General features: G+C 37.5%; 5 protein-coding genes across 5 annotated transcripts in view; all 5 read right to left on the bottom strand.

Moving 5' to 3' along the window:
• Positions 1-43,088: 43,088 nt before the first annotated feature.
• On the bottom strand, positions 43,089-50,485 carry LOC134534527 (ribosomal protein S6 kinase alpha-4-like). The gene is made up of 3 exons (XM_063373010.1): positions 49,520-50,485; positions 49,182-49,416; positions 43,089-43,234 (listed from the first exon to the last, which is right to left on the bottom strand). The coding sequence occupies exons 1-3, from the start codon at positions 50,483-50,485 to the stop codon at positions 43,089-43,091; spliced, it is 1,347 nt and encodes a 448-aa protein (XP_063229080.1).
• Positions 50,486-61,138: 10,653 nt separating this feature from the next.
• LOC134534526 (ribosomal protein S6 kinase beta-2-like) lies at positions 61,139-65,808 on the bottom strand. Its single transcript, XM_063373008.1, has 2 exons — positions 64,496-65,808; positions 61,139-61,238 (listed from the first exon to the last, which is right to left on the bottom strand). Exons 1-2 carry the CDS (start codon positions 65,806-65,808, stop codon positions 61,139-61,141), a joined length of 1,413 nt encoding a protein of 470 aa, XP_063229078.1.
• Positions 65,809-88,387: 22,579 nt separating this feature from the next.
• On the bottom strand, positions 88,388-108,361 carry LOC134534525 (uncharacterized). The gene is made up of 4 exons (XM_063373007.1): positions 106,960-108,361; positions 103,741-103,855; positions 91,745-93,019; positions 88,388-88,487 (listed from the first exon to the last, which is right to left on the bottom strand). Exons 1-4 carry the CDS (start codon positions 108,359-108,361, stop codon positions 88,388-88,390), a joined length of 2,892 nt encoding a protein of 963 aa, XP_063229077.1.
• Positions 108,362-116,430: 8,069 nt separating this feature from the next.
• On the bottom strand, positions 116,431-132,908 carry LOC134534524 (ribosomal protein S6 kinase beta-2-like). The gene is made up of 5 exons (XM_063373006.1): positions 131,611-132,908; positions 128,384-128,460; positions 120,505-120,794; positions 119,794-119,943; positions 116,431-116,445 (listed from the first exon to the last, which is right to left on the bottom strand). Exons 1-5 carry the CDS (start codon positions 132,906-132,908, stop codon positions 116,431-116,433), a joined length of 1,830 nt encoding a protein of 609 aa, XP_063229076.1.
• Positions 132,909-140,817: 7,909 nt separating this feature from the next.
• Positions 140,818-144,179, bottom strand: part of LOC134534523 (ribosomal protein S6 kinase beta-2-like) — a 4,548-nt gene continuing 1,186 nt past the window's right edge. Inside the window, exons 1-2 of the mRNA XM_063373005.1 lie at positions 143,946-144,179; positions 140,818-140,963 (exon numbers count right to left, since the gene is read on the bottom strand). The exon at positions 143,946-144,179 is cut by the window's right edge and continues 1,186 nt beyond it. Coding sequence (XP_063229075.1) covers positions 140,818-140,963; positions 143,946-144,179 — 380 coding nt within the window. The remainder of the gene's footprint in view (positions 140,964-143,945) is intronic.

Genomic DNA, 144,179 nt, shown 5'->3' with positions numbered 1-144,179 from the left:
TGTAAAATATGTTAGTATCTAAGACAATATTTAACCGTTAGCTTCTTGCTGCCCGCCTCTTGTGTCAGGAAAGGTTGTCTGTAACGTTTTAACTTAGTTTCTTTACAAATAAAAGAACATTTAATGCTATAAACGAGATTATTAATTTTTGTTAAATAAATTCTATGTGTCTAACGGTTACAAAATTCTCCTTTGCGAACAAACACATAAGTAACACATGATGTAAGTATGTGATTGTGTTAGTTGTATGTTTACTTTTACGAAGTTTATAATGTGATCGTCAAATAACGTCATGGAACGTTATTAATTTAACTTAAGTGTACAAGGGGCACATTAAGTGGAGTGAACAGTATACAATTAAATTCAATTTTAATTGAATACGCACAGAAAATTCTTAATACTTTATCAAGTACCGATTTAAAAAGTGTGAGATTTTAGATTCAACTCACGTTCAATCCTTTGAACTAACGTTATCTGCTTTGGAAACATATAGGCTGTTTCCAACACCTCCTTAAAGGACACTTTTTAGGGGCCCGCCTACCTGGACACACGTACGGTGTGCAGAGCTTCCGAAAAATACCACGCGATTTGAAAACCACTAAACCCGAGTGGTTTCCGTTTACGAAAAGGGCTAATGTTTAGTTCTGTTTTCGTAATTCGTTTAAAAACTGTATTTTTAGGAGTGTGAAAAGTTCTAAAACGCGTGGTTTCAGAGCCCGGTAAAGATACTTGAAAGAACTCATGGGACTTGCATTACACGTTTATCTTCAATTCTCCGCAACCTAATGGTATGGTTACCGCTCCAAATTCATGGTGTTCTTATGCACGACGAGAAGACTGCGCGCCGGTTCAGAGATACGATACCGCGCTAGAAGCACCTGCAACCATCCGTGAAAGGATGAGTGGCTCACGTCCTTTTATGCATTCTGGTAGCCCTTAAGGGGTGTGCGGTGCACTGTTAAAAATTTTCACCTTCACTTTATGAACAATGCTGGTTACAAATCATCCAGTGATTTCCATAAATGTACGGACACTTAGTTCACGTACTTTACACATGAATCCAAAATATTCTAGGTGTATTGCAGAACATTCATAAACTGTTCATCTCTACAGTAAGAACACTCTTCTTTTGTCCAAGTGTGTGTTAACATTTGTTTGGAACTGAACATAACTACTCGGAAGTCGAAACACGGCGTAGTTTCCATAAAGATATCTTCGTTTATTTAAGTTCAATTCTTCGTTGACAAGCCCGTAAATTTACTGTAAATTTCTAACAGAGTGGTAGTGCTATCCTTTATTTAAACTGTAACTTAAGGTTTAGCTTATCTTGCTGACTGCACTCTACAGGCCTTTATATTTATTTCTTTCTATCAAATGAATTACTTAAATGTGTAAAAATTGAAAACTTTATCTCAAAATAGCGTGTGAAATATTTCTAAATGCAAAATGTAAAGTAAAATAATTTATTTATTGAAACACTAGGTTGTGGTAGCGTAAGAAGAATTAGGGATTTTTTTACGGCTTCTTTCTCACTGAATGCAACCTTGAAAGAAAATAATATTTTGGTTAAGCTGCGCTGATAAAGGAAACGTTCTCACTAGTCATAAACAGCAATATATTTACAAGAAGTTTATGTTTAGGAACATGAAATATTAGGGCTTCTTGGCTCATAAGTGGAATGTTGGGTGCACGCCAACCTAGAGTGAAGCGACAGCTAATCCTTCCTCATGTTGTGTTTCGCCGCTAGGACAAAGTTATTGCTCCTTTAAAGGGGAGACATTGGAGCAGAAAGACTCCATCTTGGTTTGAACCATTTTAATGCAACAGCAATTTGTTACGTTAAAAATTCTCAATTTTTCTTCGGTTAAGTATAGTATGTAATTTTACGGAATTCTAAAAGTTGATAATGATTGGCTTCTACAAATAAAATTCTGTACAAACCCATTGGTATTTATAAGGTATTTGATTCATTTTCGGGAACGACTACACTATTCTATTGTATTTGGAAATCTCTTTAGGGGCAAGCCTAATCAGGGGTGTATATTTGTGTTGGTGAGGTGGGATTTACGAGCGAAGCTCGCTGGTGCTTCTAGCGCGGTATCGCCTCTAAGCGCAAGCCTCTAAACTGTCGCCCAGTTTTCTGTCGTGTTCAGGACCACTATGAGATTTGAGTTGTAACCGTGACTTTGAGGTTTAGAATTAAAGATAAAAGGTGTAACGCATATCCCTGTAGTGCTTTCAAGAATCTGTACCTGTAGTCTCATGCGTAAATATTATTCAGGCTTCTAAAAATACTATTTAAAAATATATCCAGAAACAGAACTACTTAACCGCCCACATAATATTCTCAAATGCTTTTTCTTAAACAGAAACCAATCGTACATCTTGATCAGTTTTTAAATCACGTTATTTTTTCCTGAAGCTCTGCATACCATATGTGTGCCAGGGTAGGCGGGGCCCTCTTAGCATGTGATCTCTGACTTAGGGGAGACCGATTTCCAATACTTACTAAACGAAAAAGCATTGTAGCATAACAACTGTTGGAACAAATATGGCGTCTTTTGTTTGCATCTTTCTTGTTCAAGGGTGTCCAATGATGATGGCACATCCCCCTCCCCCACAAAAAAAAAAGATAATTACCTTCACTTTGAATTTAATAGCGTCCAACCAGGTGGACCGCGGGTCTTAACCAAAGAATTTTAAGTAATAAAGTTTATCAAAATCTTGTTTCAAATCAATATAACATTAAAATATTAAGTGAAAAATTGCACTTTAAGGGCAATTAATGTCAAATGAAGAACTATGTAGATTGTGTTTTTAATGTTTGAAATTATACTTCTATAAGCGCGTTATTAAAAAATGATGATAGAGAAATTTTAAGATGCGCGCGTAAAATGCAACGAAAATTTAAGAGCATGAAAAAAGGCTGCATAATGAAAATTATATCTACCTATGCTTTTACATCTTATATGTAGTTAATTTATATTAAAGACTGGTCGGTAAAATTAGATTTTTATTTATTGTGAACATTAGTTATAGAAACTGTGTATACAAACTTTTTCAAGTGCTTTTATTTAAGCAATGTTATGTTACTGTGTGTATATTATAGACTATATAAATTACTATTTAATATACAATAAAATTACTAAATAAGTATAAACAATAATTTACATTATTAAAACATTAATTTTGTACACGTGTCTATATTAATATTGAGTAATATGTATTTAGTGAAAATTTTTATTGATTGAATTTATACTTTAAAAACAATATTCAAAATATCACTCTAGTCGATTTATAATAATATTTTAATTAATTATTTGCATGCATATTCAAAGTTAGTTTTTTTGTCACGCACATACATAAATGCAAGCAACAATTTTTTTTTTAGCTTCTTTGTCACCCCATATACAGATGTTAAAATTATCCCCGAGAATTGATAGCAATCGCGAAGATCGCGCCATATATCCCCGCAGAGGGTGGTCCGGCCCTTGTTCAACAGGCGCTGAGCAGGCGCCGAGCCGGTGGAAGGAAATCGCGCAGCCATCCGTCTGCGAGTACCTATGCACCGCCTTGCAAGGGGAACGGGTCAGCGGAACCGCCTGCGAGTATTCATCACCACCGAAATGCAAATATGCCACGTCAGCAGTCCCGTCTGCGAGTAACTCACCAATTCGCTGCGAGGCGGCCATGTAATGCGGTCCCGCTGGCAAGAAGGGAGTTTGTTGGGGATTTCTTAGGAAAAGATAGATTCAATCAGTATATTAATTGTAGATATTTTTGATGAATTGTGAAATTTTACCTGAATTTTTATCTAAAAATTTTTTTAATTCCAAGATGGCTTCCAAATGTTAAGATGGTGTGCCCCACAGTAATAATACACGATTACTGCACTCTAAGGGGTAAAAATTAAACTAATATGACGGTAATTCACTCTAGCGGATTAAAACAAGATGGTGGCCTTTCGCAGACGAAATAATATGGCGGTAATGACATACTATTTGACGATATATATACCCTGGAATTAGTGGTGAAAGGTTAAGTCTGTCGGCGGCTTCAGTAAAGAAAGCATCATTTGCCGTTTTCATTTTTATTTTTGCCCTCACTGGGATTGAACCTATGTCGTAAGTGCGTTTTTAAATAATAATTTATTAAAATTTTATGAATTAAATTTCTTATAGATTTCTGATGTGTTCCCGAATTTATAGCTAAATAATTACGGATTTTTAAGATGGTGTTCGTGACGTTATACTCCAATATGGCGGATATTTCTTATAAATATTTATTTTTTTAATTTTAAAAATTTTCCAATAATAATTATAAATTTGGAAGATGGCTACTTTAACGGTAATTGCGACGGTATTTTTAAATAATTTTTGTTAAAATTTGATATATATAATTTTATTATAAATTTTAATATTTTTTCCTATTTTCTAGCATAAAAATTATGGATTTTCAAAATGGCGGCCGTAACGCAAATTTCAACATTAAGGAGTGTTGCATTCGATTCTAAGAGGGCGGAAAGTTCTAGAAAAATAAATGGTGGATCCAAGATTGCGGATCCAAGATGGCCGCCAGGGTCAAAGTCAAGGTCAATGTCAAATGTTAAGGTCAATGTCATCCAAGATGGGCTCCGTAACGTCACAATCCAAGATGGCGGTTGGCACCACTGTCACCACAGCTAGAAGCCAGGCGCCGGTAATACTTTCCTATATGTACTACTACTACAGTTTAAAAAACGAAAAACGGAAATAGCACCATCCAGAACTCAACGTATTCTTGAATAAACATTTTTCGTTGACAAGTACATATTTTTCAGATCGCGCTGGTTTTTTTTTTTTCTGAAGCTCTGCACACCGTGTGTGTGCGCAGGTGGGCGTGGCCCTCGATCGCTGCCGCCGGCGAAGCACTTGCGCCCAGGTGTCAACGCACAGTCGAACCCACGTGCTCCGAGCGCAGTCGAGGGTTTGCCATTTCTCGGCACGCGCTTCCAGTAACTCAGCTGTTGATCCTTTTGCCTCGCGCGTTGGGATGAACTAGGGGGAGAGGCGGGGGGTCGAGAGAGGCTGGGCGGGGCCAGCAAGAGACAGTGGTTAAGCTCCGCGGGCAGATAATGCCCTCGCCAGGAGGGGGTGGGATCATACAGGGGTAGCCACTACGTGACGCGTCCTTGCGTCGTGTGTGTAGGTGTGTGTATGTGTGTGTGTTTGCCGCGTCGGTCGGAACAACGCTATTATTATCACGGTTGATTACTCCGCTTTGCCCATGATATCGCCGCTAGCACAGGCCACCATTAACGAGGTGCTTGAACTAACGACGTGGTTTCTTTGCGCCTTCGGTTGATTCTGAAAACTTTGGGCTGAAATTTTTCTTTATACTAACACGCACACACATACACACACATACATATATATCGCACACCGAGAATAATAGGGCCACATCTCAAAAAAAAATTACATTTTTTGTATATTTGTAATGTCTATGGCTATATCTATTCCGTATAACAAGGCCATATATGTAGTACAATAAATATTCATCTGAGATGAGATATGTACTTATTAAATTTTAAATATGTAAAACAGAAATCAGAATAATACAGCCACATGTTGACATGCGGCCTTATTATTCGTAAAGCTGAGGGTGGGTTGGAATACACAATGGCCATATTTTGATTTGTGCATAGAAACTGTGCCGACATTATGCACTTCCTGATTGCTGAGGCTAAGAATAAACTTTCAATTATTCACTCTCCTGTAAAATTTAGCTTATATAAGCTTCGTTCTCACGGACAGAATGAATCACACAGCCTATTTACATATAAATCATGAGCTGTTGTAGTGCATGTATAGTTGAAAATCTTGTAGTAAGTGTAGTAATATTTCAGAGACCACCAAGTCAGGAGTTTGTGTTAGTGAGGCGGGGTGGTACCGCACGGTATCGCCTTCAAGCGCAAGGCTCCATATTACCGCGCTGTCTGCTCGTCGTACATACGGCAACTGTAAGATTTGAGTGGTAAACATGATATTTTATGATAGATAAATGTTTATTTTTAAGTCCCTTGATTGCTTTCAAGAATCTGTTAACAGGTTGGTAAATACCTAAAATTATTCGGAAACACGCATTTTAGCAATTTTTACTCATCTCAAAATACATTTTTAAAACGAAATCCGAAAACTGAGCGAATTATCCGCCCTCAGCGCATTATTTTCTTAAACCGATAACACTTGCATATTTTCAGCAGTTTTCAAATCACGTTGTTTTATCTAAAACTGTGCATATTGTGTTTGTGCTAAGATATGCGTGGCCCTTAAACCTTTTTTTTGAACTAACAGTTTGTTTTGTGTTCATATTTAAGCTTTACGGAAATCAATTTTTGGTAGATAATTATTATAGAATTGTCTTCTGAAATTTTTGACGTATCACAATAAAATAAAGAACAAATGAATCGCAGTGTGGCTCTCTAAAATGTGCATAAATTTCAAGTCAATAACATCAGTAGTAAAATCATTGTACACAAACAGATAATACAAACATTTGGCCTAGGTTCCTAATCTAATGTCAATAAATTTGAACTTAATCATTTTCGCAATCAACTGAAAATCATTTTAAAGCCAAAATCAATGACATGTTACTTTCACAAAATAAATTCCTGAGGGGTTTATAAGTGAATGATAAAACTGTCCCTTCAATGTATTTAGTTTCCAGGTAAAAGTAAGCATTTAAAGAACACAGACTGGCTTCTTATATCTAACCGCAATTTCCTGAGTAATACCATTTGAATGTAAACAATAAAAATTAAAAAATATATATTTTTAGAAATAAATTATGTGTTTAAAGATGGCCAAGTAGAGTGGGAACAGAGGCGTGAATGAAGAAAACTCACCCCAAGCTGGTGTTTATTTAATTACTTGTTTCAATTACCTCAATTCATACACCTGCAAAAAAACATGTAATGGCTACAAAAAATTCTAAAGCATTACATTATTTACATCAACGAGAAAAGGGGCGAATTTACCCTAAATCTACGAATGTTATTTTTACGGTTCTCAAATAAGATAATAAATATATATGACACTACTCCTCACACCAATGAGTGTATATCTGTATTAATAAAAGAAATAGCTGTCTGTAGTTCGGGTAGCATGGACATTGTGAGGCCTAGAACCGTAAAAATTGGTAAGTTTTTTCTTTAGGGGTGGGGGGGGGGGGAGGATATTCGTTCGTCACTCGAAGAGAAGTTTTGAAACTTGTTTCAGTTTTTAAATTTTTTTGTTGCCATTTTTGACTACGTTTTCCTGATAATCTCCATGGCAACGGCGGACGCATCGTTGTTATAGCTTTTTTCGTCTTCTAGCAACGGCTATAGCATTGTTGATGCGGTGTTTTCTGTAAACATCTTTGCAATCATATTGACACAGGATTTTTTTAAATAAATGTGAATTTAATGGCCATTTTTAATTTTTTTTGATCATAAGTTAATTTCCAAAATTCAATTTAGTTTTTTTTTTTTTTTTTTCGTTCGAAGCGTGCCCACGAGGATAAATGTATAAAATAAGGAGTGTAAGAGCTTTCTTCCTCAAATAGTTATTTTGTTTTTCATCTAGAGTTTGTATTTAACCATCATTAATTTAGCTACGTCATCGTGAGTGTAACAAATTCGTGATAATAAAATTTATACTATCTCAAAAACATTTATATCGTTTGATGAATGAAAAAAGACACAATTTTGTTTATTACATAATAATAGACATCTGGAAATTAAAAAAAAATACAGTAAACAATTAAAATCTGCAATAATATATTAAATAAAATGTTGACCAAGTTCAATGCACCCTATTCCACACCCAAACCACTTCTGCTTCAGGTGGCTATGTTTGCCCACACTGATCTTTACCTCGTCCGCCTTGAAACCTAGGAATGACCCAGAACCCCCAGGCTTCTACTACTAGATGGATGTCATATTTTTTCGTCAGTTAGGGAGTGAGACGCAGTTACATCATATATATGCATGAGCAATCACGATAGTGAATGTAACCACCAGGTATGTTTGTTTCCTGGGTCTGACTGCTAATTATTTAGGGGTTCTAAGTGTCACACAGTTACCAGGAAAGATGTTCAAGGTTGCGCAGTTACCGTCACTTAACCAGTTCTTCATATTACGTGTATGAATGTGGATTAATGCTAGGTGCCCAATTTTTGAAAGTCTTGTGCCATAAGTAAAAGACTTCATGGCCAGATTAAGTAACTGTTTTTTTTTTTGTCTTCTAAGTTGAGGTCGTGTCGGAGGAAACGATGAAATGCCTGACTCAACCTTGTACCTTTTTACAGCCGTTTTGAAGGCTGATTATTAACTGAATTTCACTGGCCACGAAAGCTTCACGATCTAAATCAGAAAAAAATGGGGTGTGGCTTTGTCATGGACACGGCCGTGTGTTGTACGTGAATACGTGTACTTAACAGGTAATATTTTCTACAAAAAATATATAATACTCTATTTTATGCAGGTTATAATCATATTTGAACACTAAGAAGTCGCGTATAGGCCGACATTATATCTTTTTGATTATAAATAGGTAAGTATTTTTATTTTAACACCATATATATTCACTGTTAATATTTTACACTAATGTTTTATGTATGCAATCGATAGATCTTGACAAGAGCTGACTAATGAAACTCAAACGAGCATCGTAGCTTCTCCCAGTCAAAGTTATACTAAATGGAAATCTCGAAACGCAGCGAAATGACCTCAAAATGGCGGCACTTCCCCCTCCACCGCGCGCGATGCGTCACAGTCCTCACTTAGCGTAACGAACTCTTTGATCCTTTAGATATCCAGTGGTATAATCACAATTTTGGATGGAGATGATAGATATGTAGCTAAAACACCAAACTGTATCCCCCGATAATTCGTTTTTTGAATTGCCTCCCACTATGGACGCAATTTTAAAGACGTATTCACATCAAAAGTCGGTGAGGTAACCACCCATCAGCTCGTTCCTCTACCGCCATCATGAGGCGCCCTCCCAAGGACGGAAGCGAGCAGCCACGTGGCAACACCGCGACGAACCCGCGCCGGCGTGAATGTTTGAAGCCGCGGCGCCGCCTAGCCGCACCCACCCCGTAAATTTTTTATCTGGCGGGACGGTATGAACATTCTTCGGGGGGGGGGAGGGGGGTGTTTGGTCCGTGTATGCATACGTGTGCAATATTTATTTCGAAATGTCTGACTGAACCCCCGCACCTCTTCTTTTTCCACCCCTCGCGCCGTTAGAGCAGCCGCGATGCACGCATCGCGATGACTCAACTATATGTAGCACACATTCCCCTCTGCGCTCGTCCGCCCCGCCGACTGGTTTCAGGAGCGGCGAACTGTAGGCGAGGAGTAACTTCGGGCAAGTTCGCCGGTTTATTCGGTGTTTGGGCTAAAACGCACAGTGTTGGGCACAACCCCGCCCCCGCGCGAGCTTTCTCATTGGCTGATGTCTTGCTGCAGCGGGTCGACGCTATCCGGCCGCTCTTCTGCTAGCTGGTGGACGTCTAGCCCTGCAGTCATAGAGGGGAGTGTCGAGAGAATTGTGATGCGGTCAAACCTCGTCCATGCGGACTGACTGGGACCAAAGGCAATCCCAGACGATCTAAAAAGGGGATTGTCTGTAAAGTGGGTTTACGGACGATAATTTTACGTGATGATGTCATAAGAAAACACTGATGAAAAATGGCATACTTTTTAATTTTCAAATTATATTTACAGTTTTTGCAAATTTAATTTAAATAATTCGTTCAAATATAATCACGAACAATTAGTTTAAAATCCCGCCTTAACCTGTTTGATATTATAGAAGATTTTCTCACACGGTGGTTGGCCGGTTCTTGCAGCTCGGCTCAGGCGGAACGTGACAATTTTTCGTGCCTGCAGCCGGCGTTCATCGATTTAAAAGACGTTATCACGTCAAAAACAGGAAAATCCAGGTAATATGGGTAACAAGCAAAATAAAATCCCTAAATTATCAGAATTATCGTTTATCTTACGATAAAAATATTTTTTTTTTTAAAAAGTACTTAGTATACATGCCCTTTATCATTTATAGGACTTTTAAAATATATAAATCTAACTTTCCACATAATTTCTTTAAAAAAAATTGGTTGTCTGTAAAGTCGGTTTACGGACGATAGTTTAACATGACGTCATAACAAAACATTGATGAAATTATTGCATACTTTTATTAATAAAATTGAATCATTTTTGACGTGTTAACGTATAATAAATCGATGAACGCCGGCTGCACGCATTAAAAAGTGTCCTGTTACGCACATTGTCCCGTTACGCTGTGTCCCATTACGCTCAATGTACGATTGCGCCGCATCTATCTCTCTTCCACTCGATTGGAACAACCATCGATTTGACTTTTTCGAGGCACATTAAACTTGAAACACTCCCATTCGTTTCCTACTTTTCCTATCATCGTCCTATATTTAACAGAATAACACAGATTGGAAGAAGTTAGATAGCAAACATGTATAAAAAATTTAGTTAAAATAATCTCTTCGTTAAAGTAATCAACGTATATGAATTAATGAGTTCAAATAAAAGTAAATTTATCAATTCAAATGTAGATTTCATTTCACTCCTTCTTTGTATCCATAAAAATAGTAATAATTCAATAAAAATGATTCAATTTTATTTATAAAATCATGCAATCATTTTCAATGTTTTGTTATGACGTTGTCACGTTAAACTATCGTCCGTAAACCGACTTTACAGACAACCAAATTTTTTTTTATTGAATTGTCACTATTTTGTATGGATACAAAGAAGGAGTGAAATGAAATCTACTATTTAATTGATGATTTTACTATTGTTTGCACTCATTAATTCAAATATGTTTATTACTTTAACGAAGAGATTGTTTTAACTATAACTTTTTTACATGTTTGCTATTTAACTTCTTCCAATCTGTGTTATTCTGTTAAGGATAGGACGATGATACGAAACGTAGGAAACGAATGGGAGTGTTTCAAGTTTAATGTGCCTCGAAAAAGTCAAATCGATGGATTTGTTCCAATCGAGTGGAAGATAGGTAGATGTTGCGCAAGCGTACAATGAGAGTAACGGGACACAGCGTAACGGGAAAATGTGCGTTACGGGACACTTTTTCGTGCGTGCAGCCGGCGTTCATCGATTTATTAGACGTTGTCACGTCAATAATAGAATTGGTCCACTGTGTTCTGTTTTAAAGTTTCAAAAACATATGGCGTTTGATTGAAGCACGGTGTGGCAAACGCTTTATCAATAGTTCAGCTGGAGCGATGTCAGGCTGACGCATCCTTAATCTCAACACTAAAGCATTTTATTACCATAATTCTCCCATCTGCGCAGGAACTGTAGATTGAATCAAACTAAAAAAAATATTCTGCGTAGGCTGTATTTGGGATTACAGCCGCCAGGTGTTTATTTCATGAATCTCCACCGCTCTGAACGGGAATATTTTAGATGAAATAAATATAATAGTTTAACAAAATTAATGTTGCTTGATTTTTTTTACGTTAATTCGATGAACGTCTTACTTGATGGTTGGGCGGCCACGCCAGAAAAGTTGCGAAACCAAATACTTACATGTACACTGCGCACGCTATAATTCAGAAACTAAGCTCTCACTGACTTCAACTATTGTTAACCGGGTGAGTCATACGTAACGTCCACGAGAAAAGTCTGCTCTTATAAAAAATATATATACTTAAAATCTGTAGCTTTTAAGTGGTGTCGAAATCCTCAGCCGATGCAATGAATGGCCGAATTCGACCCAACCCAGAATCAAAGTCATTCATATTCCTGTAGGAAATTCAATTCAAAAGTGAATATTGGGCGTACTAATGTAGTTAACAAATTTTATGTGAACATTAAATAAATTTACTACAAATCTTATCCAGATTATCTGGAGATCCGGATCATGGAGGGTCGGATAAACGAGATTTCAATGAACTATCGTCCAAGAAATTCAAATGTACATATTTTTGCAGTCTGCCTTGCGACTAAACAAATCCACGATATCTCCACGTCTCTAGTAACAGGTGAAAAGCTACAAGAGCGGGAGTTTACAACCGCGTGTCACATTCTGCAATTTAAATAGTTAACGGTGAACAATATGGCCTGAAAATGTTACCTGAGTTAAGTTAAAAGTATAAACGTAAATAAAAATGTTTACTTAATAGACAAAAAACTAGGCCTTGCATGATACCATTTATTTATTAAGTTAGGAAAATAAAGTCAATAAATAATTTTAAAAAGATATTTCCTGGAAACTGCCTAATGATTTGCCAGAGTTGAAACACAGAATTGAAGAGGCTTTTGCTTCCATTACTCCGGAGTTGTTAACAAAAGTGTGGAAAGATTGGACTTTATGTTGGATATGTTCCGTATAACTAAATGTGCACATGTTGAACATTTGTAAGTAAAACCAGGTTGGTGTACCTATAATTTCATGCATGATTTGTTGTAAATCGTCTAAAATTAAACTGTTATGATGCACTACTGAAACGGGGGCATTATTTTATGGACACTTTATCTAATATAAATTTCGTTGGTGCAATTTTATCTTCCACTTTAATTATATTTTTAACAATATATAATTTTTAATAAATGCTATTTAACGTGCTGTCTAACGCGATTTCAGTGCTAGTAGTACCCAATTCTAAATAATCTTAAAAATTAGACTGTCTGCGATGGTGACACACACAGTCAGCGCATTGTGGTGCTTGCAGTACGTTGGCGTCGATAATATTTGGGAGGGTGACCAAAGACAATGGTGAGCTCTCAAATCAAAGCATCACAAGGCGGAGAATACCGGAATTGGCCGAAGGTTCGCGAAGGGCAAGCCTCAAGACACCTGGGCTCAAGCATATTTGGAGCCATAACAAACACAATGCACCGAAAGGAACAGAACTCTTGTACTGAAGCCAATGCGTAATTTCAGTTATCAAACCAATGGTGGCTAATGCCCTGAAATGAAAAAAAAATCCTTATAACTTTACACGCATGCATGAGCATTGCCTAGCATTCATACTTCAAAACCCCTTGAACTGAAAATTAGCTCTATATTTAAATAATTTTACCTTTATTTGTATTAATAAGTAATTTTTTCAGACGAACCTTCACGTAATAACAGTAATAAACTTTTAGCAAAGAAAAATTTGAAATGTATTTTAATATAAATCATAAAAAATACTCTTAAAATATTCGCTGTCTACCTAGTAATTTTTTTTTGCGTTCAGAATTAGTGCTGCATGACAGGTGTGAAAATTAATCTGATTCACTTTTGTTTTTTTCACACGACTGCCTGCGTATTCGCCCTAAAAAAAAAAAGACCGCAGCACAGCTGTAGCTGCGACACGAACCGCGTGCATATTTCATTTTTTTTCTTTCCCCTTACACCCTCCATCCCTCTTGTTCCATCTCCTGCACCCTACAACATATCATCAAGCGCGCGTCAGTCATAGCGACCCCTCGCTGTAATATATAAACAGATAATACCGAGACGGACTGACAGCCAGCCCTTCTCGTCCCACCCTCTTCCGCCCTTATCCCACCAGCGAGCAATAGGGTAAAAAAAAACTACATACATTTATATATATACGCGTACAGGAGCGAGGAAGTAACATATTGCACGTCACACATAAAAACAACTACGACCTCGCGGTAGCTGCAGGCGTACGAGGGCGAGAAAAATTTTCACATGATTGATTCTACCGCCTTGCGCTAATGCGAATAGCTGCGCAATTGTTTAATAACTTTCCACTTCATGCTCTTTGACTTTCAGAACACGAAAGCGACTGTTCGCACATAGAGAGACAAGTATTCTTCCGAAAACTTCGCTTTTGTGTGGCGCTTCTCTGTGATAAAAGTATATAACGTCTTTCACAAATATCTATAGCGTACACTAGAACACTGTTTTCTTTTTTCTTTTAATTAATTCGTCAACGCTTCAAAAACCAAACGTTGGTACGAGAGATTCCGAGTTAGGATTCCTGGTTAAGTCACTGACGTGTGTGTGATTGCATTATATTAGGAAAGCGAAAAAAAACACGCAGTCAAATAAAATAGCAAAAAAAAAATTCAACGTGAATGGTGCATGCGCGGTTCGAACTCATTTACGTATTTAAAACTATCTGGTAACTTTTCGTTGCTGTTGAAATTCCAAAAGTGACGAAGAAGGTACCGCTTCAAATGAGCTCCAATGATTTAAAAACATTCAATCATATGTCGTGGGTTGCAGAGCTGTCGCAACCTCGCGGGATGTACCAAATTACTTTGTCACACAAGCCAAGCTTCTAAATGGTCCTGATGATACAGAATAATTCCAAGCCAGTAAAGATTTTTAACAGGTGTCACCGACTAGAAATTTTTAACACTTAAATAAGAAATAAAATCAATAAAGTTGTTTATTGGTAGAATTTGTCAAGTAAGCAATCTTAACTATTGAGGTTTAGCCGCGTTGGAGTGGTAGTATGTACCCACGTTTCGCTCTGCATTGCAGCAGACGTCGTCAGCATTGAAGCTCATCCAAAGAGCCGGGAGGTGTTAGGGCTGTATGAATATACTTGCCAGGGGTCTCCTTCAGGTACCTGTTTTTATATTTTTTTTCATTCAGGCAGCCATAGCTGATGCAACGTTCACCCGTTTCAGGCCAATGGCTGGAGTGGTGACGGTCAATATGTTTCTGCACTGCACCGCGATTAAAATTGAATTTAAATAAAGGATTAATTAAAAGAGTTTAAGAAATGTAATTAAGTAACTAAGGAAATAGTGTTTACTAATGTTTGCGTTCTCTCCCTCGGCGAACACCAACACGATAACCCGCTAACGAGTGCAAGGGACCGAGACTCACCTTGGTAGATCAGGGGAATTAATTCTGATGGACAAAGCCTGGCTGTCACGAGCGGCCTTGGAGCTTAACATTACACTCGCACAGACTTACAACGCATTTATTTGGGCCATCTTGACACAGACTACCCGACAAGCTTCTAAGTACAGTCATCACGACCACTTCATGCATTAGCTACTAACTGATGGGTAAAGACCTGTAAATTTCGCGATTTCAAATACCTAAAGGATGGACTCCATGATCCTCTATGCACTCGTGCAAATTACATCTGCCGATTGGTTACCGACTCGTAACACCTGTTGACTGGAATGATCGTGATACGCTAATTCTTCTGTTAAAGATTTTTCATTGGCTCAGAGTCCTTCAGATAAACTGTGGCCCAATCACTGAACCAAAATAATGTCAAAAGTGTTTGGACTCTATCCTATCGTGAAATGAATCCGCGAATTTTACAGGTCTCTGCTGATGGGAAAAGGTGTCCTCGCCCTACCCAACATTAAATTCATTCAAAATAGAGTTAAGCGACATCATACAGAAATCTTACATTTTACTGGGCCGTAAGCCACCCATCATCTTAAAATATAGTCAAGCAACATAATACAAAAAAATTACTTCTTCCTGTACTGTGAGACACTCTTCATCTTAAAATGGAGTCATGCAACATGAGACAGAATTCTTACTTCTTACTGGACCGTGAGCAAACCTTAATCTTAAAAAAAGAGTCAAGCAACATAAGACAAAAACTTTACTTATTCCTGTACTGTAAGACACTCTTCATCTTAAAATGGAGTCATGAAACATGAGACAGAATTCTTACTTACTTCTTACTGGAACGTGAGCCAAACTTAATCTTAAAAAAGAGTCAAGCAACAAAGACAAAACTTTACTTCTCACTGGACCGTGAGCCACCCCTCATCTTAAAATGGAGTCAAGTAAAATGACACAGAAATCTTACTTCTTACTGAAACGTGAGTCACCCTTCCTATATTGAAACTCCGCATAGAGATTCATGGAAGGTTCTAAGACGCCTAAGACGGCCGTGGAAAAATGCTGAATATAACAAACACTTTAATTTAATGTAACCAAAATTTTCATTAAAAATGCAATTTCTTTTTATTGTGCAAATGAAAATAATTATTGATCTCTATATATCTTTATATATATATATTTCTTGTGTGCGTGTGTATGTCACTGAACTCCTCCTAGACGGCTGGACCGATTTTGATGAAATTTTTTGTGTGAGTTCACGGGGATTCGAGGATGGTTTAGATTCACAATTGGATATTTTATCTCGATTCTGAGTTAAGAAAAAACTAAAAAAACACGCTTTAAAAGCAAAAAAACTAAGCATTGTTGATAATTAGCCTCCATGGCAACGGGCTTTTGCATTGTTGTTGCCTTCTGCGTAAACATGGGAAAGTTTTTTGGTAACGGCAGTGGCGTGCTCAAGAGGAGGGGTATGTATAATGAGAAGATACAAAATGTCCAGCGTAGAAATACTTACCGCCATATGTACATTTGGGCAGGACAATGTCTGTCGGGTCCGCTAGAAAGATATATAGAGATATATATGTAGAAAGATATATAGAGATATAGATATAAATAGAAAGATAGAGAGAGTTATAGAGATATACATAGAGAGATAGAGAAATAGAGAGATAAAGAGAGATGCTTAGTATACGTTAAAAAAATTAATTGAGGCATTGCAACGCATGCCGGGCATTATCTAGTGTGTGTGTATATATATATATATATATATATATATATATATATATATATATATATATATATATATATATATGAATTGATAAAAAATTTTAAAAAATATTCACACAAAATGTGCCTTTGAACTATCTAAATATAATTGTAGCAACAACCACAAAAGAAGAATATAATACAAAAAATTCAAAAGGGCACAACTATAAAAGAGAAGATATGCAAAAAATACTTTAGGGCATACAAACCTATATTATACACACAAAAAAATTACCAACAGTTTTTAATAAAAATATAAACTTAAAAATATAAGAATATTTAAAAAAAAAAAACAAATATTTTCGGAAGGGCATAAGTAAAAATTCAAAATATCATCTAAAGATTCCCAGTGATACACACTTACATTTTCGTTAAGATATAAACGTTCTGAGACAAGCCTTTTTTCAGTAATTATAAGCATAGATGGTTGCAAGACACTTAAAGCGCCGCATAAAAATGATGAATATAACAAACATTTAAATCCTTGCTATTAACCGATAATCTTAGCAGCAATAAATTCAGTGACCACAAAAATAATCAAATAATATATACATTCAAAAGCGTGTAACTACAAAAAAATAAAATCTCTCAAAAAAACTTTCAGGCATAAACACACACACACATATACACATAAAAAACCAAAATACAAAAGTTTTTTATAAATTATAAGGTTCTAATTTTAAGAATTTTTTTTCGAAAGAGCATAAGTTCAAAATATCAAAAGATTCCCAGTGACGCATACTTAGATTTCCAAAAATGGAATAATTTTCACCGTTGTTTGTTAAGAGCTAAACTTTCTGAAATATAATTATTTTTTTAGTAATTATAAGCATAGTTTATTTAAGGCGCCTAAGGCAGTGTTTGAAAAATGACAAAATAAACAATTTCATCTAACAAATAAGGCGTGTTCCACATATGTAGCTGTATTTCAAATATTACCTAATGTTATTCTTCAATTTTTTATTTTATACACATCTCTATAAAGTAGGCCTATACTTATGCTTCATGATTCGCTTATCTCCAAGGTAAACATATCTCTTTGGCTTTACGCAATCATTAAATCAGAGATAAGCGTAACTACATATAGGATGTTTTTCGAGATAATACTCAGTGTTTCTTGAGAAAATGGGCGCATGATTGTATATTTTATTGAAGTTACATTCAAGCATAGTTTTCTTGAACCATGGTAAATATAATTTCATTATTAATCATTAGACGTTATTTTGGTTTATTTTGTTTATTAATGTGCGCAGTTAACACTGGAAAACTATTTATGGAACGTTTAACAACACAAATCATAAGTTCACCGGTAAGAAACCGAGCCCAGTATTACTGCGAACCCTACTTTGAAGTGATACGGTTGTTTTTTTTCTGTAAATGTACAAATTTACGAATATCTTTAAATTTTATTTGAAAATTTTTGTTCCATTTACAAAAAAAATAAAAGTAAACATCACACCCCCAGTTAACTCTAGTGGTCGCTTGTGAAAGACCTCTGGAAAGTATATGTACAGTTCTACCTCCTCCCAGCTCTCAGTTTATCCTCAACCATGAAGATGACTGCTGAAATGCGGAGCGAAACGTCGATACAAACTGCCACTGCGAGGCGAATCAACCTCTAAGTCCAAGGTGGCTGATCAAATAAAAATCAATGTTTTCTGTGTGTCGTGGCAAAAAATAAAAATAAAAATTGGTTGTCTGTAAAGTCGGTTTACGGACGATAGTTTAACATGACAACGTCATAAAAAAAAACATTGATGAAATGATTGCATTCTTTTATGAATAAAATTGAATAATTTTATTTAAATAATAAAATAATAAATACTTGAAATTATACTAGTAATCCAATTTTTAAAATGCAAGAATAATTAACCTTTATTGCCCAAATTGTTGTTGTAATAAGAAATGAAAACCACATTAACTTTTCACTTCACTTAATAACCAGTAGACGAAACAGTTCACGTGTAGATGTAAGTTGTGTGCTGCCGCTGTCTTTCTTCTCCTCGGACGCATAGGCCAATCGAGTGGAAGAGAGATAGATGCGGCGCAAGCGTACAATGAGCGTAACGGGACACAGCGTAACGGAACAATGTGCGTAACGGGACACTTTTCCGTGCGTGCAGCCGGCATTCATAGATTTATTAGACGTTGTCACGTCAAAAATAAAGATTGGTCTTGGGAAACGGATTGTACTATAGAAACAGACGTGTCCTTTAACCCCTCTTCCTCCCTTCCTGTTTTCCTGCCAGCCAATTACTTCAGCTAAGGCGGGACAGAAAACACATTACCGCGGACGCATCCGGATGAGGGCGAGTTCCTTTCACGTCGCCTGTCTCTTGAGAGGACACGAGATGACGCGCAGATGAACAACGTCTTTTGAGACTGACAAACATTACGGAGTCGAGATAATTAATGGCTCAGTATCCTAAATCATTACGCCTCAATGATTAATATTCATAATTATTATCTTAAATAAATTCATAGTCTATCATCAATGACTTATTATTTAAACATTTCTCGCTAACTAATGGGTGTTTATTTAATGGTTTAAAAAATCTTAAACACCAACGTAATACTAAACTTTGTACTAACTAATGTTACGTAATCATGTATCATAATTTCTTAGTTATATCTTCGTTTTTAGACTATATTGGTGACTTTATGTTTTATTTTATCATTCATAAAACCAGAGTTCTTTTAGGGTTTTAGGAAACCATAAATTTTTATTGATTTTTAGTTAATGTATTGAAAATAGAGATTTCTATAACAAAGGTTATACACGTAAGATTAATTCAAAAGTTTATACAACGAGATTTCATGTTCTCAATTCATGCCAGGTCTGAAATATAAATTGGCTCTAAAGTTATTCTAAAATAGAAAATAACCACTAAAATAATTCATGTCTTTCTTTATAAAAATATAGATTGCTATGCTTATTATTAATTAAAATAATGAGCAATTATACAAAATTATGAAAGCAAAATAATTTAAGCTACACTTTTCCACCTTAAAGGCAACGTTAACGTGTCGAGCTCATACAGAAAAAAAAAGCGAAACAATAACTTTGCGACGTACACACTCGGACTTCACATGTTTCTCATGACTTAAAAAACTTTATTCGATACGGCTAGTAAAATGATGTTAACGAAACATGTCGACTTATTATTGTTTCCGTGGGAAGATAATAATTCTCAGTTCTGTAATTTATTTAATCATCCTTATTTCAACACACCAAATACTTCAAATATATAATCATGCCAAACGTTTGCAATATATTTGTACTTTTTTTTTTAATATTGCGTTAATCTGAAAAAAATTCTACAAAGTTAGTAGAGTCTAGTTAAGTATGAAACGATCTGAAACGATCCTTAAAGATCGAAAAATGTTGGTCCGTATCGGCCGCCTGGTTAAGATGTTAAGTACAACGAAGTCCACGTGAGTTCGAACATAGGTTACGTGCCATGTCCACGTACCGTGTGATACGGAAACGCATAAGTCCCGCGAAAGGCCGCATTTTCTGCCTTGAAACCCTCTCCAGAGACACGCCGTCTCTGTGAAGCTCCAAAACTGCCGGGAAGAAGGGGGGGGGGGGGGGGGGGTTGGGGGTAGGGGGTGAAACCGCAGGGAAAGTTTTTCAATCGATCATCGCGACCCTTCGTCCCTGCTCGCAGGTCGCCGCTCCGAGGTCTTTGATCTTCTTCAAGCCCGGCGCCGAAGAGGAGGAAGGAGGTCGGATACCTATGTTTGTACATAGGTGCGCTCAACCCTCGCCGCGCCGCGCTGGCACCTACCGGCGACTTCCAGGGGAAGAGCATCCAGCGGTTCTCACCCTCTTCCTCCCGGCCAACCCCCTTCCCTATTCTCCCGACCGCACGCAACTTTTTTTCAGCTTTCGCCTGCGCTTCTGTTCTCCATCTGCTCTCCTCCTCCTCCTCCTGCGCGTCCCGGCTCGGGATGATAGTCCCACAGGAACTCATCACCGCCGGAGCTCCGCCGATGAACAGGGGGGGGGGGGGGGGAAGTCGTGTGGATGCAGGGTTGGTCCACGTCCACACGTCGAGAAGAAGGAAGACGTGGGACGCGAACCTAGCGAAATGAAAGCACGTGCTGTGACGGTGCTGTTCGTGGTCATCGCGACGTGAACAGAGACCTCTCGGGCAGTTAACAGAGGCTTTTGGGTATTAAGTGAAAAATACTAAATACACATATACACTTATAAGGCTTGGAAATAAATTTTTGTCTTAAAAATATTAGAAAATAGCCAAAGTACCCGGCGTTGACCGGACTAAAACATCAAGTTTCAAGTCTGTAGGACATACATACATTTGAAAAACGGGAAATTTTTTTTTAAAGTTGCATTGTTTGCACAATTTAGGTGCATCAAGGTTTACGTATCAGCAAAACCCAGGATGCCAATCATCAGCTTCATTTTGTGGAACGGCAGGTAACCCCTAGGCAGGACGTGACGGACGCACCAAACGGTAGCGCGTTAGCAATTCAAGGCAATGCCATCTATTGACGTTCTAAACTAAACTGTGTTTAGTTCCTTTAAGTCGTTAGCAGCCGTGAGCTTCACTAAGCGGTTCGGCTTCGCCAGGGGGAAGGATGGGAAGTTGTCAGACCTTACTATATGACCGTGTGGCGGACTTAGAGAAATTACACACTCTTTGTGTGTCTATGGCCTAACTCCTATGATCTATTATAAAACTGAATTTACCTCTTACGCTCTTAAAAATAGAATTTCATAATTATTTGTAGTCTATGTCCCTCTCCGGCCCATAAAATATCTATATGCAAAAAATCAGGTCGATCCGTTGCTCCGTTGCTGCGTAAAAGTAGAACAAACAGACAAACACACATTCTTATTTATAATATTAGTATAACTAAAATAAACTTAGAAATTATCATTAATTAGAAAACATGGAAACTAAAGAGTCAAAAATACATAAATTAAATAGACCAGTACCTACCGTCTATATAATTCATACAGTTAATTATTCTTCAATTAATGCCACTACAACATGTTATTTCCAGTCCTTTCTGAGGTTGGTGCATAGCAAGAAGTTCGCCGCTGCCTTTATGGTTCGTTAAGGTTAATATGCTAATTATTGAAGCTTCGTTTGCAACAGAGGTCTTCAGAGGCGGACACACCCAACAACGAGACAATGAAGCATTTGACCGATTCCAGGGAAACGTAAAAAACCAAAATCAGGAAGTCTAGGGCGGGAAAATAAACCCGGTTCCGACTATTGTCGGGTAGGATTACGTCGAGTTATTGTATAAATTAAAATTAGAGAAAAAATTAGATATGAATCGCGTTACTTATTCATACAATTTTATTCGTAAATTCCCTCTGCATTCAGTCAGTATTCGTTTGTTCTCTTCGTGTTTATGTGTAGGTAGTTTTTTTTTCCACCTTGAAGAATTTTTTTTTAATTTGTAAAAAACTTAGCTCTCTGTATACGGTTTTTGGTAGGAGCAATTTCGTGCATCCGATGGAAGTGAAGGAGCGGAAATGTGTAACAACCACGGTGCTGCCATCCCTGGCGCATAACGCGAACCGAAGTTCACAAGTACAAAAGGGATACTTGAGAGTATTAACTGTTTACTTAAATTTTAACAAGCTGGGCAGTTTTTTAATAAAATTCCTGGTCGAAAATCAGGTCTAAAGCTGGGATTTAGTTATTTTTGTTCAAGTCTTTATAACTTTCATCGGAGCCGTTTCACAACATTGTTTAAAATTTCTGTCTGTAAATCGAATGTTTCTATAGTTGACATTGCTGGTCCGGCAGCGAATTCTAGCGGCGGGTGCGGAAACTGCGTGTGATCCGCGTCCGGAAATTTTGTTGAAATAAAAATGAGCTTATATAGATTTATCACGTTTGGCATTATTTAAAAAAAAAAAAAAAAAATTCTAGGTTTAATTTCGTATTCCGAGTTTCGTATTACAAGTTTATTTGCAACATGCTCAGTATCACCTACAAGCAAACGAGTTTAGGGAAAGTTCGCGCACAGGACTGATAGAAACTTTATCTCTTTATAGTATTCAGATTATATATATATATATTTATACCTTTTGGTAGGATAACTATGTATTTAATATATACGTGGGGAGTTGTAATCCTTGGTAATGAGTGATAGCCATGAAAGTAAATAATGACTGCACTTAATTGTTTTTTTTTTTTTTATGGAACTCACACATTGCCCGGGGAATAAGCGGAGAGGTGGCCATTTACCTTTGGTTGGCCTTGGAGCATGGATGAGTGTGGGGAAAAGTTGCTACTAATCGCACTGTTGCGGCATTTAAGCAGCAAGGCGGTTGCAATAAAAACACGTGAATTTGCTCGTTGAGGAGGTTTAAATGTTACAAATCACTGGCGTTTAATGAAACCCAGCATTGGCTCATGTTCATGGAATAACTTTCCGAAAAAAAAAATTGCAGGTTAATTAATAAAATGCAGGAGTAGCCTGCTTTGCTTTGCCCTGAAGCGAAGACTGTCAGTGTCGAGACACGACTCAGCGGCTCCAGTGCCGGCAGGGTCGGAGAGACGACAAACAGTTTCCCGCCACCAGGCAGCAGCACAGTCGGCGATGCATGGGGTGGGTCGGGCCGGTTGGTTGCCAAAAGGGGAGGGGGGGGGTGTTTGGGGGTGGCACTAGGCGGCTTACCGGCAATCAAATTAGCGGGGTCGACCCAGGGCGGAGGGCCGCAGGGATTGGCCGTGACCGGAACATCCGGCCGGACGGCTGCGATGTCCCCCTCCACCCTGCTGTTTCAGGACGTTAAAGCGGGGTAGAGGGAGGGGTGTCGGAGGGTTTGTCGAGGACCTGGATTTACGCGCTAGGGGTCGCGGGTTGCGATCGGAAACATACTCCCCCCGCGCCATCCCCCCTCCCCCTCGAACGTTATTGCTGTTTGCTCCGACGACATCTCTTGCCCCCGCCTGTTTGGTCAGAATCGCCGCTGACGTACCCTCGGCTCTGCTTCCACCGAGGCTGCGGCGGTGGTTGGCTCGTGACTGCGTGCGCGCGCACCTGCAAGTCATGCTCGCTTCTCCAGCCTGCCCGGGAGATCACGTATCCTTCCGCCGAGTTTCAGAAATCGTGAATCCACGCATCACATTTTACCAGGGGCGAAGGAACCGGGGGGGGGGGGGACAGGGGGGACGTGTCCCCCTGAACTTTTTGGGTGGAGGGGACTGTCCCTCCCAACTTTCTAGACCGTGATAATTCTGCCCAACTTTATTTGTAATTTCTTCACTCATCAAATTTTATCTTAAGGAAACAATAATAATTTTAACATCGATGTATCCAATGGTTGGATACAAAAACTGATTAAAAAGCGCTATTTTGCACTTTTAAAATCAAAATTTTCCGGTGGAGGACCCCCGGACCCCCCGTCATTGTAAGAGGGGAATGGGTTTACATGACATCAAAATCATTATTTGTCCCCCCCAACTTTATGAACACAGCTACGCCAATGCATTTTACCAGATTTTAAATATTTGTAAAAACATGCCTCATAAAGTTAATGTTCACCGAAACTATTCAATCATAGATTTTTTTATAAAAATATATATATAAACCTAAGTTTATGTAGAACAGAGCATTCCATTAAGTACAGATTGTTCCACTGCTATTACTGTTCTAGCGTTACGCCAAAATATTGTTAGACCAAAAAAAATATATATATTGTTTTGAAAACATAAATAATGGGAAGAGGTGGACTTCTTTACGTCGTGATTAACTAAGTTACGTATTTGTTTTTTTTACTCTAATATGAACCTTGAGATTTGTTTTGCATGTGATGTTGAAAAAAATTTAATACCTAGTCAATCGATGTTTTAAGATTCACACAAAAATTTAGGCTATAAATATGATTTTATCTAGGAGCCAATTTCATGGGATTTTTAAAAATTTATTATATTGAATTAAAACAGCATAACAGAGTGCTGAAACAGAGTTAATTTAAATTTTTGCCGTCGCTGTGATACCATCTGGGAACTATAATTTGCTTTGTTTCCATTTTTATAAACACTTCTACTTAACCATATTTTGTTTGGAACATACAGTATTTAATTATAATTATTTTATTTTAAGACGTTTGAATATGTTAATTTAATACAGATATAAGCCCGTGTTATGTATTTCGAGACCGTTTAGGCCTGTAACAGTGTTTCTGAATGGCATGATGTGACCGGCCGCTGCTTCGACGGCGTGGCAGTTCGAAATTTCAAACAATCTAACTGTTTAAATCTTTGGAGCGTCCTGGCCAGTTGCGTCATGTGATTGGGAACACTGAAGAGTCTGTTGGTCCAGCCCTGGAGGGGATGGCGTCTCGTGCCGCATGTGAGGCTGGACAGGACCAATTTAGTGACACAAGTGCGTGTTGACACCCAGTGTTTATTTATATTAACACATAACCGTGCTACGCACAAAATATGTGTGACTGTGCGACGTGTGCTACAGATTCAAACTAATTAAGGATATAATTAATGGATCCATGGTTCCAACTTCAAAGGTAGGCCATGCTGGAAAAAAAACCGTTGCTACATAATTTAGCGATGCCAATACGTGTTTTTGTTACTAATCACGTGAATAATATAAAGTAAAAGCAAAGTTCATTTTTTCATTTAATACCCAAAATTTTTTGCTAGTTTCCTAAATAAAGTGACACAAAATACGACGATGTACAAGTATCCAGGTCCAGTAGTCCTAATTGGAGGATTCGAGTGTTGTTTTGCTTGAGTTTAACCAAGAAAATAGCAAAACAAGCCCCTAAAAATTACTTTTGTAAAATTTGAAACATTTTTATTTAATTTTGTGGACATTTGTTTAATGTGTGTCCAAAATACTGGCATCGCTACTTAGATACTTACCTACTTAATTTCTCTGGAACATCTTGGAGTAGCTTCGTACTGTTATAAGTATTTAAATATTGTGTTCAACCAATGTTAATAATTTTTATTTCGCCTGATTGTCAATGATTATGCACAACCCGAATTTTTTAAAGTTTTCACTTTCCTATTGAAAGTAATAATTTGGTTCATAAGGCTAACAAATCTGAAGAATATTTCCTGATTTTTTTTTTCTTTTTTTTTTTTTTTTTTTTTTTTTACTAATATTGAGCAGACAAACCAGTCAGAGCATACTTGAATCAAATGCAAAATGTTTGCACAGTTCACTCATATTTTTTAGAAGCCGCTTACGTATCCCAGCTTATTATTATTTATTAACTATATATTTGTTTTTAACCATGGATTTAATAGTGTTTTTCACCACAAAGTCAGTACACTGAGTCGTCAACCAGGTGGTGCTAATAGTACTCTTATAATCAACTAACTTAACATACATGTTAACAGTGGAGAATAACTCAGGTGTGTCACCCCACGTTATCAGTACAGGCATTGTCGTCAACTGTGGGACTGTTTACTAACTAAACCGAATTTTCATTAATTTACTTGGGTAACTACTTAAGATACATAACTATTTTTGATATTTTAATTTTAATATACAACTAACGTAAGTATGCCAGCATATTCAACCATAGTCAAATACCGCCGCATACCAAGCGGGCTGGAATTATTATGTGTTTTCACGAAACATTTCCAAGATGAGGTTACTTCAGTTAATGCATAAATGACTTGCTCGTGCACGTTGTTTGTTAACGATGTGCACTTCTAACGGACACTGTTTTCATTGGTGTTGTATCACAATATGGCATTTTGAAAGTCAGCAGATTTATTATTCGGCCCTTCTTTTTATTAGATAATTCACACTTCACGTAGCGTTCGAATATTGATTTAAAATTTTCAAGCTTGATAATTCCGACAAAGCTTCGCTCGCTACTGATGTCAGAGGGTTTTCAGATTAGACAGCTTTGAGATTTCTTTGAACTATTTTCGGAACAGACTTATTTTTTCCCCTCCCCAGATCCCACTCTCTTCGTCCCTCTTCCTCCTGAAGAGCGGGTGACTCTCGGTCTGGCTGGAGGAGATGGTTTAGGGTTCCAGGGGGCAAGGCGGGTGGAATCGTTAGTGGAACGGAAAAAAAGAGGGTTTTGGAAGAGGAGTGGTGGGGGGTAAAGTGGGAGGATCGCGCCAACCGAATAACGCAGGAGGAATGTGAAATTTCGCGGTTTCCGCGGTGGCTGACACTGACAGCACATATTTTACATGTCAAACTTTTTAATCGTCTTTTTTTTCCCCCCACTACGTGCCGGATGAAAAAAAAAGAGGGCCATTCGAGCGATTGGCCCCTGTGCTCTGAAAGATTGTGAGCAGAGATCGTTTTAGTTGTCAGCGATTAATGTATCTGCGAAATAGAGTTACTGATTGTAACGAGTGAAACCATAAACTAATATCATCCGAAATCTGTAAGTATTTCCGTGAAAAATTATTATCTGATAATGACTTGCAGAAAAGGACTCTTGACTTCGTCATATTTTCTAAGGAACACGAAACCAAATGACAACTTAGTAGTTAAAAAAAAAAGGTCTCGTTTTGTCTGCGGGAGTTTTTTTTTTTTTAATATTTTTACTATATTTTAAAGAAATCCTTAACACGGTACTGCAGAAATACCGCTCTGAGCTTAAACGTGTTCTGGAAAAAAAAATCTGAAAAAACCCAAAGGAATTTATAATTTTTGCCTTATGCGTATTTTCTTAATTTAAAAAAGGCTTGTTTAACTTACGCTAAAGATTTTTTGTTTAAGAACTATGTTGTAGAAATCACATTGCACGCAATAACTATACAATTAGAGTTGATTTTTAGAAACTACTTCTGGATTAAATATTTTTTTTGTTTATCATTTATACAAACTTCAAACATTTTTTTCCTTCGTATTTAGGTATAAGAAAATTCTTTATTCTTACGATATTATATAAATAATTCTGATGAATTTAGACATAATTTTTGTGTAAAATGTGTTAGATATCTTTATTTAACAAATAATAATTTCACAAACTATTTCACCTCAAATATAAAATGTGGTAGCCCATAAAATCAATGAAAATATGAAAAATATAAAGGGAAAAAGCAGCAAAAAATAAAAACGTTTAGATTTCCTTAAGGTATGTGACTTCTGATGGTTTGAAGCACTAGCTACATTTTTTTTATTTTAATATTTTCTAAAACTTGTGTCTACCGGATAATATTCAATTTTACAATAAAGATTTTAAAAATAACTTCTTATACATTCTATTATTAATTTTTCATTTAATTTTGTATTAGAAATATTTTAAAAAGTATAATTCCCATGAGAAGTATTAACAATGACATTCTTTGTTAATTCAAGCCTAATATTAATAATATTAAATCCTATCATATAACTTTATTTAGCCAAAAAAAAAAAAAATATTTTTGATATCATGTTAAGTTTTAAAGGTTAACACGATATGATTCATGAAAATTTATTTTTGATCAAAATTGGGTGGCAAATATTGTTGGTAAATTTCTCAGGCTATTAATGAGACAACTTAAGATTATTAACAACCCCTTTCGTCTCGACCTACAAGTTTAGGTAGATTTCGAAGTTCATATTTCTAAAAAAAAAATTCAGAAACTTTTGGAACAGTCTGAAAACTTAATGTGCAAATATTCAAAAGTACGATATAACGTTTTCGCATATTCCGTGTAACACTGAAATATAATTTCTGGAATATTCTTGACCAGAATGACAATGGGCATCTGCTCGACACTGACCAGGTGAAAGTATGCAGGTTTTAATCTGTGCTGCAAGTAAAAATTCCTATTTAGTCTCATTAGTAACGTTTAACACAATTTTTTCCCTATTGCGCTCGGGGATGTGGTAATCATAAAAGTTTCAAGGAACGATTTTACTTACGTTAAAAAGATCAATAATTTTTTTTTTAACGGGCCTCATTTTGGGGCTATAAAGGGGCCCACCTAATCAAGGGAGTATTTATGTCAGTGTGGCGGAATCATAAGTGAGAATTTCGCTGGTGGTTCTTGCGCGTTATCGCCTTTAAGCGCAAGGCTGTGGAGTGGCACGCAGGCTTATCGTCTTGCATAGGCCAGCTATGAGATTTGAGCGGTATCCATAACACTATAAGGCAGTAAATTGAAGATAAAGGTACATATAATGTATGTCCTTTGATTTCTTGCAATAATTTGTACCATGTGCTTCATGCGTAAAAATTATTTCTGAAAATACGCGTTTTAGCCATTTTCACTCTTCTAAAAATACAGTTAAAAAATAAAATACAGGAACAGAACCCTTCATCCGCCCTCAAAGTATTCTTAAATGCTTTACATAAACAGAAACCACTCCGATGTCTTGAGCATATTTTAAATCACGTGGATTCATCTGAAATTCTACACATCGTATGTGTGCCCGGGTAGGCGGGGCGCTTAAAAGAGTATGTACATATATTTGGTTCTGCGGCCTATTTTAGTTACCACTTACAGTAAGAGCTCATCATATCAAAAATAATTAGGCTAATATTTTGGACAGTATTTAAAAGTTTTGCAATTTTTTTAAAGGATTTTATATCGTGTCTACGTTTCATTAAACTCTATAATTTCCAGCCCTTCACCTAATAGTTGGTGTTGAAAAAAAACCTTTCAAAAAAACTTTTTTTGCTACTATTTTTATGAGATATTATAAATTCGAACTGTTGCAATATTTTCCATAATTATAATGTTGTAGTTTTTTTTTTTTTTTTTCAAAAATACCTTTCACATTTCTACTCCCTTGGCTGAGGTTTTCCATATCTACACTTTGTGTATCAGTCTAGAAGTAATTTAGATAACATTTTGGCAGTTATCGTGACTATAAAATATTATTTTTATAAATTAATATACAAAATTTTTTGCGTTGTCAGTGGTTTTTGTTAATAATAAAACAAATATCTAGGTAGAGATTCAAGGACGTCATAACATGGCAACGTCTTCAAAAGGTAATGTTTCTAATAAGTTACCTAAAATATACGTAAAAACATTCATTAAATCCCCTTAGAGCTTCATTACATTCTGAATAATTTCAAATGCCAATTTTAGCAATTTATCTGTGAATAAATATATTATAACCCGACAAAATTTTCTTTGAAATATGCCAATAAGCCTGCAATTTATTGGTGATTTTTACGAATATGTAATTTAAATACTATTACTTCAAACATTAGCCTATTTGTATCAGATCTAAAGTAAAGTTGTTTTTTTCTTGAAGTATGGTTTTTGAAGACTAATATTTAAGCAGTCCTCAAGAATGTTTTCTTTTTCGGTAACTCATTGAGCAATCAAGATTTATCATGTATCTGAAGTTAGCAGTACTTTTATTTCTCAGTAAATTTTAATATTTTTGAAGGCTCTAAGTTTACGAATCATAGAAGTATAATAAAAATAATCATATTACTTATAACTTTGATGCATTGCAAACAGTTTTCCTTTGAGCGATATTTGTGTGATAGTTTGATTTATGGTTGGCAGCTTTAATAAAGAAGAAAATTTTTAAACTCTATATTGCAGCTCTGAACTCATTTATGTCCCTATTAAGCACATTTATACAATTATTGTTATATATACACAGATTTAGTACAAATTTGGTACCAATTATTTTAACTTAAAAAAAGTAATTTTTGGTTATATTTTACTCGAAGTTTTCATTGAAGACATTATATAAGGCCAGCTGAATTTTCGCCCCAATTAAAAAACACATCTTCGTTAAAAAAAATTTAACTGCCATCTTTTTTATAGTAGTTTGTTCCTTCATGTGTTCCCACAACATGAATATTCCTGTTTTGTAATTACAGCGAAACGATCTCATAGAGTCTGTATTTCGATTTTGCCAGCAGTCGACCAATTCAATTTAAACGCTTTTGGATATAGAGGTAGCGGAGTATGTATGTATATATGTATGTATAAAGCCGCGATAAACCACCGTCTCTTCGCAGAGTTTAGGTGCGACGAGGCCTTATCAGCTTTACAGTCAATAAAACTTGGCTTACACGTGTGGACTCGGAACATTAACAGCTACACGCGTCCCACGAGTCCTTGGAAAAACTTTCCTGCTCGCGGTCGATGCGCGCGTTAACGCATTCAGAGCGTCTGAAACTTCAAACACCCTTGCCAACTCCTGAAACAGTAAAAAAAAAAAAAGCCACGCCAATGAACCGTCACACACGAATGTGGAACCACTTATCATCAGGGTCAACATTATGTGGTGAACGGCGATAAAACTGAAATAACACCTCAAAGCACGCCAATGCAAAGTATAAAACCCGAAATTCAAGAAAATACACTATTTGGCATCGAAATGTCGCTAAAATATGAAATCATACATTATTTTGGCTAAAGTGAAAAATAATTAGAATTTCTTTTCTATTACTATGGTAAATTCATTCAAATTAGTTTATTTAGCATGAATTTTGGTAAAAATGTAGGATGAGCTAAATGGATTGGAAAAATACTATACTGTGTTGTTTGATCTTGCCTCAGTTATAAGAAACACTTTTTTTACATTAATGACAGTTGCCAATTATTTTAACCACATAAACATTTCCCATTTTTATTTTTATTTTATTCAGTAGTTCTGTTCTAGACATACTTGTTACTAACGATTTTACTGTGTCAGTTCTTCATGTGTCAGTCAAAATGACATTGTTTTTGGTCATATTTATTTGAATATCAAGTAATATTTAAGTTATATATTTCTTATAAAACACACTTTTTTTATCAATAAAGACAATGCATAAAATGAAATTAATTTGAAATATCCTGTTTAAATAAAAATTGACCTTAAATGAATACAATAAAATATTGTCCCTACCAATATAATTTTGGCCATTTAAAGTCTTACATGGATTTTTGATAGTTTAAACTTTATAAAAAATATCTTAGGAATTACTTATTGCTCCAATAGGAACTCTGCGAATACAGGTAGAGTTGTTGTGTGGGAATCTGAAGGATATTTTTCCACCAGTGAAGTATTGAACTTTTACTTTTGTTTCACCAGCTGGGAGTGTTTAAAAAAAACTAAAAAAAAAAAAAAACTTTTTAAAACTTACAAGCAGAAATTTTTTTAAAGGCAATAATTTTAATTAACTTTAGTCTTTTAAGAGTTAATATTCATTAAAATTATGATTGGAAGTAGAGGGTTAAATAAGCATGAGATCACATTTATTTATGAGTGTTGGTGTTCATATGAGTCACTCTGTTTATTTTTTACTTTACCTTATGTTCTAAAGCATTTTTAAATTTCAATTTAAAAGATATACGTGTTCAGTACACACATTTTTCTAGACTGCATTTTTTCAGTATAATTATTTTATCTATTATTGTTTCTATAAATTTTGTGTTAAATTTAATTAATTATAATTCTATGCAATAAATATATTATTATGAAATCGCCAAAAAAAAAAACTTAACTGAGCAGTTTTGACACTCAAAAACATTTTACGTCTGTGGCGTAGTAACTCACTCTTTTATTTTATGAAACAGGCTATACTGATCTACGTTAATAAATGGTGCACTGGCTCATAGGAGGGACTGTACCAAGTTCTCTTAGCGTCAATCATTTTGCAATTCTGTCATCTCACTAAATAATTCTTTCACGTCTCTCATGGTTGTTAAAAGTTTCTGCGTAAAAGTTATTGTCACTTGAAATAGGTTATGGATTTATGTACACGAGAAAAATAAATTAAGTAACTACAAACAAATAAAGCAACCGTAAATTTTTAATGCGTGAAATCACTTGAAAGCATTTTTTTAATACGATAAAAGTTTGTTGTAGACCTCAGATTCGATCAATTGTACCGTGAAATAAGGAACTTTGACACATGACAATTCTGTGGAACTCTTTCCGCTGTGTTTGTTATTTTTTGACAGTTCTATCGAACAATAAACACAAGGTCTTCATTGCTCGCTAGGACCCCTTCGACACCAGATTCGTCGTTGTTGCGCCTATGAAGCGGTTTCTCGACATTTGAAGAATTTGATATATCTCCGTTCTACGACAGAAACTAGTTATAGGTGAGTATGTTAAATGGACGTACACACGCATTATTATATTTATAAAACTACTCATATCTTACGGCTCGTTGTTGCTTATGTCATATTTCGAATTAAATACAGCTTTTTCTTTTAAATTATATTACAAAACTTTAAGTATTATTTGTAACAAATGTACTTTATCATATATTTGGCTAGAATTCAGGAATATCCATTTAATATATATTTCATTTCACAAATGTTTACATTATGTGAATAAATGTGTATACTTATTAACAATATAATTTATTGTTATATCTGATACTAGAAATAACATCGAGTTCTTATATTTCAAGTAATTAAGGGATTTCATTATTTTTAATATATTACTCGCAATATCTAAAAGAACGTTATAAGTACTTTAAATTTTTTGAATACTTGTGATTAAGTGTTAAAATTAAATCATGTTAAGAAAATATGATACAAAATTTCATGAAATACAAAAGAAAATGATTTTAACGTTTATCCAATAAATCTTTTTCATTGTTACTTTACACATCACTGATTTCTTTGAATAAATATTTTTAATTTATTTTAATTGTTTTTAAATGCCCAAATCTAATTTCACGTGTATGAATAACAATGTAAGATGAGACATACTTGAGAGTAGTAAAATATATTAATATAATAACCAAAACGTTTTACGCCGTAATTTGGTTAAACCACTGTTTTCAGCCACGGGAAATTTATGGCAACTTAAACTATATCAACATTTTTGTAGAGCAACAATGACTGTTAATGTTGTGTGCTTAACCAATATTGTCTCGGGAATTTTTCCGCGCCACCTGTTCCGTGCTGAGTTTTACATCTGACAGTCAAATTGCGCAGCTCAAGTAAGGAAATCTTATGTGTTTGCAAGGATTCTATCCAATTAAAATGCGTGTTTCTTGCCATTATTTGATATCTTGTAAAGGCATGGTAATCGAAAATTTAAGAACTCGAGATGATTATGAAGTGAATAAATTAGTGTTCGGAGAAACAATGATTCACTTTTTTTAGCATTTGTGGACTTCAGCACGTTTAGAAAATCCCCTTTTTTTTCTCTATGTACCTATACGTCTATTATCAAGCCTTAGTCGAGTTGAAGGGCTAGTGCAATGGTCGAATCGCTGCTTGCCCTTTCACGGTACCAATGTAAATGCTCGGGCGAGTATTGGATAGAGTCGAGTACACCGCTTGACCCAGTTGGAGGGAAAATGGAGTGGTTAAGTCGGAGACCGCTCGCCTTCCCCCACCCCCGTGATTTTCATGTCAACACACGCTTTCCCTCACTCATCACCGTGTTAAGACGGTCAGTCGAGTAGCAGCAGAAATTGCATGCGCGTGTTTCATAATGTTTCAAGTGAAATTTCTTTGGGTGCAATGAGAGAAACATTTAAAGGCCGAATTTTAATGCAACGTTTTCGTGAAACATTGTGAATTGTTTTTGACGCGAAAAGGACAGAAAATATGTACTAGAGAGAGCACTTTGCTATATACGTTGCTGGGCTCATTTTCGTTTTCCTCTTTGTGCGATGATTCGTACTCTAGACAAAAAAAAACAATAGAACCGAGAGAAACAGATAAAGAAAGAATAAGACAGAGTGTAAGGTATGCTCGTGTTTCAGAAAATATATATAAGTATCCTATACAGTCATCTTTGAATGCCTTGAATTTTATTTTTGCTACTAGCGCGCTCACGTTCCTCCTTGTTCAACCAGCTGCGTAGAGTGTGCTGTTGAGACAGTTCCTGCCTTTCCCGCACGTGTTATTATTTTCATATTTCGTTCAGAGATTTGGCGTGTTCCAAATAGCATAATTGTTTAAAAAAACAGTAGCACGCATAGTTTTTCTTTGTGGTGTAAGTATTTCCACAGTGAATAATAATAATTCTTAATTAATCATTATTAGACAAATGTCTTCTTTCACATACACACTCTCTCTGCGGCGTCAATCGCGGCCATGGCTGGCCAATCCACCTCCTAGCACCTCTCCAGCATGCTTAGAGCGTATAGGCTTCGGCCTGAGACGCACTTAAGAGTCTTCCCTACCTAGACCCCTCCTGCACACCCATAGCTTTAAGTTTGGGGGGGAAAAATGGTGTGTAGCAGTGTTATGGACAAGGCCGTGTGTTGTACGTGAATACGTGTACGTAGCAGGTAATATTTTCTATACAAAATTTAAATACGCTATTTTATGTATGTTATAATCATGTTTGAACAACTAAGAAGTCGCGTATAGGCCGACATTAAATATTCTTGATTATATTTTTATTTATTTTAACAACATATATATTCACTGTAACTATTTTACACTAATTTTTTATGTATGTACCTAATCGATAGCTTTTGATGAGAGCTGAAGATTGAAACTCAAACGAAAGTCGTAGCTTCTCCGAGTCAAACGTTATACTAAATGGAAATCTCGAAACGCTGCAAAATGATCTCAAAATGGCGGCGAGTCCCTTTCCACTGCGCGCCATGCGTCACAGTCCTCACTTAGCGTAACGAATTCTTTGATCATTTAGCTATGCAGTGGCGTAATTAAATTTTGGATGGAAATGATAGATATGTAGCTGCAAAACCGAACTGTATCCCCCGATTTTGTTATCATTCGTTTTTTGAAGCAATTTTTAAAGATGTATCCACGTCAAAAAAATTATAGGTACATGATAGGAAAAAAAATTTATTTATTCAAATTATTATTATTATTCCAACCCCTTGCAATAATGGTTTGTATCATCAAAAATTGTTTCAGACAAAAGTTTAGATAAAAATTATAAGATTTACAAAATCTTTTCAATCTTCTTTAAAAAAATTGGTTGTCTGTAAAGTCGGTTTACGGACGATAGTTTAACGTGACAACGTCATAAGAAAACATTGATGGAATGATTGCATACTTTTATGAATAAAATTGAATCATTTTTATTGAATTATCACTATTTTGTGTGGATACAAAGAATGAGTGAAATTAAATCTACAATTTAATTGATAAATTTACTTTTACTTGCACTCATTAATTCAAATATGTTTATTACTTTAACGAAGGGATTATTTTAACTATAACTTTTATATATGTTTGCTATTTAACTTCAAGATCGTCGAGAATGTTATACGGTTTTTTGCAATTACACATTTAACGACGAAGTTTGTTCGTCGTGAAATTAAACGTAAAATCTAATAAAAATGCCCTTGCAGTTAATAAAATAAGTATTATAAGTTTAAGAAATAATATCGGCTTTAATCTCAAACCCAGACGCTCGTGGTGCGCTGGGGCCGAGATTAAAATTCGTCGAGAATATTTTACCTTTTTAATGTCTTCCAGTGCACGAAATTTTATTTACAATTCATTAATAATAACTCCCTTCGCGATAAATAAGGAAAAAAATGTATTAAGGAGTGCCTGGTTGCCGCGGAAGCGGGTAGATAGCGCGATTCGTTCGGTTCGCATCCGTCACCGTAGATTGCAGCACCGTAGGGGAATAATATTTCGTTTTTATAATACGATTTTATAACAAATACGCATCCAAAATACACCAATTTTATTTATAATGTGTTACAATATTTTTTAAAACATTGTGCAAAAGATCCCGAGTGTAATTTGAATTATTATGTGTAACTGTAAAACACCATTGTTCGTACAAAACCGTATTTCCAAATTCAACATTACTTTTAAATAACTTCACCGATTGTGCTGAAAATCGGTGAACAATCGTTAAATTACATAATATTAATAATTCAAACGACAAAAACATGATTGAAAAGTCAAATCGATGGTTGTTCCAATCGAGTGGAAGAGAGACAGATGGGGCACAAGCGTACAATGAGCGTAACGTGACACATCGTAGTTTGACAAATTGCGTTACGGGACACTTTTTCGTGCGTGCAGCCTGCGTTCATCGAGTTATTAGACGTTGTCAAGTCAAAAAAAACTGTGACGTTGCAGGCGGCCATGGACGAGGAGGTGGCCGGCTTGCTCGCCTCGCTGCGGCCGCTGCGCGTCGTGTCCTCGGCGCTCGGCCTGGAGACGCACCGCGTCACCTGGAGGAGGACCCGGGGCGGGGGGGTCGCGCTGACCTGGGCGAGGTCTCGCGCGGCGACGGCCCACGCCGCGCTGGTGGGCGCGCTGGTGGCGGCCTCGACCGTTGCCCTGTGCCGCCAGACGCTGCGCCTGATGCCCTCGCGGCAAGTCCCCCGGGTCACCGCGCTCTGCTCGCTCGCCGCCGTGCTCCTGCGCTGCGTCTCCGGGCTGCTGGGCATGGCCGCCAACCAACACCTCAGGCGCCGCATCCTCCACATCTGCCTGGACGTGGACGAGTTCCTGGCCGACAGCCGACGTGAACTGTACGCCAACTTCTCGCGAGCGTCGACTCGCGTCCTGTCCGCCGTCCTCGTATTCAAAGCTTTCCAATTCATCGCCGAGATCTGCATCTACTCGTCCGCCATGGACCTCCTGGATCACACGTGGAACATCTGCAGGTACGTCTCTCATTTGGTGGCTCTCGCGATGAGTTTCATCTACGCAACTTGGGTTCACATCCTCAGACAGCGACTCCAACTGTTCTGTGGGAGGCTCCGCGGTCTAGCTGAAGAGTTAAAGCGCAACGATCATGCAAATAAATTACACGTAAGGGAAAATGGACGCGACGGACGGCGAAATGTTAATTTGGATTCATCGAGACAGCAAATTAGTTTCGCTGTATCACACGGCAATGATAATGGCTACATTTTGTACCTCAGGCAAGTTTGTGAAAAATTAATAAAAATGATTTCACTGATTAACAGTGCGTACGGATTTCAAATTCTTTGTTTAATTTTGACGAACTATGTAGCCCTCATTGATTCTTTGGTGTTTGGAATAACAATGTCCACTAATAAATTTTTTTTTAAAGGACACGATTTTGGTTACGTTGCAGTTTTCGTATCATTGTTGTGGCCACTCACCTACGCCACAGAACTGTTAACTGTGGTCTCGATGTGCGCCGCTGTTAAGGCGCAGTTGCGTGAAATTCGGTTCACCATTCATGACGTCTTGCTGCTGACATCACTTAAAGAGAGCGTGAGGGATGAGATAAACGATTTACTTAGCCAAATTTCATGTAGAGATCTAGATCTCAATGCTTCTGGGATTACAAAATTAAACATTTCACTTTTTGGCAACATGATCATCTCGGTGGCATCTTATTTGCTGGTGTTTATTCAGTTTCAATCGTCTCAACATCACACTTAAAAATTGAGTGTGTTCAGTGTTGAAAATATATACTTTGGGCTTTAATAATAAATACTGATTTGTTGTTCCTTATTTAGTATTTAAAATTTAAATCCAAGCAACATTACTGATTTTTAGTCAATTTTCGGTTTATTTTACTATAAAAGATTAATAAAATGTCAGATAAATATTATATTTAATTCTGCTTATATCATGAAAATATGTTTATAACAATGACAGAATTACTGAAGATAGCAGAACGTAGAATTATATGTTTAAAAATATTTTTGTGTACATAAGCTTGGATTTAGAAAGATAACTATGCCATACAACGCAGCACGACTCCTGTTATTTAATGAAATTCTTGCTGTTACAGATTTTCCTTCCACTTACCGTTGAGTTCTGATTAAGTAAACCTCGTCTAACCCAAAAGCTGAAATATTTCATACTTATAAATGTCCAACTTCTGTGTTAGGTTGATTAGTGACAGTTTCACGAAGAAAATATCTCACGGACCTCAATGAACACCAAAGGGACCTGGATTTGAGTGAAAACATTTAGTTTTAATCTGAAATACACGCACGTGAAGTTTTTTGATAGAAATTTATTAATGATATCTTTAAAATCGTCATTCCTTATTTTTCCTGCTGAGAGACGTCATATTTTGACTTTCCTGGGAAACTCGGAATACAATTATTCTAAAATCTGAAGCTAGAACTTTAGTCACCCGGCTAAACAAAGATAAGGAACAAATAAATTTTGAGCTTTTTGTAAGAGTAACAAACGTTTCTTTTCTTCAATAAGTGATAAATAGATCAAATTTAAGTCAGCTTCGTTCACACAATTTATAGCGTATAAAAAAATTGTATGTGTTACTGTTTAAGTCAATGAAAAAACAAATAATTTAGATTAAATTTTGGTGTTGGTTGTTCTATAAATATTGTGTGCAAATCCATAATGCGTAATATTAGAGTAAGAATAAAATTGGTTCAAGATGTGTAAGGTGGCTGATTGCAAAGTATAAATATCGAATATCATATGTTTGAGAAATTTCTCTGGGAATGGAGATGCAGATGCGAATATATATATTTTTCTGTGTTTGTGTTTGTGTGGTAAAGAAGTTATAAATGTAATAGAAAAGTATCTTAAAACATTTTAAAAATAATAATTCTTTAAATGTATACTACACGTAGTTGATGTGATATAATAATGTTAAAATTATTTGCAATAATTATGTTTATTTGTATGAGTGGTTTTAAATATACTAAATTCTGATTTTATTCTTGAGTAATTTAATTTTCTTACTGTTTGTTCATTAGGAAAAAAAATTACGTGAAATTTAGTGTACTTTAAAAATGTCATCCAATATATGAATCAAATAAATTAAATATTTATGTATGTTTGAAGTTAAATAACGGGTATTATATGGCAAAATCAGTGATAACACATAAAAACGGTACAGTAAAATATTTTGCGATTCACAGATAGTTGTGCTCCAATACGTTCCACAATTTTAATTTCCCCTGCCTAAAGTCTAGATCGTAATGACTCAAAGACTGTTTCTTTTACACAAACTTTGGTTCCCGAATCGTTACACAACTCTGTATGACTATAAGTATTTTTACTCCTAGAATGACAATTTCTCATAAAACGTTAGTTACAGGTCACAGATTTCTGTTGTCAAAAATTACTTACACTATACCCTCAACCGGTATTAATATCATCGTATCAAAAATTCATTAAAAACTGAGTTCATTTTATATATAAAACTAGCTGATGATATTAATTTTTTAACGTAGGCGCATCTTTACAGGTTGCTACTTAGTCGTCTAGAATAGGGTATATCACATAATACATGAAAATTGTTCATTGACAAGCGCATTTTAACTTTGTAAACTATTATTGAGAGTTTGCTTGTGGTGTTTCAAATTATATGCCTCAGGCAAGGTTAATTATAAGTTAATTTAAATATAACTACAATACTTATAACAGTAGCTTGTTATAATGATCGCTCCAAAACCACCCGTGGTTTTGCACGCTCAAATTTCAGAATAGTGCTTATTTTGTAGCATTGTGGAAATTCCACTCAGCGTTAAGTAAAGCAAAAAATGCATTAAATATTAAAATGAATATGACATTTTCATTATGAAAAATTTCAGTTTTGTAGGAGTTTCCAAAATGTTTATGTATGTAAATTTACTGTTAATTGATTGCGTGTGCCCATTTTGTTTCCTGTGTTAATGAATTCGGTTGTAAAACCGAATTTTACCGAATTACATCGGATGCAGACCAATAAGGCAATTAATTTTAAAACAAAATTTTGACTAGTATCGAACGTGCTTCTTAAGGCTGTATCACACGGCAATGAGAATAGATACATTTTTTTCCTAAGGCCGGTGTCACATGCGTTTCTGCCTCTGCGCTTAAAACATCCGCAGCGTTTTTGGCCCGGATATTCTTCCAACCACTGTTCTTGGAGTGCACAATGCAGGTTTCTCGAGAATGCAATGAATAAGTTTATCGAAATCGGAAAATAAAGCAGCTCTTTCAAAAGAAATCACCGAGTATGAACTGGCAAACGTTTCGGTTCAACTACAATGTGACACCGGCCCTAAGAAAGAAACTCGGTGCTTGTAAATTAGCGTCATGCGTAGAGATTTGGAATCGAACCCGTGACGCGTCGCGAGTAGCCGGAAAGTTAGAAATTTACTATAGCTGCAAAATATGAACGTGTACTCTAAATTTTAATAAATATAAATTTCTCCAAATCAGAGCATCTTGAAATAAATTATTGTATAAACTGCTCCGCTTGTACCAGAGGATACAAACAGTTAATTTTATTGAATAAATCTTTCTATTTACCCATTCTTTTTCACTACTTTTCTAGTAAATACGAAAAATGACAATTTAAACAAGTATTTGCCTATTGCTAACAACTGAACCATGTTTTAGGTTTGGTCATTAAAATATTGGTATGATTATAACACTACACTTCAGTTACTTAATTTCATAAATTACATATTGAACAACTATTCTCGTGGTTAACTTATTAACTTTCTACACACAAAAAAAACATGCGAACATTGTTTTAATATTCATTTATTTACAATGGAAGCCAAACTGATTTCCCACTCAGAAGAAAAAAAATACATTAACATAATTGTTAGTAACTTTATTCCACTGATTGAAATAGCCTTTCCAGACTTAAATGTTAAATGGCCCGTCTACGTGGGCACACGTAGGCTGTGTAGCGTTTCATACGAAACCACGCGACAAGAAAAAACCGCTGAAGATATCCCAGTGGAATCTGTTTACAAAAAGCATTTCCTAATGGTGGTATAGTACTTCTGGTTCCGTGTGCCGATTTTAAACTGTAGTTATTATTATATGAGTGAAAATGGCTATAACCTGTGTTTTAAAAGTTATATTATGTAGTTATGAAACGCCCTGTACAGATCCTTGAAAGCACCCAAGAGTCTTGCATTACATCTTGATCTTCATTTCTATGCCACTTGAAGTCACGTTCACCGCTCAGATGTTACAGTTGCTCGGCGAGAAGACTGCGACGCCGCGCTGAAAGCACCAGCGAGCCCGCCTCACCGCGCGGTCACCGCAAGAGCGTATAGTGAGACCACTCCGCGCGTGTCGGGTCGGGGCGCGGGAGAGCAAGAGGAGACAGAAGACCTGGCGGCCCGCGGTGGGTCCAGAAGGGAGCCGGGTTAGTCAGGGTGGCTCGGCTCCTCTTTGTGCCGGCCACCGCCACGGTCTAGCCGCCACCCAAGTGGCCGACTCATTACAAGAGATGGCCGAGGAAAGTAATTGGGCGGAGAGCCACCACCACCGCCCCTGCCCCAACCCTGGCCACGACAATAGTCCCGACACTTTCTCCCCGCCCTCGAGGTGCCAGCGCTGGCCTCAGTGCGAGGACGTTCCCGAAACTTCGTCATTACCCCCTCCCTTTCGGCAGCTCGTCCGAGAGTCGCCTGCAGAAGCATCTCTCAATCTGCTGGTTCAGTAGTTCCCATTGCTCTACTAGAGTAAGTTTACACGTTAGTGAAATTAACTGTGATGTCAGAAATGATTACGCTTATTTTTAATACCACATCGGCATTAGTAAACTCAAAAATCGCTATTAAAAACAAATAAGAGCGAGTCTATCAATACTCACCAGTGATGTGTAGACATCATCTAACCTCGTGAACGAGCAAAGTCGTTTTTTTTTTTTTCCTTATTCAAAATACTCTTATAACACGAAACTGAGACACAAAGTGTATCGTATAATTCTTTAAAATAACGCTGAGCGTTTTAATATTAGCAAATTTGGTTTTAATCTACATTTTTGAAGCCAATCACCTGTAGTTTCCTCACCCGCCCAAAAAATTCTCGGGGGGAACAGCTCTGCTACTAAATTCGATTTGCAGAGCGAAAAGATAAAAAATAAATATTTAAATGACTCTGATGAAAGCGAAATATCTGATATTGACACGCAATTGTATTAAAATAATGACCATCTTTTTAAAATTCATTAAGAAAAATGTTATACTATAAAATTCCCCTTTGTCTTTACGAGCTTTGTTTAGCGCCATGCACCATAGATGGCACCGCTCTGGTTATACATTTCCGTTCCATTCACAAAATTACTCCTACCAAATGCCGTTTACCAAGAGATAAGATGTTAACACATCAAAAACCTTTAAACGATTACTACCCACAAGCCTGATAATAAACAAGGATGCAATAAGGTTGGAGCACATTCAAAATCTAAATTGTTTATTTATTACAAACAAAATATTAATTGCAACATATTTGTATTATGAAGGTTTAACTTTGAAGAAGACTGCGCCTTCCTTTCACCGCTGCCTCGTTGCAATCCCACACATACTGAACAAATATTTAAGTACAAAAAACTAGAATAACTTTAATAACAATAATTTTTTTTATTTTAAAATGAACGTAACATCTAAAATACTGAATGAACTTTACAATGCCACACTATGCCCTGAGGCTACGTAGCTCGCATGGCATCAGTCACAAAAACATGTGCATCTACCGACACAAACTTTCAAAACCAGACTCAATAATTATTACTAATATTCTGATGCTCTCACAGATATCTTCGGAATCTTACATTGGCATTCATTACTGTCAGCTGTTTATTGACTTTAGGTGAATCTACGAGTTTTCCTATGATTTAAAACAGCCAGTTTTTAACCAGCAGTTCTCAGCTACCGCTGTTACTCGCTTCGTTTCTGGGTGGTTAGCAGCGAGTCTCCAGCTCGCTCAGCCACCGAAGTTTCTTCAGTACTCGCTCCGCGACCGACGTTTCCTCCGCCTCGAAGTCCCCGCTCGACCAGGAACTGCCGTGAAGAAGCGAGTCACCCACTCGCTGAGCGACTGACGTTCCTGCGGGAGCGAGTTCTCGCGCTCGACCAGTGACTCGCCCAGCGAGTAGTAAGACGAATCGGTACTCTCTCGGGCAGAGCTTCAGGTTGTATTGTAGAAACTAAGGAAAAATTAGTTAATATGTGTAACGTAGTGAATTCATTTCGTTTATGAAACTAATGTCTATAAGTGGTGAGCCTAATAATAAAAACTAATATGTCTGAATTTAACGATGCTGATGTTAATAAATTTAGTTTATGTAAAAAACATACAAATGTATGTCATTTTCTAAACATTTTTACTAAAGTATACTTAAGGATATGTCCCACCATCACCTATACATTCCCTTCTGAGCTGGAGTAAATACCCCACCACGACAGGATAATGGAACGTTCGAGAACGTTCCAGAATATTCTGAACTTCCGTTTCCTGTCTATAGAACGATCCAAACAGGAAGTCTCTTCGATGTTTCAGAAACGTCTGGAACATTCTCGAACCTTCTGGGAAGATTCTATAATGCAATCTCGCTCGCCGCTGGTAGTCTTGTCGCGGAATATCTGCCCATGCACTTCCAGCATGACGCCCAAACCTGAGGCTGCCAACTCCTGGGGTCTGCACACCCGTCAGCTGCGATGACGTCAGATGTTTGTCTGCTTCTCGTTGCAGAGCGCCGCCCTACTGCTGATACCTGGGACGACTTACACTGCGTGGCAATTATACTAGGCGAGCAATTTGCACTTTTCGCACAAACCATAACATATTTTGGAGCAAAAACAGCACAGGGGACAGGACAAAACCCTACGGCTGCATACAACGTAACGATTGATTGCCTACAGTTGTCTTGGTACGCCTTGAATGACTGAGCCAAAGATAAAAAAAATATTTAAAAATGGGTTTATCTAGCGTTGAATAGCCTGGGGCCCTTGTTATCCAACAATACGAACACAAAGATTTTTGTACAGAACAGTTATGAGTAGCCTGTAGATAAAATAAAAATAATAAATGAAGAATCGTGAGTTTAGTAATCGATATGTTGTATCTCATTACTAGGCTAGTTTTTGACGTAACAACGTCTAATAAATCGATGAACGCTGGCTACACGCACGAAATTTTGTCCCACTGCGGATGTCCCACTACGGATGTCCCACTACGGATGTCCCACTACGAATGTCCCACTACGGATGTCCCACTACGGATTTGTCCTGTTTTGCTTACTGTACGCATGCGTAGCATCTCTCTTCCACTCGATTGGAACAACAATCGATTTAAATTTTCAATCAAATTTTCGTTGTTTGAATTATTAATTTTATGTAATTTAACGATCGTCCACCGAATTGCAGCGGACAATTAATTTTTAATTTCCCGCCTACCACTATAAGAAATAAATATGGTGGACTACATACGTTTTTAAAATTCAACACAAAACAAAACTTTTATAAATTATGTATGTACCATCTGAAACAGTGATTTATAAAATGGCTTTGTGGCTGTGTGGTCAGCGTGATAAACTACCAATTTTTAAAGTGACGGTGCGATACTCGGCTGATTCGAATATTTTTTTTTTGTACTTGTAAAAATAAATACCGCGTGCGACACTTTAAAAGTAATAAATATATTTGAATCAATGAATGCAAATAAAAGTAAAGTTATTAATTAAATGTATATTTCATTTCACTCCTTTGTATCCATACAAAATAGTGATAATTCAATAAATATAATTCAATCTACTATATAAAAATAAGTCGGGTTTTCCTTCCTGACGCTATAACTCCAGAACGCACGAACCGATTGCCACGGTTTGGCAGTCGTTGGAAAGGTCTCGGGCTCCGTGAGGTTTATAGCAAAGAAAATTCAGGAAAAATTTAGGACAAACCAACATTTTAAGTAGATGGCGCCGGTGCGTGATACATTGTTTGACAGCTACTCATTGTTCTCTGCTCAGTTAATTTCATGTGACAAACCGGTATTGTGTTCACTGTGAAATTGTGAAAAAAAAGAAGAAAAAAAGTTATTCGTTTCCTAACATTTCAATTGGAAACCATCAAATCAACTACTCATTGTTCTCTGCTCAGTTAATTTCATGTGACAAACCGGTATTGTGTTTACTGTGAAATTGTGAAAAAAAAGAGAAAAAAATAAGTTATTCGTTTCCTAACATTTAAATTGGAAACCATCAAATCAACTACTCATTGTTCTCTGCTCAGTTAATTTAATGTGACAAACCGGTATTGTGTTTACTGTGAAATTGTGAAGAAAAAAAAGTAAAAAAAACATATAACGTATATTGTGCAAATTTTTATTCAATTTCAACAGCAGGCATTTGTCTTTAAGGTCGTAAGTTGAACTGTGTAAATTATGTGGATCGTGCATTTGAGGTTAAATTCACCACTCTGTTCATAGCCCAAAATGCCTAGAGGACGACGTGCCAACATCGGCCGCCGCACAAGACATGCAAGCCAGCAACAAGTGTATTCACAGAACTTAAGCGAAGAAAGACAAAATATAATAAGAGAAAATGCCCGATTGAGACAACGCGTGAGCACACGAAGATCATTGGCATCATACAATCGCTTGGCATTCCAATATGATCCCACTGCGAACTACAGTGATGATGAAAATTTAGATATTGGACCAATGACGACTATATGCCGATATTGCAATGCGTTAAAGTTCAAAAGAGAAACGGCTGGATTGTGCTGCGCAAGTGGAAAAGTCAAACTGGATCCATTACTTACACCACCACAGCCACTGAAACCATTGTTCGATGGAAGTGATCCCGATTCCAGCCATTTTCTTCAACACATCCTTGAATACAATAACTGCTTTCGCATGACTTCCTTTGGAGCTAATATCATTCGAGAAGGCGGCTTCATGCCGACTTGCAAGGTAAAGTATCACTCACACCAACACAATGAATTGCAATACATAACAACTACATATACACCACACACTACACCATCACACGATCAGAAGTTACACCTTATTCTTAAACAAATGTTTGTTTGCAATTACAGATACAAGGACAAATATATCATTTGCATGGTTCAATGGTGCCAACACCAGATGAACCGCATCAATTTCTGCAAATATATTTCATTTCGTCGATGGTGGATCAGTTGAATGTGCAATGCAAAATACAGGGAACACAACAGTTAAAGAGACGAATTATTGAACAGTTGCAAGCATTTTTTCACGCTAATAATGCTGTGGTTAATATGTTCAAAACAGCATTGGAACGAATGCCATCGGATACGCACAAATTTGTCATAAGAGCGGATTGTACCCCAACAGGTGAACATGTGCGAAGATTCAATGCACCCACCGTTAATGATGTTGCTGCAATTATTGTTGGCGATCCAACTAAATCGCGAGACATTGTCGTTCAGCGAAGAAGCAATATCATGCATCGTGTAAACGAGACACATCGTTTTTACGATGCGTTACAATATCCAATCATTTATTGGCAAGGGCAAGACGGATACGACATCACGTTGAAGATGGTCGATCCAATTACAGGTACAATATTCACACACTAATTATTGCTATTATTGCTATTATTGGTTTCCATTAATTATTGCTATTATTGCTATTATTGGTTTCCATTAACAATTCATTTAATTTTGCATTTTCAGGCGTATCAACGAATAAAAATCTAAGCGCAATGTATTACTATGCGTATCGTATTATGATTCGTACACATGAGGAGAATGTCATTCTGAAGTGCCGTCGGCTTTTCCAGCAATTCGCTGTCGACATGTATGTCAAAGTCGAGACAGAACGTTTAGCGTTCATCCGAATCAATCAGGCAAAGCTACGATCTGAGGACTATATACACTTGCGTGATGCTATTAATTCAGATGGTGATGTTCAGAATATTGGACGTCTGACGATTCTCCCATCATCTTATATCGGAAGCCCACGCCACATGCACGAATACGCTCAAGACGCTATGACGTACGTGCGAAATTATGGAACTCCGGATTTATTTATTACGTTCACATGCAATCCGAAGTGGACGGAAATTGAACGTGAGTTGGAACCGGGCCAAAAACCGCAAGATCGCGGATTAGTGTTTGCGGAATAAATAGAACCATCCGCTTTGTTTGTGTTAAAGTAAGACCAAAAAACAAAAAAATGTGGTTTACCAAAGAGCACTTCAATGAAACGGGTAATTTGCGGACACGTATAACGCTTCGATTCAGTATTTACTTTGGATTCACTTTCTATTACTTAGAGAAGTTCAACTAAATAACACTTCATTTTTGTAATCAAAATGAATTCATTACTGTTGTGAAATGAAATAAAATTTTTCCTTTTCAAATATAAAACAAATAAAAAATTTTCTTCATCTTTTAATCAACCAAACGAAATGTTACTTAAAAACGAAGCCATTTGGTGGCGAAACGGAGTTCACCGGGTTTGCTAGTTTTATTCATAAAAGTATGCAGAGGTAGATTTTATCATACAAAAGAGAGAAAAATTTAAAAAAATTCTTCCTCAAAGAATATAATATCTTTTATGCCTAAATAGTTTGGTTGCAAAAACCTATTACGTCTCAGTCTCAGGCCGAAAATGATAATTCATTTTCTTCTGGATACATCATTTTATCAGTGTTTTGTTATGACGTTGTCATGTTAAACTATCGTCCGTAAACCGACTTTACAGACAACCATCTTTTTGATGGAAATGTTTTTTTTTTTTAAATGGAAATTTTGGCAAATTTTTAAGGTCAACGGTAAAGGTCAAAGCCAAAGTTCAAGGTCATGTCATCCAAGATGGCCGCCGTGACGTCACAATCCAATATGGAGGGCGTGCACACAGCTCCACACCCTGAACCCTGTGCCAGAGGAACTATTATATACTACTAAAAAATAATCTCCTCTGCCCAAGAAGTAGAATGAAATCGTGAAATTTTCTTGTTTCAAACCAAAAAATAGAACCGATTTACTTCGTGGAAAACTTTTCTCAAAAGATAATGTTGTACGAAAATTTATCTTTTAAGTTAAGTCAATGATTAAATAAAACTTGATGAAATCCCCTTTTATAGCTAGGCCATTATTCCAACTTTGAAGATTTAACTTATTTATGTATGATAAAATAAACGATACACTATTTTATTACATAACTGTTATTACGTTTTGAAATAGGTTTTGTTTGGTTAGCTAAAGTTACAACCTGTTTTAAATAACTAACATACATGTATAGTTAAAACAATACATTTGTTTCATAAAAGATGTTCAGAAGGATATAAATGGCATTTTATAGTTTTAATAAGTGTTAATTCTTACAACCAAAAAAATACGTTTTTCTTATTCATTGTCTGTTTTTATCAGCCGGATATTCTTTGTTTATTGGAAGAAAAAATTTCCTTTCCGAGATGTGTAGCTAATAAACATTGACGAGAGTTTAAATAAATAAAATGTAATAAACACCCTTTTGTTCAAACGTTTAGTCCTTCTGGATATGCCATGAGTAAAATATCGTATATTCTTTTGAGTTATATCTATCCACTAAGAAAATAAGTTTCCTTAATGTTATCTCGTCAATTGATATGTAAAACAAAAATAAAAATATGTAAATATTTTTGTAGCTTACGCAAATAAAGAATGCCTGATTTATAAATGAAATATTTATTTTGGTTTGAAAAGACGACTTGGCTGCACCAATAGTGTGCAGTTCCTTCACACCTATTAAGTTCTCTTTTCCCACAATAACGTCCTCCGAATGGGCTGCCAAAACACCATACAGTCCCATCACTGAAATTTAGAAATACTTGCCCAAAAATACACTATCTCTATTGTCAGATCTCAATTTAAATACAACACAAAAGCTTCCTTAAATTCATGAAACAACCTCTAACCACTCTTTTAAAACGATTTCCTTTCGGTTTGTCTTCCTGAATGTTTGATTCATCATTTTCGTCTTCTTTGCAAGAACGGTCCCGGGTCACAGCAGCTGACTTGGTTACTCCTGACGGAGTCGCCGACGGGACAGGCTGTGGACTGGACAGGGACTTTAGACTGGTCGGGGGCTGTGGACTTGCCGGAGGCCGTGGACTGGACGGGGGTAGAAGCCAGGACGACGGCAGTGGACAGGACTTGGGCCGTAGACTGAGCGTGGGCTGTGGACTTGCCGGGGGCCGTGGACTGGACGTGGGCAGTGGACTGGACGTGAGCTGTGGACGACGTGCCGGGGTCCGAGGACTAGACGGGGGCTGGGGGCTGGACGGGGGCTGAGGTCTGGACGAGGGCTGCTGGTGGACTGGCGACGTGTAGTCAAGCCCGACAGGTGTCCTCGCATGAGTACTGGCACCTCTCCGACCTCTGAGGCACCCTCGTCCACGGAGCTCTCTGCAGCCCACTCCGGCCCCTCTCTCCTCCTGAAGGGGGGCGGCAGATCCTCCCAGTCCAGGTCCTGGAAGAATGGGTGCAGCTTCACCTCCGCCAGGTCAGCCGCCGGCCCTCCGAGGCGCTTGTGGGGCTTCTTGCACAGGAGCCTCCTGAGCAAGTCCGCCGCCTCGGGCGACAGGCGCGGCGGGTACTTCGGCTCCTTTTTTATGATCTTGCGAATTGTCTTCTTCCTGTCGCCCTTGAACTTGGGGTCGAAGGGCAGGATCCCCGTCAGCAGCTCGAAGCCCAGCACGCCCGCGCCCCAGAAGTCCACGGCCGCGGTGTACCCGGGCGGACGCCTGAGGAACACCTCGGGAGCCATATACTCCACCGTCCCGCATATGGTGCGGCCGACGAGGCAGCCTTCCTCCGCCGGCTCCGAGCACAGCCCGTAGTCGGCCAGCACCACGTTGCCCTCGCCGTCCACCAGCACGTTGTCGGCCTTCACGTCGCGGTGGATCACGCCGAGCGAGTGGAGGGTGTCCAGGGCCGTGAAGATCTGGGCCAGCACCAGGCGGGCCTGGTCCTCCGCCAGGAACCCCAGGTCCTCCAGCACGGCGGTGAGGTCGCCTCCCGCCGCGTGGTCGACCACGAAGAAGGCCGCCTCCTCCGTCTGGAAGGCGTAGTGCAGGTGCAGGAGGAAGGGCGCCTCGCCGACAGCCTCCAGCACTCGCCGCTCCTTCAGGAGGAACCTGGACAGCGCCTCTTGGGTCCTGTACTGCCCCTTCGGCAGCTCCTTCAGGGCGTAGCTGCGCCCGTCGTCTTCCCCGCCGACCTTGCGCACCAGGTGCACCGTGCTGAAGGCGCCGCGACCCAGCACCTTCAGCACCTCGAATCTCTCTGCGCTGCCGGCCGCCACGGGAACTCTTACACCACGATACATGGCTCAGAGCTCGACCGTGACTATCGCAGGAACTCTCAAAGCTCGTCGATAATCTCCTTATGATCACTTTAAACACTGCGAAACTCAACTCACAAACTTTCAGCGAAAAGTTCTGAAAAGTTAGTTGCCTCGTAACTCCAACAATAACCGACTTGAACGAGAGCCGTATTGTTGCGAGCAATGCTGATCTTGGAGCTTATAAATAAATTACCGACTTTAGTTTTTTGAAACATAATTTGTCAATTTAATTTGTATTTCTGTGCATTATAATCTCCTGTGATAGTCTAACCCGTTAAAATGTTTTACCACCTTTCGCACCTTATTTTTTAAGGCCATGCGTTGCATTTAATTAATAGATGGTTTCAACGTCGACGTTTCATGTAGGTATTTTGGATGATCGGAGCGTAGCTTTACAATTATATTAAATTTAAGAAATTCACGATACTTTGAATTCTAAAAATAAAGCAGGGATTTTCTTTTACTTGTTGGTCATTGTGGTTTTTTTCCCAGATAAAAACAAAAAATAAAAAAATAAATGAAGTGTGAAATTACTATAAATAGCTTGTAATACAATTTTTACATATATGTCTCCACTAATTATTACCACAAGCTTTAGGAAACTGTAAGTCTTAGTCCACGGCCTGTGTAACTACGCGTATTGCGACTTCTGCGTTCGCACACGTGGAACATTAGCGTTTCAAGTCAGGATTAAAAAACACATAAAATAAATAATAGTTTAAAAAACTAAAAAACACGCTTTATATAGAAAACCAAACTAAAAAATATAAAATAAATTTTAATAAATTTGAATTAACAATAGTGTTAATTTTTTTATAAATATAAATTAATAATAATGTAAACAAGAAAATAATGTATTTAATTTTAAAAAAGCGTGGGGTGCATGGTATCAATAGTTATAAATATTTTATTAACAGATATGGGTAGAAGGATTATCTTTTCCATAATATCTTAAAAACCACCCCACGCTTTTTTTAAATTAAATACATTATTTTCCTATTTACATTATTATTAATTTATATATAAAAAAATTTTACACTATTGTTAATTCAAATTTATTAAATATTTTTTTAGTTTGTTTTCTATATAAAGCGTGTTTTTTTAATTTTATAAACTATTATTTATTTCCTACTTTTTAGTTTGGTTTATTTATAAAAGTGTTTTTTTTTCTCTTAATTTGTTCCAAGTAAAAATCCTTAAACTGTAAGTTCTGCTCTCTATCCAAATATGATTTTTAATATATAATATGTAAAACTTTTCCATATTTTCCGTGTTTGATGGCTTTTATTTAATGATTTATTGACCTTGGCATAGTTTGGAGTATTTCTAACTGCTTGGTGTAGATTTGCAGGTTAGTGTTCGAGTGGAATTTCAAAAAATCTGCTTATCAGGTGTAGCTATTGGGATTATGCATATGGTGTTTTTACAAATATAGATAATATTCTCTTTAAGAAAGTATATTGTTCACAATAATCATAACCCACTCTTACTGTTCATTTAATTAAATGTCACAATATTAAGTAGGCCTTGTTTATATCGCGCCAAAGACATACTGAAAGAAAAAATTCACACATAAGCGAAATGGATTTCTTTACATATAAATCTTTGTTTCATTTTACCAATAAATTGACAAAAATCTTTTTTTGCAAATAGATTAATGGAATTATCTTATCAAATTAGTGTATTGTCATCGGTACTCAATAAATCTACAAAGTTAGAAACAAATCTGGCCGTTTAAAGTGGGTCAAAATCGCAACCAAAGGAGTCGGTTACAATCATACATACAAACATACAGGTGAAGCTAATATAAAGCGTGTAATGACGTGACATTATAAATATTTACGGAAAGAAGAAGGCTGCTGCAATTCAGTCCCCATAAAATAGTTTAACTCTTTACCCAATTTGTTCTTCTGTTTGGTAGGGAGCCAGAAATAAAATAAAAATAAAAAAACACGATGCGTCTAATGATTCAAAAATATGGAGAATTTGTATGAAACACCTTAATAGCAAACTCTTTAAAAAAACAACATGTTATGTAAATAATAAGTAACAAGCTGACATATAGCAAACTAAATTTCGAATTCGATACCAGTTGGATTTTGTTTTGTATTGCTGATTACAGACATTTATGAAGAAATATTTGTATAAAATATGGGCGGGAATAACAGTACTCACAGGGGATGAGTAAACGACTAACCTTAAAATAAAGTTAAGTCATGTGTTCTGATTTTGAAATTAAACCTATATTACGATACTTTGACAGCATATTTAACGTAGAATTCTTATAAATAATGCCAAGCGTGATACGTATACGAAAAGTATTCCTTTAAGGGAAAAACGGTAAAATTATGTAAGCTTTTAAAAAATTATCCTTAATTAAGTATTAGCAAGAAGGCACTGTTGATCTCTCAGCACTAGCCGAACAAAAGGTGTACCGAACGCGGTGCATGTAAATACCTCAACGCTGAACTTGTGACATTTCCCCCTAGACAGGAAATATAAGTGCCTGCGTTTTTGAGGATATTCTTATTTAGGGACTTTGAGGATTAAATTTTGTGGGCACCATAAAACCAAAGGGATTTCTTGAAAATCCGGTTATTTTTATGTTAGAAAATCGTGAAATTTTTTTGATATTATAAACAATTAAATAATCGAATTTAATTATAAAAAAATTAATAAAGAATTATTTTTAAAAAATGTACACTTACGCCTACACTTTAGTGAAATAAATTTGAAAATTTTTAAAAAATTCTAAATATTAAATTTAAATAAAAATATATATAACAAAATCACATATTGTAACGTCTACCATCTTAATTTAAAAAAATTAATTTTTTTTTTTCATGCTCGCCATCTTGGAAGACTATGACATCATTGTAACACATTGTTTTACATCCGCCGTATTGGATTCTAGAATGTTGCACTTTTCGTTACGCCCACCAAATTGAAAAACTACAATTTAATGCTAGAAATTCAGAAAAAAATTCTAAAATTATAACAAAAATTAATTCATCAAATTTAAATAAAATTATTTATAAAAATGCACTTACAAGTTGCAGTCATCGTTTCGAACCTGGTAAGACCAAAAACAAAACAAAAAATGGTCTACAGATCCCTTCCTCCACGGCAGCCGCAGGCAGACTACCCTCCCACCACAAACACGAATCTATATATCTGCAGGTGGTACGACGTCATGACGGCCATTTTATCTTCGTTAACTCGTAGCAACCATCTTGTTTTCGTCTGCTTGAGTGTTCTGACTTTATATTAGTTTAATTCTTACCCTCCAGAGTGCAGTAATCATTTATTATTACCGTGGCACCCACCATCTTGACATTTGGGTGCCATCTTGGAATTGTATAATTATTTAGCTAGAAATTTGGGAAAAATTCCAAAATTCATCAAAAAAATTTACATTATTTTTACTCATTGATTCGATCAGTTACAGTCCTTGGTTCGATACTCTATCGATGCAATAATGTCTAATTTTATGTATAAAAAAAAAGAAATGTCAATAAATCGTAATTAAAAAAAAGAAGCTAAAAATCCTCTACTACAAGTTTCCAGTAAACCATTATGACCAGTAACATTTGAAGTTTGTATTTATTGACCTATAAATTCGGGAAAAATTACAAAAGTCACCGAAAAAATCACTCATTAATTAACATATTGAATCGATGGATTCCTGTCCTCGGTTCGATTCTTGACCAGTGACAGATGAAACTTAATAATAAATATACTAACTATTCTGTTTTCCCTTACTTACGTGGGATTTATTAATCATTCACTATAAAAAAAAACAGCATAAACAATTTACCTGTCCAACGAATTGAATATGTTGTCGCATTACCTAACATGTATGTCTAGTTTTCCGATACTCTAATTAACCTCTAAACCGTTAATGTACAAAGCCATACATACAGGCCAAGCGTCTCCGGACCACGAGACCGAGTCATGAACAATATCAGACGTATAGGCTAGTCATTTCCGGACCTCATGAACTTCTTCGTCGTTAGTTATTTACAGTCAATTAGACGATCGTGAAATTTTTACTAAAGGACCAAGAGACCTGGAAAAATATTTTACAAAAAGGACCCACAATCGGAAGCACATTCGACATAGAAGAAGCACATTTAACAGAAGAAAGCACAAACGGACGCACATTCAATAAAAAAGAAAGGACATTCATAGAAAAGGACACACAATGGGAAGCACATTTATAGAAAAGGACGCACAATCGGAAGCACAATAATAGAAAAGGATGCGTAATCGGTAGCACAATAAACGAAGAGGTAGCAGTATTACGAGATCTCAGTTTTAGTTTGAATTCAGTTTACAAGAAATTAAACATACTTTTTAAATATACATAATTAATTTATTTTTCAATAGTACACACATGACAGTTAAACAAAATATTATTGTATGTAGCCAGCTTTCCGCAGTTCTATAAGTATGGACGATACTTCATCGATATGCGTGTAGTTTCCTCTACGAACAGATGCCACCAAAAGTTTTAGGTGATCAACTGATATTTTAAGATCTTCACATGACATAAAATCAATCTTTTCTGATACGTTGATCTTGACTGCATGTTTATAATAAATATTATGGTATTTTATTACGACGTTTCCATCGTTTCGGTCTCAGGACATCGTCACAGTCTTCGATCTTGTCAGCTTTAGATCTTTACGTCTTTGCTTTTGTCATCAGCCTCAGATTCACTGTCGCCATCAACATAGAAGGAATCGTCTTCACCCAGATTAAACTAAGAATTCGATATCGTTGATGTCGAAACTTCTTCGTCGTCTTCATGCTTCCTTGTAAGGAGTCCACCAATTCATAAAGTTGGTAAAATCTACTTGAATTCGGCTTGAATGTATTCACAATTTTCACGTTTAGAATCCTTCAACTGTCTTCAATCTTCCATAAATCATCAACGTCCTTCAATTTAATTTCTTTGTCGAGATGGGAAAACCATGAACTAAATCTCTTTGAAGGCAAGGTAAATTATTGAATTAATGAAGATCACTCTTCTATAGAATAGTAGAACCACCGTTGACCTCAGCTTGTACGCAGTCTTGGCATTACAAGTTCTATCATGTCTTTTTAAGCTCTCTCTTCGCGTAAACGACTTGCTACATCAAGCACAACTTATCATAATTCGTAGTGGATTTATAACACAATCGTTCTTCTCGTGTTGTTCTTCCATTCTTTCTCAAGATAAATTCTTTGCTGAAATAATTACAACTGTGTCCTTTCGATACAGCGACAGACACCGAATCAGGTTCCATATTAGTTACTGAGGCTAATGCCAGATGCAAAATGAGAGTTTTAAATTAGATCCATTACTTAAATAGAATATTTATATTTTTTCATCAGCAAGAGTTAAGTTATCTCATACAAAAGACAAAATTTTGGTTACGTTGCATTTTTCGTATCATTGTTGTGGCCACTCACCTACGCCACAGAACTGTTAACTGTGGTCTCGCTGTGCGCCGCTGTTAAGGCGCAGTTGCGTGAAATTCGGTTCACCATTCATGACGTCTTCCTACTGACATCACTTAAAGATAGCGTGAGGGATGAGATAAACGAATTACTTAACCAAATTTCATGTAGGGATCTAGACCTCAATGCTTCTGGGATTAAAATTTAGACCTTTTTACTTTTTGGCAACATGATCATCTCGGCGGCATCTTATTTGCTGATGTTTATTCAGTTTAAATCGTCTCACCACCACACTTAAAAATTGTCCGCGCTCAGTGTTGAAAATCTACACGTTGGGCTTTAATAATAAATACTGATTTGTTGTTCCTCATTTAGTATTTAAAATTTAAATCCAAGCAAAATTACTGATTTTTAGTAAATTTTCGGTTTATTTTGCTATAAATAATTCATAAAATGTCTGTTAAATAACGTAGAATTATATGTATTTGATAGTAATTTATTAATTATATCTTTAAAAACGTCATTCCTTATTTTTCCTGCTGAGAGATGTTATATTTTGACTTTCCTGGAAAACTCGGAATTCAATTATTCTAAAATCTGAAGCTAGAAATTAAGTCACCCGGCTAAACAAAGCCAAGAAACTAGTAAATTTTGTGCTTTTTGTAAGAGTAAAAAAGGTTTCCTTTCTTCAGTAAGTGATAGATAGATCAAATTTAAGTCAGCTAAGTTCACAAAGTTTATAGCGTATAAAAAACTTGTATGTGTTACTGTTTAAGTCAATGAAAAAACAAATAATTTAGATTAAATTTTGGTGTTGGTTGTTCTATAAATATTGTGAATTTAAATCCATAATGCTTTGTATTAGAGTAAGAATAAAATTGGTTCAAGATGTGTAAGGTGGCTGATTGCAAAGTATAAATATCGAAAATCATATGTTTGAGAAATTTCTCTGGGAATGGAGATGCAGATGCGCATATATATATTTTTTTGTGTTTGTGTTTGTGTGGTAAAAAAGTTATAAATCTAATCGAAAAGTATCTTAAAACATTTTAAAAATAATAATTATTTAAATGTATACTACACGTAGTTGATATGATATAATAATGATCAAATTATTTGCAATATGTATATTTGTATGAGTGGCTTTAAATGTATTAAATTCTGATTTTATTCTTGCGTTATTTAATTTACTCACTGTTTGTTCAGTAGGAAAAAAAAATTACGTGAAATTTAGTGTACTTTACAAGTGACATCCAATAAATGAATAAAATAAATATAATATTTATGTATGTTAGAAGTTATTTAACGGGTATTATATGGCGAAATCAGTGATAACACATAAAAACGGTACAGTAAAATATTTGGCGAATCTGATAGTTGTGCTCCAATACGTTCCACAAGATTAATTTTCCCTGCCTAAAGTCTAGATTTTTTCCTTAATGTTCCATAATAATATAGCTATAGTAATGACTAAAAGACTGTTTCTTTTACACAAACTTTGGTTCCCGAATCGTTACACAACTCTGTATGACTATAAGTATTTTTACTCCTAGAATGACAATTTCGCATAAAACGTTAGTTAAAGGTCACAGATTTCTGTTGTTAAAAATTACTTACACTATACCCTCAACCGGTATTAATATCATCGTATCAAAAATTCATTAAAAAACTGCGTTCATTTTATATACAAAACTAGCTGATGATATTAATTTTTTAAGGTAGGCTTATCTCTACAGGTTACTATACCTAGTCGTCTAGAATAGGGTATATCACATGATACATAAAAATTGTTCATTGACAAGCGCATTTTAACTTTGTAAACTATTATTTAGAGTTTGCTTGTGGGCTTTCAAATTATATGCCACAGGCAACGTTAATTATAAGTTAATTTAAATATAACTACAATACTTATAACAGTAGCTTGTTATAATGATCGCTCCATAACCACCCGTGGTTTTGCACGCTCAAATTTAAGAATAGTGCTTATTTTGTAGCATTGTGAAAAATTTCACTCGGCGTTAAGTAAAGCAATAAAAGCATTAAATTTTAAAATGATTATGACATTTTCATTATGAAAAATTTCACTTTCGTTGGAGTTCCCAAACTTTTTATGTATAAATGTTAATTGATTGCGTGTGCCCATTTTGTTTCCTGTGTTAATGAATTCGGTTGTAAATCTGAATTTCACCGATTAACATCGGATGCAGACCAATAAGACAATTAATTTTAAAACTAATTTTTGACTACTTTCTAACGTGCTTCTTAAGACTGTATCACACAACAATGAGAATTGCTACATTTTTTTTACCTAATGCCGGTGTGAAATATGCGTTTCTGCCAATGCGCTTAAAACATCCACAGCGTTTTTTGCCCGGATATTCTTCCAAACACAGTTCTTAGAGTGCACAATGCAGGTTTCTCAAGAATGCACTAAATAAGTTTATCGAAATTGGAAAAGAAAGCAGCTCATCCAAAAGGAATCACCGAGTATGAACTAGCAAACTTTTCGGTTCAACTACAGTGTGACACCGGCCCTAAGAAAGAAACTCGGTGCTTATAAATTAGCGTCATGCGTAGAGGTGTTGGAATCGAACCCGTGACCCTCGCCACGTGGACGTGACGCGTCGCGAGTAGCCGGAAAGTTAGAAATTTACTATAGCTGCAAAATATGAGCGTGTACTCTAAATTTTAATAAATAAAAATTTCTCCATATCAGAGCATCTTGAAATAAATTATTGTATAAACTGCTCCGCTTGTACCAGAGGATACTATTAGTTAATTTTATTGAATAAATCTTTCTATTTACCCATTGTTTTTCACTACTTTTCTAGTAAATACGAAAATTAACAATTTTAACAAGTATTTGCCTATTGCTAACAACAGAACCATGTTTTAGGTTTGGTCATTAAAATATTAGTCTAATTATAACAATACAATTCAGTTACTTAATGTCATAAATTACATATTGAACAACTATTCTCGTATTTGACGAATTAACTTTCTATACAAAAAAAACAAGTGAAAATTGTTTTAATATTTATTTACTTACAAAGGAAGCCAAACTGATTTTCCACTTAGAAAAAAAAAATTAACATAAGTTTTAGTAACTTTATTGTACTGATTGAAATACCCGATCCAGACTTAAGGGGCATGCCTACGTGGGCACACGTAGGGTGTGCAGGGTTTCATACGAAACCACGCGACAAGAAAAAACCACTGAAGATATCCCAGTAGAGTCTCTTTACAAAAAGCATTTCCTAATGGTGGTAGAGTACTTCTGGTTACGTGTGTCGATTTTAAACTGTAGCTATTTTTTAAGAGTGAAAATGGCTATAAACCGTGTTTTAAAAGTTATATTAATGTAGTTATGAAACGCCCTGTACAGATCCTTGAAAGCACCCAAAAGTCTTGCATTACATCTTGATCTTCATTTCTATGCCACTTGAAGTCACGTTCACCGCTCAGATGTTACAGTTGCTCGGCGAGAAGACTGCGACGCCGCGCTGAAAGCACCAGCGAGCCCGCCTCACCGCGCGGTCACCGCAAGAGCGTATAGTGAAACCACTCCGCGCGTGTCAGGTCGGGGCACGGGAGAGCAAGAGGAGACAGAAGACCTGGCGGCCCGCGGTGGGTCAAGATGGGAGCCGGGTTCGTCAGGGTGGCCAGGCTCCCCTTTGTGCCGGCCACCGCTACGATCTAGCCACCACCCAAGTGGCCGACTCATTACAAGAGATGGCCGGGGAAAGTAATTGGGCGGAGAGCCACCACCGCCCCTGCCCCTCCCCCTGGACACGACAATAGTCGCGACACTTCCTCCCCGCCCACGAGGTGCCTATGCTGGCCTCAGTGCGAGGACGTTCCCGAAACTTCGTCATTACCCCCTCCCTTTCGGCAGCTCGTCCTAGAGTAGTCTGCAGAGCATCTCTCAATCTGCTGGTTCAATGGTTCCCATTTCCCTACTTGAGAAAGTTTACACGTTAGTGAAATTAAATGTGATATCAGAATTGATTACGATTTTTTTAATACCACATCGGCATTAGTAAACTCACAAATCGCTATTAAAAACAAATAAGAGCGAGTCTATCAATACTCACCAGTGATGTGTAGACATCATCTAACCTCGTGAACGAGCAAAGTCGTTTTTTTTTTTTTTTTTTTTCCTTATTCAAAATACTCTTATAACACGAAACTCGGACACAAAGTGTATCGTATAATTCTTTAAAATAACGCTGAGCGTTTTAATATACGCAAATTTGGTTTTAATCTACATTTTTTAAGCCAATCACAGGTAGTTTCCTCACCCGCCAAAAAAATTCTCTGGATGAACAGCTCTGCAAATAATTCGATTTGCAGAGCGAAAAGATAAAAAATAAATATTTAAATGACTCCGATGAAAGCGAAATATCTGATATTGACGCGCAATTGTATTAAAATAATGACCATCTTTTTAAAATTCATTAAGAAAAATGTTATACTATAAAGTTCCCCTTTGTCTTTACGAGCTTTGTTTAGCGCCATGCAACATAGATGGCACCGCTCTGGTTATACATTTCCGTTCCATTCACAAAATTACTCCTACCAAATGCCGTTTACCAAGAGATAAGATGTTAACACATCAAAAACCTTTAAACGATTACTACCCACAAGCCTGATAATAAACAAGGATGCAATTAAGTTAAGGCACCTTCAAAATCTGAATTGTTTATTTATTACAAACAAAATATTAATTGCAACATATTTGTATTATGAAGGTTTAAACTTGAAGAAGACTGCTCCTTCCTTTCACCGCAGCCTCGTTGCAATCCCACACATACTGAACAAATATTTAAGTACAAAAAACTAGAATAACTTTAGTAACATTTATGGTTTTTTTAATTTAAAATGAACGTAACGTCTAAAATACTGAATGAACTTTACAATACGACACTATGCCCTGAGGCTACGTAGCTCGCAGGCATCAGTCACAAAAACATGTGTATCTCCCGACACAAACTTTCAAAACCACACTTAATAATTATTACTAATATTCTGATGCTCTCACAGATATCTTCGGAATCTTACATTGGCATTCATTACTGTCAGATGTTTATTGACTTTAGGTTAATCTACGAGTTTTCCTATAATTTAAAACAGCCAGTTTTGAACCAGCAGTTCTCAGCTACCGCTGTTACTCGCTTCGTTTCTGGGTGGTTAGCAGCGAGTCTCCAGCTCGCTCAGCCACCGAAGTTTCTTCAGTACTCGCTCCGCGCCCGACGTTTCCTCCGCCTCGAAGTCCCCGCTCGACCAGGAACTGCCGTGAAGAAGCGAGTCAACCACTCGCTGAGCGACTGACGTTCCTGCGGGAGCGAGTTCTCGCGCTCGACCAGCGACTCGCCCAGCGAGTAGTAAGACGAATCGGTACTCTCTCGGGCAGAGCTTCAGGTTGTATTGTAGTAACTAAAGAAAAATTAGTTAATATCTGTAATGTAGTGAATTCATTTCGTTTATGAAACTAATGTCTATAAGGGATGAGCCTAATAATAAAAACTAATATGTCTTTATTTAACGATGCTGATGTTAATAAATTTAGTTTATGTAATTTACATACAAATGAATGTCATTTTCTAAACATTTTTACTAAAGTATACTTAAGCATGCGTCCCACCATCAACTATACATTCCCTTCTGAGCTGGAGCAAATACCCCACCACGACAGGATAATGGAACGTTCGAGAACGTTCCAGAATATTCTGAACTTCCGTTTCCTGTCTATATAACGATCCAGAACAGGAAGTCTCTTCGATGTTTCAGAAACGTCTGGAACATTCTCGAACCTTCTGGGAATATTCTATAATGCAACCTCGCTCGCCGCTGGTAGTCTTGTCGCGGAATCTCTGCCCATGCACTCCCAGCATGACGCTTAAAACCTGAGGCTGCCAACTGCTCGGGTCTGCACACCCGTCAGCTGCGATGACGTCAGATGTTTGTCTGCTTCTCGTCGCAGAGCGCCGCCCTACTGCTGATACCTGGGACGACTTACACTGCGTGGCGCTTATACTAGGCGAGCAATTTGCACTTTTCGAACAAACCATACCATATTTTGGAGCAAAAACAGCACAGGGGCAGGACATAAACCCTACGGCTGCATACAACGTAACGATTGATTGCACTACCGTTGTCTTGGTACGCCTTGAATGACTGAGCCAAAGATTAAAAAAATATTTAAAAATGGGTTTATCTAGCGTTGAATAGCCTGGGGCTCTTGTTATCCAACAACACAAACACAAAGATTTTCGTACAGAACAGTTATGAGTAGCCTGTAGAGAAAATAAAAATAATAAATGAAGAAACGTGAGTTTAGTAATCGATATGTTGTATCTCATAACTAGGATAGTTTTTGACGTGACAACGTCTAATAAATCGATGAACGCTGGATGCAAGTACGAAAAATTGTCCCACTACGGATGCCCCACTACGGATGTTCCACTACGGATGTCCCACTACCGATGTCCCACTACGGATGTGTCCTCTTTTGCTTATTGTACGCATGCGTGGCATCTCTAATCCACTCTATTGGAACACCAACGATTTAAATTTTCAATCAAATTTTCGTCGTTGGAATTATTAATATTATGTAATTTAACGATCGTCCACCGATTTGCAGCGCACAATATATATTTTTTATTTCCTGCCTACCACTATTATAAATAAATATGGCGGACTACATACGTTTTTAAATCTCAACACAAAACAAAATTTATATAAATTATGTATGTACCATCTGAAACAGTGATTTATAAAATGGCCTCGTGGCTGTGTGGTCAGCGTGATAAACTACCAATTGTTAAAGTGACGGTGCGATACTCGGCTGATGCGAATATTTTTTTGTACTTGTAAAAAAAAAAATACCGCGTGCGACACTTTAAAAGTAATTTATATATATTTGAATTAATGAATGCAAATAAAAGTAAATTTATTAATTAAATTGTACATTTCATTTCACTCCTTTGTATCCATACAAAATAGTGATAATTCAATAAAAATGATTCAATTTTATTCATAAAAGTATGCAGAGGTAGATTTTATCATACAAAAGATAGAAAAATTTAAAAAAAATTCTTCCTCAAGGAATATACTATTTTTTATGCCTAAATAGTTTGGTTTCAAAAACCTATTACGGCTTAGTCTCAGGCCGAATATGATATTTTATTTTCTTCTGGATAAATCATTTAATAAGTGTTTTGTTATGAAGTTGTCACGTAAACCGACTTTACAGACAATCAATTTTTTGATGGAAATGTTTTTTAAAAAATGGAAATTTTGGCATATTTTTAAGGTCAACGGTAAAGTTTAAAGCCAAAGTTCAAGGTCAAGTCATCCAAGATGGCCGACGTGACGTCACAATCCAATATGGAGGGTGTCACACAGCTCCACACCCTGAACCCTGTGCCAGAGGAACTATTATATACTAGGGTACTAAAAATTAATCTCCTCTGCCCAAGAAGTCGAATGAAATCGTGAAATTTTCTTGTTTCAAACTAAATAATAGAACCTATTTACTTCGTGGAAAACTTTTCTCAAAAGATAATGTTGTACGAAAATTTATCTTTTAAGTTAAGTCAATGATTAAATAATACTTGATGAAATCCCCTTTTATAGCTAAACCATTATTCCAACTTGGAATATTTAACTTATATTATGTATTATAAAATAAACGATACACTATTTTATTACAAAACTGTTATTACCTTTCGAAATAGGTTTTGTTTGGTTAGCTGGAGTTACAACCTATTTTTAAAAAAGAAATTCCATGTATAGTTAAAACAATACATTTCTTTCATAAAAGATGTTCAGAAGGAAATAAATGGCATTTTATAGTTTTAATTAGTGGAAATTCTAATAACCAAAAAATACATTTACTTAGTATTTGTCTGGTTTTATCAGCCGGATATTCTTTGTATAATGGAAGAATAAATTTCCTATCCGAGATGTGTAGCTAATAAACATTGACGAGAGTTGAAATAAATAAAATGTAATAAACACCCTTTTGTCAAACATTTAGTCCTTCTGTATATGCCATGAGTAAAATATCGTATATTCTTTTGAGTTATAACTATCCACTAAGAAATAAGTTTCCTTAAAGTTATCTCGTCAATCTATATGTGAAACAAAAATAAAAATATGTAAATATTTTTGTAGCTTACGCAAATAAAGAATGCCTGATTTAAAAATGAAATATTTATTTTGGTTTAAAAGACGACTTGGCTGCACCAATAGTGTGCAATTCCTACACACCAATTTAGTTCACTTATCCCACAATAAAGTCCTCCGAATGGGCTGCCCCAACACCATACAGTCCCATCACTGAAATTTAGAAATACTTGCCCAAAAATACACTATCTCTATTGTCAGATCTCAATTTAAATACAACACAAAAGCTTCCTTAAATTCTTGAAACAACCTCTAACCACTCTTTTAAAACGATTTCCTTTCGGCTTGTCTTCCTGAATATTTGATTCATCATTTTCGTCTTCTTTGCAAGAACGGTCCCGGGTCACAGCAGCTGACTTGGTTACTCCTGACGGAGTCGCCGACGGGACAGGCTGTGGACTGGACAGGGACTGTAGACTGGTCGGGGGCTGTGGACTTGCCGGGGGCCGTGGACTGGACGGGGGTAGAAGCCAGGACGACGGCAGTGGACAGGACTTGGGCCGTAGACTGAGCGTGGGCTGTGGACTTGCCGGGGGCCGTGGACTGGACGTGGGCAGTGGACTGGACGTGAGCTGAGGACGACGTGCCGGGGTCCGAGGACTAGACGGGGGCTGGGGGCTGGACGGGGGCTGAGGTCTGGACGAGGGCTGCTGGTGGACTGGCGACGTGTAGTCGAAGCCCGACAGGTGTCCTCGCATGAGTACTGGCACCTCTCCGACCTCTGAGGCACCCTCGTCCACGGAGCTCTCTGCAGCCCACTCCGGCACCTCTCTCCTCATGAAGGGGGGTGGCAGATCCTCCCAGTCCAGGTCCTGGAAGAATGGGTGCAGCTTCACCTCCGCCAGGTCAGCCGCCGGCCCTCCGAGGCGCTTGTGGGGCTTCTTGCTCAGGAGCCTCCTGAGCAAGTCCGCCGCCTCGGGCGACAGGCGCGGCGGGTACTTCGGCTCCTTTTTTATGATCTTGTGAATTGTCTTCTTCCTGTCGCCCTTGAACTTGGGGTCGAAGGGCAGGATCCCCGTCAGCAGCTCGAAGCCCAGCACGCCCGCGCCCCAGAAGTCCACGGCCGCGGTGTACCCGGGCGGACGCCTGAGGAACACCTCGGGAGCCATATACTCCACCGTCCCGCATATGGTGCGGCCGACGAGGCAGCCTTCCTCCGCCGGCTCCGAGCACAGCCCGTAGTCGGCCAGCACCACGTTGCCCTCGCCGTCCACCAGCACGTTGTCGGCCTTCACGTCGCGGTGGATCACGCCGAGCGAGTGGAGGGTGTCCAGGGCCGTGAAGATCTGGGCCAGCACCAGGCGGGCCTGGTCCTCCGCCAGGAACCCCAGGTCCTCCAGCACGGCGGTGAGGTCGCCTCCCGCCGCGTGGTCGACCACGAAGAAGGCCGCCTCCTCCGTCTGGAAGGCGTAGTGCAGGTGCAGGAGGAAGGGCGCCTCGCCGACAGCCTCCAGCACTCGCCGCTCCTTCAGGAGGAACCTGGACAGCGCCTCTTGGGTCCTGTACTGCCCCTTCGGCAGCTCCTTCAGGGCGTAGCTGCGCCTGTCGTCTTCCCCGCCGACCTTGCGCACCAGGTGCACCGTGCTGAAGGCGCCGCGACCCAGCACCTTCAGCACCTCGAATCTCTCTGCGCTGCCGGCCGCCACGGGAACTCTTACACCACGATACATGGCTCAGAGCTCGACCGTGACTATCGCAGGAACTCTCAAAGCTCGTCGATAATCTCCTTATGATCACTTTAAACACTGCGAAACTCAACTCACAAACTTTCAGCGAAAAGTTCTGAAAAGTTAGTTGCCTCGTAACTCCAACAATAACCGACTTGAACGAGAGCCGCATTGTTGCGAGCAATGCTGATCTTGGAGCTTATAAATAAATTACTGACTTTAGTTTTTTGAAACATAATTTGTCAATTTAATTTGTATTTCTGTGCATTATAATCTCCTGTGATAGTCTAACCCGTTAAAATGTTTTACCACCTTTCGCACCTTATTTTTTAGGGCCATGCGTTGCATTTAATTAATAGATGGTTTCAACGTCGACGTTTCATGTAGGTATTTTGGATGATCGGAGCGTAGCTTTACAATTATATTAAATTTAAGAAATTCACGATACTTTGAATTCTAAAAATAAAGCAGGGATTTTTTTTTACTTGTTGGTCATTGTGGTTTTTTTCCCAGATAAAAACAAAAAATAAAAAAATAAATGAAGTGTGAAATTACTATAAATAGCTTGTAATACAATTTTTACATATATGTCTCCACTAACCATTACCACAAGCTTTAGGAAACTATAAGTCTTAGTCCACGGCCTGAGTAACTACGCGTATTGCGACTTCTGCGTTCGCACACGTGGAACATTAGCGTTTCAAGTCAGGATTAAAAAACACATAAAATAAATAATAGTTTAAAAAACTAAAAAACACGCTTTATATAGAAAACCAAACTAAAAAATATAAAATAAATTTTAATAAATTTGAATTAAGAATAGTGTAATTTTTTTTATAAATATAAATTAATAATAATGTAAACAAGAAAATAATGTATTTAATTTTAAAAAAGCGTGGGGTGCATGGTATCAATAGTTATAAATATTTTATTAACAGATATGGGTAGAAGGATTATCTTTTCCATAATATCTTAAAAACCACCCCACGCTTTTTTTAAATTAAATACATTATTTTCCTATTTACATTATTATTAATTTATATATAAAAAATTTTTACACTATTGTTAATTCAAATTTATTAAATATTTTTTTAGTTTGTTTTCTATATAAAGCGTGTTTTTTTAGTTTTATAAACTATTATTTATTTCCTACTTTTTAGTTTGGTTTATTTATAAAAGTGTTTTTTTTTCTCTTAATTTGTTCCAGGTAAAAATCCTTAAACTGTAAGTTCTGCTCTCTATCCAAATATGATTTTTAATATATAATATGTAAAACTTTTCCATATTTTCCGTGTTTGATGGCTTTTATTTAATGATTTATTGACCTTGGCATAGTTTGGAGTATTTCTAACTGCTTGGTGTAGATTTGCAGGTTAGTGTTCGAGTGGAATTTCAAAAAATCTGCTTATCAGGTGTAGCTATTGGGATTATGCATATGGTGTTTTTACAAATATAGATAATATTCTCTTTAAGAAAGTATATTGTTCACAATAATCATAACCCACTCTTACTGTTCATTTAATTAAATGTCACAATATTAAGTAGGCCTTGTTTATATCGCGCCAAAGACATACTGAAAGAAAAAATTCACACATAAGCGAAATGGATTTCTTTACATATAAATCTTTGTTTCATTTTACCAATAAATTGACAAAAATCTTTTTTTGCAAATAGATTAATGGAATTATCTTATCAAATTAGTGTATTGTCATCGGTACTCAATAAATCTACAAAGTTAGAAACAAATCTGGCCGTTTAAAGTGGGTCAAAATCGCAACCAAAGGAGTCGGTTACAATCATACATACAAACATACAGGTGAAGCTAATATAAAGCGTGTAATGACGTGACATTATAAATATTTACGGAAAGAAGAAGGCTGCTGCAATTCAGTCCCCATAAAATAGTTTAACTCTTTACCCAATTTGTTCTTCTGTTTGGTAGGGAGCCAGAAATAAAATAAAAATAAAAAAACACGATGCGTCTAATGATTCAAAAATATGGAGAATTTGTATGAAACACCTTAATAGCAAACTCTTTAAAAAAACAACATGTTATGTAAATAATAAGTAACAAGCTGACATATAGCAAACTAAATTTCGAATTCGATACCAGTTGGATTTTGTTTTGTATTGCTGATTACAGACATTTATGAAGAAATATTTGTATAAAATATGGGCGGGAATAACAGTACTCACAGGGGATGAGTAAACGACTAACCTTAATATAAAGTTAAGTCATGTGTTCTCATTTTGAAATTAAACCTATATTACGATACTTTGACAGCATATTTAACGTAGAATTCTTATAAATAATGCCAAGCGTGATACGTATACGAAAAGTATTCCTTTGAGGGAAAAACGGTAAAATTATGTAAGCTTTTAAAAAATTATCCTTAATTAAGTATTAGCAAGAAGGCACTGTTGATCTCTCAGCACTAGCCGAACAAAAGGTGTACCGAACGCGGTGCATGTAAATACCTCAACGCTGAACTTGTGACATTTCCCCCTAGACAGGAAATATAAGTGCCTGCGTTTTTGAGGATATTCTTATTTAGGGACTTTGAGGATTAAATTTTGTGGGCACCATAAAACCAAAGGGATTTCTTGAAAATCCGGTTATTTTTATGTTAGAAAATCGTGAAATTTTTTTGATATTATAAACAATTAAATAATCGAATTTAATTATAAAAAAATTAATAAAGAATTATTTTTAAAAAATGTACACTTACGCCTACACTTTAGTGAAATAAATTTGAAATTTTTTAAAAAATTCTAAATATTAAATTTAAATAAAAATATATATAACAAAATCACATATTGTAACGTCTACCATCTTAATTTAAAAAAATTAATTTTTTTTTTCATGCTCGCCATCTTGGAAGACTATGACATCATTGTAACACATTGTTTTACATCCGCCGTATTGGATTCTAGAATGTTGCACTTTTCGTTACGCCCACCAAATTGAAAAACTACAATTTAATGCTAGAAATTCAGAAAAAAATTCTAAAATTATAACAAAAATTAATTCATCAAATTTAAATAAAATTATTTATAAAAATGCACTTACAAGTTGCAGTCATCGTTTCGAACCTGGTAAGACCAAAAACAAAACAAAAAATGGTCTACAGATCCCTTCCTCCACGGCAGCCGCAGGCAGACTACCCTCCCACCACAAACACGAATCTATATATCTGCAGGTGGTACGACGTCATGACGGCCATTTTATCTTCGTTAACTCGTAGCAACCATCTTGTTTTCGTCTGCTTGAGTGTTCTGACTTTATATTAGTTTAATTCTTACCCTCCAGAGTGCAGTAATCATTTATTATTACCGTGGCACCCACCATCTTGACATTTGGGTGCCATCTTGGAATTGTATAATTATTTAGCTAGAAATTTGGGAAAAATTCCAAAATTCATCAAAAAAATTTACATTATTTTTACTCATTGATTCGATCAGTTACAGTCCTTGGTTCGATACTCTATCGATGCAATAATGTCTAATTTTATGTAAAAAAAAGAAATGTCAATAAATCGTAATTAAAAAAAAGAAGCTAAAAATCCTCTACTACAAGTTTCCAGTAAGCCATTATGACCAGTAACATTTGAAGTTTGTATTTATTGACCTATAAATTCGGGAAAAATTACAAAAGTCACCGAAAAAATCACTCATTAATTAACATATTGAATCGATGGATTCCTGTCCTCGGTTCGATTCTTGACCAGTGACAGATGAAACTTAATAATAAATATACTAACTATTCTGTTTCCCTTACTTACGTGGGATTTATTAATCATTCACTATAAAAAAAAACAGCATAAACAATTTACCTGTCCAACGAATTGAATATGTTGTCGCATTACCTAACATGTATGTCTAGTTTTCCGATACTCTAATTAACCTCTAAACCGTTAATGTACAAAGCCATACATACAGGCCAAGCGTCTCCGGACCACGAGACCGAGTCATGAACAATATCAGACGTATAGGCTAGTCATTTCCGGACCTCATGAACTTCTTCGTCGTTAGTTATTTACAGTCAATTAGACGATCGTGAAATGTTTTATACATACTAAAGGACCAAGAGACCTGGAAAAATATTTTACAAAAAGGACCCACAATCGGAAGCACATTCGACATAGAAGAAGCACATTTAACAGAAGAAAGCACAAACGGACGCACATTCAATAAAAAAGAAAGGACATTCATAGAAAAGGACACACAATGGGAAGCTCATTTATAGAAAAGGACGCACAATCGGAAGCACAATAATAGAAAAGGATGCGTAATCGGTAGCACAATAAACGAAGAGGTAGCAGTATGACGAGATCTCAGTTTTAGTTTGAATTCAGTTTACAAGAAATTAAACATACTTTTTAAATATACATAATTAATTTATTTTTCAATAGTACACACATGACAGTTAAACAAAATATTATTGTATGTAGCCAGCTTTCCGCAGTTCTATAAGTATGGACGATACTTCATCGATATGCGTGTAGTTTCCTCTACGAACAGATGCCACCAAAAGTTTTAGGTGATCAACTGATATTTTAAGATCTTCACATGACATAAAATCAATCTTTTCTGATACGTTGATCTTGACTGCATGTTTATAATAAATATTATGGTATTTTATTACGACGTTTCCATCGTTTCGGTCTCAGGACATAGTCACAGTCTTCGATCTTGTCAGCTTTAGATCTTTACGTCTTTGCCTTTGTCATCAGCCTCAGATTCACTGTCGCCATCAACATAGAAGGAATCGTCTTCACCCAGATTAAACTAAGAATTCGATATCGTTGATGTCGAAACTTCTTCGTCGTCTTCATGCTTCCTTGTAAGGAGTCCACCAATTCATAAAGTTGGTAAAATCTACTTGAATTCGGCTTGAATGTATTCACAATTTTCACGTTTAGAATCCTTCAACTGTCTTCAATCTTCCATAAATCATAAACGTCCTTCAATTTAATTTCTTTGTCGAGATGGGAAAACCATGAACTAAATCTCTTTCAAGGCAAGGTAAATTATTGAATTAATGAAGATCACTCTTCTATAGAATAGTAGATCCACCGTTGACCTCAGCTTGTACGCAGTCTTGGCATTACAAGTTCTATCATGTCTTTTTAAGCTCTCTCTTCGCGTAAACGACTTGCTACATCAAGCACAACTTATCATAATGCGTAGTGGATTTATAACACAATCGTTCTTCTCGTGTTGTTCTTCCATTCTTTCTCAAGATAAATTCTTTGCTGAAATAATTACAACTGTGTCCTTTCGATACAGCGACAGACACCGAATCAGGTTCCATATTAGTTACTGAGGCTAATGCCAGATGCAAAATGAGAGTTTTAAATTAGATCCATTACTTAAATAGAATATTTATATTTTTTCATCAGCAAGAGTTAAGTTATCTCATACAAAAGACAAAATTTTGGTTACGTTGCATTTTTCGTATCATTGTTGTGGCCACTCACCTACGCCACAGAACTGTTAACTGTGGTCTCGCTGTGCGCCGCTGTTAAGGCGCAGTTGCGTGAAATTCGGTTCACCATTCATGACGTCTTCCTACTGACATCACTTAAAGATAGCGTGAGGGATGAGATAAACGAATTACTTAACCAAATTTCATGTAGGGATCTAGACCTCAATGCTTCTGGGATTAAAATTTAGACCTTTTTACTTTTTGGCAACATGATCATCTCGGCGGCATCTTATTTGCTGATGTTTATTCAGTTTAAATCGTCTCACCACCACACTTAAAAATTGTCCGCGCTCAGTGTTGAAAATCTACACGTTGGGCTTTAATAATAAATACTGATTTGTTGTTCCTCATTTAGTATTTAAAATTTAAATCCAAGCAAAATTACTGATTTTTAGTAAATTTTCGGTTTATTTTGCTATAAATAATTCATAAAATGTCTGTTAAATAACGTAGAATTATATGTATTTGATAGTAATTTATTAATTATATCTTTAAAAACGTCATTCCTTATTTTTCCTGCTGAGAGATGTTATATTTTGACTTTCCTGGAAAACTCGGAATTCAATTATTCTAAAATCTGAAGCTAGAAATTAAGTCACCCGGCTAAACAAAGCCAAGAAACTAGTAAATTTTGTGCTTTTTGTAAGAGTAAAAAAGGTTTCCTTTCTTCAGTAAGTGATAGATAGATCAAATTTAAGTCAGCTAAGTTCACAAAGTTTATAGCGTATAAAAAACTTGTATGTGTTACTGTTTAAGTCAATGAAAAAACAAATAATTTAGATTAAATTTTGGTGTTGGTTGTTCTATAAATATTGTGAATTTAAATCCATAATGCTTTGTATTAGAGTAAGAATAAAATTGGTTCAAGATGTGTAAGGTGGCTGATTGCAAAGTATAAATACCGAAAATCATATGTTTGAGAAATTTCTCTGGGAATGGAGATGCAGATGCGCATATATATATTTTTTTGTGTTTGTGTTTGTGTGGTAAAGAAGTTATAAATGTAATCGAAAAGTATCTTAAAACATTTTAAAAATAATAATTATTTAAATGTATACTACACGTAGTTGATATGATATAATAATGATCAAATTATTTGCAATATGTATATTTGTATGAGTGGCTTTAAATGTATTAAATTCTGATTTTATTCTTGCGTTATTTAATTTACTCACTGTTTGTTCAGTAGGAAAAAAAAATTACGTGAAATTTAGTGTACTTTACAAGTGACATCCAATAAATGAATAAAATAAATATAATATTTATGTATGTTAGAAGTTATTTAACGGGTATTATATGGCGAAATCAGTGATAACACATAAAAACGGTACAGTAAAATATTTGGCGAATCTGATAGTTGTGCTCCAATACGTTCCACAAGATTAATTTTCCCTGCCTAAAGTCTAGATTTTTTCCTTAATGTTCCATAATAATATAGCTATAGTAATGACTAAAAGACTGTTTCTTTTACACAAACTTTGGTTCCCGAATCGTTACACAACTCTGTATGACTATAAGTATTTTTACTCCTAGAATGACAATTTCGCATAAAACGTTAGTTAAAGGTCACAGATTTCTGTTGTTAAAAATTACTTACACTATACCCTCAACCGGTATTAATATCATCGTATCAAAAATTCATTAAAAAACTGCGTTCATTTTATATACAAAACTAGCTGATGATATTAATTTTTTAAGGTAGGCTTATCTCTACAGGTTACTATACCTAGTCGTCTAGAATAGGGTATATCACATGATACATAAAAATTGTTCATTGACAAGCGCATTTTAACTTTGTAAACTATTATTTAGAGTTTGCTTGTGGGCTTTCAAATTATATGCCACAGGCAACGTTAATTATAAGTTAATTTAAATATAACTACAATACTTATAACAGTAGCTTGTTATAATGATCGCTCCATAACCACCCGTGGTTTTGCACGCTCAAATTTAAGAATAGTGCTTATTTTGTAGCATTGTGAAAAATTTCACTCGGCGTTAAGTAAAGCAATAAAAGCATTAAATTTTAAAATGATTATGACATTTTCATTATGAAAAATTTCACTTTCGTTGGAGTTCCCAAACTTTTTATGTATAAATGTTAATTGATTGCGTGTGCCCATTTTGTTTCCTGTGTTAATGAATTCGGTTGTAAATCTGAATTTCACCGATTAACATCGGATGCAGACCAATAAGACAATTAATTTTAAAACTAATTTTTGACTACTTTCTAACGTGCTTCTTAAGACTGTATCACACAACAATGAGAATTGCTACATTTTTTTTACCTAATGCCGGTGTGAAATATGCGTTTCTGCCAATGCGCTTAAAACATCCACAGCGTTTTTTGCCCGGATATTCTTCCAAACACAGTTCTTAGAGTGCACAATGCAGGTTTCTCAAGAATGCACTAAATAAGTTTATCGAAATTGGAAAAGAAAGCAGCTCATCCAAAAGGAATCACCGAGTATGAACTAGCAAACTTTTCGGTTCAACTACAGTGTGACACCGGCCCTAAGAAAGAAACTCGGTGCTTATAAATTAGCGTCATGCGTAGAGGTGTTGGAATCGAACCCGTGACCCTCGCCACGTGGACGTGACGCGTCGCGAGTAGCCGGAAAGTTAGAAATTTACTATAGCTGCAAAATATGAGCGTGTACTCTAAATTTTAATAAATAAAAATTTCTCCATATCAGAGCATCTTGAAATAAATTATTGTATAAACTGCTCCGCTTGTACCAGAGGATACTATTAGTTAATTTTATTGAATAAATCTTTCTATTTACCCATTGTTTTTCACTACTTTTCTAGTAAATACGAAAATTAACAATTTTAACAAGTATTTGCCTATTGCTAACAACAGAACCATGTTTTAGGTTTGGTCATTAAAATATTAGTCTAATTATAACAATACAATTCAGTTACTTAATGTCATAAATTACATATTGAACAACTATTCTCGTATTTGACGAATTAACTTTCTATACAAAAAAAACAAGTGAAAATTGTTTTAATATTTATTTACTTACAAAGGAAGCCAAACTGATTTTCCACTTGTGGGGGAACTTCCTTACTACTCAGGCCCCACTAGGGTAGCCAAATTAGTATGTGGAGGAACCTTCTAGTAGTTTTAGTTTGTAATCAATAGGCCCCACTAGGAGTGCCAAATAAATATGTGCGGCTACTTTCGTGCTGCTTAGTAGGCTCCACACACACACTAAAACGTTGGGCTGAATAAAACTGTGTAATAAATTAGATTTCTTAATTATGTGACTCTTCACTGGTAATGTTGATATAAGGTAAGTCACAGTTAGGGGTTACTTGATTGATTTGGAACATACATAAATATACACTGGAGTAGGTGAAATTACAAATGACACAACACAACACTTTGAATATTAAATATAGAATTATTTTATTCCCAATGTAAAACTATTTCAAAATTTCAATCTTATTAATATATTTAATTATTATTCATATCCAAAACAACAACCTAACTTAACGGTGACATCATAGTAATTCAATAAAAGTTCAATTACCAGGAGTTATGTTGCGCACATTTAAATATTTTCAAAAGTCTTAATTCGGGTTCGTTGACACTACACAGTTTTTAATTAATGTTTTTAGGGAACTTAAATCAAATTACCTCGGCTAGATAGGTTCAAAAAGTTCATCGGCAGAGCTCAGAGCCTCTCATCTATAGGACCACTGAGTCTGTTAATTAATGTGTAAATTCGTAAAATTTATCTCCAAGTATTATTTAAATTATCTATAAAGTCAATTTAAATCATAAAATCAATGTTTATAATAAATTTCGGCGACGATGTGACGTAAAAACGGGAGTTTCGTGATTCGTGCATAAGATTAGGGCACAAAAATCTGGGCACTTTTGTTACTCACGTTATTCACTCCTATAATATTTATCTTTTTAGATAAATCCTATTTAAATGTTCTGAACTCCCTAATGTTCATAATTATCATCCACTATCCGGGATGCCTGATGCTAGATAGCTAATTTTCAGGATTTAAAATCGCCGACATCACGAAGTTGCCGCTCATTCAGCTGGCCATTGTAGAACTCTCTTTCTTACTAGTTTCCTCAAAATAACCAGTAAGACTCACTTTTAAATGGTGGCCCGTGATTGGCCAAAAGGACCGTTTCAGTCTCCTAATTTCTTACCGAAAACGTAAACTCCGAACGCAACAATTGCGCGGATAACAAAATTTCACTTAAAATTTAAATACATACATATTAAAACAGTAATTTACATAATAAAATTACGGCGTTAATTTTACCGTTTACAGTTTTCAAGTCCATTAGTCCTTAGAGGGGTATCAACAATACCTCGTTCAAATAGTCCGGTAAAAATCCAAAGAATCACTTTTCCATAGACATACATAATCAAATATTGCCGTTTCTGAAAATAAATAATATTATACATAGAGCAAACAAAAATAAAATAAATCGTAAATAATAATAAATAATTAAACTGTCAAAACAAACATGTTGCAGTACAGATTTTGCCGCCCTTGTCAATTACATTGAACAGTGCTCTTTGACCTGTTCAAAACGGTGCAATGTGATTGGCACTTCCCTTTCTCCGTCGCACAATACACAACACTCTTCGTTGCCTAGCAACGCGCGCACCAAACGACAAACAAAAAAAACAACTTGAGAGAGACTACCTCTCCTCCTCGATTCGTTTTTTACCGTTGCGCAACTGAAAATCGCGCCTTTTTAAACACTTTTCATCGGGTCGTCGCTGCTAACAGACCTGCGCGAAGAAGTTCACGGATTTTGCAGTGCAAAATCTTCGAAGGCTGGAACTGCTGCTGCTCTCCGACCGCTTCTGCCTTGAGCCGCTCCTGTTGAGAAGGACTCGGGAGGACTTACTTACTGTGAGTATGATTCACTAAAGGGATTCGAAGGGGTGCAATGTACACGTGAGTCAACAATAGGACGTTCTCCAGGTCACGTCACGGCAGTGGGTCAACGTCCACCTGCGGTGATGACTGCATCCTTGCTGCGACTCCTCCTTCCTGCAGCGGACAGCGGCGTCGAGACGGCGCCTGTCCTCAAAACGACCAACAAATCTGGCCTGGTTCACCACGCGTCGACGGGGTCTGGCGTGGGGCGATGATGCTGTACCAGTCAGCACGGCATCTGGCACTGCAGCTGACGTCATCAACTGCTGATGTGGCAGCATCCAGCCGCCCTGCCTCACGACTACGCGCGAGACGGCGTCGTGGCGTTTGCGGTGCTGATTGCGTGGGGCGAGGTCACCACTTCCCACAAGGAAGCACTCGTCTATTCCCATCACTGTTAGGTACACAATCGTTGCGAACCGCACTATGTCTAGCTCACTCTGGTGTAACCTTCGCACCTGACTTAAGTATAGGTGTCCGGGTCTTAACCGAATAACTTAATCACTATGTGCGTACTTGTACTCTTGCAAATACAAGTGTCTGCAGGCAATACAACTTGTGTACTTGTCGCGGAACACTATGACGTCACCGTTAAAACAAAAATATCTTAAATTAACCTTAAAATTCCTAGCTTAACATATAACATTCACATTATTAACATCATTGTTAGAAAAAAAAAAAAAATACAATTAATAATTAAATCTCAATTCTTGCATAACAATGCATGGTTATCAATAAACAATAAATTCAATATTAGGATTTTGCTTGCTACTAACATATCACATTGTTAGTTCCTACTTGATTAATATGCATCACAGTGCATTTGCTTGTTTGTGTTCTCATTTCATGAGATTTCATACATTTCACCAAACATATCATTATAGCATATCATTATTGAATATCAAACATCACATGTTTTGCTTTTCATTATAACATATTGATAGCTAACATAATTTATATTCATTACTCAATGTTTGTAACTCACATGTTTACATTTCATTATTAAAAATATTTGCATTTAACTATAGCATATTTGGCTTGCAATTTACATTTGCATTTTAAAACACTTGTTAACATTTTCATCAAAGAATATATATCATATCATGTACCGATTAACAATTAATAGTTCATTGTTATGTTTACATAGTACATACTAGCAATTGATCATAAAACATATCATTTACATATAACTATATATATAATAACATTTACACATCATAACATTTACATTTCATTATGTTTACAGGTTGTACAATCAAAATTTCATAGTGTTTTTTTACACATTGTTTACATTATCATCTCACTATACAGAGAAGTCGTTGGTTTACACAATTACCAACTTAGTGATTTTTTCAATTTCAGTCTGCTGTGCTCAACTCAACAGCTGTAGAGGCTTTATCTTCCTCTTCTCATCTTTCATTAATGTTGTTTTCATCCCGTAGCGGTCTCGCTGGGTTGAATAAGTGTTCACATTTCATCTCATCTTGGTTACTATCAGTAACATGAGTCTTGTAATCTACTGAGGTTCCTGACTTCAGTGTAGCTAAGGTTCCTTTACCAATCAGCTGTTTCACAAACATGCTGTATCAGGATAGCTTTCAACACATGGTATCACATGTTCAATATTTTTTTCATTTCTTTTTAAGAAAATTTTCTTGCTTTTTCAATTTTAAAACTTCTGTTAGGCGAAGTTGCTTGTGGACACTTGTTTGCCGGAGCACCTTCACTTCTCGCGACAAAGGGCTTAGATCCTGAGTTTTTCAGATCCACATGCTTCGCTATTCTTCACATCATTCGAAGAATACTACTCAAGCAACTATGACAGTGCTGCGAGTGAATAGTGTTGAGACGACGTAATTTTCTTGTATAGGGGCTCCTCCCAATAAATCCTTAAAAATCATCGATTTCAAATTTCAGTGTTTTCATTTCATAGAACATCAGTACCTTGACATCCAAAGTTTAATAAACTAAATGTTTCAGCTAAATCTGATTGGATTTGTATGCGAAATGAGTGCATACTTTTCTAATCTGCATTCTGGGTAGAATGCAATCCTAAAGATCATTCTTTTCCCTAAATTCATCCCAGAAATGGTAAAAAAAATAGTGAAGTTTTAAAATTTTAGTGAGTTCTTCTATAAATATTAGAAAATTTAGTGATTTTCTATTTTCATCATCAACATAACTACGCCTATTGGATAACTCAGCATCATCAATAAATCAAGGTAACCTGCATTATATTATTCTGCTTGTAGTTGCGAAGTGTTATGTGCTTTTAGAGATGCTTTGCATGCCAGTGTTTACATATGTTTACACAGCAGGATGGGGTATCATACCACATAGTTACATCGACACTAAATAAGCTTAATTTCTTCTCGTTTGTTAGTACACAGTACATACAGCTTCACATAGGTATAGGCTAGTCTAATGTTAAAATATATGTCTTAGTGACATTTGAGTTCATACTCATACGAGGGATTGTGCAAGCCAACTGATACATAAATACAATACACATTGTTCACTGGTAGCTTCACAGGCTACAATAACATCTGTATGGGTGGCATTTCACTTCACCTCAAATACAGCAATATAGCGGGAATTACACTTCCGCATAACCACAGGGTAAATATCTGCATAGGTGGCATTTCACTTCACCTTTACGCAGAAACAAGCGGGAATTACACCTCCGCTTAACATTACAATTTACAGTGGCTGCATTACGCCTCACATGGCGTACTAGATCACATAATCACAGTGACATACACTTACTCCTCTGTACAGTTCAGATCCTTGGTCTGAAACTTACACATAGACTGCTCTCAGCTGTTTATGGTACTATACCTTGTACCATCACGAGGCATTCACAGCTTAGGTCGGTACTGCTTACATAGTAGTAGGGCTCTTGTATTCCCTTAGCTGCGTTATATTATAACGGCCTACTGGTCGGCCTGTTGCTGGCTCTGCTAGTGCATAGCAATTCTCTTGTACTATGTCTGTGATGACATAAGGACCTTCAAATAACAAAAACAATTTCTTGGTTACATGTTCCCAGGCCTTGCTTACTGGAGTTGTTTTCTTCAGTACCTGGTCTCCAATTTTAAATTTTGCCAATTTTGATGCTGGTTTCCTCCTGCGTCTGATGTCAGCTTCTGCTGTCAACTTCCTCTTCACTAGAGCTTCTACCTCTTCTCCTGTAGGTAGTTTTTCTTCATTAGGGGTTTGTTCACATCGGGGTAAATACTTCGGGTTGATCGCCGCCGATCTATTCAGGCTCATGGCTTCTCCAGGGGTAACTCCAATAGACCCATGTACAGTATGGTTAATAATGCACTCTACATATGGCAACTTATCTCGCCATGATTGCTGCGAGTTATGGCATAGCGTACGTAACAGACTCCCTATTGACTTCATGAGTCTCTCCACAGGGTTACTTTGTGGATGTCGTACACTGATAGTTGTAGGTATTGCACCTAATTTCCTGACTCCTGTTTGCCACAAATCACTGGTAAACTGGGTACCTCTGTCTGACAATACCACTTTAGGTAAACCAATTTCTTCAACGAAAGTTTTTAATTTTTGCATAACTGCTTTTGCAGTTTGGTTCACAATTGCATATAATTTTGTGAATTTTGTGAAAACATCTTGCATCACAAAAACATACTTAACACCTCCCTTTGACTGGGGTAGGGGGCCAAATAAATCAACTGATAATAATTCCAATGGTGCTGTTGGAATGATTGGCTGCAATTCTCCATGCAGGTGTTGTCCAGGTGGTTTCACCTTCTGACATAGGTCACAGGCACTCGTGACCTTACTTACATAGCGTGACATGTTAGGCCAATACACTTGCCTCTTTAATGCTTCAATGAGCTTCTTGCTCCCTACATGTCCCAAGGCTACATGTAGTTCCCAGGTGATTGGTTGCATCAAATCAGCTGGTATCACTGGTTTCCAGTGATCTTCGAAAATGCCTCTCTTCCTTGACTGGGCAAACAAAACATTTTCTGCTGACAAGCAGAAATGTTGGTGAATTTTATTGTCAGCTGACTGCTTCTGCAGCTGGTTGATAGTGTTTTTGCAGTACTCATCTGCCTGTTGTTTACATTTTATATCCTTCAGGATATCTCGGAGTTTAGGGTTGGTTTTGAATATCTCTGTGGATACTGGTGCCACTAAAAATTCCTTCTGTCGTTTTGATGTAGATGGTGAACTTTCTTGTAGTTCATGCAGGCGACTTAGGTAATCTGCAGTGGTGTTGGCAGATCCCTTGATATGATGTATATGAATATCATATTCCTGCAGTAGCAAAAACCATCTCGTAAGGCGGCTACCAAATAACTTGCCTGCCTTAAGGCATGTTAACGCCTGGTGATCTGTTAACAATTTCACTGTTTCTCCAAGTAGCAGATCCCTGTACTTCTGGAGTGCCCATATGATGGCCAGAGCCTCTCGCTCTGTAACAGTGTAATTTCTCTCGGCTTGGTTGAGAGTACGACTAGCCATTGCTACAGTCTTTTCAATTCCATTTTCCTCCTGTGCAAGCTTACATCCTAGGGCTGTGTCAGAGGCATCTGTGTATAACAGAAATTCCTTCCCTTGGGTTGGATGGTAGATGACGTGTTCAGTCAGGAACAAGTTTTTCAAGCTGATGAAGGCTTGCTCGTGCTCTTCACTCCACATCCATGCCTGACCTTTCTTCAATAGGCTGAACAGTGGAACTGCACACTGTGCAACTTGGTTGGAGTATATCCTGTAAAACCCAATTATTCCAAGAAACGCTCTCAGCTGTTTCACGTTCCTCGGTGTAGGAAATTCCTGAATGTTCTGCAGCTTGTCTGGGGCTGTCTTAATGCCTTCAGGTGTGAGGATGTGACCTAGAAAGGGTAATTCCTCTCTGCAGAAAACAGATTTTCTAATTTTCACAGTCATGCCTGCCTCTTGCAGTTTGTGCAGTACAGTGGCAACATGCTGCATGTGCTCTTCAAAACTTGATGATGTTATCAATATGTCGTCGACATATGCCCTTGCAAATCCCTGACACTCGGGTCCTAAGGTTGCGTCTAGACATCTCGTAAAGTCAGCCACTGCGTTACACAGTCCAAATGGCATAACTGTAAATACATACTGTTGATTCCTGAAGAGAAATGATGTATATTGGCAGGAATTAGGTTCTAATGGTATCTGCCAATAGCCTGACGACAGATCCATGGTTGTGAGATACTTCACACCTTGATACAATCTTAAAATTTCTGCCGTTTGTATAGGACTTTCCCTGTCCTTGACTGTAATTTTGTTGAGCTCCCTAGCATCGAGACACAGTCTTACTGTCCCGTCTCGTTTACTCACACAAACAATGGGGTTAGCATAGGGGCTTGCTTCTCTCCTGATTACATTCCAATCAATCATAAGTTGTAGGTAGGCTGTGGCTTCCTGAACGTACTTCACCGGAATGGGATAGCATTTGCGGTGGTACGGTGCCTCCTCATTTATCTTAATTTTAGCTTGGTAGAATCTGTTTCTGCCTGGCTTGTCAGAAAATACTGACTGAAAATTGGCCAGTACACCAAACAGTTGTTGCAGCTGACTGGGTGATACACTCTTCACCTCCTGTAGTGACTGTCTTATGTCTTCAAGTGATGCCTGAAGTTGCTCACTTGCTTGTGCATTGTATATGTGCCTGTGCATAGGTTCACTGTACAATATTCCCACAAAACTTTCCCTCACATGCCACTTGCCTGTGAGTGTGACTGGAGTTTCACAGTCATTTGAATGAATTTTACATAGTTTAAAATCTATCACTACACCAAATTGTGATAGAAAGTCGGTGCCTATTATTAGCGGTTTTGCTAGGCCTTTCACAACTAGTGCAGTCATGTCTTTCGGTCTGCCTAGGCCGTGTACTGTTATCAGTACCTGTCTGTTTACAATAGGGCTTGCCCTTGATGTCACTCCAATTATCTTGAGTGCTGGTACTGGTATCTTGGGTAGTATGATGCCCTGATGCTCGAGGTAGTTCACCAACTCCTCACTGATACACGTGACTTCAGCGCCACTGTCAATTAATGCATCCACGTTGCATTCTTCAATTTTTAATGTCACATGTGGAAAAACTGTACAAACTTGATGAACCCTATTTTCATCATTTTCATTATAGAGAAAGTCCCTTTCACTTTCTCTTAGCATAACAGTGCATATAAATTTATCGTAGCTGATGCAGCTGTAAATTGGAGTTTTGTCGTTATGTACCCCTGAGCCTGAATAGTGGGTTTCTGTTCGGGGCGATCCAACTGAAACCCGTTCTAGTTTAACGTGCCCTGGTTGGCACGTCCACCTGGAACACGTTGTTGTTGTTCTTTGTGGTTCCAATTACTTGGTCCTGCGACGCTGGACACTGCAGCCTTGAACTCGGCTGCTACCGGGTTCACTTCCCCTCTCTGGTAGTATGCAGCTTGATGTCCTGGATGCTGCGCCTGGAATGGTGGTGGAAATGTCGCGTTCTGGTAGCGTTGCTTGTTTCCAGAGAACTGGCTATTATGGGCTTGGCCGCCATGATTCTCTGTCGTCTGGGGGGAATAATGGTGGGGTGGCATTCGGGTTTCTTCGTGCCGGCCCTGGTATCGAGGTTCCTCCGTCTTGCGGTACTTCCTCGCGTACTCTCTCTCGTCTTCAGACGAGGATCTTGGGCGTCGGTCACGGGACTCCCTGGGAGGCCGTACTTCAGGCGAGTAGGAGCGGCGGCGGTTGTCGTTGCGGTCGTCCTTCCTCTTGCGCTGGTACATCTCTTCGTCGCTATGATAGTTCCTCGTATTTGACCACCAGGTCTTCCTCTTGTTGTAGGGGCCTTTGCGTTGGCTCGCAGCATAACGGCCATACGAGCTTTGCTCCCTGCCCTTGGGTTGCCACGTCATAGTGTGGACAGCTGCCTGACGGTTGTCCCTTGGCTTGTTGTCCCTGTTTTGCCAGTAGTTATTCAGGGGTGGCTGGCGGTTTTGCTGAGGCACCCTCTCGTGGTCCTCCTTAGGTGCTGGCGTCCTGTCCATTTTCTCCAGCTTGTCGTAGTTCAGGAGCCTCTCTCTGAACTCTGTGACGTCTCGGTAAGTCAGGCCGGACAACTGCTTTTGGTAGCGCAGCGGCAACTGAGTGAGTATTGCCGCTACGAACTCCTCGTCCGTCATGGGCAAGTCGAGGTATCTAGTTTTCTCAAACATTGTTGAGAGGTGGGCCTCCAGCGTTGTGCCCTTCCTGGGGTCATACCTCTCAGTATGGAGCTGGGCACGCAGATTGCTCTGAATGCGCAGACTCCAATACTGCTGGCGGAACATGGCCTGGAAGTGATTGTAGCTACTGGTGGTTGCACTCAGCATTTCCCACCAGTAGAAAGCCTGCCCTTTCAACGCACTGTTGAAGCATTTTAGTACCTCAGCCTCGCTGAGATTGAACGTGGCCGCATATTCCTCAAAACGTTTCAGGAACCGTATAGGGTTCTCAGTAACCCTTCCTGAAAACGTGGGCATGGCCTCTGCCCAATGCTTGGCCGGGTGGTGGATCAGAGTGGCAGGGTCCATACTCGACGTGTTCACAAACGTCCTGCTACCTGGTCGGTGAGTGATGGGGGTCACGTGTGGCTGTTCCTGGGGCTGGTGCTCAGTGTAGCACTCGGTGCCGCCCTGTCGTTTGCTTGTGGTAGGCAGTGTGGGAACAGTGGGTCCATGGCACTCGCTTGCCTGGGCCTGGCCTATACTACCAGCTGATGCAGCTGTAGGACTTGGTTGAACAGACAGATTTTCAAACCTGTCCCTCAGCGTAGCTGTGGCCACCTCAATATCGCTGAGCCTGCTCTCCAGGTGTTGGATGTGCTCACGCACCTCTTCCCTGGCGTTGGCCTGCCCTCGGTGCTCGTTGGCCATCATGTTCCTCAGGGACGTGACGTGGGATTCCAACCCATCTACCCTGCAGTTGTACTGGGAGACCTGTTCGGCTATCTGTTGGATCTCCTCGTGTTGTTGTGCGAGTCTAACCTCGATGCTATGCTCGAGATTCCTGATGCTGTCACTGGTTTGATCTAACTTAGCAGTAAGATTAGTATTGTTACGTTCCAGCTCAGTCTTCAATTCAGCAGTAAGATTGGTGTTGTTTTGTTTCATTTCTGCGTTGTTTTGCAGCAGAATCTTCATCAGTGACTCTAGTGTCACTGGTGGTGTTGTAGGATTACTGTCCTGGGGTGTAGCTGTGTGGATGACAGTGTCATTCACGTTTGCCTGCTCTATGATTAGGGGAGATGTGGGCCGCCCTAACCTCTCCTCACAGGTGACTACAGGCGAATTCCCTGCAGATGATGAAGGATTCGACTCACTGCTTGAGGTTTGTGCAGTAGCATACTCCTCACCTACACTTCGTGATCTTTCTCTAAGAAAGTATTTGTTTTGTTCGTCTGCCATAATAGTGTGCAATGAAACAATTGACCAGATAATATTTTACACAAATAGTGCACTTGCACTCAGTACTTGGCTGGTACAGAATTTACACACAAAAATGTTGAGGTGTCCCTTAACCTCAAAATCGGCCCCACCGTATGGGCTCCAAATTAGTCTGTGGGGGAACTTCCTTACTACTCAGGCCCCACTAGGGTAGCCAAATTAGTATGTGGAGGAACCTTCTAGTAGTTTTAGTTTGTAATCAATAGGCCCCACTAGGAGTGCCAAATAAATATGTGCGGCTACTTTCGTGCTGCTTAGTAGGCTCCACACACACACTAAAACGTTGGGCTGAATAAAACTGTGTAATAAATTAGATTTCTTAATTATGTGACTCTTCACTGGTAATGTTGATATAAGGTAAGTCACAGTTAGGGGTTACTTGATTGATTTGGAACATACATAAATATACACTGGAGTAGGTGAAATTACAAATGACACAACACAACACTTTGAATATTAAATATAGAATTATTTTATTCCCAATGTAAAACTATTTCAAAATTTCAATCTTATTAATATATTTAATTATTATTCATATCCAAAACAACAACCTAACTTAACGGTGACATCATAGTAATTCAATAAAAGTTCAATTACCAGGAGTTATGTTGCGCACATTTAAATATTTTCAAAAGTCTTAATTCGGGTTCGTTGACACTACACAGTTTTTAATTAATGTTTTTAGGGAACTTAAATCAAATTACCTCGGCTAGATAGGTTCAAAAAGTTCATCGGCAGAGCTCAGAGCCTCTCATCTATAGGACCACTGAGTCTGTTAATTAATGTGTAAATTCGTAAAATTTATCTCCAAGTATTATTTAAATTATCTATAAAGTCAATTTAAATCATAAAATCAATGTTTATAATAAATTTCGGCGACGATGTGACGTAAAAACGGGAGTTTCGTGATTCGTGCATAAGATTAGGGCACAAAAATCTGGGCACTTTTGTTACTCACGTTATTCACTCCTATAATATTTATCTTTTTAGATAAATCCTATTTAAATGTTCTGAACTCCCTAATGTTCATAATTATCATCCACTATCCGGGATGCCTGATGCTAGATAGCTAATTTTCAGGATTTAAAATCGCCGACATCACGAAGTTGCCGCTCATTCAGCTGGCCATTGTAGAACTCTCTTTCTTACTAGTTTCCTCAAAATAACCAGTAAGACTCACTTTTAAATGGTGGCCCGTGATTGGCCAAAAGGACCGTTTCAGTCTCCTAATTTCTTACCGAAAACGTAAACTCCGAACGCAACAATTGCGCGGATAACAAAATTTCACTTAAAATTTAAATACATAAATATTAAAACAGTAATTTACATAATAAAATTACGGCGTTAATTTTACCGTTTACAGTTTTCAAGTCCATTAGTCCTTAGAGGGGTATCAACAATACCTCGTTCAAATAGTCCGGTAAAAATCCAAAGAATCACTTTTCCATAGACATACATAATCAAATATTGCCGTTTCTGAAAATAAATAATATTATACATAGAGCAAACAAAAATAAAATAAATCGTAAATAATAATAAATAATTAAACTGTCAAAACAAACATGTTGCAGTACACACTTAGAAAAAAAAAATTAACATAAGTTTTAGTAACTTTATTGTACTGATTGAAATACCCGATCCAGACTTAAGGGGCATGCCTACGTGGGCACACGTAGGGTGTGCAGGGTTTCATACGAAACCACGCGACAAGAAAAAACCACTGAAGATATCCCAGTGGAGTCTGTTTACAAAAAGCATTTCCTAATGGTGGTAGAGTACTTCTGGTTACGTGTGTCGATTTTAAACTGTAGCTATTTTTTAAGAGTGAAAATGGCTATAAACCGTGTTTTAAAAGTTATATTAATGTAGTTATGAAACGCCCTGTACAGATCCTTGAAAGCACCCAAGAGTCTTGCATTACATCTTGATCTTCATTTCTATGCCACTTGAAGTCACGTTCACCGCTCAGATGTTACAGTTGCTCGGCGAGAAGACTGCGACGCCGCGCTGAAAGCACCAGCGAGCCCGCCTCACCGCGCGGTCACCGCAAGAGCGTATAGTGAAACCACTCCGCGCGTGTCAGGTCGGGGCACGGGAGAGCAAGAGGAGACAGAAGACCTGGCGGCCCGCGGTGGGTCAAGAAGGGAGCCGGGTTCGTCAGGGTGGCCAGGCTCCCCTTTGTGCCGGCCACCGCCACGATCTAGCCACCACCCAAGTGGCCGACTCATTACAAGAGATGGCCGGGGAAAGTAATTGGGCGGAGAGCCACCACCGCCCCTGCCCCTCCCCCTGGACACGACAATAGTCGCGACACTTCCTCCCCGCCCACGAGGTGCCTATGCTGGCCTCAGTGCGAGGACGTTCCCGAAACTTCGTCATTACCCCCTCCCTTTCGGCAGCTCGTCCTAGAGTAGTCTGCAGAGCATCTCTCAATCTGCTGGTTCAATGGTTCCCATTTCCCTACTTGAGAAAGTTTACACGTTAGTGAAATTAAATGTGATATCAGAATTGATTACGATTTTTTTAATACCACATCGGCATTAGTAAACTCACAAATCGCTATTAAAAACAAATAAGAGCGAGTCTATCAATACTCACCAGTGATGTGTAGACATCATCTAACCTCGTGAACGAGCAAAGTCGTTTTTTTTTTTTTTTTTTTTCCTTATTCAAAATACTCTTATAACACGAAACTCGGACACAAAGTGTATCGTATAATTCTTTAAAATAACGCTGAGCGTTTTAATATACGCAAATTTGGTTTTAATCTACATTTTTTAAGCCAATCACAGGTAGTTTCCTCACCCGCCAAAAAAATTCTCTGGATGAACAGCTCTGCAAATAATTCGATTTGCAGAGCGAAAAGATAAAAAATAAATATTTAAATGACTCCGATGAAAGCGAAATATCTGATATTGACGCGCAATTGTATTAAAATAATGACCATCTTTTTAAAATTCATTAAGAAAAATGTTATACTATAAAGTTCCCCTTTGTCTTTACGAGCTTTGTTTAGCGCCATGCAACATAGATGGCACCGCTCTGGTTATACATTTCCGTTCCATTCACAAAATTACTCCTACCAAATGCCGTTTACCAAGAGATAAGATGTTAACACATCAAAAACCTTTAAACGATTACTACCCACAAGCCTGATAATAAACAAGGATGCAATTAAGTTAAGGCACCTTCAAAATCTGAATTGTTTATTTATTACAAACAAAATATTAATTGCAACATATTTGTATTATGAAGGTTTAAACTTGAAGAAGACTGCTCCTTCCTTTCACCGCAGCCTCGTTGCAATCCCACACATACTGAACAAATATTTAAGTACAAAAAACTAGAATAACTTTAGTAACATTTATGGTTTTTTTAATTTAAAATGAACGTAACGTCTAAAATACTGAATGAACTTTACAATACGACACTATGCCCTGAGGCTACGTAGCTCGCAGGCATCAGTCACAAAAACATGTGTATCTCCCGACACAAACTTTCAAAACCACACTTAATAATTATTACTAATATTCTGATGCTCTCACAGATATCTTCGGAATCTTACATTGGCATTCATTACTGTCAGATGTTTATTGACTTTAGGTTAATCTACGAGTTTTCCTATAATTTAAAACAGCCAGTTTTGAACCAGCAGTTCTCAGCTACCGCTGTTACTCGCTTCGTTTCTGGGTGGTTAGCAGCGAGTCTCCAGCTCGCTCAGCCACCGAAGTTTCTTCAGTACTCGCTCCGCGCCCGACGTTTCCTCCGCCTCGAAGTCCCCGCTCGACCAGGAACTGCCGTGAAGAAGCGAGTCAACCACTCGCTGAGCGACTGACGTTCCTGCGGGAGCGAGTTCTCGCGCTCGACCAGCGACTCGCCCAGCGAGTAGTAAGACGAATCGGTACTCTCTCGGGCAGAGCTTCAGGTTGTATTGTAGTAACTAAAGAAAAATTAGTTAATATCTGTAATGTAGTGAATTCATTTCGTTTATGAAACTAATGTCTATAAGGGGTGAGCCTAATAATAAAAACTAATATGTCTTTATTTAACGATGCTGATGTTAATAAATTTAGTTTATGTAATTTACATACAAATGAATGTCATTTTCTAAACATTTTTACTAAAGTATACTTAAGCATGCGTCCCACCATCAACTATACATTCCCTTCTGAGCTGGAGCAAATACCCCACCACGACAGGATAATGGAACGTTCGAGAACGTTCCAGAATATTCTGAACTTCCGTTTCCTGTCTATATAACGATCCAGAACAGGAAGTCTCTTCGATGTTTCAGAAACGTCTGGAACATTCTCGAACCTTCTGGGAATATTCTATAATGCAACCTCGCTCGCCGCTGGTAGTCTTGTCGCGGAATCTCTGCCCATGCACTCCCAGCATGACGCTTAAAACCTGAGGCTGCCAACTGCTCGGGTCTGCACACCCGTCAGCTGCGATGACGTCAGATGTTTGTCTGCTTCTCGTCGCAGAGCGCCGCCCTACTGCTGATACCTGGGACGACTTACACTGCGTGGCGCTTATACTAGGCGAGCAATTTGCACTTTTCGAACAAACCATACCATATTTTGGAGCAAAAACAGCACAGGGGCAGGACATAAACCCTACGGCTGCATACAACGTAACGATTGATTGCACTACCGTTGTCTTGGTACGCCTTGAATGACTGAGCCAAAGATTAAAAAAATATTTAAAAATGGGTTTATCTAGCGTTGAATAGCCTGGGGCTCTTGTTATCCAACAACACAAACACAAAGATTTTCGTACAGAACAGTTATGAGTAGCCTGTAGAGAAAATAAAAATAATAAATGAAGAAACGTGAGTTTAGTAATCGATATGTTGTATCTCATAACTAGGATAGTTTTTGACGTGACAACGTCTAATAAATCGATGAACGCTGGATGCAAGTACGAAAAATTGTCCCACTACGGATGCCCCACTACGGATGTTCCACTACGGATGTCCCACTACCGATGTCCCACTACGGATGTGTCCTCTTTTGCTTATTGTACGCATGCGTGGCATCTCTAATCCACTCTATTGGAACACCAACGATTTAAATTTTCAATCAAATTTTCGTCGTTGGAATTATTAATATTATGTAATTTAACGATCGTCCACCGATTTGCAGCGCACAATATATATTTTTTATTTCCTGCCTACCACTATTATAAATAAATATGGCGGACTACATACGTTTTTAAATCTCAACACAAAACAAAATTTATATAAATTATGTATGTACCATCTGAAACAGTGATTTATAAAATGGCCTCGTGGCTGTGTGGTCAGCGTGATAAACTACCAATTGTTAAAGTGACGGTGCGATACTCGGCTGATGCGAATATTTTTTTGTACTTGTAAAAAAAAAAATACCGCGTGCGACACTTTAAAAGTAATTCATATATATTTGAATTAATGAATGCAAATAAAAGTAAATTTATTAATTAAATTGTACATTTCATTTCACTCCTTTGTATCCATACAAAATAGTGATAATTCAATAAAAATGATTCAATTTTATTCATAAAAGTATGCAGAGGTAGATTTTATCATACAAAAGATAGAAAAATTTAAAAAAAATTCTTCCTCAAGGAATATACTATTTTTTATGCCTAAATAGTTTGGTTTCAAAAACCTATTACGGCTTAGTCTCAGGCCGAATATGATATTTTATTTTCTTCTGGATAAATCATTTAATAAGTGTTTTGTTATGAAGTTGTCACGTAAACCGACTTTACAGACAATCAATTTTTTGATGGAAATGTTTTTTAAAAAATGGAAATTTTGGCATATTTTTAAGGTCAACGGTAAAGTTTAAAGCCAAAGTTCAAGGTCAAGTCATCCAAGATGGCCGACGTGACGTCACAATCCAATATGGAGGGTGTCACACAGCTCCACACCCTGAACCCTGTGCCAGAGGAACTATTATATACTAGGGTACTAAAAATTAATCTCCTCTGCCCAAGAAGTCGAATGAAATCGTGAAATTTTCTTGTTTCAAACTAAATAATAGAACCTATTTACTTCGTGGAAAACTTTTCTCAAAAGATAATGTTGTACGAAAATTTATCTTTTAAGTTAAGTCAATGATTAAATAATACTTGATGAAATCCCCTTTTATAGCTAAACCATTATTCCAACTTGGAATATTTAACTTATATTATGTATTATAAAATAAACGATACACTATTTTATTACAAAACTGTTATTACCTTTCGAAATAGGTTTTGTTTGGTTAGCTGGAGTTACAACCTATTTTTAAAAAAGAAATTCCATGTATAGTTAAAACAATACATTTCTTTCATAAAAGATGTTCAGAAGGAAATAAATGGCATTTTATAGTTTTAATTAGTGGAAATTCTAATAACCAAAAAATACATTTACTTAGTATTTGTCTGGTTTTATCAGCCGGATATTCTTTGTATAATGGAAGAATAAATTTCCTATCCGAGATGTGTAGCTAATAAACATTGACGAGAGTTGAAATAAATAAAATGTAATAAACACCCTTTTGTCAAACATTTAGTCCTTCTGTATATGCCATGAGTAAAATATCGTATATTCTTTTGAGTTATAACTATCCACTAAGAAATAAGTTTCCTTAAAGTTATCTCGTCAATCTATATGTGAAACAAAAATAAAAATATGTAAATATTTTTGTAGCTTACGCAAATAAAGAATGCCTGATTTAAAAATGAAATATTTATTTTGGTTTAAAAGACGACTTGGCTGCACCAATAGTGTGCAATTCCTACACACCAATTTAGTTCACTTATCCCACAATAAAGTCCTCCGAATGGGCTGCCCCAACACCATACAGTCCCATCACTGAAATTTAGAAATACTTGCCCAAAAATACACTATCTCTATTGTCAGATCTCAATTTAAATACAACACAAAAGCTTCCTTAAATTCTTGAAACAACCTCTAACCACTCTTTTAAAACGATTTCCTTTCGGCTTGTCTTCCTGAATATTTGATTCATCATTTTCGTCTTCTTTGCAAGAACGGTCCCGGGTCACAGCAGCTGACTTGGTTACTCCTGACGGAGTCGCCGACGGGACAGGCTGTGGACTGGACAGGGACTGTAGACTGGTCGGGGGCTGTGGACTTGCCGGGGGCCGTGGACTGGACGGGGGTAGAAGCCAGGACGACGGCAGTGGACAGGACTTGGGCCGTAGACTGAGCGTGGGCTGTGGACTTGCCGGGGGCCGTGGACTGGACGTGGGCAGTGGACTGGACGTGAGCTGTGGACGACGTGCCGGGGTCCGAGGACTAGACGGGGGCTGGGGGCTGGACGGGGGCTGAGGTCTGGACGAGGGCTGCTGGTGGACTGGCGACGTGTAGTCGAAGCCCGACAGGTGTCCTCGCATGAGTACTGGCACCTCTCCGACCTCTGAGGCACCCTCGTCCACAGAGCTCTCTGCAGCCCACTCCGGCACCTCTCTCCTCATGAAGGGGGGTGGCAGATCCTCCCAGTCCAGGTCCTGGAAGAATGGGTGCAGCTTCACCTCCGCCAGGTCAGCCGCCGGCCCTCCGAGGCGCTTGTGGGGCTTCTTGCTCAGGAGCCTCCTGAGCAAGTCCGCCGCCTCGGGCGACAGGCGCGGCGGGTACTTCGGCTCCTTTTTTATGATCTTGTGAATTGTCTTCTTCCTGTCGCCCTTGAACTTGGGGTCGAAGGGCAGGATCCCCGTCAGCAGCTCGAAGCCCAGCACGCCCGCGCCCCAGAAGTCCACGGCCGCGGTGTACCCGGGCGGACGCCTGAGGAACACCTCGGGAGCCATATACTCCACCGTCCCGCATATGGTGCGGCCGACGAGGCAGCCTTCCTCCGCCGGCTCCGAGCACAGCCCGTAGTCGGCCAGCACCACGTTGCCCTCGCCGTCCACCAGCACGTTGTCGGCCTTCACGTCGCGGTGGATCACGCCGAGCGAGTGGAGGGTGTCCAGGGCCGTGAAGATCTGGGCCAGCACCAGGCGGGCCTGGTCCTCCGCCAGGAACCCCAGGTCCTCCAGCACGGCGGTGAGGTCGCCTCCCGCCGCGTGGTCGACCACGAAGAAGGCCGCCTCCTCCGTCTGGAAGGCGTAGTGCAGGTGCAGGAGGAAGGGCGCCTCGCCGACAGCCTCCAGCACTCGCCGCTCCTTCAGGAGGAACCTGGACAGCGCCTCTTGGGTCCTGTACTGCCCCTTCGGCAGCTCCTTCAGGGCGTAGCTGCGCCCGTCGTCTTCCCCGCCGACCTTGCGCACCAGGTGCACCGTGCTGAAGGCGCCGCGACCCAGCACCTTCAGCACCTCGAATCTCTCTGCGCTGCCGGCCGCCACGGGAACTCTTACACCACGATACATGGCTCAGAGCTCGACCGTGACTATCGCAGGAACTCTCAAAGCTCGTCGATAATCTCCTTATGATCACTTTAAACACTGCGAAACTCAACTCACAAACTTTCAGCGAAAAGTTCTGAAAAGTTAGTTGCCTCGTAACTCCAACAATAACCGACTTGAACGAGAGCCGCATTGTTGCGAGCAATGCTGATCTTGGAGCTTATAAATAAATTACTGACTTTAGTTTTTTGAAACATAATTTGTCAATTTAATTTGTATTTCTGTGCATTATAATCTCCTGTGATAGTCTAACCCGTTAAAATGTTTTACCACCTTTCGCACCTTATTTTTTAGGGCCATGCGTTGCATTTAATTAATAGATGGTTTCAACGTCGACGTTTCATGTAGGTATTTTGGATGATCGGAGCGTAGCTTTACAATTATATTAAATTTAAGAAATTCACGATACTTTGAATTCTAAAAATAAAGCAGGGATTTTTTTTTACTTGTTGGTCATTGTGGTTTTTTTCCCAGATAAAAACAAAAAATAAAAAAATAAATGAAGTGTGAAATTACTATAAATAGCTTGTAATACAATTTTTACATATATGTCTCCACTAACCATTACCACAAGCTTTAGGAAACTGTAAGTCTTAGTCCACGGCCTGAGTAACTACGCGTATTGCGACTTCTGCGTTCGCACACGTGGAACATTAGCGTTTCAAGTCAGGATTAAAAAACACATAAAATAAATAATAGTTTAAAAAACTAAAAAACACGCTTTATATAGAAAACCAAACTAAAAAATATAAAATAAATTTTAATAAATTTGAATTAAGAATAGTGTAATTTTTTTTATAAATATAAATTAATAATAATGTAAACAAGAAAATAATGTATTTAATTTTAAAAAAGCGTGGGGTGCATGGTATCAATAGTTATAAATATTTTATTAACAGATATGGGTAGAAGGATTATCTTTTCCATAATATCTTAAAAACCACCCCACGCTTTTTTTAAATTAAATACATTATTTTCCTATTTACATTATTATTAATTTATATATAAAAAAATTTTACACTATTGTTAATTCAAATTTATTAAATATTTTTTTAGTTTGTTTTCTATATAAAGCGTGTTTTTTTAGTTTTATAAACTATTATTTATTTCCTACTTTTTAGTTTGGTTTATTTATAAAAGTGTTTTTTTCTCTTAATTTGTTCCAGGTAAAAATCCTTAAACTGTAAGTTCTGCTCTCTATCCAAATATGATTTTTAATATATAATATGTAAAACTTTTCCATATTTTCCGTGTTTGATGGCTTTTATTTAATGATTTATTGACCTTGGCATAGTTTGGAGTATTTCTAACTGCTTGGTGTAGATTTGCAGGTTAGTGTTCGAGTGGAATTTCAAAAAATCTGCTTATCAGGTGTAGCTATTGGGATTATGCATATGGTGTTTTTACAATTATAGATAATATTCTCTTTAAGAAAGTATATTGTTCACAATAATCATAACCCACTCTTACTGTTCATTTAATTAAATGTCACAATATTAAGTAGGCCTTGTTTATATCGCGCCAAAGACATACTGAAAGAAAAAATTCACACATAAGCGAAATGGATTTCTTTACATATAAATCTTTGTTTCATTTTACCAATAAATTGACAAAAATCTTTTTTTGCAAATAGATTAATGGAATTATCTTATCAAATTAGTGTATTGTCATCGGTACTCAATAAATCTACAAAGTTAGAAACAAATCTGGCCGTTTAAAGTGGGTCAAAATCGCAACCAAAGGAGTCGGTTACAATCATACATACAAACATACAGGTGAAGCTAATATAAAGCGTGTAATGACGTGACATTATAAATATTTACGGAAAGAAGAAGGCTGCTGCAATTCAGTCCCCATAAAATAGTTTAACTCTTTACCCAATTTGTTCTTCTGTTTGGTAGGGAGCCAGAAATAAAATAAAAATAAAAAAACACGATGCGTCTAATGATTCAAAAATATGGAGAATTTGTATGAAACACCTTAATAGCAAACTCTTTAAAAAAACAACATGTTATGTAAATAATAAGTAACAAGCTGACATATAGCAAACTAAATTTCGAATTCGATACCAGTTGGATTTTTTTTTGTATTGCTGATTACAGACATTTATGAAGAAATATTTGTATAAAATATGGGCGGGAATAACAGTACTCACAGGGGATGAGTAAACGACTAACCTTAATATAAAGTTAAGTCATGTGTTCTCATTTTGAAATTAAACCTATATTACGATACTTTGACAGCATATTTAACGTAGAATTCTTATAAATAATGCCAAGCGTGATACGTATACGAAAAGTATTCCTTTAAGGGAAAAACGGTAAAATTATGTAAGCTTTTAAAAAATTATCCTTAATTAAGTATTAGCAAGAAGGCACTGTTGATCTCTCAGCACTAGCCGAACAAAAGGTGTACCGAACGCGGTGCATGTAAATACCTCAACGCTGAACTTGTGACATTTCCCCCTAGACAGGAAATATAAGTGCCTGCGTTTTTGAGGATATTCTTATTTAGGGACTTTGAGGATTAAATTTTGTGGGCACCATAAAACCAAAGGGATTTCTTGAAAATCCGGTTATTTTTATGTTAGAAAATCGTGAAATTTTTTTGATATTATAAACAATTAAATAATCGAATTTAATTATAAAAAAATTAATAAAGAATTATTTTTAAAAAATGTACACTTACGCCTACACTTTAGTGAAATAAATTTGAAAATTTTTAAAAAATTCTAAATATTAAATTTAAATAAAAATATATATAACAAAATCACATATTGTAACGTCTACCATCTTAATTTAAAAAAATTAATTTTTTTATTTCATGCTCGCCATCTTGGAAGACTATGACATCATTGTAACACATTGTTTTACATCCGCCGTATTGGATTCTAGAATGTTGCACTTTTCGTTACGCCCACCAAATTGAAAAACTACAATTTAATGCTAGAAATTCAGAAAAAAATTCTAAAATTATAACAAAAATTAATTCATCAAATTTAAATAAAATTATTTATAAAAATGCACTTACAAGTTGCAGTCATCGTTTCGAACCTGGTAAGACCAAAAACAAAACAAAAAATGGTCTACAGATCCCTTCCTCCACGGCAGCCGCAGGCAGACTACCCTCCCACCACAAACACGAATCTATATATCTGCAGGTGGTACGACGTCATGACGGCCATTTTATCTTCGTTAACTCGTAGCAACCATCTTGTTTTCGTCTGCTTGAGTGTTCTGACTTTATATTAGTTTAATTCTTACCCTCCAGAGTGCAGTAATCATTTATTATTACCGTGGCACCCACCATCTTGACATTTGGGTGCCATCTTGGAATTGTATAATTATTTAGCTAGAAATTTGGGAAAAATTCCAAAATTCATCAAAAAAATTTACATTATTTTTACTCATTGATTCGATCAGTTACAGTCCTTGGTTCGATACTCTATCGATGCAATAATGTCTAATTTTATGTAAAAAAAAAGAAATGTCAATAAATCGTAATTAAAAAAAAGAAGCTAAAAATCCTCTACTACAAGTTTCCAGTAAGCCATTATGACCAGTAACATTTGAAGTTTGTATTTATTGACCTATAAATTCGGGAAAAATTACAAAAGTCACCGAAAAAATCACTCATTAATTAACATATTGAATCGATGGATTCCTGTCCTCGGTTCGATTCTTGACCAGTGACAGATGAAACTTAATAATAAATATACTAACTATTCTGTTTTCCCTTACTTACGTGGGATTTATTAATCATTCACTATAAAAAAACAGCATAAACAATTTACCTGTCCAACGAATTGAATATGTTGTCGCATTACCTAACATGTATGTCTAGTTTTCCGATACTCTAATTAACCTCTAAACCGTTAATGTACAAAGCCATACATACAGGCCAAGCGTCTCCGGACCACGAGACCGAGTCATGAACAATATCAGACGTATAGGCTAGTCATTTCCGGACCTCATGAACTTCTTCGTCGTTAGTTATTTACAGTCAATTAGACGATCGTGAAATGTTTTATACATACTAAAGGACCAAGAGACCTGGAAAAATATTTTACAAAAAGGACCCACAATCGGAAGCACATTCGACATAGAAGAAGCACATTTAACAGAAGAAAGCACAAACGGACGCACATTCAATAAAAAAGAAAGGACATTCATAGAAAAGGACACACAATGGGAAGCTCATTTATAGAAAAGGACGCACAATCGAAAGCACAATAATAGAAAAGGATGCGTAATCGGTAGCACAATAAACGAAGAGGTAGCAGTATTACGAGATCTCAGTTTTAGTTTGAATTCAGTTTACAAGAAATTAAACATACTTTTTAAATATACATAATTAATTTATTTTTCAATAGTACACACATGACAGTTAAACAAAATATTATTGTATGTAGCCAGCTTTCCGCAGTTCTATAAGTATGGACGATACTTCATCGATATGCGTGTAGTTTCCTCTACGAACAGATGCCACCAAAAGTTTTAGGTGATCAACTGATATTTTAAGATCTTCACATGACATAAAATCAATCTTTTCTGATACGTTGATCTTGACTGCATGTTTATAATAAATATTATGGTATTTTATTACGACGTTTCCATCGTTTCGGTCTCAGGACATAGTCACAGTCTTCGATCTTGTCAGCTTTAGATCTTTACGTCTTTGCCTTTGTCATCAGCCTCAGATTCACTGTCGCCATCAACATAGAAGGAATCGTCTTCACCCAGATTAAACTAAGAATTCGATATCGTTGATGTCGAAACTTCTTCGTCGTCTTCATGCTTCCTTGTAAGGAGTCCACCAATTCATAAAGTTGGTAAAATCTACTTGAATTCGGCTTGAATGTATTCACAATTTTCACGTTTAGAATCCTTCAACTGTCTTCAATCTTCCATAAATCATAAACGTCCTTCAATTTAATTTCTTTGTCGAGATGGGAAAACCATGAACTAAATCTCTTTCAAGGCAAGGTAAATTATTGAATTAATGAAGATCACTCTTCTATAGAATAGTAGATCCACCGTTGACCTCAGCTTGTACGCAGTCTTGGCATTACAAGTTCTATCATGTCTTTTTAAGCTCTCTCTTCGCGTAAACGACTTGCTACATCAAGCACAACTTATCATAATGCGTAGTGGATTTATAACACAATCGTTCTTCTCGTGTTGTTCTTCCATTCTTTCTCAAGATAAATTCTTTGCTGAAATAATTACAACTGTGTCCTTTCGATACAGCGACAGACACCGAATCAGGTTCCATATTAGTTACTGAGGCTAATGCCAGATGCAAAATGAGAGTTTTAAATTAGATCCATTACTTAAATAGAATATTTATATTTTTTCATCAGCAAGAGTTAAGTTATCTCATACAAAAGACAAAATTTTGGTTACGTTGCATTTTTCGTATCATTGTTGTGGCCACTCACCTACGCCACAGAACTGTTAACTGTGGTCTCGCTGTGCGCCGCTGTTAAGGCGCAGTTGCGTGAAATTCGGTTCACCATTCATGACGTCTTCCTACTGACATCACTTAAAGATAGCGTGAGGGATGAGATAAACGAATTACTTAACCAAATTTCATGTAGGGATCTAGACCTCAATGCTTCTGGGATTAAAATTTAGACCTTTTTACTTTTTGGCAACATGATCATCTCGGCGGCATCTTATTTGCTGATGTTTATTCAGTTTAAATCGTCTCACCACCACACTTAAAAATTGTCCGCGCTCAGTGTTGAAAATCTACACGTTGGGCTTTAATAATAAATACTGATTTGTTGTTCCTCATTTAGTATTTAAAATTTAAATCCAAGCAAAATTACTGATTTTTAGTAAATTTTCGGTTTATTTTGCTATAAATAATTCATAAAATGTCTGTTAAATAACGTAGAATTATATGTATTTGATAGTAATTTATTAATTATATCTTTAAAAACGTCATTCCTTATTTTTCCTGCTGAGAGATGTTATATTTTGACTTTCCTGGAAAACTCGGAATTCAATTATTCTAAAATCTGAAGCTAGAAATTAAGTCACCCGGCTAAACAAAGCCAAGAAACTAGTAAATTTTGTGCTTTTTGTAAGAGTAAAAAAGGTTTCCTTTCTTCAGTAAGTGATAGATAGATCAAATTTAAGTCAGCTAAGTTCACAAAGTTTATAGCGTATAAAAAACTTGTATGTGTTACTGTTTAAGTCAATGAAAAAACAAATAATTTAGATTAAATTTTGGTGTTGGTTGTTCTATAAATATTGTGAATTTAAATCCATAATGCTTTGTATTAGAGTAAGAATAAAATTGGTTCAAGATGTGTAAGGTGGCTGATTGCAAAGTATAAATACCGAAAATCATATGTTTGAGAAATTTCTCTGGGAATGGAGATGCAGATGCGCATATATATATTTTTTTGTGTTTGTGTTTGTGTGGTAAAGAAGTTATAAATGTAATCGAAAAGTATCTTAAAACATTTTAAAAATAATAATTATTTAAATGTATACTACACGTAGTTGATATGATATAATAATGATCAAATTATTTGCAATATGTATATTTGTATGAGTGGCTTTAAATGTATTAAATTCTGATTTTATTCTTGCGTTATTTAATTTACTCACTGTTTGTTCAGTAGGAAAAAAAAATTACGTGAAATTTAGTGTACTTTACAAGTGACATCCAATAAATGAATAAAATAAATATAATATTTATGTATGTTAGAAGTTATTTAACGGGTATTATATGGCGAAATCAGTGATAACACATAAAAACGGTACAGTAAAATATTTGGCGAATCTGATAGTTGTGCTCCAATACGTTCCACAAGATTAATTTTCCCTGCCTAAAGTCTAGATTTTTTCCTTAATGTTCCATAATAATATAGCTATAGTAATGACTCAAAGACTGTTTCTTTTACACAAACTTTGGTTCCCGAATCGTTACACAACTCTGTATGACTATAAGTATTTTTACTCCTAGAATGACAATTTCGCATAAAACGTTAGTTAAAGGTCACAGATTTCTGTTGTTAAAAATTACTTACACTATACCCTCAACCGGTATTAATATCATCGTATCAAAAATTCATTAAAAAACTGCGTTCATTTTATATACAAAACTAGCTGATGATATTAATTTTTTAAGGTAGGCTTATCTCTACAGGTTACTATACCTAGTCGTCTAGAATAGGGTATATCACATGATACATAAAAATTGTTCATTGACAAGCGCATTTTAACTTTGTAAACTATTATTTAGAGTTTGCTTGTGGGCTTTCAAATTATATGCCACAGGCAACGTTAATTATAAGTTAATTTAAATATAACTACAATACTTATAACAGTAGCTTGTTATAATGATCGCTCCATAACCACCCGTGGTTTTGCACGCTCAAATTTAAGAATAGTGCTTATTTTGTAGCATTGTGAAAAATTTCACTCGGCGTTAAGTAAAGCAATAAAAGCATTAAATTTTAAAATGATTATGACATTTTCATTATGAAAAATTTCACTTTCGTTGGAGTTCCCAAACTTTTTATGTATAAATGTTAATTGATTGCGTGTGCCCATTTTGTTTCCTGTGTTAATGAATTCGGTTGTAAATCTGAATTTCACCGATTAACATCGGATGCAGACCAATAAGACAATTAATTTTAAAACTAATTTTTGACTACTTTCTAACGTGCTTCTTAAGACTGTATCACACAACAATGAGAATTGCTACATTTTTTTTACCTAATGCCGGTGTGAAATATGCGTTTCTGCCAATGCGCTTAAAACATCCACAGCGTTTTTTGCCCGGATATTCTTCCAAACACAGTTCTTAGAGTGCACAATGCAGGTTTCTCAAGAATGCACTAAATAAGTTTATCGAAATTGGAAAAGAAAGCAGCTCATCCAAAAGGAATCACCGAGTATGAACTAGCAAACTTTTCGGTTCAACTACAGTGTGACACCGGCCCTAAGAAAGAAACTCGGTGCTTATAAATTAGCGTCATGCGTAGAGGTGTTGGAATCGAACCCGTGACCCTCGCCACGTGGACGTGACGCGTCGCGAGTAGCCGGAAAGTTAGAAATTTACTATAGCTGCAAAATATGAGCGTGTACTCTAAATTTTAATAAATAAAAATTTCTCCATATCAGAGCATCTTGAAATAAATTATTGTATAAACTGCTCCGCTTGTACCAGAGGATACTATTAGTTAATTTTATTGAATAAATCTTTCTATTTACCCATTGTTTTTCACTACTTTTCTAGTAAATACGAAAATTAACAATTTTAACAAGTATTTGCCTATTGCTAACAACAGAACCATGTTTTAGGTTTGGTCATTAAAATATTAGTCTAATTATAACAATACAATTCAGTTACTTAATGTCATAAATTACATATTGAACAACTATTCTCGTATTTGACGAATTAACTTTCTATACAAAAAAAACAAGTGAAAATTGTTTTAATATTTATTTACTTACAAAGGAAGCCAAACTGATTTTCCACTTAGAAAAAAAAAATTAACATAAGTTTTAGTAACTTTATTGTACTGATTGAAATACCCGATCCAGACTTAAGGGGCATGCCTACGTGGGCACACGTAGGGTGTGCAGGGTTTCATACGAAACCACGCGACAAGAAAAAACCACTGAAGATATACCAGTAGAGTCTGTTTACAAAAAGCATTTCCTAATGGTGGTAGAGTACTTCTGGTTACGTGTGTCGATTTTAAACTGTAGCTATTTTTTAAGAGTGAAAACGGCTATAAACCGTGTTTTAAAAGTTATATTAATGTAGTTATGAAACGCCCTGTACAGATCCTTGAAAGCACCCAAAAGTCTTGCATTACATCTTGATCTTCATTTCTATGCCACTTGAAGTCACGTTCACCGCTCAGATGTTACAGTTGCTCGGCGAGAAGACTGCGACGCCGCGCTGAAAGCACCAGCGAGCCCGCCTCACCGCGCGGTCACCGCAAGAGCGTATAGTGAAACCACTCCGCGCGTGTCAGGTCGGGGCACGGGAGAGCAAGAGGAGACAGAAGACCTGGCGGCCCGCGGTGGGTCAAGAAGGGAGCCGGGTTCGTCAGGGTGGCCAGGCTCCCCTTTGTGCCGGCCACCGCCACGATCTAGCCACCACCCAAGTGGCCGACTAATTACAAGAGATGGCCGGGGAAAGTAATTGGGCGGAGAGCCACCACCGCCCCTGCCCCTCCCCCTGGACACGACAATAGTCGCGACACTTCCTCCCCGCCCACGAGGTGCCTATGCTGGCCTCAGTGCGAGGACGTTCCCGAAACTTCGTCATTACCCCCTCCCTTTCGGCAGCTCGTCCTAGAGTAGTCTGCAGAGCATCTCTCAATCTGCTGGTTCAATGTCTCCCATTTCCCTACTTGAGAAAGTTTACACGTTAGTGAAATTAAATGTGATATCAGAATTGATTACGATTTTTTTAATACCACATCGGCATTAGTAAACTCACAAATCGCTATTAAAAACAAATAAGAGCGAGTCTATCAATACTCACCAGTGAGGTGTAGACATCATCTACCTCGTGAACGAGCAAAGTCGTTTTTTTTTTTTTTTTTTTCCTTATTCAAAATACTCTTATAACACGAAACTCGGACACAAAGTGTATCGTATAATTCTTTAAAATAACGCTGAGCGTTTTAATATACGCAAATTTGGTTTTAATCTACATTTTTTAAGCCAATCACAGGTAGTTTCCTCACCCGCCAAAAAAATTCTCTGGATGAACAGCTCTGCAAATAATTCGATTTGCAGAGCGAAAAGATAAAAAATAAATATTTAAATGACTCCGATGAAAGCGAAATATCTGATATTGACGCGCAATTGTATTAAAATAATGACCATCTTTTTAAAATTCATTAAGAAAAATGTTATACTATAAAGTTCCCCTTTGTCTTTACGAGCTTTGTTTAGCGCCATGCAACATAGATGGCACCGCTCTGGTTATACATTTCCGTTCCATTCACAAAATTACTCCTACCAAATGCCGTTTACCAAGAGATAAGATGTTAACACATCAAAAACCTTTAAACGATTACTACCCACAAGCCTGATAATAAACAAGGATGCAATTAAGTTAAGGCACCTTCAAAATCTGAATTGTTTATTTATTACAAACAAAATATTAATTGCAACATATTTGTATTATGAAGGTTTAAACTTGAAGAAGACTGCTCCTTCCTTTCACCGCAGCCTCGTTGCAATCCCACACATACTGAACAAATATTTAAGTACAAAAAACTAGAATAACTTTAGTAACATTTATGGTTTTTTTAATTTAAAATGAACGTAACGTCTAAAATACTGAATGAACTTTACAATACGACACTATGCCCTGAGGCTACGTAGCTCGCAGGCATCAGTCACAAAAACATGTGTATCTCCCGACACAAACTTTCAAAACCACACTTAATAATTATTACTAATATTCTGATGCTCTCACAGATATCTTCGGAATCTTACATTGGCATTCATTACTGTCAGATGTTTATTGACTTTAGGTTAATCTACGAGTTTTCCTATAATTTAAAACAGCCAGTTTTGAACCAGCAGTTCTCAGCTACCGCTGTTACTCGCTTCGTTTCTGGGTGGTTAGCAGCGAGTCTCCAGCTCGCTCAGCCACCGAAGTTTCTTCAGTACTCGCTCCGCGCCCGACGTTTCCTCCGCCTCGAAGTCCCCGCTCGACCAGGAACTGCCGTGAAGAAGCGAGTCAACCACTCGCTGAGCGACTGACGTTCCTGCGGGAGCGAGTTCTCGCGCTCGACCAGCGACTCGCCCAGCGAGTAGTAAGACGAATCGGTACTCTCTCGGGCAGAGCTTCAGGTTGTATTGTAGTAACTAAAGAAAAATTAGTTAATATCTGTAATGTAGTGAATTCATTTCGTTTATGAAACTAATGTCTATAAGGGGTGAGCCTAATAATAAAAACTAATATGTCTTTATTTAACGATGCTGATGTTAATAAATTTAGTTTATGTAATTTACATACAAATGAATGTCATTTTCTAAACATTTTTACTAAAGTATACTTAAGCATGCGTCCCACCATCAACTATACATTCCCTTCTGAGCTGGAGCAAATACCCCACCACGACAGGATAATGGAACGTTCGAGAACGTTCCAGAATATTCTGAACTTCCGTTTCCTGTCTATATAACGATCCAGAACAGGAAGTCTCTTCGATGTTTCAGAAACGTCTGGAACATTCTCGAACCTTCTGGGAATATTCTATAATGCAACCTCGCTCGCCGCTGGTAGTCTTGTCGCGGAATCTCTGCCCATGCACTCCCAGCATGACGCTTAAAACCTGAGGCTGCCAACTGCTCGGGTCTGCACACCCGTCAGCTGCGATGACGTCAGATGTTTGTCTGCTTCTCGTCGCAGAGCGCCGCCCTACTGCTGATACCTGGGACGACTTACACTGCGTGGCGCTTATACTAGGCGAGCAATTTGCACTTTTCGAACAAACCATACCATATTTTGGAGCAAAAACAGCACAGGGGCAGGACATAAACCCTACGGCTGCATACAACGTAACGATTGATTGCACTACCGTTGTCTTGGTACGCCTTGAATGACTGAGCCAAAGATTAAAAAAATATTTAAAAATGGGTTTATCTAGCGTTGAATAGCCTGGGGCTCTTGTTATCCAACAACACAAACACAAAGATTTTCGTACAGAACAGTTATGAGTAGCCTGTAGAGAAAATAAAAATAATAAATGAAGAAACGTGAGTTTAGTAATCGATATGTTGTATCTCATAACTAGGATAGTTTTTGACGTGACAACGTCTAATAAATCGATGAACGCTGGATGCAAGTACGAAAAATTGTCCCACTACGGATGCCCCACTACGGATGTTCCACTACGGATGTCCCACTACCGATGTCCCACTACGGATGTGTCCTCTTTTGCTTATTGTACGCATGCGTGGCATCTCTAATCCACTCTATTGGAACACCAACGATTTAAATTTTCAATCAAATTTTCGTCGTTGGAATTATTAATATTATGTAATTTAACGATCGTCCACCGATTTACAGCGCACAATATATATTTTTTATTTCCTGCCTACCACTATTATAAATAAATATGGCGGACTACATACGTTTTTAAATCTCAACACAAAACAAAATTTATATAAATTATGTATGTACCATCTGAAACAGTGATTTATAAAATGGCCTCGTGGCTGTGTGGTCAGCGTGATAAACTACCAATTGTTAAAGTGACGGTGCGATACTCGGCTGATGCGAATATTTTTTTGTACTTGTAAAAAAAAAAATACCGCGTGCGACACTTTAAAAGTAATTCATATATATTTGAATTAATGAATGCAAATAAAAGTAAATTTATTAATTAAATTGTACATTTCATTTCACTCCTTTGTATCCATACAAAATAGTGATAATTCAATAAAAATGATTCAATTTTATTCATAAAAGTATGCAGAGGTAGATTTTATCATACAAAAGATAGAAAAATTTAAAAAAAATTCTTCCTCAAGGAATATACTATTTTTTATGCCTAAATAGTTTGGTTTCAAAAACCTATTACGGCTTAGTCTCAGGCCGAATATGATATTTTATTTTCTTCTGGATAAATCATTTAATAAGTGTTTTGTTATGAAGTTGTCACGTAAACCGACTTTACAGACAATCAATTTTTTGATGGAAATGTTTTTTAAAAAATGGAAATTTTGGCATATTTTTAAGGTCAACGGTAAAGTTTGAAGCCAAAGTTCAAGGTCAAGTCATCCAAGATGGCCGACGTGACGTCACAATCCAATATGGAGGGTGTCACACAGCTCCACACCCTGAACCCTGTGCCAGAGGAACTATTATATACTAGGGTACTAAAAATTAATCTCCTCTGCCCAAGAAGTCGAATGAAATCGTGAAATTTTCTTGTTTCAAACTAAATAATAGAACCTATTTACTTCGTGGAAAACTTTTCTCAAAAGATAATGTTGTACGAAAATTTATCTTTTAAGTTAAGTCAATGATTAAATAATACTTGATGAAATCCCCTTTTATAGCTAAACCATTATTCCAACTTGGAATATTTAACTTATATTATGTATTATAAAATAAACGATACACTATTTTATTACAAAACTGTTATTACCTTTCGAAATAGGTTTTGTTTGGTTAGCTGGAGTTACAACCTATTTTTAAAAAAGAAATTCCATGTATAGTTAAAACAATACATTTCTTTCATAAAAGATGTTCAGAAGGAAATAAATGGCATTTTATAGTTTTAATTAGTGGAAATTCTAATAACCAAAAAATACATTTACTTAGTATTTGTCTGGTTTTATCAGCCGGATATTCTTTGTATAATGGAAGAATAAATTTCCTATCCGAGATGTGTAGCTAATAAACATTGACGAGAGTTGAAATAAATAAAATGTAATAAACACCCTTTTGTCAAACATTTAGTCCTTCTGTATATGCCATGAGTAAAATATCGTATATTCTTTTGAGTTATAACTATCCACTAAGAAATAAGTTTCCTTAAAGTTATCTCGTCAATCTATATGTGAAACAAAAATAAAAATATGTAAATATTTTTGTAGCTTACGCAAATAAAGAATGCCTGATTTAAAAATGAAATATTTATTTTGGTTTAAGAGACGACTTGGCTGCACCAATAGTGTGCAATTCCTACACACCAATTTAGTTCACTTATCCCACAATAAAGTCCTCCGAATGGGCTGCCCCAACACCATACAGTCCCATCACTGAAATTTAGAAATACTTGCCCAAAAATACACTATCTCTATTGTCAGATCTCAATTTAAATACAACACAAAAGCTTCCTTAAATTCTTGAAACAACCTCTAACCACTCTTTTAAAACGATTTCCTTTCGGCTTGTCTTCCTGAATGTTTGATTCATCATTTTCGTCTTCTTTGCAAGAACGGTCCCGGGTCACAGCAGCTGACTTGGTTACTCCTGACGGAGTCGCCGACGGGACAGGCTGTGGACTGGACAGGGACTGTAGACTGGTCGGGGGCTGTGGACTTGCCGGGGGCCGTGGACTGGACGGGGGTAGAAGCCAGGACGACGGCAGTGGACAGGACTTGGGCCGTAGACTGAACGTGGGCTGTGGACTTGCCGGGGGCCGTGGACTGGACGTGGGCAGTGGACTGGACGTGAGCTGTGGACGACGTGCCGGGGTCCGAGGACTAGACGGGGGCTGGGGGCTGGACGCGGGCTGAGGTCTGGCCGAGGGCTGCTGGTGGACTGGCGACGTGTAGTCGAAGCCCGACAGGTGTCCTCGCATGAGTACTGGCACCTCTCCGACCTCTGAGGCACCCTCGTCCACGGAGCTCTCTGCAGCCCACTCCGGCACCTCTCTCCTCATGAAGGGGGGTGGCAGATCCTCCCAGTCCAGGTCCTGGAAGAATGGGTGCAGCTTCACCTCCGCCAGGTCAGCCGCCGGCCCTCCGAGGCGCTTGTGGGGCTTCTTGCTCAGGAGCCTCCTGAGCAAGTCCGCCGCCTCGGGCGACAGGCGCGGCGGGTACTTCGGCTCCTTTTTTATGATCTTGTGAATTGTCTTCTTCCTGTCGCCCTTGAACTTGGGGTCGAAGGGCAGGATCCCCGTCAGCAGCTCGAAGCCCAGCACGCCCGCGCCCCAGAAGTCCACGGCCGCGGTGTACCCGGGCGGACGCCTGAGGAACACCTCCGGCGCCATATACTCCACCGTCCCGCATATGGTGCGGCCGACGAGGCAGCCTTCCTCCGCCGGCTCCGAGCACAGCCCGTATTCGGCCAGCACCACGTTGCCCTCGCCGTCCACCAGCACGTTGTCGGCCTTCACGTCGCGGTGGAGGGTGTCCAGGGCCGTGAAGAGCTGGGCCAGCACCAGGCGGGCCTGGTCCTCCGCCAGGAACCCCAGGTCCTCCAGCACGGCGGTGAGTTCGCCTCCCGCCGCGTGGTCGACCACCAAGAAGGCTGCCTCCTCCGTCTGGAAGGCGTAGTGCAGGTGCAGGAGGAAGGGCGCCTCGCCGACAGCCTCCAGCACTCGCCGCTCCTTCAGGAGGAACCTGGACAGCGCCTCTTGGGTCCTGTACAGCCCCTTCGGCAGCTCCTTCAGGGCGTAGCTGCGCCCGTCGTCTTCCCCGCCGACCTTGCGCACCAGGTGCACCGTGCTGAAGGCGCCGCGACCCAGCACCTTCAGCACCTCGAATCTCTCCGCGCTGCCGGCCGCCACGGGAACTCTCACACCACGAGACATGGCTCAGAGCTCGACCGTGACTATCGCAGGAACTCTAAAAACTCGTCGATAATCTCCTTATGATCACTTTAAACGCTCCGAAACTCAACTCACAAACTTTCAGCAAAAAGTTCTGAAAAGTTAGTTGCCTCGTAACTCCAACAATAACCGACTTGAACGAGAGCCGCATTGTTGCGAGCAATGCTGATCTTGGAGCTTATAAATAAATTACTGACTTTAGTTTTTGAAACATAATTATTTCAATTTAATTTGTACTTCTGTGCATTATAATCTCCTGTGATAGTCTAACCCATTGAAATGTTTTACCACCTGTCGCACCTTATTTTTTAGGGTTATGTATTGCATTTAATTATTAGATGGTTTCGACGTCGCCGTTTCATGTAGGTATTTCGATTTTGCCAGCAGTCGACCAATTCAATTTAAACGCTTTTGGATATAGGGGTACCGGATTATGTATGTGTATATGTATGTATAAAGATGCAATAAACCACCGTCTCTTCACAGAGTTTAGGTGCGACGAGGTCATATCATCTTTACAGTCAGTAAAACTTGGCTCGCACGTGTGGACTCGGAACATTAACAGCTACACGCGTACCACGAGTCCTTGGAAAAACTTTCCTGCTCGCGGTCGATGCGCGCGTTAACGCATAAAGAGCGTCTGAAACTTCAAACACCCTTGCCAACTCCTGAAACATTAAAAGAAAAAGAAAAAGCCACGCCAATGAACCGTCACACACGAATGTGGAACCACCTATCATCAGCGTCAACATTATGTGGTGAATGGCGATAAAACTGAAATAACACCTCAAAGCACGCCAAAGCATAGTTTAAAACCCGAAATTCAAGAAAATACACTACTTGGAATCGAAATGTCAATAAAATACGAAATCATACAATATTTTGACAAAAGTAAAAATTGATTAGAATTTTTTCTCTATTACTATGGTAAATTCATTCAAATTAGTTTATTTAGCATGAATTTTGGTAAAAAGGTAGGATGAGCTAAATGGATTTGAAAAATACTATACTGTGTTGCTTGATCTTGCCTGAGTTATAAGAAACAGTATCTTTACATTAATGACGGTTGCCAATTATTTTAAACACATAACCATTTCCCATTTTCATTTTATTCAGTAGTTCTGTTCTAGACATCCTACTTGTTACTAACGATTTTACTGTGTCAGTTCATCATGTGTCATTCAAAATGACATTGTTTTTGGTAATATTTATTTGAATTTCAAGTAATAAGTGTTTTATATATTTCTTACAAAACACACTATTTTTATTAATAAAGACAATGTATAAAATGAAATTAATTTGAAATCTTCTATTTAAATAGAAAATGACCAAAAATGAATACCAAAAATATGGTCCCTACCAATATATTATTGGCTATTTAATGACTTTCATGGATTTTTGATAGTTTAAACTTTATAAAAAATATCTTAGGAACGACTTATTGCGCTAATAGGAACTCGGCGAATACAGGTTGAGTCGTGGTGTGGGAATCTGAAGGATATTTTTCCACCAGTGAAGTATTGAACTTTTACTTCTGTTTCACCAGCCGGGAGTCTAAAAAAATTAAAACATAAACTTTTTAAAACTTACCAAAGGAAAAATTATTTAAAGGCAATAATGTTAATTAAATTTAGTCTATTAAGAGTTAAACATTCATTAGAATTAGGATTGGGAGTAGAGGGTTAAATAAGCATGAGATCACATTTATTTATGAGTGTTGGTGTTCATATGAGACACACTGTTTTTTTTTTTTACGTTACCTTATGTTCTAAAGAATTTTTAAATTTCAATTTAAAAGACATACGTGTTCAGTACATACATTTTTCTAGACTGCATTTTTTTAGCCCCTTTCGGCAGCTCGTCCGAGAGTAGCCTGCAGAAGCATCTCTCAATCTGCTGGTTCAATGGTTCCAATTTCCCTACTTGAGAAAGTTTACACGTTAGTGAAATTAACTGTGATGTCAGAGTTGAAAACGCTTTTTTTTTAATACCACATCGTGTGCTGTTTTTAGGTATGGCACTCGTGATTTTATGAGTAACTAATTTATTCACTTTTTTTTTTTAATATTTCACGTTAAATATATTTTAAAATTTTTATGCAAAGATAGTATTTAATATTTATTTATCTTTACATGTTTCATTATCTTAATGTTAAAGTTTTGTGTACCTATTTAATTAATAATGTCTTAAATGTGTTTGTTTCTATTATAATCAAATGTGTAAGGGAAACACTAAGTATTACAATACTGGTTCTATGAATATTTTGTTTTATTTGTATACCCTCTTCTTATTGTAAATTCGTAAATTCTATGATTTCTGTCGTGCCAAACGAAAAATACTTACCTTGCCCTTTTTCAATTTCTTTTCGGCCATTTGGCATGTAATTTTTTGGTGCGCATGTAAAAACCATCATAAAATGTAACAACCTATCTGTTACCGCCGTTATGGGTGAGTAAATGTTTCGACTGTGGGAAAAGTGTATCCCATGATGATTATTTTTTATGTATGGAGGTTAATATTTTTGTGGTTTCATTCCATAGCGGTTCGAGTCATGGGTTTCATCCTGGCTTTGGTGTTCCAGGAATCTAAATTCATTTTTGGGAATTGACCTCTTCAAAACAAAGGCCAGAAATTTCATTATTATTATTTTAAGGTTATGTAATTGTTTTCAACTGCTGCGTGATCATCATGCAAGTTTCTACTATTGAACTTGAATCAACGAAATAATATTGATTTCTACACTTTGGAACTCTACTTTTACATTGTTATTGGACTATATCATTTTATTATTACTTTCAAATGAGGTATTGGTGACAATCAATTTTAAACCACATAAAACATGGGACAATAATGGCATTAGACAAATAAAAAACACACTATGTAGTTATGTTGCTTGGAAAACTGCAAATATTTTTAATATTTTTATCCCTCACTGTTAGACAAATATCCCACATAAATAAATTGAACTTTACTACAAAAGTCAGGCATTTTGAATTTCAGAATAAAAACTGTGGCAGTGATAGATAAGCTTAAGAGATCATCCTTAAATTCGTAATTTCCGGAGGTATGTAGGGCACACACATAAACCAAAAGTTTGTTTGTCCTGATAGATTTTATGTCACCAAATATTTTCACCACTTGAAAGTTTTATTTTAACTGCTTAGTCTATTTATAATGCGCCGGCTAGTTAGTTCAGGGTGAGCAGATAACTTTAAAAACAAGACACCTGGGGTTAAACGAGATAATGAAGTTTGTAATAAATAAAAAAAATTATGTTTATAAAAATTATGTCACGAAATTCTATTTAGTTCCTTAGGGTTCATTTGTCTATAGGGTCATAAAAATCAGATGTGTGTTTTGGGTAGCGGTGAAAATTAGGGAAATTAACAAGCGCCACAATGGCGTAACTTACGGTATCGGCGACAATCGCAATTTCTATCCACAATAATTAAATAAATTATACATATTTCCCTAAAAAATTTTCTACACACGTAGCTTTGCACATCTACTTTTGTCATAAATACACACAATCCTATTTACTTTCAATTGTTATATTTATTTAACAAACTATATTGGCTTTAACTTCGAGCGTCCTTCGGTCTTCAAAAAGTCACCAACATTCTTTCGATCGTTGCCAGCCCGTTCAAAAACGTCCATATGGCGCATTCCTATTGGCCCGTACGAATCGTAAGATTTAAGCTTTAAGTCCAAAACAATTACACACAATTACAACAATAACCGAAATATTAAATGTTTTTCAAAATAAAACTTAACCAAGGAAAAATACGTGTTATTAAATGTTGTAATAAAAAAAATAAGTTTTTAAATGTATTGTTGCAATCGACTCGGTCCACAGTCATAGAGAGCATTCACATTGATAGATGTTTTCTGTTTATAATCAAATAATATTGACAATCGATACTGTTTTGTAATGATTCACAATGTTAAATTAAATGTTTGCAAACGTTAATATAAACAAACAATCTGGGCCTATGTTTCGGCACAGAATAGCCGTTCCTAGTTGGTTTTGAAAACCGCGCCACTGTGCATCACGTGTCCGCGTTTTCACAAGCCACTGACCAATAAAAGTTCTTTGCGCGTTGCTACAATTAGAATCGTTGCCTCCTTTTTTTTTCTCTTTTTTTTTTTTTTACGGGCGGTAAGAAAGCGCGCCAGCCTTCGCCAGACTGTATGTTTTTTATCACTCGCGGTGAGATTGTTCGTAGCACTAGACCTGCGTTCGGGTCTTCCGCGTTTTCCCGCATATTTTTCTTCCGTTATAGTTGGAAGGTCTAGACGTTCTAGAAGTTCTGGTCGTTTCAGCAACAAGAGGATGGGACATAAGTGCAAATCACTGGCACTCAGGTGAGTTGAACGACGAAAGGGAAACAATGTAGCCCTGACTGGAATGGGCTGCACTCTACAACAATAGGGGTGCTGTGCAGGACTCGGCGCATCACCGACCGGACGGCGGCGAGACTGGAGGGCTGCATTCCCGTGGATCACCAGGTGGCGGTCTTCAGCTGATCACCACCTACTGCTAGCAGAGGGGACGCCAGCGGTGGATGGCGGCATCGTGCCGTCGCACGAACCACTCTGCTCGGCATCGCGCTGTTCCCGGACAGCGCCTAAGAGGTGTGCTGGGCTGCTAGGCGGAGGGCAACACCACTCCACTGCAGTGTTCCGGCCCACGGACAGCAGGTTGCAGTCCAACTTGGTGGTTGGCGGCTGCGACTCACCATACGGGATGAGGATGTGGTAGTAGTCGGCAGTCTCACACAATCACTTACACTCTCGTCAATCTAATCACTCTTAATTCTTAGCTTTCGCACCCGGAAACTGTGGGAGTTCCAGCTTATATTCTAAATAAGTTCGCTGTGTGCCATTTGACATCGCTAAATTGCAATCTAGCCTGCTACTCTCTTCTTTGCTTGACGTGGGATGACCTTTTAAGCTAACTAACTGCCTTTTGCATTGACAAATATTCTTAAGTTTTACAATTATTAAAATATTATTATTATTTTTTTAACTTTATACATGTTTGTATTTCAACAATGTTTCTTACAACTTAAAATCAGTAGTTGTATTTTTCATATATCAATATTAAAAATAGCATATATTGTTCATTAAAACAATATAAACAATTAGTTAAATATTCATAATGATAACTTACAATCATATATACATACATATGTATATATTACAATGCACCTATTATTCATATACTTGTTTAATTATGACTTTTAACATGCTAACTTGTTGAGTATTGAAAATACTATTACATATCAACAATATAATATTTACAAAGTTATTTACATGTACCTTTTCTTACAGTCTATGGAAGAGCAATACATACTTATTTTGCTGCTCTCTTTTCCATTTTTTTTTTTCATGTTTATTTTCTGAGCCTCTTCCTCGCTCCAGACGAGACGATTTTTTTTATTCCTTTCTTATCGTCTCTTTTTCAGGCCACGCGACAGCTGTTGCGCGCAGGCGACAGGAGAAAAAAAACTTGTCGTTTCTATTTACATTTCTGGAGTATACATTTCATACTGTATGCTTCATCTTCCTTTCACTTTACAGCTGATTAAAACGATGATTCATAACTCCGCCTTTCCGCTTCGGAATCGTGCGTTGTCTTCAAGTAAATTTCAATTTGCAGTTACGCCCTCGGTGGTTTGAAGGCCACTTCTCATAGCAATCTGCTAGTATGGTGTTGTAGAATTTCTTGATATAAGGAGTAGATGGCTACTTGCAATTGGCGTTGCAGCATAATACCATCGCGACACAAGTGCTTGTCTTGTCACACATATGTTTCAGCTTTCGAGAGAAATCCACATCCTCCAACGATCGCTTTTACACGTAGATAGTTATCACAAACATATGTGTGCGTGTGCTACACGTAGATAAATATTCACAAACATCAGTGGTGTTAAAAATTGCACTTACTGTGCTGGATTTTACAAAACACAGGTATGTCTTCATCTTTTACTAACCATTGCATGTCTCTAGCAGGGCTTCTTAACCAACTGTGCTTGATTTTGTTTACACTTACAGGCTTCAGCGCATAACACATTAGGCATTCTCGCAGGAAATCGCAGGTCAAACAGTTTTACCAATAGGATATGTGTGGGGGTATTCCTTGTAGGCTCGAGGACGAATCAGCTGTTAGCACATTTAGTGTTAGACAAATAGCAAGGATACATAGAGCGTGTAGATTCATTGCTGGGTACTTCCGACTAGTTTCGCTTCGGTCTCTGACACTACATATCAAACACTCGGTTTGACAAAACATATGCAGTAATAGCTCTCTGGCTACATGTCCAATGACACTGCATTTTTCCCATATTCCGACGGTAGTGGAATTCAGCTTCACTCAACCGCAGAAAAAAATCGACTGGTATTTACCTTCAGTCGACACACACATAGTGTCAGGCACACTTCTGCGCGACTCCTCGGCGCATCGTACTCCAGGATAAACATTCATACACACAAGTAGCATATGCTACGTCTCCAAACATGAGACAAAAATATTAATTAAATTAAATTTTTTCAAGCTGACTACACTCTTCTATAGCCTTCGTAGGGATACTATTAAACTTCCTGGCGATATTAAAACTGACCAGCGACTGGTTCCTTGTACTCGCGTAGCTGCGTAATGTTATACCTGCCGATAGCTTGATTAGTTGTTCTGTCTGCCAGAGTATAGCAGTTTTCATTTACTACTTCGGTAACGATGTAGGGCCCTGTGTATAGTAAACACAGCTTCTTCGTTATGAATTCCCACTTTCTACTTATCGGTGCGGTCTTCTTCAGCACTAGATCGTTGACCTTGAAACATTTGCGTTTTGATGCGGGCTTCTTTCTCTGTCTAATCGCTGCTTCGGACACTAGTTTTGCATGTACCAGCTGTCTCACTTCTTCGCATGTAGGTAGGTTGTCCTCTTCTGGTAACTCGTCGTATCTGGGTAAATAGTTAGGATTGATAGTCACCGTTCGATCCCGGCAGAGGATTTCTTTGGGGGTAAAACCTGTTGAGCTATGTACAGTGTTATTTAGAACACATTCCACATAAGGCAGTCTGTCGCGCCAGGACTGCTGTGTATGGTGACAGTACATTCGGAGCAAATTCCCTAGAGATTTAATTTGCCTCTCTACTGGATTGCTCTGAGGGTGTCGGGTAGAGATAGTGGTGGGAGTGGTGCCTAGTTTGCGGACACCTTGCTGCCACACATCACTCATGAACTGAGTGGCTCGGTCGGACAAAACTACTTTAGGTTTTCCAATCTCTTCTGTGTACTGTTTCAGTTTATTCAGCACTGTCTTAGCAGTTGCATTTACGATTGGATATAATCGTGTGTACTTGGAAAACACATCGAGGATGACAAAAACATGTCTGAATCCTCCCTTCGACACAGGCAGTGGCCCAAATAAATCCAATGACACCAGCTGTAGTGGCCACTCTGGTATGATTGGTTGCAGCTGTCCATGTAGGTTCACCTGACCGAACAAACATCTTGTAACCCCATTTCTTGGGCTTGTTTTTCACGTACTGTCGTCGGGAGCCAGCTTTGGTACCCTTGTAGGGTATCATCATTTCGTCTATGGAGTGCCTTTTCTCACTTTCCAGTCTGATACAGTTCTGACGAACAATTTCCAAGACAGGCCGCACTTTATAGAAACTATCGTCGTTCATTTCTTCATTGTTTGCGAAATGCAGGTATCTTCTTAGAGCCTGAAATCGTTTCAGGGGCATCACACTTGATACATGTTCAAAGCTCATAGCTTCAGACCAGTAGTCTGTGTATACAGGCATGTCCACAATACCCATTCTTAGCAATATCGCTAAGAAATCTTTAATTTCATTGTGAGTTGTGTTGACACTTTTGCCGGTGACTTGTGTAGAATATAAATTGGTGTTTTCTACTATAGTAGTTATCAAATCATCACTGAAGAAAGACAAAAAATAGTGCACTGGAGTCTGAACATTTACTGGAATTGTGAAGTTGTTGACTGGGACACTTTCTTCTGTACCAACTGCATGACAGAAGTCACCACTGGTCCAACTGCAACAAAAACGCACATAATACAGTAAGCAAGTACACTGCAGGCTCTAAATTTATGGCATATTCCAACGACTGTACTAAGTGCGTACTGATCGAGTATTGACGTATTGTGTTCCAGATCTTCTCTACACTTGCAGAGTACTATTGGTTATGTTCTATTTGCAACTTGCACTTGAAAAATGTGCACAGAGTGCAATATTTTTTACACTTATTTTAGAGTCTGCAAGCTTATTTTTTTAGAAAAAACTCACTAGTTTTAAGCAATTATATGACAACTGACAATTTTACAGTTTTCAATACACCCAGGACAGTCAAACGGAAAATGTCTTGTAAAGCTACTTTATTTTACCAATGTCTTACCTGTAAATACGTTTTGGCTGTAACTTCCTTGCTCCCTTGCATTTTCCGCTGGCCTGTACTTCCTCAGCTTGGTCTTGAACTGCTGATGGTAGATGGTCAGTATTGACAGAAATGAAAGCATCTTCTAATTCCTCCTGCAAGCTGGGTGTCACATCATCTTCACTAAATTCTGCGGAGTGATGATTGGGAGGTTGTACAAGTTGGGTTTCATCCTTTTCAGTATCTGATACATCAGATCCCTCAGATATATTACCCTCAAGAGGAAGTAGGGCTAGTGCCACAAGTTTTGCTGCTCTTGATTGAAATTGATTCTGAAAAACAAGAATTATGTACAGTAATAGATGTGTATAAACTACTGAATATTTATTAATTCAAGGTTACGTTCTAGTTTACTTCATATTTATGCTTTATTTCCAAGTTTTACAACTGAAAAGTCAGAGAAATCATATTTGTGAGAAATTGGCATTGTGTCTAATAAGATACACATGTAAGAAAAATCAAATTTGTGAGTACTTGGCATTGTATCTTAGAGGATACACATGCCAGAAATCTATTCTTTTGGGGGTATTGGCGGTGTATCTTTTGAGATACATAAAACTTTTACAGTCGTAAAAAACTAGTAGCACAATTATTCTAATTCGTAATACCAGATAACGAATGCATAATCATTACAAAACCCATTTTTGTGCAAATAAACATGCAACAATCTTTTTTTCATAACAAAACAGCTTGATTTCTTACCTTATTTTCACTAACAACAAAGCTCCTAGCGGCCATGTTGACACTGCAGGCTCTTCAAGTTACAGTAACACTCGCTAGATGGCAGCACTAATCACAAACCACACTACACACATAAAGGCACACATCAGTGCATAAAGGAAGACGAATGAAGCCATCTTGTAGGAACATGATTTTTTTCATTTGAGGTGTATCTTACAGGATACACCGTCAATTTTAGGGTTAACAGTCATGCCAGCCTGTTGTAGCTTATCCAACACAGTATGGATGTGAACCAAGTGCTCTTTGAAACTTGCAGATGTTATTAAAATGTCATCGACATAGGCTCTTGCAAAGCTCGCACACTCAGGACCTAGGGTAGCATCCAGGCATCTGGTGAATTCAGCTACCGCATTACAGAGGCCAAAAGGCATAACCTTAAACACAAACTGTTGGTTTCTGAATAGGAAAGCTGTATATTGGCATGAACTGGATTCCAATGGGATCTGCCAATAGCCAGATGATAAGTCCAGAGTTGTTAAGTATTTGATTCCTTGATACAGACGCAATATCTCACTGGTCTGTGTAGGGCTTTCCCTGTCCTTGACTGTTATTCGGTTGAGCTCTCTTGCATCCAAGCATAGCCTCACTGTACCATCCTTCTTTGCCACACATACAATAGGGTTGGCATATGGGCTAGCTTCTCTCTTCACTACACCCCAGTCAACCATTAGGTGCAAGTACTCTGTTGCCTCCTGCAGGTATTTGGCAGGGATTGGATAGGACTTCCTGTGGAATGGTTGGTTTTCCTGTATTTTTATTTTTGCTTGATAGTGCCTGTTCAGGCCCGGTTTGTCCGAAAATACAGATTGATGACTGACAAGCAGGTGGAAAATTTGCTGCTGTTGTACAGTTGTCACTGTTGTCACACCTTGCAGTGACAGCTCTAGGTCTTCAATGGTAGCTGTCAGATTTTCAGTCAGCTGACTTACACATATTTGCCTTGGGATTTCCGTGTGTTGTAATAGGCCCACCCAATTGCCTTGTACATGCCACTGATCTGTCATACAGATAGGCAGTAAACTATCACTGGCTGTCACTGTCCAGTGGCTGAAATCTATTACAATGCCAAACTTGGTTAGACAGTCGGTCCCAATGATGAGAGGTTTAGCTAGTCCTCGGACGATCAAGGCTGTCATTTCCTTTAAATTACCCAGTCCTTCCACTGTAATTAGGGCCTGTCGGTTGACAATGGAACTGGCTCTTGAAGTCACCCCTATGATCTTCATAGCAGGTACTGGAATTACTGGAAGAGATTGGCAATGTTGCTGTAGTTGTAGCAGCAACTCTTCACTCATACATGTTACTTCTGCACCTGAGTCTAGCAGTGCAGGGGTATCCTGTCCATTTATTCTTAGTGTGATCTCTGGACACACTGTTCTTCGTAGAGGGAAGTTATTTTCTGTAGGTTCATGGTAGAGAAATTCGCGTTCATTTTCCCTCAACATAACTGTGCATAAGTATTTCCTGTACCCAATACAAGTATACACTGGAGTGTACCACTCTTTCACTCCTTGGTTTTCCCCTCTGCCGTCGAATCGGGTCATGGTGCGGGGACTATCAACCGTAACCCTCTCTAGTTTAACAGGTTCCCAGTTGTCTGTCGCCCCTGTCTTATGGGTGCAACAGTGTGGTTGTTTACCCACTCTCCACCATTAGCTGTGTTGGCGGGTGTTGTCTGGAATGACTCTGCCGCAGGGTTCAGAGGTTCATTGCGGGCAAAGTAGCTCAGCTGTTGTGCAGTAAATGGAGGTGGAAGTGATGACTGGAATGAGGCTGTATTTTGCTCGCCCCCTGGAGTGCTGCTAGATGAGCTTGTGCTGCAGGCATTCACTGGAGCTGTAGGGACTTGTTGGTGATGTGGCGGTCGGTTGTCTACTTGTCTGTTGCTGCGCTGCATCTCAGACGATCTTCTGTGCCTCTTGGAATCATACTCGTCGTCAGAGTGATTCCTGCGCCGGTTGAAAGTAGACTCCCTGGTAGGCCATTTTTCCGGTGACAGTGATCGGCGTCGGTCGCTGTGCCTATCTTCGTCTCGGTGCGTGCGGCTCTCCTCATTATCACTTTGATATTTCTTATTGGACACCAGGTTTTCTGCTTGTACGGTGTCGCATTCTTAGGTTGCCAGTTGCTGTTGCATTGGAAACTTCTCTTGTATGGTCGCTTCTGGCGTGGAGGCTCTTCCTCTCTTGTCCACAGCATCATGTTTACAGCAGCTGGTCGGTTGACATTCTGCTTGCTCTCTCGTGACTGCCAGTAGTTGTGCACCGGCTGGTGCTTCTGGTAAGACGAGCTTTTACCAGGTTCCTCCTGTCTGGATTGCGAGCGGTTGAGCTTCTGTAGCTTATCCAAGAGCAGGAGCTGCTCGCGGAAGTCGGTGACATCCCGATAGGTGCGGCCACTCAGTTGGAGTTGGTAGGCTAGGGGTAACTGCATGTTCACTGTAGCGATGAACTCCTCATCTGCCATGGCTAGGTCCAGATAGCGTGTTCTTTCAAACATGTTTGACACATGGGCTTCCAGTGTCACACTACGCTTTGGGTCATAGCATTCCGTATGCAGTTGGGCACGGAGATTCCCCTGAATCCTAAGATTCCAATATTGCTGCAGAAATTGTTCACGAAACTGGCTGTAGGAGCTGGTGGAGTTGCTCTTCATCTCCCACCAGTAAAAAGCATGGCTCTTCAGTGCTGTGCTGAGACACCTCAAATTTTCTTGGTCGGTCAGGCTGAATGTTCTGGCATATTCCTCGAATTTGTTCAGAAATCTCACAGGATTTTCTGTCGCGTTGCCAGAGAAGGATGGCATTGCCTCCGACCAATGGCGTGCTGGATGGTGCATCAAGGCCGCAGGATCCAAGCTTGCCATACTAACTGGTGCATCCAGAGTCTGCCGGGTAGCTACACGTGTGCCTGGTGCTACTTCCTTTCTTCTGGGCTCCTCGATGGGACTGTTGTTGTTGGTCGCTGGATTGGTGTTGTGGGCAGATCCCAGCTCTTGCAGTTGCCGTTCCAGCATCTGCACCTGGGTCTCCATTCTCTGTTGGTGGCATTCTACCCGTTGGTAGAGAACAGATGCATTGGCCTCTGCTGCACTTGCTGCAGCTTGCTCGACCTCACTGCCGATGGCATCGAACCTGCTGTGCAGAGTAGCAGTCGTCTCTTCCACATGTTCAAGTCGGGCAGACAATCTCAAGGCTTCAGCCTTTAATACTGCACGACCATTCGCACACCGTTCCTGGAGTTCCTGTCGTTCCTGGGCTGCAGTTTCCAACAAGGCAGCAGTGCGAGACTCCAACCCGTTGACATTAGTCTGCACTTGGGTGACATGATCTGACAACCTTTCCAGTGTGACTTGTTGTTCCTGTAACTGGGTCTCTAATCTGTCTTCCAGATTACTGAAGTCAGATCTCAGGCTTGTCTGTACAGTGTCCAATTTGGCCTCAATTTTGGCTTGTATGGTGTTCATGTTCAATGTTAGGTTCAGCATCATTTGATCCAATCGACTTAAAATATCTGGTTGTGTGTACTGGCTTATGGTGGTGTTGTGTACAGCAGCACACTGAGGAACTGGTACTGCAGCATCTGTTGCTATAATGTCCAAGGGTATGCTGACAGACACTGGTGTAGGTAGGCTACTTGAATCAAGGATGGGGAGAACAGCTGATTGTGACAAGTTGCTAGAAGAGGGTGCCTGTGTAGGAGCCATGGGCCGCTCCAGCCATTCACCTGCCCTTGTCGAAGATGTGGTTAGGTAATCCATTACTCCCTCAGGTGAACACCTGCCTCCTGATGACGCAGTCAATGTGTCATTATCTGTGCTCCTCGATTCTCTTTCATTAGCCTCCTCAACATTGGCTTCTGCCCTATTTCGCAGACTGTAGGTAGACGTAGTTGGTCGTGACATGTTGTATAAATATAGGTATCAAAAACACAAAACACTTTAAAACAATCAACAAACAATCTCGTCTTACACTCGATGGCCCCACGGTATGGTCGTCACTCTCTACTTTTGCATTGTTATTGGACTATATCATTTTATTATTACTTTCAAATGAGGTATTGGTGACAATCAATTTTAAACCACATAAAACATGGGAAAATAATGGCAGGAGACAAATAAAAAACACACTATGTAGTTATTTTGCTTGGAAAACTGCAAATATTTTTAATATTTTTATCCCTCACTGTTAGACAAATATCCCACATAAATAAATTCAACTTGACTACAAAAGTCAGGCAGTTTGAATTTCAGAATAAAAACTGTGGCAGTGATAGATAAGCTTAACAGATCATCCTTAAATTCGTAATTTCCGGAGGTATGTAGGGCACACACATAAACCAAAAGTTTGTTTGTCCTGATAGATTTTATGTCACCAAATATTTTCACCACTTGAAAGTTTTATTTTAACTGCTTAGTCTATTTATAATGCGCCGGCTAGTTAGTTCAGGGTGAGCAGATAACTTTAAAAACAAGACACCTGGGGTTAAACGAGATAATGAAGTTTGTAATAAATAAAAAAAATTATGTTTATAAAAATTATGTCACGAAATTCTATTTAGTTCCTTAGGGTTCATTTGTCTATAGGGTCATAAAAATCAGATGTGTGTTTTGGGTAGCGGTGAAAATTAGGGAAATTAACAAGCGCCACAATGGCGTAACTTACGGTATCGGCGACAATCGCAATTTCTATCCACAATAATTAAATAAATTATACATATTTCCCTAAAACATTTTCTACACACGTAGCTTTGCACATCTACTTTTGTCATAAATACACACAATCCTATTTACTTTCAATTGTTATATTTATTTAACAAACTATATTGGCTTTAACTTCGAGCGTCCTTCGGTCTTCAAAAAGTCACCAACATTCTTTCGATCGTTGCCAGCCCGTTCAAAAACGTCCATATGGCGCATTCCTATTGGCCCGTACGAATCGTAAGATTTAAGCTTTAAGTCCAAAACAATTACACACAATTACAACAATAACCGAAATATTAAATGTTTTTCAAAATAAAACTTAACCAAGGAAAAATACGTGTTATTAAATGTTGTAATAAAAAAAATAAGTTTTTAAATGTATTGTTGCAAACGACTCGGTCCACAGTCATAGAGAGCATTCACATTGATAGATGTTTTCTGTTTATAATCAAATAATATTGACAATCGATACTGTTTTGTAATGATTCACAATGTTAAATTAAATGTTTGCAAACGTTAATATAAACAAACAATCTGGGCCTATGTTTCGGCACAGAACATTTCCGGCAATTAATTTTCATTCTGAAGTAAGAATTCTAAGAAGACTTCAATAATTTAATATTTGTTTAATGAATTAATTTTTTTAAATAATGTTTGTTGAGTAACTTAACCTGTTTTTTTTTTTAACTTCAATCTAAAATAAATATTTGGTACGTACCTAGTTGTTTACGAGCTCGTTACTTAATATATTATACTCAGTAATATTTTGTTAATATGTTTATTGTTATGTTGATTTTTTTTTATGTTGTTTTTACAAAGGCCTATATTTACAACCCGCACCAATCTGATATTTGCGTGTTATTTTGTTTCCCAGTTGTTTATTTCAATAGGTATGTCTTAATTCTTTTTAACATATTATGTTTGGTTATAAATGGCAATATGTTCTTATTTATCTATAGTAAATTATACTAATTCTTTAGTTAATACATAATAACATAGTACAGTGAATGTAAACGATCCGACATATCTGAAACTTTCATATGTTATAGTGTCCTTGGGTAACTTCCAATGCCACACATTGAGGTTATGTAGGATGCTATAACAGATGGATGCCTTTCAGTCAAAATATATGTCACAAAATGGTAGCAGAGCATGGTTTGCTGTTTACTATGTTATTATTTTGTTTTATATATACAATTGTGAAGAAACTAAATCATAATTTTAATTTTAAGATTTTATAACCTTAAATAATTTGTTGTGTAAAATAACTCATAAACATTCTCTTTTGTGTGTTATCTCTTACCTTTTGCAATCTTAAATAATTGTTTTTATGAATTTTAATAGTATTTTTAATATTGGTAAACTAATTTTTTTTTGTAATCTCTTAGCTGATATCTTAAAGTACAAAACTGTAATTGTTTTAATGATAGACAATATTATTTGCATATTCTTTATTAACATAATTCTAAATGGTATTTCAGTTTAAATATTGATGCAAGTTTTGTTTGTTCAGAGAAGTTTTTGAATATTATTTCCAATTTTCATGATACTTTAATTTTTTAAAATATTATTTTGCAGATTTTCATATGTTATAAACACTATTATAAAAGGTTTTATAGTTTTGATGCCTTTGTATGCAATTTTTTTTTGTGGAAGTAAGTGTCTTCCAGACGACATTAGATTTTGTTTTAATGTTTTGTTGACTTTGGTCAAGTTTAGCCAGTGGGCAAACTTTTGCTAAATTAAGTTTTCTTGTGGTGGTCCTTAGAGCTGTTGAGCCAGGACAATTTTCTAAGTGTTAGGCTTCACCAACACTTATTTTTGGTGACCTCTGTCATTTTTTTTAAATCTTATGTCTGCCATGGAAGATCAAATCACTCATTTTTATAATAGTTTCATTTTAGGTTTATAATTTGTTTTGTGATTTTATTTGTTTTTAAATAATAATTTTTTTTGAGTGCTAACTTTGATTCATTGCTTTTCTATTTAGTTTGTCTTGCTAGTGTCATCTTTTAAAATAACATTTTAATATATCCGTTTTGTTTCTTGTCCTTGTCATTTAAACATATACTTTTTTTTTTAATTTCTGTTTTGTAGGTTATGTGTGTGTTAGTTCATGTGGGGGAGGTGGTGTGTTGTGTGTCTTGTACTTCTTCCACACGATACAGCTATATTTTGGGTTATTTTCACATGTGTCCCACACATTACACCGTGTAGTGTCATCAATTTAATCATTTTTCAATCTTTTTTGTCTTGAATTTGGGTGTTCCTTTTGTTCTAATTTTGTGTACTAGGTTGTTGCTGTAGGACATCTCTCCGGTGGGGTGTCTGCTGCATGGAGTTTGCTAGGGTGGTTGCGGCTTCGGCTCGGTGTTGCTGGGACTCACCGTTTCAGCCATCTCTGTTGAATTTCGTGTAGTGGAGTTCTGCTTGGTGAGATTGTCGTATAGTGGCACATTCTTCATTGTAAGGTATGGTTTCTACTTTGATTTCTTCTCATAACATTTTCTTCGATTAATTACAGGCAGTTAGTTTTATTCACTTCCCTTTTGCTTAATCTTAAATTTGTTCATATTATATTTTGTGTTAATGGTCAAACTTGCTTTTGCAGGTGCTAAATTATTTCTTGAGTGTCTAAGGTATGGGACTTAGTCATTCATCTTTGGACGACCATTTTCTTAAATTTTTCATTTTCAATTTTGTGTTGTCACTGAATAAGCATTTTAGAATTTTTGTTTTCTTTTTTTGTGGCTCACATTTCTTTCGTATTTGATCAGTATTGTCAATGTACGTTTTTTAAACTTTGATTAGGTATTCTTCTATTTGAAAATTTTTTAAATTTTATCATGATGTGTTGTTTGAACTGCAGGGTTCAGAGCAGTATCTTAAGATCAGGATCTTAGTGACCAGGATTTAAGTAGGGGTAAAGAATCCCCAATTTTTTTTGTAATAAGCAGGGGTAGAGAATCCCCAATTTTGTTAATATGGAGGAGGTAGAAGACCCCCCATTTAGCTGGATAAGTAGGGGTAAAGAGTCCCCACTATTCTGAATAAGCCGACGGGCGTTTTATATGAGGTATTTTCCTCTTTTATAGTATGTAACTGACTGTCCTAGGTATTTGTACCACCCTTCTGTCCTGTTTGTTTCTTCGATTACACACTCATATTCTTCTTCCTTTCGTATTTTGATCTTCGTCTTCGTTTCTTCTTTAGCTTTGAGATTTGTCTCTCGTAGGTATGTGATCATCCTATGTTCAGCTAATTTATGTTGATTTCGAGACCAAATTTTTTGTTTAGCTTACTTGTGCGAGCTTTTTATAAATTTTATTATGCAGGGGTGTATAGTCCCCATTTTGTTTTGATTATTGTATGAAGAGGTGTATATTCCTCGTGAATTGAGTTTCTAAGGATAATATTATATTGTTTCTCAGTAAATAACTGTGTTTTATGCTCGTGTCTGTGTTGTTTGATTCTTTAGCAGTATAATGATTTATTTTTGATTTCTATATTTAATATAGTCTTTTCTTTTTGACATCAATAATACTTATGTCTCTATTATTTTTTGGGTAAATTAAATTGTTTTTGATGGCAACTTTTTTAAAAAAATTTTTTAAACGGTAGCGTCTGTTCTGAAGGAAGGAGTGTGTGCCGTTTCTAGGTATGGCACTCGTGATTTTATGAATAACAAATTTATTCACATTTCTTTTTTTTAATATTTAACGTTAAATAAATTTTAAATTTTTTTGAAAAGATTGTATTTAATATTTATTTATCTTTATATATTTCATTATCAAAATCTTAAAGTTTTGTGTAGCTATTTAATTAATAATGTCTTAAATGTGTTTGTTTTTATTATAATCAAATGTGTAAGGGAAACACTAAGTATTACAATACTGGTTCTATAAATATTTTGTTTTGTTTGTATACCCTCTTCTTATTGTAAATTCGTAAATTCTATGATTTCTGTCGTGCCAAACGAAAAATACTTACCTTGCCCTTTTTCAATTTCTTTTCGGCCATTTGGCATGTAATTTTTTGGTGCGCATGTAAAAACCATCATAAAATGTAACAACCTATCTGTTACCGCCGTTTTGGGTGAGTAAATGTTTCGTCTGTGGGAAAAGTGTATCCCATGATAATTATTTTTTATGTATGGAGGTTAATATTTTTGTGGTTTCATTCCATAGCGGTTCGAGTCATGGGTTTCATCCTGGCTTTGGTGTTCCAGGAATCTAAATTCATTTTTGGGAATTGACCTCTTCAAAACAAAGGCCAGAAATTTCATTATATATTATTTTAAGGTTATGTACTTGTTTTCAACTGCTGCGTGATCATCATGCAAGTTTCTACTATTGAACATGAATCAACGAAATAATATTGATTTCTACACTTTGGAACATTTCCGGCAATTAATTTTTATTCTGAAGTAAGAATTCTAAGAAAACTTCAACAATTTAATATTTGTTTAATGAATTAATTTTTTTTTAAATAATGTTTGTTGAGTAACTTAAACTGTTTTTTTTTTTTAACTACAATCTAATATAAATACTTGGTACGTACCTAGTTGTTCACGAGCTCGTTACTTAATATATAATACTCAGTAGTATTTATTCAATATGTTTATTGTTTTGTTGATGTTTGTTTAACATTGTTGTTTTTACAAAGGCCTATAATTACAACCAGCACCAATCTGATATTTGCGTGTTATATTGTTTCCCAGTTGTTTATTTCAATAGGTATGTCTTAATTCTTTTTAACATATTATGTTTAATTATAAATGGCAATATGTTCTTATTTCTCTATAGTAATTTATACTAATTCTTTAGTTAATACATAATAACATATTACAGTGAATGTAAACGATCCGACATATCTGAAACTTTCATATGTTATAGTGTCCTTGGGTAATTTCCAATGCCACACATTGAGGTTATGTAGGATGCTATAACAGATGGATGCCTTTCAGTCAAAATATGTCACAATCGGCATTAGTAAACTCACAAATCGCTATTAAAAAGAAATAAGAGCGAGTCTATCAATACTCACCAGTGATGTGTAGACATCTAACCTCGTCAACGAGCAAATTCGTTTTTTTTTCCCCCTTGTTCTAAATACCCTTATAACACGAAACTCGGACACAAAGTTTATCGTATAATTCTTTAAAATAATGCTGAGCATTTTAATATTCGCAAATTTGGTTTTAATCTACATTTTTTTAAGCCAATCACACGTAGTTTCCTCAACCGCCAAAAAACTTCTCTGGGGGAACAGCTCTGCAACTAATTCGATTAGCAGAGCGAAAAGTTAAAAAATAAATATTTATATGGCTCCGATGTAAGCGAAATATCTGATATTGACACGCAATTGTATTAAAATACTGACCATCTTTTTAAAATTCATTAAAAAAAATGTTATACTATAAAGTTCCCCTTTGTCTTTACGAGCTTTGTTTAGCGCCATGCACCATAGATGGCACCGCTCTGGTTATACATTTCCGTTCCGTTACTTTAAACGATTACTACCCACAAGCCTGATAATAAACAAGGATGCTATTAAGTTAAGGCACCTTCAAAATCTAAATTGTTTATTTATTGCAAACAAAATATTAATTGCAACATATTTGTATTATGAAGGTTTAACCTTGAATAAGACTGCTCCTTCCTTTCACCGCAGCCTCGTTGCAATCCCACACATACTGAACAAATATTTAAGTACAAAAAACTAGAATAACTTTAATAACATTTATGTTTTTTTTTATTTTAAAATGAACGTAACGTCTTAAATACTGAATGAACTTTACAATACGACACTATGCCCTGAGGCCACGTAGCTCACATGGCATCAGTCACAAAACCATGTGTATCTACCGACACAAACTTTCAAAACCACACTCAATAATTATTACTAATATTCTGATGCTCTCACAGATATCTTCGGAATCTTACATTGGAATTCATTACTGTCAGCTGTTTATTGACTTTAGGTTAATCTACGAGTTTTCCTATAATTTAAAACAGCCAGTTTTGAACCAGCAAATCTCAGCTACCGCTGTTACTCGCTTCGTTTCTGGGTGGTTAGCAGCGAGTCTCCAGCTCACTCAGCCACCAAAGTTTCTTCAGTACTCGCTCCGCGACCGACGTTTCCTCCGCCTCGAAGTCCCCGCTCGACCAGGAACTGCCGTGAAGAAGCGAGTCACCCACTCGCTGAGCGACTGACGTTCCTGCGGGAGCGAGTTCTCGCGCTCGACCAGCGACTCGCCCAGCGAGTAGTAAGACGAATCGGTACTCTCTCGGGCAGATCTTCAGGTTGTATTGTAGAAACTAAAGATAAATTAGTTAATATGTGTAATGTAGTGAATTCATTTCGTTTATGAAACTAATGTCTATAAGGGGTGAGCCTAATAATAAAAAAGTATACCTAAGCATGCGTCCCACCATCACCTATACATTCCCTTCTGAGCTGGAGAAAATACCCAACCACGACAGGATAATGGAACGTTCGAGAACATTCCAGAATATTCTGAACTTCCGTTTCCTGTCTATAAAACGATCCAGAACAGGAAGTACCTTCGATGTTTCAGAAACGTCTGGAACATTCTCGATCCTTCTGGGAATATTCTATAATGCATCCTCGCTCGCCGCTGGTAGTCTTGTCGCGGAATCTATGCCCATGCACTCCCAGCATGACGCCCAAACCTGAGCCTACCAACTGCTCGGGTCTGCACACCCGTCAGCTGCGATGACGTCAGATGTTTGTCTGCTTCTCGTCACAGAGCGCCGCCCTACTGCTGATACCTGGGACGACTTACACTGCGTGGCACTTACACTAGGCGAGCAATTTGCACCTTTCGCACAAACCATACCATATTTTGGAGCAAAAACAGCACAGGGGCAGGACATAAACCCTACGGCTGCATAGACCATAACGATTGATTGCACTACAGTTGTCTTGGTACGCCTTGAATGACCGAGCCAAAGATTTAAAAAATATTTAAAAATGGGTTTATCTAGCGTTGAATAGCCTGGGGCCCTTGTTATCTAACAACACGAACACAAAGATTTTGTACAGAACAGTTATGAAGAGCCTGTAGAGAAAATAAAAATAATAAATGAAGAATCGTGAGTTTAGTAATCGATATGTTGTATCTCATAACTAGGCTAGTGTTTGATGTGACAACGTCTAATAAATCGATGAACGCTGGATGCAAGTACGAAAAATTGTCCCACTACGTATGTCCCACTACGGATGTGTCCTGTTTTGCTTATTGTACGCATGCGTGGCATCTCTCTTCCACTCGATAGGAACAACAATCGATTTAACTTTTCAATCAAATTTTCGTCGTTGGAATTATTAATATTATGTAATTCATTGATCGTCCACCGATTTGCAGCGGACAATATATATTTTTTATTTCCCGCCTACCACTATTAGAAATAAATATGGCAGAATACATACGTTTTTAAAACTCAACACAAAACAAAATTTATATAAATTATGTATGTACCATCTGAAACAGTGATTAATAAAATGGCCTCGTGGCTATGTGGTCAGCGTGATAAACTACCAATTGTTAAAGTGACGGTGCGATACTCGGCTGATGCGAATATTTTTTTTGTACTTGAAAAAATAAATACCGCGTGCGACACTTTAAAAGTAATTCATATATATTTGAATTAATGAATGCAAATAAAAGTAAATTTATTAATTAAATTGTACATTTCATTTCAATCCTTTGTATCCATACAAAATAGTGATAATTCAATAAAAATGATTCAATTTTATTCATAAAAGTATGCAGAGGTAGATTTTATCATACAAAAGATAAAAAAATTTAAAAAAAAAATTCTTCCTAAAGGAATATACTATTTATTATGCCTAATTAGTTTGGTTTCAAAAACCTATTACGGCTTAGTCTAAGGCCGAATATGATATTTCATTTTCTTCTGGATAAATCATTTAATTAGTATTTTATTATGACGTTGTCACGTTAAACTATCGTCCGTAAACCGACTTTACAGACAATCAATTTTTTGATGGAAATGTTTTTTAAAAAATGGAAATTATGGAATATTTTTAGGTCAACGGTAAAGGTCAAAGCCAAAGTTCAAGGTCAAGTCATCCAAGATGGCCGCCGTGACGTCACAATCCAATATGGAGTGTGTCACACAGCTCCACACCCTGAACCCTGTGCCAGAGGAACTATTATATACTCTTAAAAAATAATCTCCTCTGTCAAAGAAATCGAATGAAATCGTGAAATTTTTTTGTTTCAAACTAAAAAATAGAACCTATTTACTTCGTGGAAAACTTTTCTCAAAAGATAATGTTGTACGAAAATTTATCTTTTAAGTTAAGTAAATGATTAAATAATACTTGATGAAATCCCCTTTTATAGCTAGACCATTATTCCAACTTGGAATATTTCACTTATATTATGTATGATAAAATAAACGATACACACATTTATTACAAAACTGTTATTACGTTTTGAAATAGGTTTTGTTTGGTTAGCTGGAGTTACAACCTATTTTAAAAAAAAAAACTTACATGTATAGTTAAAACAATACATTTGTTTCATAAAAGATGTTCAGAAGGAAATAAATAGCATTTTATAGTTATAATTAGTGTTAATTCTCACAACCAAAAAAATAGATTTTACTAATTCATTGTCTGTTTTTATCAGCCGGATATTCTTTGTATATTGGAAGAAAAAATTTCCTTTCCGAGATGTGTAGCTAATTAACATTGACTAGAGTTTTAAGAAATAAATTGTAAAAAAGACCCTTTTGTTTAAACATTTAGTCCTTCTGGATATGCCATAAGTAAAATATCGTATATTATTTTGAGTTATATCTATCCACTAAGAAAATAAGTTTCCTTAATGTTATCTCGTCAATTGACATGTGAAACAAAAATAAAAATATGTAAATATTTTTGTAGCTGACGCAAATAAAGAATGCCTGATTTATAAATGAAATATTTATTTTGGTTTGAAAAGACGACTTGGCTGCACCACTAGTGTGAAGTTCCTTCACACCAATTTAGTTAACTTGTCCCACAATAACGTCGTCCGAATGGGCTGCCCCAACTACATAGAGTCCCATCACTGTAATTTAGAAATACTTGCCCAAAAATACACTATCTCCACTGTCAGATCACAATCAAAAACAACACAAAAGCTTCCTTAAATTCTTGAAACAACCTTGAACCACTCTTTTAAAACGATTTCCTTTCGGTTTGTCTTCCTGAATGTTTGATTCATCATTTTCGTCTTCTTTGCAAGAACGGTCCCGGGTCACAGCAGCTGACTTGTTTACTCCTGACGGAGTCGCCGACGGGACAGGCTGTGGACTGGACAGGGACTGTAGACTGGTCGGGGGCTGTGGACTTGCCGGGGGCCGTGGACTGGACGGGGGTAGAAGCCAGGACGACGGCAGTGGACAGGACTTGGGCCGTAGACTGAGCGTGGGCTGTGGACTTGCCGGGGGCCGTGGACTGGACGTGGGCAGTGGACTGGACGTGAGCTGTGGACGACGTGCCGGGGTCCGAGGACTAGACGGGGGCTGGGGGCTGGACGGGGGCTGATGTCTGGCCGAGGGCTGCTGGTGGACTGGCGACGTGTAGTCGAAGCCCGACAGGTGTCCTCGCATGAGTACTGGCACCTCTCCGACCTCTGAGGCACCCCCGTCCACGGGGCTCTCTGCAGCCCACTCCGGCCCCTCTCTCCTCCTGAAGGGGGGCGGCAGATCCTCCCAGTCCAGGTCCTGGAAGAATGGGTGCAGCTTCAACTCCGTCAGGTCAGCCGCCGGCCCTCCGAGGCGCTTGTGGGGCTTCTTGCACAGGAGCCTCCTGAGCAAGTCCGCCGCCTCTGGCGACAGGCGCGGCGGGTACTTCGGCTCCTTTCTTATGATCTTGTGAATTGTCTTCTTCCTGTCGCCCTTGAACTTGGGGTCGAAGGGCAGGATCCCCGTCAGCAGCTCGAAGCCCAGAACGCCCGCGCCCCAGAAGTCCACGGCCGCGGTGTACCCGGGCGGACGCCTGAGGAACACCTCAGGCGCCATATACTCCACCGTCCCGCATATGGTGCGGCCGACGAGGCAGCCTTCCTCCGCCGGCTCCGAGCACAGCCCGTAGTCGGCCAGCACCACGTTGCCCTCGCCGTCCACCAGCACGTTGTCGGCCTTCACGTCGCGGTGTATCACGCCGAGCGAGTGGAGGGTGTCCAGGGCCGTGAAGAGCTGGGCCAGCACCAGGCGGGCCTGGTCCTCCGCCAGGAACCCCAGGTCCTCCAGCACGGCGGTGAGGTCGCCTCCCGCCGCGTGGTCGACCACCAAGAAGGCCGCCTCCTCCGTCTGGAAGGCGTAGTGCAGGTGCAGGAGGAAGGGCGCCTCGCCGACAGCCTCCAGCACTCGCCGCTCCTTCAGGAGGAACCTGGACAGCGCCTCTTGGGTCCTGTACTGCCCCTTCGGCAGCTCCTTCAGGGCGTAGCTGCGCCCGTCGTCTTCCCCGCCGACCTTGCGCACCAGGTGCACCGTGCTGAAGGCGCCGCGACCCAGCACCTTCAGCACCTCGAATCTCTCCGCGCTGCCGGCCGCCACGGGAACTCTCACTCCACGAAACATGGCTCAGAGCTCGACCGTGACTTTCGCAGGAACTCTCAAAACTCGTCGATAATATCCTTATGATCACTTTAAAACGCTCCGAAACACAACTCACAAACTTTCAGCGAAAAGTTCTGATAAGTTAGTTGCCTCGTAACTCCAACAATAACCGACTATAACGAGAGCCGCATTGTTGCGAGCAATGCTGATCTTGGAGCTTATAAATAAATTACTGACTATAGTTTTTGAAACATAATTTATATCAATTTAATTTGTATTTCTGTGCATTACAATCTCCCGTGATAGTCTAACCCGTTAAAATGTTTTACCACCTGTCGCACTTTATTTTTTGGGCCATGCGTTGCATTTAATTAATAGATGGTTTCGGCGTCGCCGTTTCATGTAGGTATTTCGATTTTGCCAGCAGTAGACCAATTCAATTTAAACGCTTTTGGATATAGGTGTAGCGGAGTATGTATGTGTATATGTATGTATAAATCCGCGATAAACCACCTTCTCTTCGCAGAGTTTAGGTGCGACGAGGCCTTATCATCTTTACAGTCAATAAAACTAGGCTCGCACGTGTGGACTCGGAACATTAACAGCTACACGCGTCCCACGAGTCCTTGGAAAAACTTTCCTGCTCGCGTTCGATGCGCGCGTTAACGCATAAAGAGCGTCTGAAACTTCAAACACCCTTGCCAACTCCTGAAACAGTAAAAGTAAAAGAAAAAGCCAAGCCATTGAACCGTCACACACGAATGTGGAACCACCTATCATCAGGGTCAACATTATGTGGTGAATGGCGATAAAACTGAAATAACACCTCAAAGCACGCCAAAGCAAAGTTTAAAACCCGAAATTCATGAAAATACACTATTTGGCATCGAAATGTCACTAAAATATAAAATCATACATTATTTTGACCAAAGTAAAAACTAATTAGATTTTTTTTTCTTTTTTTATGGTAAATTCATTCAAATTAGTTTATTTTTAACATGAATTTTGGTAAAAAGGTAGGATGAGCTAAATTAATTGGAAAAATACTATACTGTGTTGCTTGATCTTGCCTCAGTTATAAGAAACACTTTTTTTTTACATGAATGACAGTTGCCAATTATTTTAAACACATAAACATTTTCCATTTTCATTGTATTCATTAGTTCTGTTCTAGACATACTTGTTACTAACGATTTTACTGTGTCAGTTCATCATGTGTCAGTCAAAAATACATTGTTTTTGGTAATATTTATTTGAATATCAAGTAATAATTGTGTTATATATTTCTTCCAAAACACACTATTTTTATTATTAAAGACAATGCATAAAATGAAATTAATTTGAAATATCCTGTTTAAATATAAATTACCTAAAATGAATACAATAAAATTTTGTCCCTACCAATATAATTTTGGCCATTTAATGTCTTGCATGGATTTTTGATAGTTTAAACTTTATAAAAAAATATCTTAGGAATTACTTATTGCTCCAATAGAAACTCGGCGAATACAGGTAGAGTTGTTGTGTGGGAATCTGAAGGATATTTTTCCACCAGTGAAGTATTGAACTTTTACTTTTGTTTCACCAGGCGGGAGTCTTTAAAAAAATTAAAAAATAAACTTTATAAAAGTACAAGCAGACAATTTTTAAAGGCAATAATTTTAATTAACTTTAGTCTTTTAAGAGTTAAATATTCATTAGAATTAGGATTGGGAGTAGAGGGTTAAATAAGCATGAGATCACATTTATTTATGAGTGTTGGTGTTCATATGAGACACACTGTTTTTTTTTCTTTTTTATGTTATAAAGAATTTTTAAATTTCAATTTAAAAGATAAACGTGTTCAGTACATACATTTTTCTAGACTGCATTTTTTAGTCCCTTTCGGCTGTTCGTCCGAGAGTAGCCTGCAGAAGCATCTCTCGATCTGCTGGTTGTGGCCGGCAGGGCCACATTTTTACTTGTAATTTATTTTGTTGCTGGTCTCTAAATTTTATATGGTTTTTTATTTTACGTATTTTTATGCCTTTTTTTAATTATTGTTAATTTATCTGTAATTTTTTAATTATATTTGTTTCTGTTATTTAGTTATACGCCTTTTGGTAGCTATGGATTATAAGCTTAAGAATATCGATTGTGTTTCACGTAATTACCACTTGGCGAGCGCCCGGCGGTTGGCTGATGACGTCAGACATTCGGCTTGCCGGAAATGGGAAATCAGCTGGGGCCGCGTGAACTGGGTGGCCAGCGACCGTGGAGGACAGAGCTATGTGAAGGTGCGGACTGGTGTGCCGGACGGCAACGGGCGACGAAGAGTATTGGGATGGAGGATCCACGCTGGGTGGCAGGGCAATGGATTGCCCTGTGATACAGAAGAAATCAAGGTAAAGAGAGGCCGCAATTTTGATTTTTACCCTCGTGGTGCTGCACTGGTTTTTGGCAAACCTAGTGAACTGTGTATTTTCCCATACTAAATTTTATTTGGACGGAACTTTTATTAGCCTGTTTGGTGAAGAGGCCCATTTGTTTCACACGTTGTTCCAGTGTGGGATTTTTTTAAAAAGGTCGCCCGTTTGCCTGTTTGGGAGAAACGAACATTTTGCAATTTGTTTTCGAGACTTTGTCTTCGGAATTTGCATACTTAAAGTTGGCTTTAGCTAATATAATCAGCTTGTGCAGTATTATTAAAAGTATGCGATCGATATTGCACTACATGCGCAGTCTGATTTTCGTTGGTGCGGCCATTCTACGTTTTTATGAAATCATTGGCAAGTTAATAAAGAAGTAAGACTTTGTTTGAAGTAGATGATAAATACTTCTGTGGTAACATATTTATGTTACGTGAAGAGTTTTTGCTACATTTCCCTTAAAAATAAGATAATTTTTTTTTGATCATCATCCACGCCTTTGTGAATTCGTACCTATGGCCCGGCGTGGCATTAGACTCTGGAGTTGGTGAGGAAGGTCAGGAAGCCAGCGCACGCCTAGGATATTAACTTTGTTTTTTGGCAAGTCTTTAGCAACGAACATCTGAAGAAAGACTAAACCGTTGATTGAGAGTTTAAGAACTTTATTTAAATAAATTTTTTGTACTTCAGTATTATTATTGTAGAATTTTTTTGTATTTATTTGTATTGGTTGTCTTGTTTGATTCTTGGTATTAGGGCAGTCAGTTAATTTTGGTATTTTATAGTGGCCACGCCTCACGCCCTTATATATTTTTATACTTGTTGTTATCAGTATTTATTTTTTTTTACGATTTTTTAAAGGTTATTGTTAGTATCGCAAATGGGGATAAGATGCTGCCATTATTAACGTCAGCTTTTGTAACTAAGCTTGTATGGTTATGTATAGTAAATACTATTTTTGCAAATCTCTATTTTTTAATAACATACGTCCAAAGTCTTGCCTCTTGTTTGTTTAATGGTTACTCTGCTATTATATCCTTTGAAGTTTTTGGCCTGACCCCTGGGCAGTGGTGTGGGGAATTTATATTGTTTAGCTTTTTATGCCTGGTTTTAATATTTATTTTTTCCCTTCGCGCCCAGAGTGAGTCGGGGACGCAACCCCTCTTCCAATTAAGGAGGAAGAAGGGTTACAACCTGTGCCACTCTGCTTGGCAGAGACTTTGGACTTTTGCGATTTTGCTGACCTTTTTGATTTTTTTAATAATGGCAGTTTCTTGGATTTATAAACTTCCCAAAGAACAGGTTTACGCTAATTTGCAAGCAGCGGGAGTAGAGAGTGGTCTGGAGGATGACATTGATACCTTACGCAGGAAATTAAGTACCCACATTAAAGAAGGGAGGAAAAAACCTGTTGAGGAAAATGTGGAGAATTCGGAGATCAGCCAAGTGAATTCATTGAATACTGCTATGCCAAGTAAATTGCTTTTTAAGGAACTGGATAGGTTGCCATCTTTATGCTCCGGTGGGCCAAGAGATTTAATAAAGTTTTGCTTGGGGGTAGATAGTTTGAAAACTAATTGTTGTTTACAAAATGAGCAAGAATTGTTAAGGTGTATTTCGACTAAATGTAGCGGGATCGCTAGAGACGTGATTACGTCAGGTGTAAATAAGTCTGTTGGATGGTCGGTAGTGAAAGAGAATTTGTGGGAATATTTGTGCCCTAAGAGGGTGAAGGACGATCTAATTAAGGAATTGATTTTCCGTTTTCAACGGGAAAATGAAAGCACCTTAGAATTTATACAGGATCACCGTTATGTAGCTATTATTTTGGAAAATCTAAATCCTGCCATCAGACACGAATGCACATTTATTGGCAGACCTAATAGTGTGGAGGAACTCAACACTTGGGCTATCCAGGTTGATAATATTTTTTACGCTAAATGTGAATTCTATAAGTGTAAAGGTAAAATGAATTTTAAAACGGTTTGTTTTAAAATGCCGGGTAATAAAAAAAGTAATAAGACTTGTTTTAAGTGTAATAAGGTAGGGCATTTTGCTAAGGATTGCTCGGTTTCGGAGGTAAATAAATTTGTTTGTGGTTTTTGTGGCAAAAATGGTCATTCAGAAAACTTTTGCTTTAAAAAGAAGCGGGAGCAAGAACAGCACCAGGAATTATAGTGGTCATTTAGTTTACCGTTGATGGTTTTGATATATTTCCTGTGAGGTTTAAGTTTTTTTTTATAGTTCCTTGCTTTGTTTGCAACCTCAGGGTTGAGAGGCTTTGTATTTTTTTTTTTTTTGGTCTTTAGTTTTTGATTTTTTTTTTGTTTTAAGAGAGAAGGTTTTGTTTAATACGTTTCGGACTTGACTTTGGAGCTTGTTTGTTTGTTTTGGCTTACTTAGATCCTGTTTGTTAGGTTTGTGGGTTTAGTTTGTCTTTTCCGTTACTTGTTGGAAAATCCTTCTCTTGTTTTTTTAGCGTTGAAATTTTTGGCTGGGGCTTTGGAGGCAAGTATTCCTTGTTGCTGGTTTGTTTGTTTGAGTTTGGGCTGGTTTGTTGGATTAGAAGTTTTTGTGAATACTTTTTCTCCAAGTCCAGGTTTTTTTTTTTGACGTTTTAGTTTTTTTAAGGTTGCTGTTTAAATTTTTTTGTTCTAGGCGGAGGTTGTGGCCGGCAGGGCCACATTTTTACTTGTAATTTATTTTGTTGCTGGTCTCTAAATTTTATATGGTTTTTTATTTTACGTATTTTTATGCCTTTTTTTAATTATTGTTAATTTATCTGTAATTTTTTAATTATATTTGTTTCTGTTATTTAGTTATACGCCTTTTGGTAGCTATGGATTATAAGCTTAAGAATATCGATTGTGTTTCACGTAATTACCACTTGGCGAGCGCCCGGCGGTTGGCTGATGACGTCAGACATTCGGCTTGCCGGGAATGGGAAATCAGCTGGGGCCGCGTGAAGTGGGTGGCCAGCGACCGTGGAGGACAGAGCTATGTGACGGTGCGGACTGGTGTGCCGGACGGCAACGGGCGACGAAGAGTATTGGGATGGAGGATCCACGCTGGGTGGCAGGGCAATGGATTGCCCTGTGATACAGAAGAAATCAAGGTAAAGAGAGGCCGCAATTTTGATTTTTACCCTCGTGGTGCTGCACTGGTTTTTGGCAAACCTAGTGAACTGTGTATTTTCCCATACTAAATTTTATTTGGACGGAACTTTTATTAGCCTGTTTGGTGAAGAGGCCCATTTTTTTCACACGTTGTTCCAGTGTGGGATTTTTTTAAAAAGGTCGCCCGTTTGCCTGTTTGGGAGAAACGAACATTTTGCAATTTGTTTTCGAGACTTTGTCTTCGGAATTTGCATACTTAAAGTTGGCTTTAGCTAATATAATCAGCTTGTGCAGTATTATTAAAAGTATGCGATCGATATTGCACTACATGCGCAGTCTGATTTTCGTTGGTGCGGCCATTCTACGTTTTTATGAAATCATTGGCAAGTTAATAAAGAAGTAAGACTTTGTTTGAAGTAGATGATAAATACTTCTGTGGTAACATAGTTAGGTTACGTGAAGAGTTTTTGCTACATTTCCCTTAAAAATAAGATAATTTTTTTTTGATCATCGTCCACGCCTTTGTGAATTCGTACCTATGGCCCGGCGTGGCATTAGACTCTGGAGTTGGTGAGGAAGGTCAGGAAGCCAGCGCACGCCTAGGATATTAACTTTGTTTTTTGGCAAGTCTTTAGCAACGAACATCTGAAGAAAGACTAAACCGTTGATTGAGAGTTTAAGAACTTTATTTAAATAAATTTTTTGTACTTCAGTATTATTATTGTAGAATTTTTTTGTATTTATTTGTATTGGTTGTCTTGTTTGATTCTTGGTATTAGGGCAGTCAGTTAATTTTGGTATTTTATAGTGGCCACGCCTAACGCCCTTATATATTTTTATACTTGTTGTTATCAGTAATTATTTTTTTTACGATTTTTTAAAGGTTATTGTTAGTATCGCAAATGGGGATAAGATGCTGCCATTATTAACGTCAGCTTTTGTAACTAAGCTTGTATGGTTATGTATAGTAAATACTATTTTTGCAAATTTCTATTTTTTAATAACATACGTCCAAAGTCTTGCCTCTTGTTTGTTTAATGGTTACTCTGCTATTATATCCTTTGAAGTTTTTGGCCTGACCCCTGGCAAGTGGTGTGGGGAATTTATATTTAGCTTTTTATGCCTGGTTTTAATATTTATTTTTTCCCTTCGCGCCCAGAGTGAGTCGGGGACGCAACCCCTCTTCCAATTAAGGAGGAAGAAGGGTTACATGGTTCAATGGTTCCCATTTCCCTACTTAAGAAAGTTTACACGTTAGTAAAATCAAATGTGATATCAGAGTTCATTACGCTTTTTTTAATACCACATCGGCATTAGTAAACTCACAAATCGCTATTAAAAAGAAATAATAGCGAGTCTATCAATACTCACCAGTGATGTGTAGACATCTAACCTCGTCAAAAGCAAATTCGTTTTTTTTTTTCTAGTTCTAAATACCCTTATAACACGAAACACGGACACAAAGTTTATCGTATAATTCTTTAAAATAATGCTGAGCATTTTAATATTCGCAAATTTGGTTTTAATCTACATTTTTTGAAGCCAATCACACGTAGTTTCCTCACCCGCCAAAAAAATTATCTGGGGGAACAGCTCTGCAAATACCTAATTCGATTTGCGGAGCGAAAAGTTAAAAAATAATTACTTAAATGGCTCCGATGAAAGAGAAATATCTGATTTTGACACGCAATTGTATTAAAATACTGACCATATTTTTAAAATTCATAAAAAAAATGTTATATTGTAAAGTTCCCTTTTTGTCTTTACGAGCTTTGTTTAGCGTCATGCACCATAGATAGCACCGCTCTGGTTATACAATTCCGTTCCGTTAACTTTAAACGATTACTACCCACAAGCCTGATTATAAAAGGATGCAATGATGCAATTAAGTTAAGGCACCTTCAAAATCTAAATTGTTTATTTATTACAAACAAAATATTAATAGCAACATATTTGTATTATCAAGGTTTAACCTTGATGAAGACTGCTCCTTACTTTCACCGCAGCCTCGGTGCAATCCCACACATACTGAACAAATATTTAAGTACAAAAAACTAGAATAACTTTAGTAACATTTATGGTTTTTTTAATTTAAAATGAACGTAACGTCTAAAATACTGAATGAACTTTACAATACGACACTATGCCCTGAGGCCACGTAGCTCACATGGCATCAGTCACAAAAACATGTGTATCTACCGACACAAACTTTCAAAACCACACTCAATAATAATTACTAATATTCTGATGCTCTCACAGATATCTTCGGAATCTTACATTGGCATTCATTACTGTCAGCTGTTTATTGACTTTAGGTTAATCTACGAGTTTTCCTATAATTTAAAACAGCCAGTTTTTAACCAGCAGTTCTCAGCTACCGCTGTTACTCGCTTCGTTTCTGGGTGGTTAGCAGCGAGTCTCCAGCTCGCTCAGCCACCGAAGTTTCTTCAGTACTCGCTCCGCGACCGACGTTTCCTCCGCCTCGAAGTCCCCGCTCGACCAGGAACTGCCGTGAAGAAGCGAGTCACCCACTCGCTGAGCGACTGACGTTCCTGCGGGAGCGAGTTCTCGCGCTCGACCAGCGACTCGCCCAGCGAGTAGTAAGACGAATCGGTACTCTCTCGGGCAGATCTTCAGGTTGTATTGTAGAAACTAAAGATAAATTAGTTAATATGTGTAATGTAGTGAATTCATTTCGTTTATGAAACTAATGTCTATAAGGGGTGAGCCTAATAATAAAAAAGTATACCTAAGCATGCGTCCCACCATCACCTATACATTCCCTTCTGAGCTGGAGAAAATACCCCACCACGACAGGATAATGGAACGTTCGAGAACATTCCAGAATATTCTGAACTTCCGTTTCCTGTCTATAAAACGATCCAGAACAGGAAGTACCTTCGATGTTTCAGAAACGTCTGGAACATTCTCGATCCTTCTGGGAATATTCTATAATGCATCCTCGCTCGCCGCTGGTAGTCTTGTCGCGGAATCTATGCCCATGCACTCCCAGCATGACGCCCAAACCTGAGCCTACCAACTGCTCGGGTCTGCACACCCGTCAGCTGCGATGACGTCAGATGTTTGTCTGCTTCTCGTCACAGAGCGCCGCCCTACTGCTGATACCTGGGACGACTTACACTGCGTGGCACTTACACTAGGCGAGCAATTTGCACCTTTCGCACAAACCATACCATATTTTGGAGCAAAAACAGCACAGGGGCAGGACATAAACCCTACGGCTGCATACACCATAACGATTGATTGCACTACAGTTGTCTTGGTACGCCTTGAATGACCGAGCCAAAGATTTAAAAAATATTTAAAAATGGGTTTATCTAGCGTTGAATAGCCTGGGGCCCTTGTTATCCAACAACACGAACACAAAGATTTTGTACAGAACAGTTATGAAGAGCCTGTAGAGAAAATAAAAATAATAAATGAAGAATCGTGAGTTTAGTAATCGATATGTTGTATCTCATAACTAGGCTAGTGTTTGATGTGACAACGTCTAATAAATCGATGAACGCTGGATGCAAGTACGAAAAATTGTCCCACTACGTATGTCCCACTACGGATGTGTCCTGTTTTGCTTATTGTACGCATGCGTGGCATCTCTCTTCCACTCGATAGGAACAACAATCGATTTAACTTTTCAATCAAATTTTCGTCGTTGGAATTATTAATATTATGTAATTCATTGATCGTCCACCGATTTGCAGCGGACAATATATATTTTTTATTTCCCGCCTACCACTATTAGAAATAAATATGGCAGAATACATACGTTTTTAAAACTCAACACAAAACAAAATTTATATAAATTATGTATGTACCATCTGAAACAGTGATTAATAAAATGGCCTCGTGGCTATGTGGTCAGCGTGATAAACTACCAATTGTTAAAGTGACGGTGCGATACTCGGCTGATGCGAATATTTTTTTTGTACTTGAAAAAATAAATACCGCGTGCGACACTTTAAAAGTAATTCATATATATTTGAATTAATGAATGCAAATAAAAGTAAATTTATTAATTAAATTGTACATTTCATTTCAATCCTTTGTATCCATACAAAATAGTGATAATTCAATAAAAATGATTCAATTTTATTCATAAATGTATGCAGAGGTAGATTTTATCATACAAAAGATAAAAAAATTTAAAAAAAAAATTCTTCCTAAAGGAATATACTATTTATTATGCCTAATTAGTTTGGTTTCAAAAACCTATTACGGCTTAGTCTAAGGCCGAATATGATATTTCATTTTCTTCTGGATAAATCATTTAATTAGTATTTTATTATGACGTTGTCACGTTAAACTATCGTCCGTAAACCGACTTTACAGACAATCAATTTTTTGATGGAAATGTTTTTTAAAAAATGGAAATTATGGCATATTTTTAGGTCAACGGTAAAGGTCAAAGCCAAAGTTCAAGGTCAAGTCATCCAAGATGGCCGCCGTGACGTCACAATCCAATATGGAGTGTGTCACACAGCTCCACACCCTGAACCCTGTGCCAGAGGAACTATTATATACTCTTAAAAAATAATCTCCTCTGTCCAAGAAGTCGAATGAAATCGTGAAATTTTTTTGTTTCAAACTAAAAAATAGAACCTATTTACTTCGTGGAAAACTTTTCTCAAAAGATAATGTTGTACGAAAATTTATCTTTTAAGTTAAGTCAATGATTAAATAATACTTGATGAAATCCCCTTTTATAGCTAGACCATTATTCCAACTTGGAATATTTCACTTATATTATGTATGATAAAATAAACGATACACACATTTATTACAAAACTGTTATTACGTTTTGAAATAGGTTTTGTTTGGTTAGCTGGAGTTACAACCTATTTTAAAAAAAAAAACTTACATGTATAGTTAAAACAATACATTTGTTTCATAAAAGATGTTCAGAAGGAAATAAATAGCATTTTATAGTTATAATTAGTGTTAATTCTCACAACCAAAAAAATAGATTTTACTAATTCATTGTCTGTTTTTATCAGCCGGATATTCTTTGTATATTGGAAGAAAAAATTTCCTTTCCGAGATGTGTAGCTAATTAACATTGACTAGAGTTTTAAGAAATAAATTGTAAAAAAGACCCTTTTGTTTAAACATTTAGTCCTTCTGGATATGCCATAAGTAAAATATCGTATATTATTTTGAGTTATATCTATCCACTAAGAAAATAAGTTTCCTTAATGTTATCTCGTCAATTGACATGTGAAACAAAAATAAAAATATGTAAATATTTTTGTAGCTGACGCAAATAAAGAATGCCTGATTTATAAATGAAATATTTATTTTGGTTTGAAAAGACGACTTGGCTGCACCACTAGTGTGAAGTTCCTTCACACCAATTTAGTTAACTTGTCCCACAATAACGTCTTCCGAATGGGCTGCCCCAACACCATAGAGTCCCATCACTGTAATTTAGAAATACTTGCCCAAAAATACACTATCTCCACTGTCAGATCACAATCAAAAACAACACAAAAGCTTCCTTAAATTCTTGAAACAACCTTGAACCACTCTTTTAAAACGATTTCCTTTCGGTTTGTCTTCCTGAATGTTTGATTCATCATTTTCGTCTTCTTTGCAAGAACGGTCCCGGGTCACAGCAGCTGACTTGTTTACTCCTGACGGAGTCGCCGACGGGACAGGCTGTGGACTGGACAGGGACTGTAGACTGGTCGGGGGCTGTGGACCTGCCGGGGGCCGTGGACTGGACGGTGGTAGAAGCCAGGACGACGGCA

The sequence above is a fragment of the Bacillus rossius genome, chromosome 7 (assembly GCF_032445375.1).
Source record: "Bacillus rossius redtenbacheri isolate Brsri chromosome 7, Brsri_v3, whole genome shotgun sequence".
Lineage (NCBI taxonomy): Eukaryota > Metazoa > Arthropoda > Insecta > Phasmatodea > Bacillidae > Bacillus > Bacillus rossius.
This window is presented reverse-complemented; position numbering and strand designations above follow the sequence as displayed.

What these genes read in the sequence shown, in the direction of transcription:
- LOC134534527 (XM_063373010.1), bottom strand. Translation starts at nt 50,485, where the DNA reads ATGTATCGTGGTGTAAGAGTTCCCGTGGCGGCCGGCAGCGCAGAGAGA. An exon ending in CAGAGGTCGGAGAGGTGCCA is followed by an intron (nt 49,417 to 49,519) that starts GTACTCATGCGA and finishes GCCCCCGTCTAG; the next exon opens with TCCTCGGACCCCGGCACGTC. An exon ending in CGTCGGCGACTCCGTCAGGA is followed by an intron (nt 43,235 to 49,181) that starts GTAACCAAGTCA and finishes TCGCTCCCGCAG; the next exon opens with GAACGTCAGTCGCTCAGCGA.
- LOC134534524 (XM_063373006.1), bottom strand. Translation starts at nt 132,908, where the DNA reads ATGTTTCGTGGAGTGAGAGTTCCCGTGGCGGCCGGCAGCGCGGAGAGA. An exon ending in GAAGAAACTTTGGTGGCTGA is followed by an intron (nt 120,795 to 128,383) that starts GTGAGCTGGAGA and finishes ATGGTCGTGCAG; the next exon opens with TATTAAAGGCTGAAGCCTTG. An exon ending in AGGAGCCCAGAAGAAAGGAA is followed by an intron (nt 119,944 to 120,504) that starts GTAGCACCAGGC and finishes TTCCGCGAGCAG; the next exon opens with CTCCTGCTCTTGGATAAGCT.
- LOC134534525 (XM_063373007.1), bottom strand. Translation starts at nt 108,361, where the DNA reads ATGTCTCGTGGTGTGAGAGTTCCCGTGGCGGCCGGCAGCGCGGAGAGA. An exon ending in TTTTAAAAGAGTGGTTAGAG is followed by an intron (nt 103,856 to 106,959) that starts GTTGTTTCAAGA and finishes TCGCTCCCGCAG; the next exon opens with GAACGTCAGTCGCTCAGCGA. An exon ending in CGAGTACTGAAGAAACTTCG is followed by an intron (nt 93,020 to 103,740) that starts GTGGCTGAGCGA and finishes GGCGGCCGGCAG; the next exon opens with CGCAGAGAGATTCGAGGTGC.
- LOC134534526 (XM_063373008.1), bottom strand. Translation starts at nt 65,808, where the DNA reads ATGTATCGTGGTGTAAGAGTTCCCGTGGCGGCCGGCAGCGCAGAGAGA. An exon ending in ACTCCGTCAGGAGTAACCAA is followed by an intron (nt 61,239 to 64,495) that starts GTCAGCTGCTGT and finishes TCTTCACGGCAG; the next exon opens with TTCCTGGTCGAGCGGGGACT.